The sequence below is a fragment of the Argopecten irradians genome, chromosome 3, assembly GCF_041381155.1.
Source record: "Argopecten irradians isolate NY chromosome 3, Ai_NY, whole genome shotgun sequence".
NCBI lineage: Eukaryota > Metazoa > Mollusca > Bivalvia > Pectinida > Pectinidae > Argopecten > Argopecten irradians.
This window is the reverse complement of record NC_091136.1, coordinates 33,512,985-33,654,133: the sequence shown is the minus strand read 5'-3', so window position 1 is coordinate 33,654,133 and position 141,149 is coordinate 33,512,985. Positions and strand designations below refer to the sequence as shown.

General features: G+C 33.8%; 9 protein-coding genes across 10 annotated transcripts; 8 read left to right on the top strand and 1 right to left on the bottom strand.

Moving 5' to 3' along the window:
* The first annotated feature begins 2,365 nt into the window (after window positions 1–2,365).
* Window positions 2,366–6,786, top strand: LOC138318321 (uncharacterized). The gene is made up of 4 exons (XM_069260579.1): window positions 2,366–2,631; window positions 4,286–4,441; window positions 5,072–5,184; window positions 5,497–6,786. The coding sequence occupies exons 1-4, from the start codon at window positions 2,457–2,459 to the stop codon at window positions 5,659–5,661; spliced, it is 609 nt and encodes a 202-aa protein (XP_069116680.1). The 5' UTR covers window positions 2,366–2,456; the 3' UTR covers window positions 5,662–6,786.
* A 538-nt stretch (window positions 6,787–7,324) lies between these two features.
* Window positions 7,325–11,142, top strand: LOC138318319 (uncharacterized). The gene is made up of 4 exons (XM_069260578.1): window positions 7,325–7,888; window positions 8,135–8,281; window positions 8,945–9,054; window positions 9,810–11,142. Exons 1-4 carry the CDS (start codon window positions 7,675–7,677, stop codon window positions 10,119–10,121), a joined length of 783 nt encoding a protein of 260 aa, XP_069116679.1. The 5' UTR covers window positions 7,325–7,674; the 3' UTR covers window positions 10,122–11,142.
* A 13,758-nt stretch (window positions 11,143–24,900) lies between these two features.
* On the top strand, window positions 24,901–31,016 carry LOC138320017 (uncharacterized). Its single transcript, XM_069263113.1, has 5 exons — window positions 24,901–24,945; window positions 25,131–25,225; window positions 27,952–28,119; window positions 28,764–28,876; window positions 30,283–31,016. Exons 4-5 carry the CDS (start codon window positions 28,769–28,771, stop codon window positions 30,547–30,549), a joined length of 375 nt encoding a protein of 124 aa, XP_069119214.1. The 5' UTR covers window positions 24,901–24,945; window positions 25,131–25,225; window positions 27,952–28,119; window positions 28,764–28,768; the 3' UTR covers window positions 30,550–31,016.
* Window positions 31,017–40,244: 9,228 nt separating this feature from the next.
* On the top strand, window positions 40,245–42,318 carry LOC138320016 (uncharacterized). Its single transcript, XM_069263112.1, has 3 exons — window positions 40,245–40,692; window positions 41,469–41,584; window positions 41,730–42,318. Exons 1-3 carry the CDS (start codon window positions 40,473–40,475, stop codon window positions 42,009–42,011), a joined length of 618 nt encoding a protein of 205 aa, XP_069119213.1. The 5' UTR covers window positions 40,245–40,472; the 3' UTR covers window positions 42,012–42,318.
* A 4,297-nt stretch (window positions 42,319–46,615) lies between these two features.
* On the top strand, window positions 46,616–82,011 carry LOC138319637 (uncharacterized). The gene is made up of 6 exons (XM_069262787.1): window positions 46,616–46,718; window positions 48,895–49,074; window positions 50,525–50,637; window positions 72,969–73,098; window positions 76,327–76,424; window positions 81,778–82,011. Exons 2-6 carry the CDS (start codon window positions 49,056–49,058, stop codon window positions 82,009–82,011), a joined length of 594 nt encoding a protein of 197 aa, XP_069118888.1. The 5' UTR covers window positions 46,616–46,718; window positions 48,895–49,055.
* A 2,430-nt stretch (window positions 82,012–84,441) lies between these two features.
* LOC138318318 (uncharacterized) lies at window positions 84,442–89,540 on the top strand. Its single transcript, XM_069260577.1, has 4 exons — window positions 84,442–84,632; window positions 85,937–86,092; window positions 86,645–86,757; window positions 87,013–89,540. Exons 1-4 carry the CDS (start codon window positions 84,452–84,454, stop codon window positions 87,211–87,213), a joined length of 651 nt encoding a protein of 216 aa, XP_069116678.1. The 5' UTR covers window positions 84,442–84,451; the 3' UTR covers window positions 87,214–89,540.
* Window positions 89,541–90,610: 1,070 nt separating this feature from the next.
* LOC138320015 (uncharacterized) lies at window positions 90,611–97,339 on the top strand. Its single transcript, XM_069263111.1, has 4 exons — window positions 90,611–91,528; window positions 95,204–95,368; window positions 95,688–95,809; window positions 96,109–97,339. Exons 1-4 carry the CDS (start codon window positions 91,351–91,353, stop codon window positions 96,208–96,210), a joined length of 567 nt encoding a protein of 188 aa, XP_069119212.1. The 5' UTR covers window positions 90,611–91,350; the 3' UTR covers window positions 96,211–97,339.
* A 2,822-nt stretch (window positions 97,340–100,161) lies between these two features.
* On the top strand, window positions 100,162–103,535 carry LOC138318317 (uncharacterized). 2 transcript variants are annotated; one of them, XM_069260575.1, is made up of 4 exons: window positions 100,162–100,459; window positions 101,446–101,592; window positions 102,017–102,129; window positions 102,772–103,535. In XM_069260575.1, exons 1-4 carry the CDS (start codon window positions 100,273–100,275, stop codon window positions 102,829–102,831), a joined length of 507 nt encoding a protein of 168 aa, XP_069116676.1. In that variant the 5' UTR covers window positions 100,162–100,272; the 3' UTR covers window positions 102,832–103,535. The 2 variants fall into 2 exon arrangements, with proteins under 2 accessions (XP_069116676.1, XP_069116677.1); XM_069260576.1 differs by having other exon boundaries at window positions 100,202–100,290.
* An 8,402-nt stretch (window positions 103,536–111,937) lies between these two features.
* On the bottom strand, window positions 111,938–120,982 carry LOC138318316 (adenylate kinase 7-like). Its single transcript, XM_069260574.1, has 16 exons — window positions 120,823–120,982; window positions 120,013–120,186; window positions 119,405–119,513; window positions 118,917–119,011; window positions 117,575–117,685; window positions 117,252–117,335; window positions 116,983–117,068; window positions 116,649–116,739; window positions 116,220–116,297; window positions 115,809–115,958; window positions 115,227–115,355; window positions 114,599–114,839; window positions 113,662–114,006; window positions 113,318–113,457; window positions 112,956–113,114; window positions 111,938–112,328 (listed from the first exon to the last, which is right to left on the bottom strand). Exons 1-16 carry the CDS (start codon window positions 120,904–120,906, stop codon window positions 112,290–112,292), a joined length of 2,115 nt encoding a protein of 704 aa, XP_069116675.1. The 5' UTR covers window positions 120,907–120,982; the 3' UTR covers window positions 111,938–112,289.
* Between the last annotated feature and the right edge of the window lie 20,167 nt (window positions 120,983–141,149).

The following is a 141,149-nucleotide window of genomic DNA, read 5'->3' as shown; positions in this document are numbered from 1 at the left end:
CAGCGTACCACAGTTGTTGTGACAGATTAATATGTCCAAATTTTAATTGAGGTACTTTCACAAACCTTCTCAGATCAAGTAGAGTGGAATCCTGTTCTGGTATTCTCAGCAGCGTCTTTTTACGTTGATTAAATGACCCCCTCCCCCCCTAGATATTAACAAATAATATATGTATATATATACATTAAATCAAGTTCCAATAACACGGGCCGTCTTATCTTTACTTGCATCGTGACTGACCGTGTGGTAGTTACAATGTAACTATCACTGCACCATGAGGCAAGACGGCGTAATTAATCTTCATTGCTAACATACATAGATTTACACATTGAATCTTGCATTTCTTAATTAGGCCATTATTTTTTGAAGCAAAACAAAATAAAAAATTAAAAGTTTCTTTAAAATAATGATATGAGAAAATGTATGCCGATGGCCTAGAATGACCAAACAAATTCAAGTTTCTCTGCATAATAAATGTAAACACTGAAGGCTCAATTTACTGTTTGATGTCTGGGGCTGTGATAGTCAACTAACGCGTAGTAATTAGGGCGACGGCGGGGAAGCTTCATCAATGGTCCCAAGACTGGCTCACTAAATTCAACCCGCGAAAAACTGATGTATTATTCATAACAAATTCTAAAAACGTGCCACTTTTGCAACTTACTTTTGGTACTGAAATTTTGAATTGTTTTGAATTTTGAAAACCATAGACATTTAGGTGTAACCTTTAGTTCAGATGCAAAGTGGTCTTTACATATATCAGAAATCCAAAAGGCTTGTATGAAAAAAATATTGCTATTAAGAACATTTAAATATTTGTTGAATAGAAAGACATTATTGCGGATATACAAAGAATTTGTATTGCCAGTATTAGAATATGCATGTGAATTATGGGATGGTTGTTCTCTTGACAGATGTAAATAAGCTCGAGCAAGTCCAACATTTAGCAGCAAGAGTTATCACAGGCCTGCCTTCTTTTTGTAGTAAACAGTCTCTGTATAAAGAATCCCAACTTCAACCATGATCAGAAAGAAGGAAACTAAAAAACTTTCACTTATGTATAAACTTCATAATAATCTAACTCCTTCTTATTTAAATAATCTACTTCCTCCAAGAGTAGGGGAGTGTAATACGCATAATGTCAGAAATAATCAAAATTACACTGTCTAAAATTATAGATTATTCTTTTCTTGTGAATCTTTTTTCCGTCTACTGTTAGGTTATGGAATAATTTACCAATCGATGTCAGAGAGCAACCATCTATCAATTGTTTTAAATCTAAAATTCAACACAACCTTGACGCATTACCTTTATTTTATATAGTAGGCAACTGAAAGTTAAATGTTTTACATTACAAGGTTGCGACATGCTTGTAGCGGTTTAAAATATGATTTGTTTCGAGTTGATATAATCAATGACCCATCATGTGAATGCGGAAATGAATGTGAAAATGTTGTGCATTATTTTTTAGAATGTATATTATATAGAAGACAACATGAAATTTTATTTAGCAACATTTCTCAATATTGTAATGTCACAATTAATGTTATTCTTTGTGGTTCTCCAAACCTATCAGATGAGCAAAACGGATATTTTTTAAATCCGTACAGACCTATATAAAATAGTAATCGGTTCTAAGGTCGCTTAAGAATATTTCACTTCAACAGACTCAACCCCCGCCCCTTTTCCCCTTTTTTGTTATTCTGTTTTTCTTACAGGCTTTTCAACTCTCCCCTTCTAAACAAATATCTAACTCTAGAAATTCTAGTTGGTTATAGTGTATATTATTGAAGATCTGTATGCATACAATGCACAACTGTAATTCTGGGAGAAGGCGTTTCTAAGTTGAGATAACTTGTGCCTTATCCCTATTGTTATGTTGAACAATAAAAATATGTTTAAATCAAATCAAAAAGACGGCGAGGAACACAATATGGAAATTAGCATTTAATTTATTTTAATTAAATTTTTCAGAATTTTATGATAATATGAACGTTAAACCAATAACTTTTGCGACAAAAATATCTCTGTAATACATTCTCATTTAAAAAATCGAAAGTCGTTTCGGAAAGGTAGTGAGCCTTTAATCTTTACCCGTCGATATTGATGTTCTGAACCAATCAGAGTTCCCCACATTGAAATGTAGGGACTGCAATATACCCCGGGAGTTACTACACAAACGTGACGTGGTACGACGTCTAATACGGTCACGGACTTAGATTTAAGATCACCATATAAACACATTTCCAGTAAAGAAACACAAAAGTACGCTGACATAATTGTTACAGTGAGCCTTTAAGGTAGTGTCGCAGCACTGATAATACATGCTATTCTTATACTTTCATGGAATACTGTTATATGGATATATATATATATATATAACACTTACGTATAAAGGCCTTAGCACATAGTTATAGTTACTATTCAATAGATATACAGTAGTTACTATTCAAATCATGGCTTCCTGCGAACTGTTCCTCATATACTTGTTGACTTTCTTTGTCACCCTTATTTTACAATCTGTGGGCTTATTCACGCCGTACTGGATTTCGTGGAAGGATTGCGATGCCCAGGGGCTATTCTACTACAAAAGTTCTAAGGAGACCAATGGTTGTTACGGACCGGGCAGTAGTGAGTGTCTGATTTCTCAATACCCAATAAATTGTGTTTCTTAAACTATTTTTTTGAAATATACTATTTTCGAGTAAAAGGTAATTCGAGTTTCTATAAACGTGTTAAGGTAAAATACTCTTTTATTACTTGCTTTTCAAAATCCTAAATTTATAAAAAAAAAAAAAAAAAAAATCTTGTGTGACGTTCAGATTCGATTGTGGCATTTCCGAATGTCACAACCAATAACTAAATTTATACGAAATTGTGTATCAAGAGTATTTAAACGGTGAATTCTACAGAATATCCGTTAAAAGAGCTAATGTTATGTACATTTGGACAATGTAATAGTTGTACGACTCGTATAAAGCTACCACCCAACGAGTTGTATCAGTAATATAAGTTTAAGCTATTGCTTCATGACACTTATAATGTATTATGAGAGTTGATTTCATTGTAAAATTATATGTATATGGACAAATGTATTAGCTGTATTGACTGTTTTACGTTTACCACCTTTATTTTTCACCCAATACCAAACTACCGAGAGTACTTAGCCACGTCATAATTGAGTCAAAGGATCTTTAATGTACGTTGGTGTGCCATAAGTGAGTCAATTTGATCGAGATATTGACCTTTGACCTACTTACATTAAAACATTTATCATAGAAGACTTTTTATATCTTTTTGATTTTTGAGTCATAGATTGAACTAGACAATATATAGGCAAAATTTTGTCAATGTGATCTATATTTTGAACTTTGACCTACATCAAAAATAAAACTGTTTTATGCGCAGTTCCCTACACCAGACATCAGAAGTATGTTCTATTTCTATTTAATCACCATTTTACTAAAGCAAATGTGCCATTTAGAAAAACGTTCATCCATGTAACCTATATCTTGACCTTACAATTTAATCCAAAGAAAATCGAAACAAACCTGTGATCACTTAGGATTTAATTCCTAAGCCATGACCTAAAGTTAAATTTGCGCTCCTTACAGAAAAAGTAGGTCTCTGCAACATTTGACATACTAAAACAAGAGGTCCGTGAGATTTAAAGGTCATCTGACTATTGACAGAATACAACACGATCAAATTATACAATAGTGGGGAAAATAATATAATACTTTATAAAATTATGTTATGGACTGAAAATGCTTATCTTTGTTTGACATACTAATAAGACACTGCAATTGTATGTACTCTTCAAAGGAAGCTGTTAGATTCTGATATATTTGAAAACTGTGATCCTGAATGCGGGTCAAGTTTATTCGAATAAACAAAAACAATCTTATATATCAGAATTTGTGTACTGCGAAAGTAAACTGGTTGGTGCATTGCTATTTATTGACGTCCTAGTACAGCTATTGTTATTAAGGCGATATCCCCATATTCAATGTGTAAAGCGTGTGTTTTGGAAAGCTGCAGTATATTTGTTATCATCTCCAGGTAATGATGAGACTTTTGCTTATATCCCATGGAAGCAGTCTGCAAAAGCGAACGGGACAACACCGCTACATGTCACATTATAGTGTACGTTGTGTATATATATATATATATATACTGTTTGTTAAATCATTTACAAATCACATACACTTCTTAGAGTTGTTTCACATGGATTTACCAAAGACGATCTGTATTTCCAATAAAAAGAATAATGTTATCATTTCAGATGTGAGTAACTCTGCCTTCGTCCTAGAAATCATATCATTTGTCCTACATTTGGTCGTGTGCGTGATTAGGATGTACTGCATTTGCCTATTCGACTTGGAATGGCATCGTGCAAAAACCTTCATTGTACTCAGTAGGGTTTTGTTCACAGTGGCTGGTAAGTAATCTTGAAGCATCACATAATTATTTCATTCAAATCATCCATTAATAAGTCTATGTAATGATATCTGCTTCATCGCTGTTGCTATTCAAATAATTTGTTTGTCCCGGTTTAAATATAATGCAACATTTTTAACAAATACAAAAATCAATCTCTTTCATATCGACTTTGATCTAATACTGTTTATCTCCTACAACACACTCGTGTCGTCTGAGGTTTTACATGCGTATAACTACCAATAGCTGATGCAATACCACCCTGTGACGTCACGGCGTCAAAGAAAGGCGGCTTTCTCAGTATTTAAACGTCATTATGAGAAGCAAGCCAGTCTAGTTTTACTGTAGAGAATGCAAACAGGTGGATTTGCGTTTGATATACCACAAAACTTTCGTTTTTCTTAGAATATATTTCAGCATGTAGAATTTCTAAATATCGCGATATTTTATTGTACAATTGCAATAATAACATCGAGATACATTATGTATGAGAGAAAACACTTTTTTTCATATGTTTATATGAAGGATAGGGATATTCTACCCTCGGGATAACAAATCACATCCGGGTAGAATAAGTCTATCCTTCAAATCCACATGTAAACAAGTCTTGTACTAATTCTACTCTGTACAGGTATCCTGTCTTTGGTCGGATGCACAGAAATATCTAAAGTTGACATTTCTGGTTCTCACCTCGGAAGCTCATACAATATGTGCCTTGCAAGTGGTATATACGCTATGATTCTGGTAGGTTTTCTTATTTAGACAGAAATTATAATTCATCAAAATATTCACAATGAAAGCAAAAATGATGGAACATTTATCTAAAACATTCAGAAATAATTCATTGAACATATATGGGGGATAAAGATCCATTTCAATCAAATGAATTCTTTAGCGGGATATTTTTTATTAAATAAAGTCAAATATTTAGATTTTACACAAGAAGTGGTTGTCGGATACGGAATTTATTCCACACGAGTAAGTCATTGTTATGAAAAAAATACAAAAGACGTAAGCTTTAGCGAGTGGTAGCTATTAATTTTGATATCTTTACAGTGCTCCTTGGCATTCCTCGGTTTCACGTCGGATACCACACAACATAGGGAACAGGACAGCGGCGACTCAAAACAAGGGGAAATGACTGTTGAGGAGCATCGCGACGCACCCCAATCAGGCGGAATGAAATCGAAAGCCATAATATTTGTCCGTTTCATGCGATGAAGTTTTCGAACATTACATTGTATCGATATTGTTTAATTCTTGTAGAAAGCAACAGATGGGTCATTGATTTTTATAGTTAATCTAGTTATAAATAATAAGAAATAATGTTTAATATCTAAATTAATCAGTTATGATGGTAGCACACGAGGTGAGTAGATATGAGAGGAAACCGCAGTAGCAGAGGAAACCTATATGATTTTGCATGCGATAGTTTGCCTATCAACGTTTGTCTATGTAAACAAAACAAGGTCGTATCAGTGAACAGCAGTGATGGAAATACATGTACCTTGACAATTGACAAAAGAAATCAAAACGCCTGTCTTTATTCTGATTATAAATACGACACTGTTTTATAAGATAACACTATTTGAGTGATCAAATACCCAAAGTAGCTGGAACTGTGATATTGTTAAGCTATTGTTCGTGTGGTGGTTACTAGCCAACCCCGTCTTGTCTCAAACGACGATTAGCAGAAGGTCGATTGTTTTCACCATGGATTCCGAAGTTCCTCCAAACTGTACCACATTTCTAAATATTGATTTAGAACAAGCACACCAAATCGATAACATATTTCCAGGCAGATATAGATTTATATATTCATTTTTCTGGATATTATTTATAATGAAATATTATTACAATGTACATATCATTCGGATAATGATTGAATCGATAGCGGGGCGGAAAGGGAATCCTAATTGCAGTGATTGCTTTCGTTTTAGCTTTAATATTATGATTTCCTGCCGGACAAACATAACCATCTTACTAAAGTGACTTATACATCACTTTGAATGCGGACAATACTGACCATATGGCGAATAAATCGTAAAAACATTCTAAACATGAAAATAGCATTTTGGTATCGATGAGTGTTACTGCTTCAACGATGAGAGGTTTCGAATGTACACCTTACATGTCTCACGGGATACTTGACTTTGAAAATAAGACGGATTTCAAAAGAGGCCGATCTCGAAAACAAGTCTGGGATTCCCTACCAAAAATTGTAAGCTGCGACTTATTTCCAGGTATATGTATATAGTAATCTACCATCGTAAATAATGATTAATTTTAATGTAAGAAAGACACATAAGGATAATAAAACACGATGGATTGTGAATAAAAACTTGACGATGTGTCTTATGTTGTCTTTTTGAGTCTGAAATTATTACAGTTAACAATACAAGTTAAAGCATGTTTTTGCTATTTTATTAAATGAAATGTAATGAAGTAAATTGTTTCAACAATAACAGCATTACAACGAGAAGAATAAAACCCAAACCTATTTGAGCGAAGTTCCTATAGCCACATACTGTTTTTGTGAAGATTAGATTATTATCTAATGGTGTAAGGGTTATTTGCTTCATAGACGATAATGAACATTGAAATGTAGATAAAATGTGGCTAAAACCATCCAGAAATGATAATGGAGTAATTTTATCACACTCGACCGACTTAGGCCGTCCAAGAGCGTCATTTGAACAACCCTTTCTATCATAACCTATTTTTATCTTCAGCAGGATACTAAAATTATTGCTAAAATCGGCGAGTGCCTTAGGCATAATACACAGAAGACATTGTGTATTCATAGCATAATACGGTTACATCCGACAACACTAGAACGCTCTCGGATCAGAGGTGATTTATATATTATGTTCTAAATAATAAATATCCAATATGTTTATTATTGGTGTCGACAACTCGGTTTAAATATTTAAGTAGAGGGAAATAACTCAAAAAATCTTCAATCAGAAATAACCACTTTTTAACTCCATTCTATCCTTTGAAACAATACTCGAAATCAGTAAATATTTTGTCTTTTTTCCCGAATCAAGACTCGCCATTTTCTTTATCACGAATGCTTCATTCTACATTACACCAGTTACCTAATAATATACTATAATGCATAAATACATATGTATTTAATTTTATTGATTTTTCTTTCCAATTCGTTCGGGGCCGAATATCAGTAGGTTGTTATCTGATTTCTTGGAAGATAAACCACTTCCTTTATTAACTATGGGGTGTTCGACGGTAATGGTTGTCTATTTCTTGACTGTGTATCTTATTTCATTTAGTATCCAAGTTGCTGGAGTCATCATTTACAAATGGTTATCTCCCAAAGAATGCTTGCGCGTGTATCAAGAATCATTATCATACACATCATACATGTACCCAACACAGAATACAACATGTTCAACACCGAATGCGACCGATGACTGCTATGACAAAGGTAGGTGCAAGAAAATTATGCGGCCATCGTAGAATCCGGATGAACTTTTTAGCACTACATGTGCCTAACCAATTTCGTCGTCATAGCCAAATTTTTGGGTTTGTTAACACTGCAACTTTGTAATGATGCAATATACGTTAAAAATGTATTAGTCATAGTTACGGTGGTGGTGATGGTATTTGAAAAAGTAGTTGTTGTATATTTGTGTTGCTGTTGTTGTCGTCAAATGACAATGCTTTGTTTCAGATGTAAGTCCTCTTGGTTATGCTCTGGAGATTTTGTCTATCGGCATCCACGCCATTGTGCTTTTAGCCTTTATATGTCCGTTTTGCTGTAAGGAAAAACACCCAAGGTGCTGGTCCGCATACTTCATTTTGGTCTCTGCATCCGCAGGTATGTTTACAAGTTTGATTCTAAGTTGGTTAGTTCTTCTGTATATATACATTTTCCATTGTGTTTTAATCATTTGGAAGTGTGGAAGTTAAATATGTGTTTTTTTATTAGAAATCTAAAGAAATCTTTAATATACATTCTGTAGGAGCATTTATTTAGTCTCGTCATAGTTTCATGTCAATACCTCTGTCATTTTATCGTTAAGTATGGAGCACATGGACAACACCTAGCCCATTTTAGACAACGTTGACATCTAGAACGTGTTACAGTATTGTGTAACCACAACAAAGCAGGCTATTTTGGTAAAACACAACATTCTGAAAACGATTCCAGTCGCTTTAAAACAAAATCCCCGTTATCGACAGGACTTAAATACTAAAATAACAACAGAATGTACAGGTGTATGTTCTAATTTTATTATTAATAATGATATCCAAGACTGATACATTAACATCCCTTCTTTGAATATTACAGATTTATCTTCCTTTAACTAGAAATCGATTGTGACGCTGTCTGTGAAACATATGACTTACACTCATAAAACCAAGACGTGACAATCAATACATACTCTTTGTACATTACATAACTCTGTGATATACGAACACAGAATACCTTTTTATATATCAGTCACATTTAATGTTGATCTTTCATTGTGCAAAACAGGAGCATGCAGCATGACCGGTGTTGTCTTTATATTCTTGAATCTACCGGGAACCTGCCAGGACATCTCATACTTCTTATGTCTTTCGAGTGGAATGATCGACTTGTGCCAGGTAAATATCTCTCTACGGGGCGCCATCTGTGGAATTCTGTAATTACAAACTGAGTTTTATCTGCGACAAAATTAGCTTTGTGATTACAAATTTAATATTTGTAGATTTGAATGTGTTTTTTACCGAACTGATTCATTTTTTTTATATACAATGTGTAAAATTCGTTATCATTGATCAGTTAATCCTTCACGAGGCTACTGATTCATTTTTTTATATACAATGTGTAAAATTCGTGATCAGTTAATCCTTCAGTTTAAACAGATTGGTAATCTAAAGCCTATACAGTACAAAGGCTACACATATGCATATTTGCAAAACACTCACATTGTAAATCAATAGCTATATTGTCATTACGGGAGAGACTGACTTTTGTATCACGAATTTTGAGTCAAAAATATTTACATCTCTCAAATTTTGAGTCAAAAATATTTACATCTCTCAAATTCCTGTGTGTCAGAATATTTCACAGTTTCGTATGCAAGAGTCACAATTAAAATATTTATTGAATACAAGTATCAAATTAGTAAACAAAAAACAGGCATTTATCACGTGAGCGTGAATCTGTTTCGATATGTGGTAGTATATATCAAAGTATGCTTAACTTATTCGTGTTGATTGGAAATCAATCGTAATCTTCGTAAATGTAGGGATACTACATTGTATTTGCTAGCCTATATCATATTTTTGAATTTTTAATTTCATTTTTTTAAACTTACCTCATTAACACACTGATGGAATTGTTTTTACGGTTAAAGGTAGTGTTGGCGATTTTCTGCTGTATATTTAAGACGTGTAAAACGAGATGTCAAAGTAGTAGAACTACAGGATCCAGTTTTGTTGTAAAGGATTCAAGGCCTGCATGCACCACCCATGCCAGTACCGACAGGAAGACTGGTAACAACACTGCTACCACTGCAAGGAATCGCTCAAGTCATGGTATTATCGCCACGAAATATGAAAGGGATGTTGTTGTTATCGCCTCCGACAACCTCTTGTCCGCTCAAGAAAACGTTGTTGTAATGAGCAATATCGAAGTGACGATGATTATCCAGGATTCAAATATTTAAATAAAGGTGCATATATTTAGGACATTTTCCGTATAATAACCATGAATAGCATGTTACGATACACGTGTATAAATGTTTCTGGGACAATTACAAATAACCACGGATATGCATACAAAACAGTGTTAAAGTATTGAAGCCGATAAAATTCAGTTCTTTTAAAAGAATAAAATAAATCAATTTGGCACCATCGGGTAAACTTTATTCATACTGCTACATCATCAATACTATACGTTTAAATTTCACTGAGCAGCAATTCTATACATGACCTTTATTGGCCAATTGCAAATGTATCATATTATACATATTACCACTAAGTAAAGTGTAATATAATGTGTCTCCCATGCCGGATACGACTGGACATCACAGATTTTAAAAATAAATTATATGAAATTGTAAATGTATTGTGATCTTATAATGTGTGATTGTATTGTGTCGTTTTGTATTATATTGTACATGTATTATACAAGCTGTTAAATCTGAAAACATTTTCGAATGTATGAGTCGTCGGGTGGTACATTATCTAGCTACAGGCATCAGATAATTAGTTACAGTTTATATCAATATGGACCCACCAGGGTGCCTATAGAACATTTTCTTTTCAAAATCATTCTACACAAGTATATAAAGTGACGTCACTAAGACGATAGCAGCGCCGTTTCAACAAAAATAACACTAAAATGTCCTCCATCGACGTTTGGAAATCCATGGTAACAACTTCTCATACATTATTTATGCATTTATCGGGTGTCTCTGGTGTGTGAGATACGCCAAACATAAGCCACGATGTGTCTCGTCAGGAGCATAACAACTTACATTCCCAGTCAGCCAAAGAGATTGCAGTGAAAAGGTCGCTCATGCATAATGCATGAGAAAGTAGCAAAATGAATTTCCAAGTTCCGATTGAGGACATTTTCGTGTCAATTTTGTTGACACGGGGCTGCTATGGTCTTATTGACACTACGTTTTATAGTTGTGTAGGATGGTTTTGAAAGGAACAATATCGCTATTTCCAACGGCAGTAACCAATTTTGTGACGACTAAATAGAAATATGATTTTTGTTAGCCGCTAAAGCTAGGTCGGGTATTTTTGTCTCTGGGAGCTTTCCACCCTTCTGCTGTATGGTATATGATATTTACCTATTTTTTATCTAGAACCCTAAAACGTCTAAAATGTTCTATTGGTACTCTGTTGGGTCCATATTGATACAGACTGTAATTAATTCTGAATCCCTGTGGATGTCGTATGTTAGGGTTCTATTCCCGGCACGGTTAAACAAGGTGAGAAGCTCACTTGTCAGACCATGTTCACTTTCTCCGGGCATCCCGATATCCATGCAATCTTACTCCTATCTCGTGCTCACATTTGGGCCACTAAAGTCAACTAAATGAGGTATAGTGCTGGATTATCATAGGGACTGGGTTTTTCCACCTCTTTAATTATCTGCGGTATCAGGATGGCCCATTAAGAATAACTTGTTAAGAAGTTGTTTATTTTCCAATTTCTTGGTCTTCTTTATACAAATGTTGTCGCGAAGACGCTTTTACCATACTTTCATTGTTTCAAACCATTTAGATAAATAAACAATTACCATCATCAATTGTTGTAAATTACACAGGTAATGATGCTAGAGCAATACAATAATAACTAAACGTAGTGTTCGTACTACCCATTTTAAGACCTGCATCAGTTGAAAGGGAGTATGTGTTGACGTGTTCAAATGAATATCGGTGGAGATTGAAAACCGATATTGTATTTCTGATTTCCGATGAGATTTAAGCTATCCTTAATAAGTTTAACTCTGTTTTAACTTGTTTTGGACCTGGCATTTGCAGACTGATAGAGAATTCAACTTGCACCTGCACGATCCGTATTTGTAGGATGGAAGTTTTCGTAACACCAATTTGTATCTTGATACTCATCAACAAGACTGTGTTAAGTAAAACAACATAGGAACTTATAATGCAAATATACTCTTTAATGCGATACCTGTAGATACATTAGTTTATACTTTAATGTGATACCTGTAGATACATAAGGATCAAAGCCATTTTATAACGTCATGTTATCATTCAGTTTCATCCATATATATAGGTAAAATGAAAGTGTTCAATCTTAAATGGAGACTATTATAATATCATTTCATTAATTATAAATGCAGCTAAACTAGCTGATATTTTTACTAGTACTTTTATTACATAAATATTGTCGAGCTACATCACACTAGTAGATACAATGTAAACATGAACTATTTTAAGGCGTTAAATATTACTGTGAACCTAATACCGAATAGTGTTAAATATTTTAGAATACATTTATATATATAAAGAAGGAAAAAGGCAACTTGAAATCTTGGGCAATTAAAACGCTACATTGACCGAATGGCACTAGTTCCTCTTCCAAGTGAGAAATTGAGTGAGAAAATGATGGGGGTTAAAAAGCAAATAAAAAATTGTTTCAATTGAAAAAAAAGTTCATATTTGGAACAAAAACAATTTTTCTTAATTTCCCAGTTCAATTGACACCTGTGACCTTCGTTCTCTGTAAAATCATGACTCCGTTTGACATTGTTTACTTCGCCAGTGCCACCAGTAACAACCGTCATTTGTGCGTTCCTGGTACCCGTAGCCACGATTTAAGCGGCCGCTAGTTCCAGTCGTGGTGACAGTGGTGAGTTCTCTACTCTCAGTCGCAGCAATGTACCCACGATTTAACCCACCGCTTGCCGCCAGTAGTTTCAACAGTGGTAACATGTTTCCTCTCAACCACAGCAACATTACCACGATTTACTACGGCAACGGACTTCAGTATTTGTAGCATCGGTCAGTTCACTCGTCTCAGGCGGAGCATCAGAACTAAGATCCCTGACATGTGTTTCATTTGTGGCAGCAGTGTTCTGTTGTGGTGACTCGTCTCCATTGCTAGTGTTTACAGTGCCGACAAATACGGCAAACACAACAGAAAGTAGCCAAGGTAGCCTTGAATAATAAAACGTTAATCAGATTGTTTATAATGATGTTTTCGACTGTGTAATAAATCGGAAAGAAAAACACGATTCAGTATGATGTACATGAATGGAACCTAAAAATACAAAGCACATCATAAAGACCTTAGCTGATTTTAAATTAAATATAAGAAGCTTTTGTTACCTGTGCAGTTATGAAAATGCCACTTCCAAGAAATAGGTAATATTGATATGCCATAGAAGTATTCCGGTGATGCTAAAGACGCCGTAATAGAACAACCAGTTATGCTGAGTATACCTGTACAAAATCAAATAACGTTAGTACGGTGATATCTATCAGAAACAAAATGATACTGACATAAAAAAAATTCCGAATTTGATACTCGAAGGTCTCTTATGTTTCCGAAACAAAATTCGCTACTTTTTCGCTTTGCGCTGTGATATACGATTGCTCTGTAAAATTTTGGACGACGCCGAGAAACGTAAGACATCCGCGTTATGGGAACATTTTATTTGCTTTTCTTTTCCTTATATAATTCAAAACGTTATGAACGTATAGTATTAACGGTAATTATTTGTGAATCTACACTGTACATTAGCACACAAAAACGTTTTATGTTCATATTTAAATAAAAACCGTTTCGGTTTAGGTATCCACCTTTAATGTAGGAATACAATGTACTTGATTGCAACTATGAATGTAATTGGGATTGGTATGAGTAAGCGGTAACTAGTTTATCGTAAATTAGATGGTCAGTTCTATTACAATTCCAGAGCTTTTTCACGGATTAAATAAGAATTTAAAAAAAAACTTTAAATGCAACATTTTTTTTAAATGAAAGAATACTGTTTTGGTCAGTTTTCTTTCACATTCCTCTTCCATTCTTTATGCATTCACCATCAACATATTTTAGTCATGAAAGAACTGTTAGTATGCAAGATTCAAATGCTCAAAGAAAAATGTATGTTATTGTGCTTAAATCATCCCATGTCTTTTACTTTTAGATAGATCAAATTCAAAAATTCAAACACGGCGTATAGTAAAGCTGGTTTTGGAAGAAATAATACATTTGTTTTAAGGTTAATTTCCTGTAAATATGTGTTATTTCGACTCATTACTCGTGCTATTGACATTATTTGAATAGTTCAGTAAACATACCTGCAATCGCGTATAAGCAGGATCAAAAATCCTGAACAACATACTTCACAGCATTCGAATTTGTTGCAGAAACTCTGGCATATAACGGTCACGAATAGCAAAAAATGGATCGCGAAAGACACGATATAGAAAGTCTCCTCATCTGATCTGGTGTCTGAAACACAAGTAAAGGCACTCAAAAGAAATGTCTAAGAAACATCTTCAGAAATAGTATATTCTTCCTATTCTCAGAGATGCATTAAATCCCCTTATGCTTATTTGCTAAACATTTCCATCGCATTTGAAAAAAATGGTTTATGTAATAATATTGTTACTCAACCAGATATTTTTGATGTGTAAAGTTTTGATGACTGGTACGATATATTATGGTTGAGTAACGATATCATTACATGAAAGTCCTTTTTGAGTTTGTTTTGACTCAAATTATATAATAAAACTTTTAGATTCATCTAGTAATATTATATACCACATTAAAGTACATTGATATCATTGGAATTTATATCAAATAACAAATTAAATTCATTACTTAAACTTAGCATTAAATATTTAATAATACCATGATCATCATGGTTACACGTACGTGTTTGAAAACATACACGATGAAATGAGATTTTTAAAAAGTGATATACCTGGTACTTACAATCCAAAACGTAATCGTAGTCATTCGTTCCGTTTGAAAGATGAAATGAATTGGTACTTTGAGACCCCCAGTCACCGATAAAGATGCCAGCAGCTTGGATAAACAAAAGAAATAACATACACAACAAAGAAATAGATAACAACACTTCCGTCATCCATGATCGTTTGAGGGAGCGGTATACGTTCCGAGAAATCAGACAACATGCTATTTTGGGCAAGTATTGATTTAAAATGGGGATTATTTCACAAGAAACAGATCGATAAACAATTGCAATTTACCTGACATGACCGACTATCTGGGTGTACCGGTAGGGTATGCATTTTTACTTGTCAATATTTCTGTTTTAACCCTTCCGTCCTCATTGAGGGAGCGGTATACGTTCCGAGAAATCAGACAACACGCTTTATTTGGCAGGTTTTGATTTGAAAGGGGATTCACAGGAAACAGGTCGATGAAGAACTTAACTGTCATGACCAACTATCATGAGTGCACCCCAGGATTTGGAATTTTTTACCAATATAACAATCATGGAATGTATCATAAGTTTTGGTAAAAATGTTGTGTCTGTTGCTTTAATCTTAAACATTTTTTTAAATACAAGTATATTCCTGTTTTCCTTACATATAAACGACAATACTGTGTCACAGAAAGGGAACTAGGACTAAAGATTGTTTTACGTTTTATCTTGTTGTAAACACCATGGTGCTCCCTTGGGTCATGTTGTTTCCTGTATCAAGGAACGATAACCTAGTTCAAGTCCTTAAACTTAAGATAATGTTATATAGCTTGATAAAAATACTGCTGTTCTGAATATGTTTTCAGTGAAGCAGAGTGTCATATCTTATTTTCAGATTTGGTATATTTGAAGTAGCCGGTAGTTTTGTATTTTTCTTACCTTTGTTAAGAAAACATTATGCAAAGTGTCAATTTCGTTAGCCTCATTTTTTGCGATCTATGCCAATCGATTGTAAAGTGAACTTTTAGAAAAATTTCGGAAGTTTAGTCGAAGTTAATATACGCTACCCAAAATGGAACACTTTTAATATACATAAAGCAGAATAAGCATATAATCTAAACTGACAATAATCTTCTCGAACAAAGAATAAGGTGCTTAATAGTAACTGTGACATGTGTCATGTTCTTTTCTGTTGCTAGTTATCTCTTTTTAAAAACATGAAAATATTTGTGGAAAAAAAAATCGGCAAACGGCAACGTGCGAAAACCCTAAAACACAAATGCTGACAGATATGTGTTTTCAAATAAAAAAATGAATTTCCTCGATTGAATTCAAACATTTTTATCATGTCTACATATTTATCAGTTATATCAAATAGGAGGTGTACCATTTTGGGTTCTTGAACCTGCTGAAACACTTTGCTGTACTGGGGATGCTTAAAAAGTTCTCTATTTATAAATAAATGCACTACTGACAAGTAAACAAGTCATGACATTAAACTAAATGCATCTTTTTGTCGAATGTTGAGATACAAATCTGGATTCAAGCACACGTTAGAAAATTCTAACATTTATCTTCAGAAATGTACCAATCTTGGTAGCGCCACGTTAGGGACAAAACTATGCCTATATAAGATAATTCAGGGACAGATGTCTTGGAAAGACCATAAATCCATTGATAAATAATCGAATAGGTAATTCTGGCAGAAAATGCAGAAAATGCTGCACTTTTTACACCACATCACAGGATCATCAGTGCGACCACCTGGTAAAATTAAAAGTGGGCGGAGCTTTGCTATATCGGAAAAGAAAGGACAGATCTGATTTGGTTTAATAGAAAAGAAGCGGGGCGATCTCAATTTCTTTTTTAGATGGCGATTTCTGATAAATTTTAAGGGGCCGCAATGCATAAAGGCTTTTTATGACTAAATGTAAATTAGACATCCTGAAACAATAATTCACTAACTCAAATATAAAAAGAACACATATTATGACGAGCGGTTTGTTAACATACATGCAACACCTATCCAAGATGCCAGTTCATTTCATTTATGTTAACTAACCTAAATACACACATGAGAACATGCTATGATGAACGAATAATAATGATTTCACCTCATACTTTACAAACGAAAATATATGATTTTCGATAGAATATTAAGTTAGTCTTGGTGGATTTGAATAACGTCTCAACTTATGGAGGAACATCGGCCTGAGATTGGCAGGTTGACAAAAGACTAAACTTGTTACATGTTACATGTATAACGAATACACGTACCCGGCCTATTACACCATACATTCGACCGGGTACAAAATGGTGTCTATGTGGAACACTGCCCCAGAGAATCATAATTTTCCTTAGTTAGAAAATAGAAATTACCTTCATATTCATATGTGAAAAATATAATGACTGACTACGAATTATAAATTTTATACGGTTACATGTAATGTATGTTTTGTGACTACATGTAGTAGGTAAGAAATTAAAAAAAAAGTACAATAAAATGGCTATATATACACTTTATTAAATGGTTTGCCTAATCATTAATTTACTCCTTTAGCGGTAATAGGTGCTCATTGTAGCTCTAAAGACGAAGCAATTATCTGTCTTTTGAGCTACAATATTGCAGCTATTTGCATCGTCTATCGAGCAATTAAATCCTCAATTCTGTTTATGAAATTCCAGTTTATATTATCTCGATACTCGTCAACGGATTATGCGAAGTATAATAATAATAATAAAGAAACTTATAACACAAATATATTCTTTAATGTTAAACTTGTAGATACATTAGGATCACAGCCATTTTATAATGTCATGCTATCATTAGGTTTATGTGAGGAATAACAACATTAATTATTGTTCTTAGCTTCACAGTTCAAAGACACCCGTGACCTTCGTTCTCTGTAAAATCATGACTCCGTTTGACATTGTTACTTTCGCCAGCCTCACCAGTAACAACCGCCATCTGTCGTTATTGGTACTAGTTCCAGTCGTGGTGACAGTGGTGAGTTCTCTACTCTCAGCGGCAGCAATGTAACAACGATTTAAACCACCGCTTGCCGCAGTAGTTTGCAACAGTGGTGCATTTCTTCCTCTCAACCGCAGGAACATTATCACTATTTAATCGGCCGCTTGCCTCAGTAGTTGCAACAGTGGTAACTTTTCCCCTCTCAGCTGCAGCAACATTACACGATTAACCACACTACGGACCACAGTAGTTGCAGCAATGGTCCTCTCAGGTGAAGTGACATAACTAGGATCCGCAACATCTGTATCATTAGTTGCAGCAGCAGTGTGATCTGTTTGTGGTAACTCGGATACAACGCTACGGTTACGGTGTAGACACATACAGTAAGTAGCCAAGATAGCCTTGAAGAGTAGAATAGAGTATAAATCAGATTGTTTATTATATTAGTCATTGTTGAGATAAAATAACAAACGAATAGGATGATATAAAACCATTTCATAAAACTAACATAATGCATCATATCTACAAAACTACAGAACAACCAGTTACCAAAGTCAAATAAAGGTACGTATAAAATATACAAAACAATTTGTTGGCACACGGGACAACTCAATTATATATATATATATCAGTACCTTTGGTTACATTGCCCCAGTCCTACTAAACAATATACATATCTGTAAACAATTACAAAGCATATCTAAAGCTGCCTGTAGCTCTTTGATCACATTGCTCAAGCTTCTAAAAAACTAAAGTAATAAAGAGAGAACACATTATTGATTTTAAGTAATATCTGACTGTAAGTCTTTGGTCAACGGGCCTAACCTTGGGTGTTACTGTTGACTCTTTAGCGAAGGAAAATTAAGCAAACAAAAACACATTATACAATAGATTTAAAATTTGATGTAGATCTAGTAAGGATTTGTTTACCTGTAAAGTAATGAAAATACCACTTCCAAGAAAAATGTAGTATGCAATGCCGTATGAGTACCCAGAGGATGATGCTAATGACGCCATAATAGAGCAACCAGTTAAGCTGAGAATACCTGTAAAAACGAATGATGTTTATCCTGGTTATGTTATTTAAGGATTAAGGGATTTTTATGTTATGGAGATATAACACAAAAACCTAAGTGTACTCTAAATAAACCGCGAAATCATTACAATTAAATTTATTGATGATAATCTATGTAGAATTCGAAATTCATTCTGGGACTCTTTTTTTCTAAAATAATTACGCCATTGCCTCAGCCAATCAGAAGTGATGTTACAAACGACGACGCCATTTTCTTTATGGGCTGATAAAGTAAATTTTTAAGCTAATGGAAATGTTTCATATAAGCAAAATTGAATTATATCTGAATAAAAACGTTAACTAGCAACATGTGAATGTTCTCATGATTTAACCGGAAAAGATGAGGTCAAATAAATTATCATAGAGAGACAAAAAAAGCTGTTTGTTGAAAAAACAGGAGAATGCTACATGGTGTGGTCTTTGATAATGCTTCTTAATCTAATGTTTTCATTGCATATTAAAGATAAAGCATTTACGTAATTGTTTCTGTGAGGAATTTCCTGAAAATGTTTAAACCCTCCAATGTTTATCTTTGTGAACTTGTTTTTGAAATTGAAATCGCGAAATTTAGTATCCGCGAGAGTTGGTTAACAGTATATATACTCAAAAACAAAATTAGAATGAAATAAAAAAAAAACATACCTGCAAGTGCGTATACAAAGATGTAGCATTTCACAACCCATTTGATTTTGCACACAGCACAATGGCCATATAACAGCAAACCATATAAAATATATGGATATAGAAGGACGCAGTACAGAAACCATCCACATCCGAACTGATGTCTGTAACAACCATTATGTCATTACTTAAGAAATAGATGTTTATTTTTGTTGAGGTTATGAGGGTATAATAATGATAAATAGAGCATGTGTAAATTATGTAACCCCCGGCGAAGCCGGGTTACATAAGATTTACACGTTATTTTCTATTCCTTATATATAACAGTTTTATCACGCAAATTAAATATCAATAGTGCATATTTTGTCAGATATAAATACAATTATATTTCTCAATCTCCGTCATCATCAACGAATGTTTTATAAAAAAAATTCAAATAAAATCGTATATTATTAATATTAATTTAAATGACTGCTCCAACCGCCGACACATGTGTATTTTTTTTCACTATCAAATGACAGAGATAATCTGATTTAGTATTATATTCTTCTAGGTCCACATAAGGTGAGATTAATTAGTACAGCCAGTTACCACCCATTGGAAAGTTTGATCTTCTATATTTTACTTCAAGTTATAAAATATGAAAATATAATATAATTGAGCATCCCGAAAATAATTCCGAGTCCTATATTCTATATTGGAAGGAAATACTGATTGCGCATACGCACCAGAAAGGCAAAACGAATGATTTTATATTAATTGTTTGATTGTTTTATTTAGACGATTTATTATTACACGGATTAAACACCAATTATGTTGTAACCAAACATAATGAGATTGTCATGTATGCCACCGTATCGGGCGGGTAGGAGCAGCTTTAATATGGAGATATTTGTCTGAAAATCGAATTTCTACTTCTAAAATAGTAAGAAATCCGGCTACGGATGTGACATTTTCCCATTTACTTGATACAATCAAACGGATGTCAAATATAGATTAGGACAGTCGAAAACTACATTGAGACACAACAATATTGTTATGACGACATGTGTCTTATTAAAAAAATAGTGACATGCCATATATGACTATGGATTGAACTGGACAATTAGATGAATAAACAAGTATTTAATATATCAATGAATCATCAGAATTCGTCCCTCTGGGTTTGTTTATAAATCAAATCACACAAGGAATTATTAGATAAAGAGGCTTACAACTAACTATCACCATGGTCAATTGTAGAAATGAACGATTGGGCAACTTCTGAACGCATTAAGTTAAATGATAAGATGTACTTGTCAATCTTTCACTTTATATGATAAAGTATACAAAACATACAACTTCACAATATAATCAAATACTGGACTGTAGGTGAAAGCCACCTGCAGAAGAGCTTAAGAAATGTTACCTGCATACCGCCTTATTGCAATGATATTTAAAGGAGTTCATTCTAATGTAGGATCTAAAGCTAATCTTTCTTTCTAATTAACTTTCTTTGTTTTAACTTCTCCCAGTGACACCACCATCAATATTTGAGTCCTTTCGGAATAGAGCGCGCTCCGCCTTGTGAGGAAGGATCTGTTTAAATGTTCCTCCAGGCCGAGATACCTCCAGAAGCCTATAATAGTATTGCCAGAGTGGTTTAAAAAGTCTCTTCATACATATATTTACGCAAAAGCCTCTCCACCTTTGGGTCCCGCAAGTTCGCATCCTTAGTTGGAAGAGTTGCCCAGGTACTTGACCTGCGCTTGGAAGGTGTTCTCCGGGTTACACTAGGCTTACTCTCCCCCCCCACCAAAACCGGGCACTTCCTTACATAACCCGAGCCTGTTTGACAGACTATAAACGAATAAAGACCCAAACATCGACCGGCTTAGTGCTCAACATTAAGGCAGTGTAACAACTGGGTTACGCTGCCGTTTGTTCATGAGTAATGTTGACCGATGTTGGTTGTTTGCTTGAGTGTTCTCGGCGTATGCTTTAGTGATATAGCACGATAAAAATTGCAAGAGTGTCCATTAAACAAGAAGAACACAACAATAATATACCGCAGTCTCTCAAAACACACACCCCACACCTCGATACATGCAACACAGTCATCGCATCGCCGCATACATTGGAGCCGTCCTTGCAAGTACCCTTGGCTGTTAAACATGGACGTTAATTTAATCAAACAAACAAACTAAAGCAGATTCTAAAGTAAATAAAACAAAGTCATATAAACCATACATTCAATATGCGAAGTCGCAGTTCTTTGTTATAACTGATGATGCTAAGAGGAAATCTTGATTCTCGCATTCTTTCGCGATACAACTATCAGAAAAAAAACAATGCCTATATAGTTGGGCATGATAAAAGAAATCATATGCACCATTAAGAAGTAGCGAACAACACATGATGTCCATTCATTATTGTTGAGGAATGTGGTTTATCTCTCCCGAGAAATCAGACAATTTGTGAACAAAATATGGGTCGACATGTGATATAGAGGATCATTTTATTAGGAAACCGGTCAAGAAATAACTTACCTGACATGACAAAATATGTTAGAGATAACTACAGGGTAATCCTTTTGGTTTTTTGGTTGTCAATTATTTTCGATTTTCAATTGACAAAATAACAAATCCAATTAATGTAATCAATAAGTCTGTATGAATTTGTGTTTGTGCCCAGTATGCTTCGAATTGGAGACAATATTATATTTATTTTATTTAGATATTTTAAGGATCTCACAGTGTTCCATATAATTTAAACAACAGATAAGATGTAAATTAGAAAGAGAAAATACTAATACAAATTTCAAATTGTAAGACCCCTTTATTACTTATTTATCACGGTACTGTAAACGTTTGCCATTCATTGACGACTCCTTCTATTCCATCAACGTAATAAAAGAATGTAGTATAATTGTGATAAGCAGTTTTTCTTATCTAAAAATGTTTTTTTGTCAGTCCAGAGTCTCAGTACATTGTGTAACGTCGCATGTGGGTATATCTCGCGTTGGAAACGTCCGTACGTTGTGCTCACTTCATGAGAAAGTAGGTGTTTTTTTTTTTTTTATTTGTTTAGAAAATCAATTGGTAGCAGTTGATATAAGTTTCATATATATATATAACTTATATGTACAGTATCTCATAATTCGGTATATCAGTATCCTCTTCAATTATAAAAGAAACTTTTGTTACATGTATAATAAAGCAATATGTTTTTAATTGATGGTAAAGACATTAAACATAAACAGTTTGAACTGTGCAACTTCATAAAAGTCTTAACCGTCGAGAATTACCTGAGCTTCCACCTTTGTGACCTTCGAACAAAAAAAGATAAAGGTAGAAAAAAACAAGTACATTGACCACCAATACAATCGTACATGACATTATACAATTGAGCTGTACATTACAGCACTAAATTAAAAAAAAACACCGTTTAGATCAAAATTTTACAAAGTTTGAAAAATAAAGCAATTTCAGCACTAAAACCACACGCATGCAGCAGTAATTATACGAAAGTGAAGTTAAGGAAGAACTACACTATGTCTTTGTTCTTATTAATAAAACTATATATCCTAGACAACACTGTTATTAATTAGAATTATCACTATAGCGGGATTGGACTGTGCCTATCATCGGTGACCAGTTAGCATCCGGCTGGTGTTTGGATGTCTAGAATTCGAGTCCCGGTCTGACCGCTACATTTTTTCCTCTCTTGTTACAAACTTGTTGCCTAAAAATATTCACGGTGGTATAGAGTCTCGTGTGAAGACGAGATTTGTCGCAAAGACTTCTCTAAAGGTCTTGGATCGAATAGGCAATCCGCATTTTCAAGATTTCATCAGAATGTTTTTTACTTTAGGTTGCTGATTGAGTGGGTCCCATCTTAATTATTTTGTACACGTTTTCTTTCAAAAAAAAATAGCTAGCACTAAACTAGTTGTGGGATCGTTATCACTGATTTATGAAAATTTATTAGCTAAATTTGTTTAGAATGTTCATGAATATTAACTACATGCAATTACATAAATATACATATTTGGTGTGTGTTTCAGGTTACTATAGACTTAAGTCTTAATACTTTATTGGCCTTTCAATGGGGTTTCAATGAAGCCTAGCTGAAGTTGCTAGAGAACTCCCACCACTGCTGTAGAAAGCGGTACAGTCATAAAAGGTGCCGTAACTGTGGATGATTGTAATGAAGCAAGGATCTCAGATAGAGTCGTGATACCTCAGTTAACACTTAACATAAGGTAGACGATTCCTCGTTTTTATCAGGAAGACTTCCCATTTCTTAAACTTGTTGCTTTAATAATGATTGTATGCTACATAATACAGTAACTCAATGAGTTATCTTTTTAACTTGAAACTTTATTGTAACTTTTTATCGAATTACTTTAAATTTGGATACTCGGAGGTCTTCGACTGATCAAATAAACTCCTTTAAAAGAGGGTTTATTGTGATCAATTTTACAGGCGTATATCTTACCGTATACATAGCACAATGTGTTGACAAGACGGAATTATACTTGGGAGGTGCATACAGTAGATATGTACACAACAGGGGCTGATCTTTAAGGTCAGCGTGGCTGTCAGTACACACGGTAATATTCACGTTTTTCTCTATTTTATAGGGGGTGATGATATATGTCATTTATATATTGAGTTGGTAATACTTAATTTTGTCCGTAGCTCGGTACGCACTACCATATCTCGATTAATATGAACATTTAATCAATACAGATCTAAACCATATTTAAGAAAGAACGTGATCTACGAGTCGTTTGTTCGCATGATTTATAGGTTATTTATCTTATTGTGGAGACAAAATAAAATATTTCTTTTCTGTTTATACTTATATCGAATATGTATTCTTTTAATTTATGGTATGATACAAAATGCATACTATAATTTACAAATACGCTGACTTATTGCTACTTATTCGGCTTCCGTATAGGATCCAAATGATTTTCCAAGTCTACCACTGTCTTGATTATATGGCGTTTTCAGGATCAGTGCAAATGTGCAAATTTTGAAGGTCATCCCATACACCTGTGAATTGATTTTTTTTTATATTCTATGATCTTGTTTTTCAGTTAGTGAACAGTATATTTCCCAACCTACATATTAAACTAAAAAAAAAAAGACTACGACCTATACATTTAATCAGCATACCTATTTCATTTTTTCTGCTAAATAAATTCTAGCAATCTATTTCTGATTTCATTTTGCGGTTCCTCAACTTGCCAATCTCAAAACACTTTATAACACATTTTTAACACGGAAGTGATTTACCTATTTTACAACAAACTGTTTTGGAACTACCAGGTAGATAAAGCGACATGGGGTAGTGGGGTTTCTCGGATTTTTTTCAAGGTCATAACTACGATAAGGGTATCACGATAAGACGAAAACACCTTGGGGTATGCGTACCGAGTATATTGTTGAGGTAATTATACATATAAAAACCTGAGCAGAAACAGGTCTAATCTGTGATTCTATATATCTCATAAGAAGAAATACAACTTCCTTGTTAGAAAATTGTATCATGAAGAAAGCAGAAGCTTCTTGGTTCCTTTGTTTTATTTTGACCTTCTTCACATCATTTCTTCTCCAAACGATCGGATTTTTCAGTCCACACTGGCTGTCATGGAAAGGATGTGACGCACAGGGTCTGTTCTACTTCTCAACATCCAATGTGACCAATGAATGTATTGGTGGCGGTAAATGTAAGTATTAGACGAAGTTATACCTGGAAGAAAAAAATGCAGAAAAGCCATATATTACATTGGATTAATTACCTTTCGTAATCAGAATGATCCAAACGTATTTATTTTTGCAATGCTTAATGTGTATATGTTTGTTGTATCTCTTTTGCGGACAACACACCGGTTATCATCACTTGATGCCATGCAGATGTGTTCTATATAACTTTGAAGCCTGAAGGCAGCAATCCTGTCATAAACAGCAATTTAAATTGTGAAATTTCATAAATGATTATATCTTAAAGCGACACTATTCATCACTGCTATGTTATAATTAATAAAGTCCAATTTTAAGCCCGGGTATTAACCTCCGGAACACTTGGTTCCATTGTACGTGTTTCACTCGAAACTCTTCGGATGTAACTGACGTCCTGTAACAGACCTGTAACTGTACTAAGCTACTACGTGCTATTATATATAAGTTTTTAATTAAAGGAATAAAAGCGTTTCCCTCGTGTTTGCCCTAATGCACAAATGTAGTTCATAGCCAAGATACATTTGTCTAGCAATACTGGTTATTGTTACATTTAAACAAAATCTATCAAATAAAATTGACCAGGAAATACATTTGTCCTGCCTACCTAGCTATTTCTCTATAGAGTATGTGTCTTTAAATGTAACCTATTGAAAACAAAATACTTTTTGCGTGAACAACGTTGGAGACAAATGACTAATAAACACTTTATGAGATAAAAAAAAATCGGTAAACGAAAGTTGATAAAATCATATGTCACACAAAAGACAACATGAAAATCATTTCCAGTAAATATGAAATAATAATTACCTTGAATCTCACTGCATGTTGCTGCCTCGCCTACGTGAAATTACCCTCGATACTCCAGGGGTTTTGATCACCTACGATCCATACACCAGGACTATCTTATTTTAATGAATATCAAGTTATTAATATGTTATTAAGACAATGATAGTAGGCAATGTTATGTGTATAATTACCACAGCTTTAACAGTGTGCGGGTTCTTCCTTTAAGACCTTATGTTGTCAATTATGACCTCAGGGCAAGATAATACCTCGCCTTATTTATTTATTGTGTACTACAGAAAGGAAGTAAGGGGGTCTAGCTACCATAGTTAATCCCCCCATGTGTTTCAGATTACAAAATGGGATTAAAAGCCTTACATTAGTAAATCAACACTTAATTATTATACCAATGAGAAATCATGAAAATAATAGAACTATGACCTGTCTGATGTGATAACATCAGCACTTTAAAATTTGCAAGCTAGGCGGCAGCAGGCAAATGCCTTTCTTTCTATCTTCCCCCCCCCCCACCCCAGAATTTCCCTTTTTATTTTTTTTCTATTTAATTTCTTTTTTAAGTTAGATTATTTATATTTGATAATTGTTGTAGCTTTAGTAATTAGTATAGTTGGAGGATCAAAGTTTAAGTTCATTTTATAGAAACAACTGTATTTTTATACTGTTATATTTTATGAGTGTGTAATGCGCAATAAACTATGGTCTGAATTTCACCCAAACCAATGTGTTTGTTTTTTGGCTCAAAGGGCTAGCATCTTCTGCTAGAATTAGGATTAATAAACTGAATGCAGCTCAGAGGATAAAATCTTAACCAATCACAGGCCTCAGCTCAGAGGATAAAATCTAAACCAATCACAGGCCTGCAAATATTTCCTTTGAAGACTACAGAGAGAGCGACACACAACTTCAAAACCACATTGTCATACATCAAAGGACTAAATTACATGTTCTGTTATGTTGCCTCCACTTTTACTATGATATTTAATCCAGGGGTGTAGAGAACGTAAGTGATCAGAATCCCTGGAGTATCGAGGATGACGTGAAATATTACATCTTTCTACATCCTACCTCTATCATTTTTTTTCTCATCCAATGTTAAGGAAATATCGAACAAACAATGGAATGATATTTAGAATTGATGTCACGTTTTTCAATTTTTTTATAAGGATACGAAAAATAAAGCATAACCTGGTTGAAATTTGAAACAAAATAAATACATAAATACTTAATTTTTCTGACTTTTTGACAATGTAAAGTATATTTTAATTTACGATTCCGTTGATTTATCAAGGGATTTTTTCCAAACAAATGCTCATACTTGTCATTAGTTAGTATTTATTCTGTTCTGTTTATCAAGTGATACTTCAGTACACTATTGATTTAAGAAAAAATGAAAAAATATACATATATTGGCTACAAAATTGATCATAATGCTTATGATAATATTAACATTGTTTTATTGTTGAAAGTTTCGTAAAATACAAATGGTACAATCTCAGTGAATGAAGAGCATATATGTGGATACGTTTTTAAAAAAAATCTTTAGGTTCGAATTGAGAAGGAAATATTACTTGTAATATTACAAAAAAAATACACGTAAACCATGCATTTGATTAACAACGAAAACAATTAATTGAATATCGAAGAGCCTGGCCAATTCTTCCGATATCTAACACTGGATTGATAAGACTGTGAGTGATACATGTGTATATACATTACCTGTGATATCTATGAAAATATGTAAAAATGAAACAATGGAAATTTTAACTAAAATAAATATTTATTAATTCCTATGATGAAACGAGAATATGAACATTGAACAAAGAAACGTGTGTGTGTATATAATTACATAAAAATGTATTTATATTTCCCCTGCTTGAATTCGATACACCGGTATAATTTGGTGTTTCAGACATAAGCTCAGAAGTCCTGGGTTTACAGGCGACGTCATTCGTGATTCACCTCTTGATCTGCGTGTTCATTGTATACTTGTTTGTATTTGGTAAGGAAGATGAAGACGAAAGTGAATGCCTTGGAACATTTTTAGGATCAGCAGTCTGTTTACTATACTTAGCTGCAGGTACGTTAAGTAGTTCATAAGAGAAAGTATCCATAGCCTATTAATCTACGTCAGTCAACTGAAGAATCAATTGTACTCTCTCTTTCCTATTTTTTCCTAAGTTTAAACACAAAAGATAAGAGAGTTCAAAAGAGTTAAAAAGATGATGGCGTCTTTTCAGACCGAATTTCCGAAAATGAATATACAACTATTTGATGTGGAGAGAAACTCATAAGAATATTCATTATTTTAACGGTCATCAAAGCGTAATTTTAAGTACCCAAATAATAGCTCCAGTATATTCATTTACTAAAAACCAAAGGGTAAAATATTTAGTTCGGGGCTGTAGCATCCTTATACACATATATATTATAAGTGCACATTATGTATTGTGATAGCATTGTTTCAAAAATCTGAAGAAAATGTTAATTAGTGACAAAAAAGTATAATTTTTATTTGTCTTATTATTGTATATGTCCATGTCAAAACGCCGTCCTTTTGTTTTAGGCGAGTAATTGATATAAGCTTTAGGATTGTTATGTTTTTTTAGGTATGTATTGGTATGTGTATGTATATTTTCACGGTTTATTTGAATAAACATTGTTTAAACTAAACTAAAGCATTTTTGTAAGGTTTGTTCTAATCTTTAATTGGTTACATTGAAGGAATAATGAGCGCAGTTGGGTGTGGAAAGATGAAGAGCATTGATGTAAAAGAATTCTCGTACGGCTGGTCATACAACATGTGCCTCGCCAGTGGTATCTACGTCATCATTCTGGTAAGTGTAGAAAGTCTTAACTTGAGGACTCTGAATAAAATGAATCTATAAAATAAACAATTTGTCAGATATAAACTTAATCTTAAGTTAGGTAACATATTTTAACAGTATTTATTTAATATTAAAAAACACTGCTCCGTTTATGGGGCTGTTATTTTTTTTTAATAAATGGATTAATTGTCTATCCATAACTTTGTGGGAGAAACCCCGTTTAGAAAAAAGGTAGTTGCTTGCGTCACGGTCATTTAAACGCTTGAATATCTAGATACAACTGTATAAATTCAAGCGTCCGTATGAAAAAAAACCCAATAATGTTGTGTCCCTTACCATGAAACTTCTGTCTTATTCAAAGAAATTTATCTACAAAGGTATATGAATGGTTTGGGCACTTCTTTTTACCCCAAACCCGCCAAATCTTCAACTTGGTTAATTTGTGATTAAATTGTTAAATTTCAAATACCGAGGACAACCCTGATACAATGAGTATGATAGTTCCGTATTTCTACAGATGTAGCTCCAATAGTAACCGTCCAAAATATTAATAAATTAAGCAACCTGAAAATTTAACAATTTTTTCTGTAAATCACAGAGTGCAAAATTGCGCTCTATTGTTTCTTGCAGAAAAACCTACAAAATATGTCCAAATGGCAATATTTTCAAACTCGTCTATTTTATGCATATTTCGCATGGCTATCATGGCAATTAGAACCACCATCATAGATGCATTATGAAAATTTTATATACATATGTATTTCAAATACAACATAGCTTAAGGTAGCTCCATACTTTTGGGAAAACCAATGCCATTTTATTTTCTAATTGACCTTATTTTCTTGCATTTTCCATGTAGATTTCAAATATATAAAGATAAATTGAGGTTCTTGAACTACATTTTGAGACGTTTGAGCTTGAAACAAAAAAAAGTACATCAATTCACATGATTTTGCGATATAATAATTGGTTTATGTCTTTTTATTTTTATAACTTTCTCCATATTTTGTATTTTAAAGAAATCCGTAGTGATTTTTTTCTATAGTTCTGGAATTTCTGTTCGGATGGGTCCCCTTTTTGCGACCAACGTTACTTCAGTTGTTTGAAAAAGCAAAACCTCAGAGATATCATCTAATTTTCACCTTCTTGTTTTAATTTGATAACTTGACTAATTTTAGACATTCGATATTATATGTCGGCAAGTTTTACTTATTGGAAAAACATCTAATTGGAATGTCATAGTGTAACGGAAACCATTCTGAAAAAAAACTTCTGTAGCTTCCTACGTAACGTCATGCGCTTTGGCGCGGTTTTCAAAAGTATAGACCTTAATGATTTTTCACTTAATTGACAAATTGGTGGATTTAGGGGCCAAACTATACATAGTCCCTTCGATATTTTCATTTATCCATTAGCCTGTCCTGGTATGTTGCGGCGTATGCTGTTCACGTGATGATGGTGATTGTTGTTCCGAAAATAAAACTAACCAAAGAGAACAAGCACAATATCGTCCGCAACAGACTACTGTAGCTACAACCAGTACCAGTGGTGAACTCTGTCAACAACAGGTGGCGGTTGCCATGGTCGAACGTGAGGAAATATCGATGTCAGGCAGCGTTGTTGCTTTCAGCAACATCCGAGTCATGCGAATCTTCAGAATGAGTTTAAAACGAAATAACTAAATATTTTTTATCTTCGGTTAATATTTCAAGATAATATTGTGCTTACAATTTGAGCTTAAAAATCATCAGATATCATATCGTTTCTTTTATCCTTAATTTAACAAGTCTAGCTAACTGTAATTCACTGTGTCGCCAATAAAACATATCATATGCCAACAAATGAAAATATTAATTATTACTTGTAATGTTGAATTTCACTCAAAGACTTGGAAACGTGTATTGTTAGTGATATGTGTGATTTTCGCGGCTTGTATTATTCTGGTGTTCTGGTTTCTGTGTGGAACAAACATCTAAACATACCATTCGGTTTTATCACTTTACAAAAATGATGTTCCGACAGCTACAGCGGGACTGAGATTAACATCTCGGACTAGAATTGATAAATATGAATTCCACGAAGAAGCTATTTTACCGAAAGAAAGCATTTTGTAACTTTTAATTTAACAGATACGTATGAATAAATGTATGCAACAATATTGCGTCTTTTGATCCTTCAATAAGATCACACTGCCAACAGGAAGCTTTGTTGAATGTTTTCTTATACCTGACCATGTAAATGACATATTTTTTTATAAATAAAGGCTGACCTACAAAGATTTATCACATAACTGACCCGTTCGGCCATGACATACATATCGTAAGACACACGTGTAAGGATTCTTGGACAAGTAGCTGTCATGCTATTTGATGTTAATCATGCGACAAAGGGGTGTATTAGGTGTTACATACAATTTTTTTTTTATAAAAGATGCATGCAAAATATGAAATATGTTGTGACAATAAATAGGCAAATATAGCTAAGAAGTATAAAATAAATACCTAAAAAGTCTATACGTTGTACACACGTTGTATCCAGTTTGAGTAGTAGGTAAACGATCAACTTTAACCGGATGGATTTTCCTTAAAGATAAAGATATTGATCATATTGATGATAAACCTTACTCTTATCTTAAAATATTTGACATTTGACAGCATTTGACTAGCTACCTTTTCTGACGTTTCTCTGGAAATTTCCAACAAATAAGTTACAGCTTTATGGTGTCAGAAGAGAAGACAGAAATAATTATCAGCGTGTAGTTTATTGATAAACCGGATCAGTTTTGATAAGGTCATTTTTAGCAGTTACATTGTAATATCTACATTCTAACTCCACAGTGCCTATACATTATGTATGTTGCTACTAAACCCACTGTACATGTATGATAATTAAGGTTTAACTTGAATATATTTTTATGTTATGGAGATATAACACAAAAATCTAAGTGTACTCTAAAGTGGTTTATGATGATAGTACACTCAGATTTTTATGTCATATCTCTTTAACATAAAAAATATATATTCAAATTAATCCTTATAGTTCAGTTTACAGAAAATAATCTCTGCAGAATTACAAACTTATTTCGGGACTCTTTTATTATATGAAATAATTACGCCATTGTCTCATGCAATCAGAAGCGACGTTACAAACGGCGACTCCATTTTTCCCTTTATGGGCTGATAAAGTAAGTTTCGAAGCCAATGAAAATGCTGGTTACAAGCAAAAATGAATTATTTTCCAATATTAACATTGCCATTTAGACTCTGGCGTACCAAAAATTTCATAAGAGTTCAAGAGGTCCCAAAAGACTGGGTCTACGTCAGTTTTAGAATTCACATTGAGAATGTTAAAACATTCCTAAAATTTATCAATAAGAAAATGCATTGAAATCAAAATATTTGAAGTCTTATCTTATTATTGTACATCCGGTTTATCGGCGGTACTATTTCATCAACTGTCATTGTTTTGTCTGATGTCCATGGCATCACACCGGAATGGGTCGAACCCACTATTTCCCGTAACATCATCGACTGTTTCATTAAATACATTTCTCTATGCAGACGTATACGTTTTATTTTCATACTTTATTTTATCTATCTTATTTTACTTGAATGACAACTTAAATGTATAGATATAAGCATTGGTTGCCACATTATTGATAGCGCATCACGACAGATATGCTAGAACACCAATGTATGTTACATGTACACACAAATGCATGTCAAAAATATGACAAGCAATGCAATTTATGACAGGACTCATAATATAAGCATCGTTTGTAAATGGATTTAACTGGTATCCTCTTCTGAATCTTTCTGCCGTTTTATCGCTATGTTATATATAGGATCTGATCCAGCTGATGATCATTACTATTACCTAGAATATGCGTTTGTTTAAACAGTTATATGGATAACAAAACAAAGACATTTTTTTAATATTGTTATCAGGATGATTGGCTTATAGTTCAAACAAGACGATAAATCGCTGAGTTCTGCTAATATGTGTTTATTCGGCAAACCTCAACAACAAGAACATACACAAATCAACATCAAATAAGGTCTGGGGCCAGAATATTCGGAAAGGGCTATTTAACTGTGAAATATAATATTCTTTATCACACAATGTTCAAATCAGGACGTCGTTGTATCTATAAGAAAACTGGTGAATGTACATGTTTTGCTTTCAACAGTTGATGAAAATATTTGAATTTACGATACTTTGAAAAGAGTATCATTCCATTGGTAAATGGTGAATTTTAATAATTGAAGATAAAAATAGATCCCTCCTACTTATTGAACTCCTTATCACCTTAGTACCAGGAGGAATATCAGGTGGTCTGCTTCTACTATTTCTCGGAAGTTAAACTCCTTCCTCGTCTGATCATGGCGTGCTCGCTGGCCTGCACGTTTTTCGGGTTAGGATTTTTAATTTCGTTAATTCTCCAATGCATTGGATTCTTCACTTCTGACTGGGTATCATGGGACGAATGCGAACACCAAGGACTTTTCTTCTTTTCAACATCCAGAACGAAGAATGAGTGTTCAGGAAAACTTGAAGAAAGTAAGCACCAGTTTGGTTCTATTTATATTTCTTTTTTTTATCTCTCTCTGTTCCACTTTGTATTGCATGGACAGACCTGTGGTAAGTTAAGAGCAATACTTATAAAGATATGTTAAATTATCATGAAGACAAAACCAAGCGCAATTTCAGCATTATTGGTGGTTTTGTTTCGTGTTGTAGAACTAATGTTACTATTTTTTTTTTTCGATTCAAACATATTTTTTATTGTCAAAAATACAATAATGGATTAGGCACAAGTTATCACAACTTAATAATGCCTTCTCCATAATACATGTATATACAATACTTTGACAGCATACAATCATATAATTATGTATATATACAGAAAATATTGAAGAAGAAATAGAAAAAAATCAAAATGAGTTTGTTGTTACAGACTTGAATCTAAAATCTAGCACTATCTTTAATAAAGGTTTGTACCCATTGAAATATCATTTGGTTTTCCATGTTGGACAAGTGTGGAGCACCATAAAGCAAAATATTAATTGAAATATTACCATATTGTGAAACATTACGGAATAAAACATCCCTTTGCCTAGTATAAAGACTACATTCAAAAAAATAATGAGTTGCATTTTCACATTGATTACCACATGCGCATGATGGGTCGTTAATTATATTTACTCTGTACAAATCATAGTTCAGACTGCTACACGAATGTCGCAATCTTGTATGTAAAATATTAAACTTCCTTTTCCCAGTAAAATAATAAACGGGTAAAGAATTTACATCAGATTGTATCAATGTTTTGAAGGTACGAACGGATGGCTGCTCTCTGACATTGCTAGGCAAATCATTCCATAATCTAATAGAAGATGGCAAGAAAGATTCAAGTGAACATGACAAACGAACTTTCGGAATAACATAGTTTTCTCTATTTCTCATGTTGTAGGCGGATCGCTCTCCAACTTTAGGAGGAAGGATATTGGTCAGATAAGATGGGGTTAGGTTATTATGGAGTTTATACATTAGAATAAGTTTTTTATTTTTTCTTCTTTTTACTAGAGGTACAAGATTGGTTTCGAAATAGAGTGAGTCTTTACTTGAGAAGGATGGCATACCCGTTATGATTCTTGCCGCCTCAAGCTGCACTTGTTCGAGTTTGTTAACATCTCCCAGAGAGCAACCATCCCATTACTTCGCACGCATATTCCAACACAGGCAACACAAATGCTTTATATATCCTTAATAAAGTTTTCCTATTGAGTAAAAATTTTAACTTACGTAATGCCGAAAGTTTTTTCATACACGATTTTTGAATTTCTGAAATGTGTAACGACCACTTAGCATCTGCACTAAATGTCACACCTAAGTGCCTATGACTGTCAACGCATCTTAAAATTTCATCACCAAAAGAAAGTTGCAAGGGATGCAGGTTTTCAGAGTTGGATACTAGTAAAACGTCCGTTTTTTTTGAGGATTAAATTTAGTGAGCCAATCTAGAGACCATCTGTTTAATCTATCTAAATCTCTATTAAGATTTAATTCAATATCGTGAACAGAGGATGAAGAATACATCAAAGAAGTGTCATCAGCAAATAGACGTGATACACTATCTAAATTGTCAACTATATCATTAATATATATTAAAAACAAAAGAGGCCCTAACACACTTCCTTGTGGGACTCCAGCATTGGTGCAACCTGTGCTGGAATATTCGTTTTTAACAATTACCTGCTGTTTGTCTACCTGATATATAACTTTTCATCCAATTAAGCAAATTACCTTTTATGCCATACGCATTCAATTTAAATAACAGACCCTTATGCCATACTCGATCAAATGCCTTGGAGATATCACAAAATATAAGACAGGCATGTTTCTTTTGTTCAAGTGAACAACATATAGTATTATACATTTCTATTAATTGATGAACCGTTGAATGGTTCATCATAAAACCAGACTGTTTTTCATAAAACAAATGAATTTTCAAAAAAGAAATTGTAAATATGTTTGAACATAACTCTTTCAAAAACTTTACCTAGACAAGATAGCAACGTTATAGGTCTATAATTGGATACCAAATGCCTATCCCCTTTTTTGAATAGGGGTAGAACAATACCTTTTTTCCAAGTTTCTGGAAAAATATTAAGATTTAATGACATATTGAATAGAAGAGCCAATGGCTTACACACAGTATTTGCAGTATATTTTAACATATGGTGACTAATATTATCATGACCAGATGCTTTACCTAATTTAAGAATTTTTAAAATATCACAAATTTCATTACTGGTTACCACAACAGATTCAAGCACAGATTCTGTACGAGATTCAAAAATAGGCAGAGGTTTATTTCTGTCATCTATCGTGGAAATAGAACAAAAGTATTTATTGAGAATGTTTGCCTTTTCAGAATCACCTATTTCTACATTTCCCGTATCATCGTTTAATAAAGGTGGTATAGCTTCTTTGTTGTTCGACTGTTTAAAAATTTTCCTTACCAATCTCCAATATGCTTTAGGATCACTAGTATTAAGATTATCAATAACATCGCCCACATTTTCATAAAAAACTTCTCTAGCATATTTTTTCATGTTATTGACTTTATTACGTTGTCTTTTAAACTTATCGATGTTGGATGCGGACTTAACTCGTTTAACTGCATTGTGTAGCCTATCTCGCAATCGGATGGCTTTCCGCAGATCAGAATTCATCCATAATTTATCATGTGGTCGTATATATACTTTTTTCCTTGGTATACATTCTTTAGCAAATAACAAAAACTGTTCGGTAAATTTAACGCTCGCAATATCAATTGACGTGTAATTAGAAAAATATGTTTCCCAGTCAAAAGAATTTATTAATATATTTAATTTTTCAAAATTTGCATGTTTGTATGACCAAACTTCACGAATATAGGTTCGTGAAAGGCTAATAGGCGTAGATAAAAATACGACACATGCGTCATGGTCGCTGATATCACGATCAACTGAAATTACATGTGAATCTATACATTTCGAAATATCACTTAACAAAATAGGATCGAGTAAACTGTGTCTTGTGGCCCCATACCTGGTCGGTTCATTTATAACATTGCTTAAGTCAAGCTCCAACATAATTTGCTTTAAAATGTGATTATTTGATAGAGTTAACATATCAATATTAATGTCACCAACAATAATAACATTTGGTGTACTTTCTAAAGCTTTTTCAACTGAATATTTAAAATTCTCCCAAAAAGGATGACGTGAGTTTTCGGGTCTATAAACAGTACAGATTAAAAAAAATTGACGTGCTATTTCCACCTGAATCCAGATTACTTCTCCGCCTTGAAATTCTAAATCATCTCTCCGTATGCATTTTAAGAAATCAGAGTAGTAGACTAAAATTCCACCCCCAGCAAAATTTCTATCTTTCCTAAATGGCTCCATGAATCCCGATAGGGTTAAATCAGATGAAGGCACCCGATCATCTAAGTGTGTTTCTGTAAAGCAAACAATGTTAAACTCATCACAAATATTTTCTATGTATTCTAATTTGTTCCTTATGGCTTCGTGTATTCAGGTGGAATATAGACAATTCATTTTCAGTTGGACCTAGATTTGTTTTCTACATCCATGTCTAAAAAGAGTAATAGTAATAAAATATGACAAAAATTAATATTCTTAAAATGTGATTGTAAGCACATAAGTATTACAGATGCCAAACTGGCTTTTATACTAGAAACAAAGAGGTCACGATAAATAACATGTTCATGGGCAAAGAAATCGAAATTAACGTTTATAATATATCGACTCTTTTTAAAATTTGGTCCTCCATACGCTTTGCAATAGAAGCAACCGATTGAAACCCTATGCCAAATCGCAGATATATCGCCTGTTAACCATTGTCATAGCATAAATATAGCACAAGGTCTCGCACGGACGCACTCACACATAAACGCTGGAAAAACCGGATAAGGTACACTACAGAAAGGCACGTGGTTAATTGTTCTAGGTCAAGGTAACAACACTTCGTATTTAGAGAAAAAATACATAAATAGAGAAACAGAGAAAAAAACATAAACATTTTGTATGTACATTTTCACATGGGATATTTGTAACAAAAATGAGGATAAATTCAACTTTAATTAATGTTTTTAACAATTGAGCGCATTGAAGCATTTGAAAATAACAAAATAGAAACACAAAAACCGACACCAAAAAACACACAAGAAAGATCTAATGTGGTATTATTATAATTGTTCCTATATATACTATACAATTTAATGCTATTCAATCTCTAGGGGACACAATGTAGTATTCAATTTTGCATATTAATACAAATAACTATCGGATTGATGATGTGATTTACCAAAAAATAACTTTATCAGGCCCAAAGTGATATTATACATCACAATAAAAAGAAAACAAAACCCACCAAATTCAGATACCGATGTAGATGTATCTTGTATCATTCAGATATCAATGTAGACATCTATGCCATTCAGATACCCATGTAAATATCTCTTATACCATTCAGATACCAACGTATTTAAATCATGTACTATTCAGATACCAATGTAGAGATCTCTTTTACTATTTATATACCGTTGTAGATATCTCTTATATCATTCGGATTGCAACATAGAAATACCCTATACCATTCAAATACATTTACAGATATATCTTATACCATTCAGATACCAATGTAGAAATATCCTATACCATTTAGATACCCATGTATATATTTCTTATACCATTCAGATATCAATGCATATATATCTTATACAAATCAAATACCATTGTAGATGTATCATACACCATTCAGATACCAATGTAGAAGACTCCTATACCATTCAGATACATACCAATATAGAAATTCCTTATACCATTCAGATACCAATATCAAAATCTCCTATGTCAATCAAATATTAATGTAGACATATATACCACTCAAAAATCAATGTAGATATCACCTATATCATTCAGATACTCATGTAGATATCTCTTATACCATTTAGATGTCAATGTAGAAAATCCCTACACTATTTAGATAGTAATGCAGATATATCTTATACCATTCAGATACAAATGTAAAAAGTAGTCAATACAATTCAGATATCAATGTAAAAATATCCTATACCATCCAGATACCAATGTAGAAATATCTTTTACCATTTGGATACCAGTGTAGATGTTCCATATATCAATTAAATGTCACTTATTTATAAGAATACATAAGCAGGTTATCTCATAAGATAAGTGTAAACACCAATTGTACAATTTACATATGCATAAATTTGAATACAAACAAAAAATGAAAATTAATGTCATTTGGGTATTTATACTTTGAAAGAGACCTGTTCAGCCATCTGCTTGATCAATGTCAGTGGCAAGATGCGCGATATCTGTTATTGATTTAACAATGATTTTTCTAGAATCCTGCCCGACTTTGTAGAAAATACGTCCGTCATTGGTCCAGTAAGAGTGAATTTCATTAGACTTTCTGGCCTTACCAAGACGTCGGACAATTGTTTGGCGAGTTGGTGTGAGGTCTTCAGATATGAAAATTTTGTCCGTTTTATCTCGAGTCTTCAACTTTTTTTTTTGCTTGGTAGATCTCGTTTTTAACCTTCCAATTACGTAGACGACATATAATTTGGGCTTTACCATCCGTAACTTTACCGATGACATGTGATCTATTGATATCTTCTTTATTGATATTCACACCAAGTTTGCTCACACAGATATCCACCACCTTATCGTCAGTCAACTGCATTTCTTCAGGACCCATAGGCACCCCGTGAAACCTTAATGATGTACGTCTCCCGTATTGTTCCAATTCCTCTAAGGAGTTCTGGAGATAATCAACCTTAGATTCTAGCTGCTCTACCTTACACTTTAAGTGCTTATTGTCCCCAAGGAGAGCAGCCATTTCATCAGTCAATTTCGATATTTGGGATGTAAAAGGAGACATTACTGATGTGATGAGTTCACTAATAGATGGTCCAAGGGCTGCTGCTAGAGAAGGGGCTATCGAATTGGCGAAACCAGGGGCCGTTATTGTAGCATGGACGAGTTGGTGTAAGTTAAATGTCTGACCTTGACTCGATATAATGGGCGAGTCGGACGTTGCTGGTGTAGACATTATAGATTTAGAGTCCGTACTATTCAAATAAGAAAGGTCTGGTAAAGAATTACGCCGTCTATGGGATTTATGTCGCTTTGCGTTTGGAATGTCTGACATAGGTACACTGTAGTAGTATGTATGCTAACGACGAAAACTTGCTCACCTGGCTCGTGCAGTTCATGTATACACACATGTATAAGGTACACGGTATGGCGGCACGGTGATGTGTAATCAGTTCACCAAAAACATTCCGTCATGTACCTTCTTCAACACTTCCGAGTCATTTCACTTACATGTTTTCAAAGTTCATTACGTTACACATTACTGAAATTGCGAATATCCTTAATTCACACAGAAATTACCAAATCCCATGCATGTTTCTGGAGAGCTAGGACGAGCTGATCTTCATGCTGTCAACCGGAAGTACACACTCCCGTACTTTTTCTTACCACGATGGTTTTTTAATATGTTTCTAACAGTTTGCAATTTTCCTATATAAAATGTTACCTGCTGCCACATTGCATAATCGTAAAAGGCGACTTTTAGAATATTATCTTTTCTATTCTGACTTTCTTCTTTCTAACGTTTCGCTTGACAATGCCTCACAATGCCTCGAGCAGTGGTGGCCGATTGATAAGATGTCTTGACATGTTACCACAAACCCTCCACCTCTGGTTCGCGAGTGCAAATCCCAGTATGATGTGACAGGGAGGGATGGGAGGGGTGTACTTTTGCTCAGTGATGTAGAACTATGAAATAGAGCAAGAGTTACACTATGACATATGTTCACAAGAACAAACACTGCAGTCTCCCATAAAACTGTGTACATGACAGGAAGTTCGTAAATAGAATCAGCTTTATACCTCAGGCGAGAATTGGTGTGTGTCAAGGCGAAAAAAGTTCAGGAAATGTTCTAGTAGTCCATTCCCATAATATCAACGGTGTGCTCAATAAATCAATACAATTTTACATGACTGTTAGATACGTCGCAATCAGAAATGTTTATCAAATATTTAGAAGTGTTCTGTTTGTTGTTCCTTTGTCATTTTTTTCAGGTTTAGGTACGCAATCATCGTCCTTATTTGTGTATGGCGCGATAGTGCTGTATGCTATATATGACTCCAAATCGAAACACGAGACGGATATGGAAACACATATAGGAGCCTTTTTCGTGGCATACCTAGTTGCAGGTGAGTCTGCTTTCCTAACATACTTCCTCATTGTCTAATTTAATTTAAATCATTGTTAAAGTACGTATTTACTGCTCAACCTTATAGTCAGATCACAATATAATAACAAGCAATGAACGTGTCATCTCGATTCACTTAATTACTATCGACACAGTGTGTGTAAGAAATTGTTATTAAAATCTTAACATCGAGTGTTCATCTTCGTTGTAGTACAATTTTACAAAAAAAAAACACATTTAATTTCAAACGACAAACACCCAACAACTGGTACAGAACAGATTTTAGATTCGATAAGAAAAGAGAAATGCCGTAGAACACGGAGAAAAAACAACATAAATTTACGGTCAGTATTTGGCAACTGCCCCACGTGGGAAGATGCATACAAGAGACAATAAAATATAAGGAATGTTAAAAATATGTCTTGATTAAAACATCAAACATCACTCACGTTCACTAGACTGACTTCACTCGCTTGCCGATATTGTGCATTATTCGCTTATCACTACCATGGTTCAAGAACTTGATTCCAAAAATGGTTACAGAGGGAAATCTGGGAAATGGTTAAATTGACACAGTCCTCATACTTGAACAGGAATATCAGGATTATTTATATCTTTTAAAATTTTGACCTTATCTACTGGTTGTTATCAATTTTACCTTGTTAAGATTACTAGTACATATATTAATGTTCAAGTGTACAAGAAAAAGTAGTTCTGATATCTGTATCAGCCATTGGTTATACTAATTTCACTAATTTCATATTTCCTTTACTGCAGGAATATTCAGCTTAGTTGGCTGTGGTATGATGGCAAAGCTAGACATTCCGGCCGAATTCACCTACGGCAGATCATACTACTTCTGTCTTGGAAGTGGTATCTTGGCCATTGTTCAGGTAAATTTCGTCTTAACATCAAGTTAACATTAATAGCTGAAGTGTTTGTGATGGTGTAATGCCAACTTCATAACAGTAAATTTCTTGTATATCCATAAGTCAAGGGTTATGACTATAATCATACTGATTTATTCATATTTTAAAGGTTACGATTGCGACTGCCTGCTGTGTATGCAAGACATGCGAATGTTGTGAATGTCCCGAACAGTCTTCAAGTCCACCACGGACCTATGTTTCAAATCGTGCGGCAAATGATGAGGTCAACAATGGGTATGTTTCTTCGGCTGAGGGGAATGAACTGTCGTATGGCGTAAACACCGGTGTATGTGACGGGGTAATTGTTGGTAATATGGAAATAGAACAAACAGAACTGACCACTGTTGCAATAACCGCATCAAGTGGCGATCTTGGCTATCGTTGCCAGTAAGAAGACGTGGTGGCTGCGGATGGCTACAGTTGGCCAATATGGGTCATATGTATGGATGGGAGAGACAACGCCAAAAAGTCATGATTTTACAAAACATTGAGACCACATGGTCGCTTAATTGGGAAGTTGAGTAATAGTACAGTGATTCGATGTCGTTATTAAATTATATATTTTTCAGAGGGGAAATCCTGTAAATATGACATTGATTTACGGAAAATGATTAAAGAATATCCGCTTCTTTTAATGCCATATATTGTTACTGCATTGCTTCGTTACCAACAAACAATAAAGAAATTAGAAGCTATTATTCAATTTATCATCACTAAAGCATTATGTAGTATTAAATGCATAAATAGGTGACCTGGAAGAGGTAATGCAGTTATCCTGCTTTATCGATGAAATTTGCATCTGGATTCAATATCGCTTCTGGGTTCACTTTCACGAACATTTCTTATCTTAAGGAGATTACTCAACTTTTTCATACGACATCATTATTTAAATTCGTGTGTGCTGTTGTACGACTATTTGATTGGCTGACAAATACAAGTCCAGCTTTCTCGAACACCCCCCCTGTCTATATGTAAAGTGACCTGTTTAAAAATATCTAATGATATTGAGTTGAAGTGAAATGCGTGTGCGTATAATGTTTTAATTCAAACAGAGCGAACTAAATGTTTAGTTTCCAATCAACTTATTTAATTTGACTTACTTCTGGTTTATTTTCATAGAGGGAATAATCCTTGCCGGATAATATGTAGAACGTGTCTGTTCACCACTTACAAACAGAAATTTTCGGAAATGCCATATTTTGCAGTTTCCTCCTTGATATTCCAGTGATGGCTATGACTAATATCTACCCCTGGATCTCTTATAGCAAATCTGAAGGCTCTTTGTGATTGAACGGGTGGGCAGGTAATTTGGCTCTATTTTATATACATCAAATGAATCGAATAACGGTACTCTGTGTGGCTTAAAAGATGAACGTCACTCTCTGTAATCTTCAAAGGAAGTTTCTGCTGGTAAATGTTTTCTCCTGAACGTCCTTCAGTTTTGCTATGACATGCAAGAACCTTTGGTGTATATAACGACAGTGATAGTAACTCATGAGATACCGAGGATGATGCAAGCTATGACATGTTACGGTATCAACCAACAGAATCAACTAATAGCTATATTTTGAACGCAATGAAAACTACAGAATATATTTTGGTAATTATACAGAAACATCAAACATGACCAGGTAGATTATGTATTCCGGATCATTATCTGGTTTGTCTGCACTCGGGAACAAAACTCAGTATAAACAATGAAAAAATTCAAAACAATTGAAATATATCGATGTTCTCGACAAATACATCTTAAATTACATTACACTATCAAAACCATCAAACATAAAAGTTGTATGGTCTGTGACTTGCTGTATTTTGGCATAGACAAAGTATCTTAAGAGCTCTACATATTTTTCTTTGCCTCTCTTAGTTTTATTTTTTTATTTTTTTTTTCAAATTCGTATTCGCAAAGTTATAAAACAATTAAATTTAAATATTGATTTTTAACGTGTACACGTTTGAAATAACTTGGAAGTCTCCAACTGTTCCTATCTGTACGGGTATCGCCGATGTTTTACCACTAAGTCAATAGCATAGTGGTGTTTTTATGTATCTGAATCATCAAATATAAACATCCATATTCACACATTATATGTTTTATGATAGTGTGTGATGGGGAAAATTACACGAAATTCAACTTTAATGGCCACATGTACATGTGACGGCAGGTAAGACTAAGAATTGCACTTGCTGCCCCTATTAGATGACCGAAAAAGGCGGCTAAATTTAGGATCTTGTCCTTTCTTCTCTTCCTAACTGACTGTATTTTTCCTTACGTCTTCCTTGACTTCGCCTCTTTTTTGGCCTTGTGATGAGCGTTCGCCCCTGAGAGGTAGACTATGGGTTCTGTCCCCTGGCCGAGACACACTTAAGTCTATAAAAGTGGTAGTTTCTGCTCCTGCTTAGCGTTCAGCATACAGGTTGAAGTAGGACGACTGGTACGCCGGTTGTCAGTCTATTGTGCCCGGGTGGAATGTGTTGCTTGATGTCTTCGACGGCATGTTTCAGTGAATTAGCACTAAAAAGGGCAAGCGTTCCACTATGCAAAAAGACACAACACGAATATACCTCCGTCTCCCAAAACACGCAATTCGCACTTCATACACGTTACACATCGCATACATGGCAGGCCGTCCTTGCATGACCCTGGTTGTTAATATGACGTTAAAACAACCAAACAAACAAACATGTGTCGGAATTTGTGATGAATAATGCCGTAGTGTTGGTTATTTAAGCGCGAGTTACGTCCATGGAATATGAACCTTTGCCTGAAATTATTAACCCAGATATATTGAAACCAGAACGTTTAAAGAAGATTTTTTAAACATATCACATTACAGACTACAGAATTGTTTTATTGATCTTTTTAATCGTAAGCAACTAGATTAACATATATTATGTATGTAAAAGCATATATTGTTAGGAATACTTGTTGGCTTTACCGAAGTTCAGTACTGAGATAATGCTGACTTTTAAAGGGACAACTCAGAGGGGCTAATTTAGTTACATAAGCACGAAGTAAAATTTGGCATAAATGTATTAATCTAAATGCATATATATCTACATGTACACATGAAACATAAGACAAAAAATATTGACAAAATTTATTTAATTGTTAAGTATTTTAATTGATGCCTTTGAAAATCCAAATCGTGCAATACGGTTAAGTGGGTAGAACACGTACGCTGTACCCATATTTGAGTCAATGTTACGAACGTTAATGATGCAATGCAAAATGCAATACATAACCACTAAGGAATTGATGAAATTTAATTTTAGAGAAGAACATGCGCCTAACAAGGTAAATGCGATTTGAGTAGATCTAGAAAAAAGTTGCCTTACTCCACGGGCAAGGGCCAGGGTTCGGCAAACTAGACGTCCGACCACAATGTGTAATGGCGGACAGCGAGGGAGTTTGAACATTTCACACACATTTCACCAAAGTGGGCATTTATGGCATATCACAGTAACACCAACTTAATCTAGTTTCCATTAGAACTAGTTTGTTCCCGATATATGTGCAAATTTTAATGTTCTCTAAGACTGAATTTCCACTTTAGTGCCATGGACATTCTTAACTGTCAACAGTCAAGCAAGTTGCAAAACAACCAATGTCTAACAATAATTTTCTTCATTCCTTTAGATGGATTGGTCCTTGAACCAAAAACCATATGGCCATTGGCATGTCCGTCTAGTAATAATGAACACATAAAATGGTACTTAAATTGCTGAATCTTTCTTTGTTTCTGCTTTAACGGAAGTAGATTTGTATCATTCTTTTAAATTGTTTAAGAATTTGGAGATGAATGTAACGAAAACCATCTAGTAGTATGAGGAAAGCATTTCTTGTCAAATGATCCAGCAAGAAATAAGGTTTAAAGTAAATTTTGTTATTATTATTAAAATGTAAAATAGTTGAAAGGGCAAAACAACCTTATTTTTCCAATCTCAAACGATTTGATGGACATTTCATCCAAGTCAATATCCCTTTATGACATTACAACCGGAACGATATTGTGCTTGCTAACTTCATTGCCTAAACGTAAAGTTCTTCATGGTGGCGGTGTATACTCATCGTTCATCTTGTACTAAACATGCACGTTTTGTGTTGGGTTTTTTTTAATCTAATCTAAAATCTAATATGAATGACATTTGGTTCGATCCATATGGTGTTATATCACTATGGAATACAATTTTAATAGTATACAGTTATTGAATGGGTATGGTATTGATGTCGAGATAAACCCCACGATCACATGTCATTTTGTAGCCATATAACTTTTCAACCACGTATGCTAAGAAGAATTTGGACCAGGATAGCAAATACTTTGGAAATCGGCAGGATTTCACGATGTTTTCTCTGATCTTTTAAGTTGTGTTAAGTGTTGGCATTAAATGATACGTTAAATGACAGATAAACATTTTCGAAAAAACGGTTGTGTATAATTTGTGTTAGTTGGAATACATGTGCTTTCTAATCGCTTAAAGTGAAGTGGGGTGCCGTAGGTCACGTGGCCAAGTTGCCAACCTTATACTTTATTATTACAAAGACTTGCTGTCAGATGATCTTTTTAGCCCGTATCGAATCCGAGGTCATGTTGCAATTATATGTAGCCAATAAAGGTCCATAACTGATAAATAAGAGCGAGTCACCAATCAACCAGTTGTTTTGGCAAAGACAGGCCGTTGTTACGCTTTAATTGTTTGGAATTAATTCCATTAAACCCACGAAATACTATGTTCGTTAGAGGACGTCCTACAATCTGTTGACGCGGATCTCGTACATTTACTCCATTAACATTGACATTAAATCAGGTAAATGTGTGTACGACTACGAAAAAAAAAAACAATTTTAGATAAAAAAGAGTTTTAGGAAGATTAAATCGGTTATCTTATGTTATACCATATGTCTCGTAAATCTACCTGACGTTGATATATATAATATGTAAGTAAGGTTTAAATGCGGCAAGGTTGAAGTTGTTTATCTTCGTTGGATTCTTCACTCCTCACTGGTTGAAGTGGGAAGGATGCGAATCACAAGGCCTATTCTACTTTTCTACACCAAATGCGACAAACGAATGTGTTGGAGATGGCAAATGTAGGTATGAAAAGATGGCTAGATAGATAATTATGATATATCTTAACAATGAATAATCAATAAATGCCATCAAATTACTATATTTCGTAGCGTCAACATGTAATACATTACTTCAAAAGTTCCACTATGGAAGATATTTGTGATGGTTCGAGTTGTAAGACCTTGGACACGCATATTAATATCTTTGCAACAGTTATCAATGTAGAGAAGCAAATCTGAAAATGCTACGCTCCCATTTCTATGTAGCAGGCATAATCACCTGAACATCATGTACTAGGCCTACCGCTCTCTGCTCTCTGGAGACTGCGGTGGATTTCCATTGTGATATCTTCGGGTGTACAGCTACATCACAGGGGCTTGTAAAAGGAGTTATATATGTGTGTGTGTGTGTCTGCTGGATATTTATGTAATAAACACATAGCAAACATGTAATTACACTTCCAACTCTTTTACAGGTCCCTGTGAGCTAGAACCAACACAAATATACTTTTCTTTTCTACTAGTCATATAGAGAATATTCATTCGATTCAGAATATTGGTGTGGTTCATAAAGTCGTTTTAGTTTTAGTATCTGTGAATGTCGTTTTAGTTTTAGTATCTGTGAATGACGTTATGAAAAGACTTTATATGCCTAAGTTGAAATTAGGTCGAATATTTTCCTTACCAGACCATGGCTGGCAACGCACAGAGACCTCTTTACTTACCTGCTCCCAAACGCGTACGAACCAAAAAGTTTTAGATTTGCAATATCTTAGTTGTAGGGTTTTGCAAAAGTCTTCTTCTCAAATCACAGATAATACTCTTTTGTAAATTGAAAAATTAAAGTGTTTGCAAAAATTATTATTTTCATGGCCTGGTGTGTTGTATTTTCATCTCGGGAGGTGGTCAAGTTTGCTCTATTAGTTTTTATATGAAAGCACATCATTGAGCATTATTATTTCAATTTACATGGAAAAGAGTTAAACTTGGCAAGAACTATTAGCAATTTAGCATGAGATATTATTTTAACACCACAATATGTATATAGCTTTGGCTTGGTTGACGCCTAGTAGTCTGAGGGTACAGCAAAAATCAAACTGGTTAAATTTACAAAAACAAAATCTTCTTTGCATATGTGGTAGAATCAAATATATCCAAAGATTGAAAAGGCAAATTGTTGAAAATCAATTTTACTGTGTGTAAAAGTTTCCTTTTCTTTTTTATTTATCACTTTTTTATGAAACATTGTGCTCACAACAGTCCTCACTGGCACCAAGCCATTCTGGTGTGTGCATGGAGCCAAAATTTGTTAACAAATCTCTCACTGACTTTCTGTATTAGAAGCTATTAGGCCCAAAGGACCTCATGGTGTGCGATTTATATATTATTTTCATCCATAATAAATATATACATGTATAATTAAAATTTCTATTTTCCCTTTATTCTGTTAGGTATTAATTAATTGTATGCTTAATATTAATATCTTGTCTTCCATATCACCGAAAAAATATTAATTTACCATCTGCCGTGCTTTATTTCAGTACAAAGGCTATTCTTTACATCAATATCTTCCACTCATTCTGTGAAATATTCCAAACATTACTGAATGCTTGACAAATAGTAACGTCAATAGCGAGTTTCCACCAACCCTCCTTGTGTAGCTTTCTTAGGTCGCCAATATTGTTGATGAGGAATTACTTAATAAGTACATAAATAATTAAAATATTCATGTTTATTATAAAATAATTGAACTTTTATTTAAAGTATGTATTAGATATGTGTATTTTTTTATTCAAACATTATTAGCCATTGACTTATCAATCTTTAATACTCGAATCAACTCCTATCACCCAGAAGTTTTACCGAATACAGTACTTTCAGTACTTTGATTCAAACATAGGAGTAGATATAGATGTCATATTTGTCTTCCCAATATTTGCGATGCGATTTGGGTGTTAGAAGTCTCTCGATTTTGTCACATATGTCACCAATACTTACACTGCCGAAGTGTAATTACGGTTTAAACTTCCATGCTCTTTCAGATAATATTAAATTTAGAGTAGCAGGATTTTTTCTACCAACAACTGACAAGAAATGTTTAATAGTAAAGTGTTTTTTTACGATCTAGTGGTCAGGCTAATAATAGACTATGAACTTGTCATTTGAAATTTTACCATTAGTGATGCCTATGTTTTAGACATAAGCCAGGCCAGCCTTGCCCTAGAAGCTGCGTCATTCGTGTTCCAGTTGATCATTAGTATAGCAGTAGTCTGTACATGCTCATGCTATACCAACGAAGGAGGCGAAGAAGACAGAAAAAGTGGTGGATGCTGTGAATGCTGTATCCTATGTTTATTAATGTTATGGATAGTTGCAGGTTTGTTACAAGCAATGTGTATCCATTTTGTATTTATTTATTTTACTTATTTATTTATGTATTATCTGAACAGTCTTTGTATACACAGTGTCAAAATTTAAATGCCATCGTATTTTTGAAACATGATTTTCCATATTTTCGTCTGATTTCAAGGGTTGAAATGAACGTAAAGTATTTCATATCTAATAAATTTTGTAGAATATACTAATAAAGGAAAATTCAGTGACATAAGAAAAAAATGAGAAAACAATGAAAAACTTTATCACCAAGAAAGTATTGTCCGTCATATATAGATCAGAGTATTAAAACGAACAGCTGACAATGACAACGGATAGCAATGGATAGAAACTCTTGTTAGAATAAACATGTATTTCTTTCATAATTATAAGGTTCCTCTCTTTTCACGTTTCTGTAACTCCTCTTATCATGCTCCGTATCTGTATGTCGACGTATTCGAATCTTACGGATCGTTGGACATTATTCGTTTCTATGAGGAGTGCTGCTGTTGTACTTTGAAATTTCTAACATCGACTAAATGTCCTCACTTATCCCATAAATGCATCATGAATTAAGAACAAGACAAGAAGGAGTATCAATGTTATCTTTATAGAATGTTTGATATTCAAAATGGACGAGACACAGAAGAAACTGGAGCAGATATATGGTCACAAGAAGGCATTCTTCCTGCATACATGCATACATAGTTTGTAGTCTTTCAGCTTGTAATATCCTCCACCTAGCCATGTTGACACTATAGCATAAAAGCATGAAACGTGTTATTCAAAAAATGGATTTCCAGATTATTGACGTCAGATGCCGCTAAACATGACTTTGGTTAATGTGACTAATTGTAATAGTGACACATGAGCAAATCAAATACAAACGTCTATTCAGCAGACTTTGCGCAACATTGATTAATAGAATCTTACATGGGTCTGTCAAGTTGACAGGGATATCTCAACCCGAGTGAAAGATGTTGGCCGTCAACTCTCGGCAAGCCTCGGGTTGGCCCATGGTTGATTCTTTTTCTCCCATACTTAGTTGGAAAAAAGATGAAATTCCGATTAGCTTCCAGATTTTACGTCGTGCCATTATGCAGGAACGCCGTTATGCGTCAAAACTGATGACATCATCATTGTAGACATCATCTACAATGCACGCCGCGGTAACGCCGCAAGCCAATATCTTTCACTCGGGTTGAGATATCCCTGTTGACAGACCCATGCAAGATTCTATTAATCTTACTATCCCGATCTTACTTACCTGTGTTGAACTTTTGTTGTATATATTTTTTTATCTGTCTATATGATGTGTAATTTGCTGCTTATTCCCAAAAGGAATAAACTGTTTAGTCTCTTTTTCACCGTTTTGTTTACACGTCCTAATATCTTATGACTACTTATCTTATATCATGTTATAAAAACATACACCAAGTTCTGTTTCATTACAGGAATACTAAGCCTAGTCGGTTGTGGCATGATGGGGACGATAGATGTACCACACTTCACGTTCGGCTTGTCTTTCTATATGTGTCTTGGTAGTGGAGTCTTCATATTAGTTCTGGTAAGAACCTAGATCTCGTAGCAAGTCTTTTTAATGCCGTCTTTGCATATTAAAGGGTTATCTGCCCTTGCGGGGTAACTATTGATTGTGACGTCATGTTTTTGTGAGTGTAACATCATATTTTCTGTGAAAATGACTGAAATTCCCCAAAACTATAATGAAGCCATAATCGATACCTTTCTGTAAGATGCATCATTTAAAGAACTATTAGTTGGGAAATGAAATGAAAACATGCTATAAATGATTATTTGTTATTGTTGTAACTGTGTGCCTATTGCCATTATGTATGTTGGCAGATAATAACAGAAATATATTTATTCTGCAACTGTCCTAATCAATAATGTTTATTTATAGAATATTATTTCTTATCTCGATTCTTTTCACATCGAAACAATTTCGAATTACTTAATGACAAATTTCGGTTTCTACAAAGCACATTACGGAGAAACAAACCTTAGGTATTTATGATGTGATCCTATCATCATTACAGATGTCTCCTGTTCTGATTTTGTTTTATATTTCCTATTTTGACATTATTTGACTTTCGTACTTCATTTATTTACAATATCGTTTAAACGCTTATTTCGCAGAGAGGATATTTTATAAACGCTTATTTCCCAGAGAGGATTTTTTTGCGATTTCAGGGCCATCACCCTGGTCACGAAATTTCGATCCGTGAACTATTTAGAATTGGTTGATTTATATATGTCAAATCGAAAAATTTTGATATACTAAAACTTAGTTTTCTAATTTTAGGTTCAAATTGCAAAAAATGAATCGCGAAAATAACCGGCTATAAAGTATAATTCTGAAGGAAATATTAACTCTTATTTATATAGGTGTTTCTGGCATGTTGCTGTTGTTGCTGCAATTCGAGAAGAGGAGATTGCGATAGAGAACATTTGGTGGTCGGTGTTCACGAAAGAAATGAAGTTACCATATCAAATGGAATTATGATGTTTCGGAAGATGAGGATCGTAAATGTCATCGGTCTTGGACGCTAAACTGAAGATTAATGAAACGCATTTTAATTTGTCTTCTCTTCCTTACCATTAAAGGGACATTTTGCATTATTCTTCACTTTACTTCTTCTTTTTATAAACATTATTTGTGAACTTAAAATGTATTTTTCTGCATTTTATTTATCATTTGGGTCAGTGTTTTCAACGAATATTTCAAGAATATCCCTGGCTGATTGCTGTAAGAAGAAATTAAGTTAAAACGAGTTTTTTCTCACATGAGGTTGGATAGAAAAGGACGACTAGATAAGATCTCGAGGCTTGCTTGGATGATAGGGCTTCAATTTGATCTACATGTACTAGAGAGAATATCTTTTAAGACATATCTCGTGTTTATTAAATTATTTGGTTAAGTTGTACTAAGGTAGCAGTGTAAAGTAGATTTGAAAAATTCAGCAAAATAATGTGCAGGCTTTAATTATGTACACACAGCTTTTTAACCTCAAATAACACCTATATAAAAGTATATATATTTTTAATCTACACAACATTTGCAATTGTCATGCAGGGTTCATTTTTGGACAGGTCATCTTTTTGTTGTTTGTGAGCCTGTAAAACCATGGTAACCAATTTTTTGTTTTTTTTGAAAAATTGCAAAAAATTGTTTTTTTTCAACCCAAAATTACACCCCCTCTACTAGAATTTTTTTTTCTTGAATACAGTTTAAAATTAAGCATCACTGTCGTGATTGCGGAACTGAGTTTATTTCGACATAGGTATAAAATTAAACTTTTGCGCAATCTTACCTCGTACATCGGCTATCAATTTCTGCTGCTACAGAATTGAGTTTTTCGGTCTTAGACGCACATTCGGATACCCTCTAAACCATTAATCTCGAACCCATTTTGTTGAATTTTTTATGCGAATGTGAAGCCTGCATATAAGTCTCTAGATTGAATATACCAATTTTAGGAGATATACATTCTTTAATTTTTTATGCATATAATAAAACAGGGGCTTTCTGCTTAATAAAAATCTCACCCATGGCCATTCTAACTGTACACTGCTACCTAAAGTACACGATTTAATGGGTTCAGTATTTATCTTATAAAAAAGTTTGCCTTTATTATAATCAATATAAACGCATTTCAGTTTACTGAATGTGGTCATATTCCCAACAGTCATTAATCTTGATAGATGGAAAATCATTATTATCAATATATCGATAAATCTGACACATAAAATTATTCAGTATCATAACTTATCGTATCCACCTGATATCCAGTGACTAAAACAATTCTGGTATTCCTGGCAGTCAAAAGTGTAGTATGACTTTTTTATTTGCTGTGCCGACAAGGAAACCTATTATGACGTCACTACTTGATGTCATTAATCAGAACAGAACGTGGTGCCAAAATGGCGGTCTTCACTTGGATATTTGCAACACACTTTAACATTACTATTCTTCAGAATGTTGGTTGTTATGAGAAGTATCTTATACATCTTATGTATGATGTGTATGCCCTTTATGGCCCCACATCCATAAAAAGATTCAAATAATTAGAGTTAAAGGACACATGGATCTCAGAATTAGGTACAGTCTAATGTATACTTATATATTCAGACCTACCAGAATGTTCCTAGAACCATTTTGGGCGTTTTATGAGACCATACCAAATATTTGTAAAATTCGTACACTAACTCTTTAACTGGTTAAGAAAGAAACTAGTCATTCCGTAAGTAACATATAAATACACTGGTATTGTACCTCTCAGTCAGAAGACAAACTAATCAAATATTTTAAAAAGTACAACTCTCCTTTAACTTTAAACTTTATTTATTGAGGATGGATTTACATGTTAAGCCAAAGGCTTATCTACCACATGGTCCTCGACCAATATCGAGGAATCATACCGGTATGATACAAAAAATTGGGATTTTCAACCCAAAATTACACCCCCTCTAGGAGAATTTTTTTTCTTGAACACAGTTTAAAACCAAGCATCATTGCCGTGATAGCGGAACTGAGCCTATTTCGACATAGGTATATCATTAAACTTTTGAGCAATCTTACCTCGTACCCCAGCTATCAATTTCTGCTGCTACAGTATCGAGTTTTTCCATCTTAGACGCACATTCGGATACCCTCTAAACCATTAATCTCGAACCCATTTTGGGGAATTTCTTTATGCAAATGTGAAGCCTGCATATAATTCTCTAGATTGAATTCACCAATTTTAGGACATATACATTTTTTAATTTTTTATGCATATAATAAAACAGGGGCTTTCTGCTTAATAAAAATCTCACCCATGGCCATTCGGTCTTACTGTACACTGCTACCTTATACAGCATGTTTTGTATTTTCAAGTTTTCCGAAAACCCAAATTATGTCTAAATAAGGTTGTGACGAACAAAATGACCTATCCGGATACTGTGTATCTCTAATAGTCACCGAGTAATGCCAATTTCCCCATAAGGTATATTTTCACCAATATTCCTCCAATACAAGTAACAAGGGGAGGTAATTTGAAAAAATGAAAGTTTAATAACTATGCTGTTTTCTGAAATAAAATTATTCTGAAAATTTGATATGGTATTTGGAGTTTCTCTCTATGCAGAAAAGTGAAAAATACTGGGTTGCTATGAAATCTGACCCTGTTCTGTGACGTCATAGTTACCATGACGTCATAATAATGGTGACGTCATCATTATATGTGCAAATGACGTCATAAAAACTTAGTGTTATTATTTCTGACAATACAAATCCTATTCTAATTCACCTTAGCACTAAATACACTTATTCTGATAGATAAATCTTAACATGACATTCAAAATGTCATAATTTCCTGCATATTACATCAAAATATTGTGATCCCACCCTTGAAATACAGAATATTACATGTAATCATATAAAACTGTACGTTATTCCCATTTTATTGAAAAAAGCCCCTTTTCCCTCTTATCTTAAGATAATGGCAATAATTGACAATACCGGCTTAGCCGAACACTCATTCTAGTACAAAAAATACATATTATAGCCTTAATTATATGAAAACTGAGAAATCAATGAAAAAAATCCCAAAATTAGCACTTTTGCTGTAAATTTCCATGGATACCGGGTAATTAGCAGAGCAAAATTAATTAGAATTCATATTAAATGGACTGAGAGACATGCGGTTAGCTGTTTTCAGCTTGCTGTTCAAGTGTAAAATGATTAATCAATTAACAGTCAAGCATATCATACCATCATACCTAGGTAGCAAATTACAGAATGGCAAAATGAGCCAGTTACCTCCCTTTAGTTGTACCAAATGAAAATTATATGTATTTACACAGTTTCAAACTGTTTGATTGTGATTTCTAGGATAAATGAATGAAAATTTAGCAAAATCAATTATAATCAAGGTCATTTTCCAAAAAATGAGAATTTCAGTCACTTATAAGGTGGCAGTGTACAGTAGATTTGAAAAATTCAGCAAAATGAAGTGCAGGCTTTAATTATGTACACACAGCTTTTTAACCTTAAATAACATCTATATAAAAAGTATATATATTTTTAATCTACACAACATTTGCAATAGTTATGCAGAGTTCAATTTTGGACAGGTCTGCTTTTTGTGGTTTTGTGAGCCTGTAAAAACCATGGTAACCAAATTTTTTTTTTTTGAAAAAATGCAAAAAATTGGGATTTTCAACCCAAAATTACACCCCCTCTAGAAATTTTTTTTCTTGAACACAGTTTAAAACCAAGCATCACTGCCGTGATAGCGGAACTGAGCCTATTTCGACATAGGTATATCATTAAACTTTTGAGCAATCTTACCTCGTACCCCAGCTATCAATTTCTGCTGCTACAGTATTGAGTTTTTCCATCTTAGACGCACATTCGGATACCCTCTAAACCATTAATCTCGAACCCATTTTGGGGAATTTCTTTATGCAAATGTGAAGCCTGCATATAATTCTCTAGATTGAATTCACCAATTTTAGGACATATACATTTTTTAATTTTTTATGCATATAATAAAACAGGGGCTTTCTGCTTAATAAAAATCTCACCCATGGCCATTCGGTCTTACTGTACACTGCTACCTTATACAGCATGTTTTGTATTTTCAAGTTTTCCGAAAACCCAAATTATGTCTAAATAAGGTTGTGACGAACAAAATTACCTATCCGGATACTGTGTATCTCTAATAGTCACCGAGTAATGCCAATTTCCCCATAAGGTATATTTTCACCAATATTCCTCCAATACAAGTAACAAGGGGAGGTAATTTGAAAAAATGAAAGTTTAATAACTATGCTGTTTTCTGAAATAAAATTATTCTGAAAATTTGATATGGTATTTGGAGTTTCTCTCTATGCAGAAAAGTGAAAAATACTGGGTTGCTATGAAATCTGACCCTGTTCTGTGACGTCATAGTTACCATGACGTCATAATAATGGTGACGTCATCATTATATGTGCAAATGACGTCATAAAAACTTAGTGTTATTATTTCTGACAATACAAATCCTATTCTAATTCACCTTAGCACTAAATACACTTATTCTGATAGATAAATCTTAACATGACATTCAAAATGTCATAATTTCCTGCATATTACATCAAAATATTGTGATCCCACCCTTGAAATACAGAATATTACATGTAATCATATAAAACTGTACGTTATTCCCATTTTATTGAAAAAAGCCCCTTTTCCCTCTTATCTTAAGATAATGGCAATAATTGACAATACCGGCTTAGCCGAACACTCATTCTAGTACAAAAAATACATATTATAGCCTTAATTATATGAAAACTGAGAAATCAATGAAAAAAATCCCAAAATTAGCACTTTTGCTGTAAATTTCCATGGATACCGGGTAATTAGCAGAGCAAAATTAATTAGAATTCATATTAAATGGACTGAGAGACATGCGGTTAGCTGTTTTCAGCTTGCTGTTCAAGTGTAAAATGATTAATCAATTAACAGTCAAGCATATCATACCATACCTAGGTAGCAAATTACAGAATGGCAAAATGAGCCAGTTACCTCCCTTTAGTTGTACCAAATGAAAATTATATGTATTTACACAGTTTCAAACTGTTTGATTGTGATTTCTAGGATAAATGAATGAAAATTTAGCAAAATCAATTATAATCAAGGTCATTTTCCAAAAAAATGAGAATTTCAGTCACTTATAAGGTGGCAGTGTACAGTAGATTTGAAAAATTCAGCAAAATGAAGTGCAGGCTTTAATTATGTACACACAGCTTTTTAACCTTAAATAACATCTATATAAAAGTATATATATTTTTAATCTACACAACATTTGCAATAGTTATGCAGAGTTCAATTTTGGACAGGTCTGCTTTTTGTGGTTTTGTGAGCCTGTAAAAACCATGGTAACCAAATTTTTTTTTTTGAAAAAATGCAAAAAATTGGGATTTTCAACCCAAAATTACACCCCCTCTAGGAGAATTTTTTTTCTTGAACACAGTTTAAAACCAAGCATCACTGCCGTGATAGCGGAACTGAGCCTATTTCGACATAGGTATATCATTAAACTTTTGAGCAATCTTACCTCGTACCCCAGCTATCAATTTCTGCTGCTACAGTATTGAGTTTTTCCATCTTAGACGCACATTCGGATACCCTCTAAACCATTAATCTCGAACCCATTTTGGGGAATTTCTTTATGCAAATGTGAAGCCTGCATATAATTCTCTAGATTGAATTCACCAATTTTAGGACATATACATTTTTTAATTTTTAATTATGCATATAATAAAAACAGGCCGCTTTCTGCTTAATAAAAATCTCACCCATGGCCATTCGGTCTTACTGTACACTGCTACCTTATACAGCATGTTTTGTATTTTCAAGTTTTCCGAAAACCCAAATTATGTCTAAATAAGGTTGTGACGAACAAAATGACCTATCCGGATACTGTGTATCTCTAATAGTCACCGAGTAATGCCAATTTCCCCATAAGGTATATTTTCACCAATATTCCTCCAATACAAGTAACAAGGGGAGGTAATTTGAAAAAATGAAAGTTTAATAACTATGCTGTTTTCTGAAATAAAATTATTCTGAAAATTTGATATGGTATTTGGAGTTTCTCTCTATGCAGAAAAGTGAAAAATACTGGGTTGCTATGAAATCTGACCCTGTTCTGTGACGTCATAGTTACCATGACGTCATAATAATGGTGACGTCATCATTATATGTGCAAATGACGTCATAAAAACTTAGTGTTATTATTTCTGACAATACAAATCCTATTCTAATTCACCTTAGCACTAAATACACTTATTCTGATAGATAAATCTTAACATGACATTCAAAATGTCATAATTTCCTGCATATTACATCAAAATATATTGTGATCCCACCCTTGAAATACAGAATATTACATGTAATCATATAAAAACTGTACGTTATTCCCATTTTATTGAAAAAAAGCCCCTTTTCCCTCTTATCTTAAGATAATGGCAATAATTGACAATACCGGCTTAGCCGAACACTCATTCTAGTACAAAAAATACATATTATAGCCTTAATTATATGAAAACTGAGAAATCAATGAAAAAAATCCCAAAATTAGCACTTTTGCTGTAAATTTCCATGGATTACCGGGTAATTAGCAGAGCAAAATTAATTAGAATTCATATTAAATGGACTGAGAGACATGCGGTTAGCTGTTTTCAGCTTGCTGTTCAAGTGTAAAATGATTAATCAATTAACAGTCAAGCATATCATACCATACCTAGGTAGCAAATTACAGAATGGCAAAATGAGCCAGTTACCTCCCTTTAGTTGTACCAAATGAAAATTATATGTATATTTACACAGTTTCAAACTGTTTGATTGTGATTTCTAGATAAATGAATGAAAATTTAGCAAAATCAACTATAATGAAGGTCATTTTCCAAAACAAACCGAGAATTTCAGTCACTTATAAGGTGGCAGTGTACAGTAGATTTGAAAAATTCAGCAAAATGAAGTGCAGGCTTTAATTATGTACACACAGCTTTTTAACCTTAAATAACATCTATATAAAAGTATATATATTTTTAATCTACACAACATTTGCAATAGTTATGCAGAGTTCAATTTTGGACAGGTCTGCTTTTTGTGGTTTTGTGAGCCTGTAAAAACCATGGTAACCAAATTTGTTTTTTTGAAAAAATGCAAAAAATTGGGATTTTCAACCCAAAATTACACCCCCTCTAGGAGAATTTTTTTTCTTGAACACAGTTTAAAACCAAGCATCACTGCCGTGATAGCGGAACTGAGCCTATTTCGACATAGGTATATCATTAAACTTTTGAGCAATCTTACCTCGTACCCCAGCTATCAATTTCTGCTGCTACAGTATTGAGTTTTTCCATCTTAGACGCACATTCGGATACCCTCTAAACCATTAATCTCGAACCCATTTTGGGGAATTTCTTTATGCAAATGTGAAGCCTGCATATAATTCTCTAGATTGAATTCACCAATTTTAGGACATATACATTTTTTTAATTTTTTATGCATATAATAAAACAGGGGCTTTCTGCTTAATAAAAATCTCACCCATGGCCATTCGGTCTTACTGTACACTGCTACCTTATACAGCATGTTTTGTATTTTCAAGTTTTCCGAAAACCCAAATTATGTCTAAATAAGGTTGTGACGAACAAAATGACCTATCCGGATACTGTGTATCTCTAATAGTCACCGAGTAATGCCAATTTCCCCATAAGGTATATTTTCACCAATATTCCTCCAATACAAGTAACAAGGGGAGGTAATTTGAAAAAATGAAAGTTTAATAACTATGCTGTTTTCTGAAATAAAATTATTCTGAAAATTTGATATGGTATTTGGAGTTTCTCTCTATGCAGAAAAGTGAAAAATACTGGGTTGCTATGAAATCTGACCCTGTTCTGTGACGTCATAGTTACCATGACGTCATAATAATGGTGACGTCATCATTATATGTGCAAATGACGTCATAAAAACTTAGTGTCATTATTTCTGACAATACAAATCCTATTCTAATTCACCTTAGCACTAAATACACTTATTCTGATAGATAAATCTTAACATGACATTCAAAATGTCATAATTTCCTGCATATTACATCAAAATATTGTGATCCCACCCTTGAAATACAGAATATTACATGTAATCATATAAAACTGTACGTTATTCCCATTTTATTGAAAAAAAGCCCCTTTTCCCTCTTATCTTAAGATAATGGCAATAATTGACAATACCGGCTTAGCCGAACACTCATTCTAGTACAAAAAATACATATTATAGCCTTAATTATATGAAAACTGAGAAATCAATGAAAAAAATCCCAAAATTAGCACTTTTGCTGTAAATTTCCATGGATACCGGGTAATTAGCAGAGCAAAATTAATTAGAATTCATATTAAATGGACTGAGAGACACGCGGTTAGCTGTTTTCAGCTTGCTGTTCAAGTGTAAAATGATTAATCAATTAACAGTCAAGCATATCATACCATACCTAGGTAGCAAATTACAGAATGGCAAAATGAGCCAGTTACCTCCCTTTAGTTGTACCAAATGAAAATTATATGTATTTACACAGTTTCAAACTGTTTGATTGTGATTTCTAGGATAAATGAATGAAAATTTAGCAAAATCAATTATAATCAAGGTCATTTTCCAAAAAATGAGAATTTCAGTCACTTATAAGGTGGCAGTGTACAGTAGATTTGAAAAATTCAGCAAAATAAAGTGCAGGCTTTAATTATGTACACACAGCTTTTTAACCTTAAATAACATCTATATAAAAGTATATATATTTTTAATCTACACAACATTTGCAATAGTTATGCAGAGTTCAATTTTGGACAGGTCTGCTTTTTGTGGTTTTGTGAGCCTGTAAAAACCATGGTAACCAAATTTTTTTTTTTTTTTTTTAAATGCAAAAAAATTGGGATTTTCAACCCAAAATTACACCCCCTCTAGGAGAATTTTTTTTCTTGAACACAGTTTAAAACCAAGCATCACTGCCGTGATAGCGGAACTGAGCCTATTTCGACATAGGTATATCATTAAACTTTTGAGCAATCTTACCTCGTACCCCAGCTATCAATTTCTGCTGCTACAGTATTGAGTTTTTCCATCTTAGACGCACATTCGGATACCCTCTAAACCATTAATCTCGAACCCATTTTGGGGAATTTCTTTATGCAAATGTGAAGCCTGCATATAATTCTCTAGATTGAATTCACCAATTTTAGGACATATACATTTTTTAATTTTTTATGCATATAATAAAACAGGGGCTTTCTGCTTAATAAAAATCTCACCCATGGCCATTCGGTCTTACTGTACACTGCTACCTTATACAGCATGTTTTGTATTTTCAAGTTTTCCGAAAACCCAAATTATGTCTAAATAAGGTTGTGACGAACAAAATGACCTATCCGGATACTGTGTATCTCTAATAGTCACCGAGTAATGCCAATTTCCCCATAAGGTATATTTTCACCAATATTCCTCCAATACAAGTAACAAGGGGAGGTAATTTGAAAAAATAAAAGTTTAATAACTATGCTGTTTTCTGAAATAAAATTATTCTGAAAATTTGATATGGTATTTGGAGTTTCTCTCTATGCAGAAAAGTGAAAAATACTGGGTTGCTATGAAATCTGACCCTGTTCTGTGACGTCATAGTTACCATGACGTCATAATAATGGTGACGTCATCATTATATGTGCAAATGACGTCATAAAAACTTAGTGTTATTATTTCTGACAATACAAATCCTATTCTAATTCACCTTAGCACTAAATACACTTATTCTGATAGATAAATCTTAACATGACATTCAAAATGTCATAATTTCCTGCATATTACATCAAAATATTGTGATCCCACCCTTGAAATACAGAATATTACATGTAATCATATAAAACTGTACGTTATTCCCATTTTATTGAAAAAAAGCCCCTTTTCCCTCTTATCTTAAGATAATGGCAATAATTGACAATACCGGCTTAGCCGAACACTCACTCTAGTACAAAAAATACATATTATAGCCTTAATTATATGAAAACTGAGAAATCAATGAAAAAAATCCCAAAATTAGCACTTTTGCTGTAAATTTCCATGGATACCGGGTAATTAGCAGAGCAAAATTAATTAGAATTCATATTAAATGGACTGAGAGACACGCGGTTAGCTGTTTTCAGCTTGCTGTTCAAGTGTAAAATGATTAATCAATTAACAGTCAAGCATATCATACCATACCTAGGTAGCAAATTACAGAATGGCAAAATGAGCCAATTACCTCCCTTTAGTTGTAACAAATGAAAAATATATGTATTTACACAGTTTCAAACTGTTTGATTGTGATTTCTAGGATAAATGAATGAAAATTTAGCAAAATCAATTATAATCAAGGTCATTTTCCAAAAAATGAGAATTTCAGTCACTTATAAGGTGGCAGTGTACAGTAGATTTGAAAAATTCAGCAAAATGAAGTGCAGGCTTTAATTATGTACACACAGCTTTTTAACCTTAAATAACATCTATATAAAAGTATATATATTTTTAATCTACACAACATTTGCAATTGTTATGCAGAGTTCATTTTTGGACAGGTCTGCTTTTTGTGGTTTTGTGAGCCTGTAAAAACCATGGTAACCAAATTTGTTTTTTTGAAAAAATGCAAAAAATTGGGATTTTCAACCCAAAATTACACCCCCTCTAGGAGAATTTTTTTCTTGAACACAGTTTAAAACCAAGCATCACTGCCGTGATAGCGGAACTGAGCCTATTTCGACATAGGTATATCATTAAACTTTTGAGCAATCTTACCTCGTACCCCGGCTATCAATTTCTGCTGCTACAGTATTGAGTTTTTCCATCTTAGACGCACATTCGGATACCCTCTAAACCATTAATCTCGAACCCATTTTGGGGAATTTCTTTATGCAAATGTGAAGCCTGCATATAATTCTCTAGATTGAATTCACCAATTTTAGGACATATACATTTTTTAATTTTTTATGCATATAATAAAACAGGGGCTTTCTGCTTAATAAAAATCTCACCCATGGCCATTCGGTCTTACTGTACACTGCTACCTTATACAGCATGTTTTGTATTTTCAAGTTTTCCGAAAACCCAAATTATGTCTAAATAAGGTTGTGACGAACAAAATGACCTATCCGGATACTGTGTATCTCTAATAGTCACCGAGTAATGCCAATTTCCCCATAAGGTATATTTTCACCAATATTCCTCCAATACAAGTAACAAGGGGAGGTAATTTGAAAAAATGAAAGTTTAATAACTATGCTGTTTTCTGAAATAAAATTATTCTGAAAATTTGATATGGTATTTGGAGTTTCTCTCTATGCAGAAAAGTGAAAAATACTGGGTTGCTATGAAATCTGACCCTGTTCTGTGACGTCATAGTTACCATGACGTCATAATAATGGTGACGTCATCATTATATGTGCAAATGACGTCATAAAAACTTAGTGTTATTATTTCTGACAATACAAATCCTATTCTAATTCACCTTAGCACTAAATACACTTATTCTGATAGATAAATCTTAACATGACATTCAAAATGTCATAATTTCCTGCATATTACATCAAAATATTGTGATCCCACCCTTGAAATACAGAATATTACATGTAATCATATAAAACTGTACGTTATTCCCATTTTATTGAAAAAAAGCCCCTTTTCCCTCTTATCTTAAGAAAATGGCAATAATTGACAATATCGGCTTAGCCGAACACTCATTCTAGTACAAAAAATACATATTATAGCCTTAATTATGTGAAAACTGAGAAATCAATGAAAAAAATCCCAAAATTAGCACTTTTGCTGTAAATCTCCATGGATACCAGCTGGTAATTAGCAGAGCAAAATTAATTAGAATTCATATTAAATGGACTGAAAGACACCCGGTTAGCTGTTTTCAGCTTGCTGTTCAAGTGTAAAATGATTAATCAATTAACAGTCAAGCATATCATACCATACCTAGGTAGCAAATTACAGAATGGCAAAATGAGCCAATTACCTCCCTTTAGTTGTACCAAATGAAAATTATATGTATTTACACAGTTTCAAACTGTTTGATTGTGATTTCTAGGATAAATGAATGAAAATTTAGCAAAATCAATTATAATCAAGGTCATTTTCCAAAAAATGAGAATTTCAGTCACTTATAAGGTGGCAGTGTACAGTAGATTTGAAAAATTCAGCAAAATAAAGTGCAGGCTTTAATTATGTACACACAGCTTTTTAACCTTAAATAACATCTATATAAAAGTATATATATTTTTAATCTACACAACATTTGCAATAGTTATGCAGAGTTCAATTTTGGACAGGTCTGCTTTTTGTGGTTTTGTGAGCCTGTAAAAACCATGGTAACCAAATTTGTTTTTTTGAAAAAAATGCAAAAAATTGGGATTTTCAACCCAAAATTACACCCCCTCTAGGAGAATTTTTTTTCTTGAACACAGTTTAAAACCAAGCATCACTGCCGTGATAGCGGAACTGAGCCTATTTCGACATAGGTATATCATTAAACTTTTGAGCAATCTTACCTCGTACCCCAGCTATCAATTTCTGCTGCTACAGTATTGAGTTTTTCCATCTTAGACGCACATTCGGATACCCTCTAAACCATTAATCTCGAACCCATTTTGGGGAATTTCTTTATGCAAATGTGAAGCCTGCATATAATTCTCTAGATTGAATTCACCAATTTTAGGACATATACATTTTTTAATTTTTTATGCATATAATAAAACAGGGGCTTTCTGCTTAATAAAAATCTCACCCATGGCCATTCGGTCTTACTGTACACTGCTACCTTATACAGCATGTTTTGTATTTTCAAAGTTTTCCGAAAACCCCAAATTATGTCTAAATAAGGTTGTGACGAACAAAATGACCTATCCGGATACTGTGTATCTCTAATAGTCACCGAGTAATGCCAATTTCCCCATAAGGTATATTTTCACCAATATTCCTCCAATACAAGTAACAAGGGGAGGTAATTTGAAAAAATGAAAGTTTAATAACTATGCTGTTTTCTGAAATAAAATTATTCTGAAAATTTGATATGGTATTTGGAGTTTCTCTCTATGCAGAAAAGTGAAAAATACTGGGTTGCTATGAAATCTGACCCTGTTCTGTGACGTCATAGTTACCATGACGTCATAATAATGGTGACGTCATCATTATATGTGCAAATGACGTCATAAAAACTTAGTGTTATTATTTCTGACAATACAAATCCTATTCTAATTCACCTTAGCACTAAATACACTTATTCTGATAGATAAATCTTAACATGACATTCAAAATGTCATAATTTCCTGCATATTACATCAAAATATTGTGATCCCACCCTTGAAATACAGAATATTACATGTAATCATATAAAACTGTACGTTATTCCCATTTTATTGAAAAAAAGCCCCTTTTCCCTCTTATCTTAAGATAATGGCAATAATTGACAATACCGGCTTAGCCGAACACTCATTCTAGTACAAAAAATACATATTATAGCCTTAATTATATGAAAACTGAGAAATCAATGAAAAAAATCCCAAAATTAGCACTTTTGCTGTAAATCTCCATGGATACCGGGTAATTAGCAGAGCAAAATTAATTAGAATTCATATTAAATGGACTGAGAGACATGCGGTTAGCTGTTTTCAGCTTGCTGTTCAAGTGTAAAATGATTAATCAATTAACAGTCAAGCATATCATACCATACCTAGGTAGCAAATTACAGAATGGCAAAATGAGCCAGTTACCTCCCTTTAGTTGTACCAAATGAAAATTATATGTATTTACACAGTTTCAAACTGTTTGATTGTGATTTCTAGGATAAATGAATGAAAATTTAGCAAAATCAATTATAATCAAGGTCATTTTCCAAAAAATGAGAATTTCAGTCACTTATAAGGTGGCAGTGTACAGTAGATTTGAAAAATTCAGCAAAATAAAGTGCAGGCTTTAATTATGTACACACAGCTTTTTAACCTTAAATAACATCTATATAAAAGTATATATATTTTTGTAATCTACACAACATTTGCAATTGTTATGCAGAGTTCAATTTTGGACAGGTCTGCTTTTTGTGGTTTTGTGAGCCTGTAAAAACCATGGTAACCAAATTTGTTTTTTTGAAAAAATGCAAAAAATTGGGATTTTCAACCCAAAATTACACCCCCTCTAGGAGAATTTTTTTTCTTGAACACAGTTTAAAACCAAGCATCACTGCCGTGATAGCGGAACTGAGCCTATTTCGACATAGGTATATCATTAAACTTTTGAGCAATCTTACCTCGTACCCCAGCTATCAATTTCTGCTGCTACAGTATTGAGTTTTTCCATCTTAGACGCACATTCGGATACCCTCTAAACCATTAATCTCGAACCCATTTTGGGGAATTTCTTTATGCAAATGTGAAGCCTGCATATAATTCTCTAGATTGAATTCACCAATTTTAGGACATATACATTTTTTAATTTTTTATGCATATAATAAAACAGGGGCTTTCTGCTTAATAAAAATCTCACCCATGGCCATTCGGTCTTACTGTACACTGCTACCTTATACAGCATGTTTTGTATTTTCAAGTTTTCCGAAAACCCAAATTATGTCTAAATAAGGTTGTGACGAACAAAATGACCTATCCGGATACTGTGTATCTCTAATAGTCACCGAGTAATGCCAATTTCCCCATAAGGTATATTTTCACCAATATTCCTCCAATACAAGTAACAAGGGGAGGTAATTTGAAAAAATGAAAGTTTAATAACTATGCTGTTTTCTGAAATAAAATTATTCTGAAAATTTTGATATGGTATTTGGAGTTTCTCTCTATGCAGAAAAGTGAAAAATACTGGGTTGCTATGAAATCTGACCCTGTTCTGTGACGTCATAGTTACCATGACGTCATAATAATGGTGACGTCATCATTATATGTGCAAATGACGTCATAAAAACTTAGTGTTATTATTTCTGACAATACAAATCCTATTCTAATTCACCTTAGCACTAAATACACTTATTCTGATAGATAAATCTTAACATGACATTCAAAATGTCATAATTTCCTGCATATTACATCAAAATATTGTGATCCCACCCTTGAAATACAGAATATTACATGTAATCATATAAAACTGTACGTTATTCCCATTTTATTGAAAAAAAGCCCCTTTTCCCTCTTATCTTAAGATAATGGCAATAATTGACAATACCGGCTTAGCCGAACACTCATTCTAGTACAAAAAATACATATTATAGCCTTAATTATATGAAAACTGAGAAATCAATGAAAAAAAATCCCAAAATTAGCACTTTTGCTGTAAATCTCCATGGATACCGGGTAATTAGCAGAGCAAAATTAATTAGAATTCATATTAAATGGACTGAGAGACACGCGGTTAGCTGTTTTCAGCTTGCTGTTCAAGTGTAAAATGATTAATCAATTAACAGTCAAGCATATCATACCATACCTAGGTAGCAAATTACAGAATGGCAAAATGAGCCAATTACCTCCCTTTAGTTGTAACAAATGAAAAATATATGTATTTACACAGTTTCAAACTGTTTGATTGTGATTTCTAGGATAAATGAATGAAAATTTAGCAAAATCAATTATAATCAAGGTCATTTTCCAAAAAAATGAGAATTTCAGTCACTTATAAGGTGGCAGTGTACAGTAGATTTGAAAAATTCAGCAAAATGAAGTGCAGGCTTTAATTATGTACACACAGCTTTTTAACCTTAAATAACATCTATATAAAAGTATATATATTTTTAATCTACACAACATTTGCAATAGTTATGCAGAGTTCAATTTTGGACAGGTCTGCTTTTTGTGGTTTTGTGAGCCTGTAAAAACCATGGTAACCAAATTTGTTTTTTTGAAAAAATGCAAAAAATTGGGATTTTCAACCCAAAATTACACCCCCTCTAGGAGAATTTTTTTTCTTGAACACAGTTTAAAACCAAGCATCACTGCCGTGATAGCGGAACTGAGCCTATTTCGACATAGGTATATCATTAAACTTTTGAGCAATCTTACCTCGTACCCCAGCTATCAATTTCTGCTGCTACAGTATTGAGTTTTTCCATCTTAGACGCACATTCGGATACCCTCTAAACCATTAATCTCGAACCCATTTTGGGGAATTTCTTTATGCAAATGTGAAGCCTGCATATAATTCTCTAGATTGAATTCACCAATTTTAGGACATATACATTTTTTAATTTTTTATGCATATAATAAAACAGGGGCTTTCTGCTTAATAAAAATCTCACCCATGGCCATTCGGTCTTACTGTACACTGCTACCTTATACAGCATGTTTTGTATTTTCAAGTTTTCCGAAAACCCAAATTATGTCTAAATAAGGTTGTGACGAACAAAATGACCTATCCGGATACTGTGTATCTCTAATAGTCACCGAGTAATGCCAATTTCCCCATAAGGTATATTTTCACCAATATTCCTCCAATACAAGTAACAAGGGGAGGTAATTTGAAAAAATGAAAGTTAAATAACTATGCTGTTTTCTGAAATAAAATTATTCTGAAAATTTGATATGGTATTTGGAGTTTCTCTCTATGCAGAAAAGTGAAAAATACTGGGTTGCTATGAAATCTGACCCTGTTCTGTGACGTCATAGTTACCATGACGTCATAATAATGGTGACGTCATCATTATATGTGCAAATGACGTCATAAATACTTAGTGTTATTATTTCTGACAATACAAATCCTATTCTAATTTACCTTAGCACTAAATACACTGATTCTGATAGATAAATCTTAACATGACATTCAAAATGTCATAATTTCCTGCATATTACATCAAAATATTGAGTTCCCACCCTTGAAATACAGAATATTACATGTAATCATATAAAACTGTACGTTATTCCCATTTTATTGAAAAAAAGCCCCTTTTCCCTCTTTTCTTAAGATAATGGCAATAATTGACAATACCGGCTTAGCCGAACACTCATTCTAGTACAAAAAATACATATTATAGCCTTAATTATATGAAAACTGAGAAATCAATGAAAAAAATCCCAAAATTAGCACTTTTGCTGTAAATTTCCATGGATACCGGGTAATTAGCAGAGCAAAATTAATTAGAATTCATATTAAATGGACTGAGAGACACCCGGTTAGCTGTTTTCAGCTTGCTGTTCAAGTGTAAAATGATTAATCAATTAACAGTCAAGCATATCATACCATACCTAGGTAGCAAATTACAGAATGGCAAAATGAGCCAATTACCTCCCTTTAGTTGTACCAAATGAAAAATATATGTATTTACACAGTTTCAAACTGTTTGATTGTGATTTCTAGGATAAATGAATGAAAATTTAGCAAAATCAATTATAATCAAGGTCATTTTCCAAAAAATGAGAATTTCAGTCACTTATAAGGTGGCAGTGTACAGTAGATTTGAAAAATTCAGCAAAATGAAGTGCAGGCTTTAATTATGTACACACAGCTTTTTAACCTTAAATAACATCTATATATAAAAGTATATATATTTTTAATCTACACAACATTTGCAATAGTTATGCAGAGTTCAATTTTGGACAGGTCTGCTTTTTGTGGTTTTGTGAGCCTGTAAAAACCATGGTAACCAAATTTGTTTTTTTGAAAAAATGCAAAAAATTGGGATTTTCAACCCAAAATTACACCCCCTCTAGGAGAATTTTTTTTCTTGAACACAGTTTAAAACCAAGCATCACTGCCGTGATAGCGGAACTGAGCCTATTTCGACATAGGTATATCATTAAACTTTTGAGCAATCTTACCTCGTACCCCAGCTATCAATTTCTGCTGCTACAGTATTGAGTTTTTCCGTCTTAGACGCACATTCGGATACCCTCTAAACCATTAATCTCGAACCCATTTTGGGGAATTTCTTTATGCAAATGTGAAGCCTGCATATAATTCTCTAGATTGAATTCACCAATTTTAGGACATATACATTTTTTAATTTTTTATGCATATAATAAAACAGGGGCTTTCTGCTTAATAAAAATCTCACCCATGGCCATTCGGTCTTACTGTACACTGCTACCTTATACAGCATGTTTTGTATTTTCAAGTTTTCCGAAAACCCAAATTATGTCTAAATAAGGTTGTGACGAACAAAATGACCTATCCGGATACTGTGTATCTCTAATAGTCACCGAGTAATGCCAATTTCCCCATAAGGTATATTTTCACCAATATTCCTCCAATACAAGTAACAAGGGGAGGTAATTTGAAAAAATGAAAGTTTAATAACTATGCTGTTTTCTGAAATAAAATTATTCTGAAAATTTGATATGGTATTTGGAGTTTCTCTCTATGCAGAAAAGTGAAAAATACTGGGTTGCTATGAAATCTGACCCTGTTCTGTGACGTCATAGTTACCATGACGTCATAATAATGGTGACGTCATCATTATATGTGCAAATGACGTCATAAAAACTTAGTGTTATTATTTCTGACAATACAAATCCTATTCTAATTCACCTTAGCACTAAATACACTTATTCTGATAGATAAATCTTAACATGACATTCAAAATGTCATAATTTCCTGCATATTACATCAAAATATTGTGATCCCACCCTTGAAATACAGAATATTACATGTAATCATATAAAACTGTACGTTATTCCCATTTTATTGAAAAAAGCCCCTTTTCCCTCTTATCTTAAGATAATGGCAATAATTGACAATACCGGCTTAGCCGAACACTCATTCTAGTACAAAAAATACATATTATAGCCTTAATTATATGAAAACTGAGAAATCAATGAAAAAAAATCCCAAAATTAGCACTTTTGCTGTAAATTTCCATGGATACCGGGTAATTAGCAGAGCAAAATTAATTAGAATTCATATTAAATGGACTGAGAGACACGCGGTTAGCTGTTTTCAGCTTGCTGTTCAAGTGTAAAATGATTAATCAATTAACAGTCAAGCATATCATACCATACCTAGGTAGCAAATTACAGAATGGCAAAATGAGCCAGTTACCTCCCTTTAGTTGTACCAAATGAAAAATTATATGTATTTACACAGTTTCAAACTGTTTGATTGTGATTTCTAAGTAAATGAATGAAAATTTAGCAAAATCAATTATAATCAAGTCATTTTTCCAAAAAATGATTTTCAGTAGTCAATTTGAAAAATTCAGACAAAATGAAGTGCAGGCTTTAATTATGTACACACAGCTTTTTAACCTTAAATAACATCTATATAAAAGTATATATATTTTTAATCTACACAACATTTGCAATAGTTATGCAGAGTTCAATTTTGGACAGGTCTGCTTTTTGTGGTTTTGTGAGCCTGTAAAAACAATGGTAACCAATTTTTTTTTTTTTTTTTGGATTTTCAACCCAAAATTACACCCCCCTCTACTAGAATTTTTTTTTCTTGAATACAGTTTAAAAATTAAGCATCACTGTCGTGATTGCGGAACTGAGCCTATTTCGACATAGGTATATCATTAAACTTTTGAGCAATCTTACCTCGTACCCCAGCTATCAATTTCTGCTGCTACAGTATCGAGTTTTTCCATCTTAGACGCACATTCGGATACCCTCTAAACCATTAATCTCGAACCCATTTTGGGGAATTTCTTTATGCGAATGTGAAGCCTGCATATAAGTCTCTAGATTGAATTCACCAATTTTAGGAGATATACATTCTTTAATTTTTTATGCATATAATAAAACAGGGGCTTTCTGCTTAATAAAAATCTCACCCATGGCCATTCTAACTGTACACTGCTACCTAAAGTACACGATTTAATGGGTTCAGTATTTATCTTATAAAAAAGTTTGTCTTTATTATAATCAATATAAACGCATTTCAGTTTACTGAATGTGGTCATATTCCCAACAGTCATTAATCTTGATAGATGGAAAATCATTATTATCAATATATCGATAAATCTGACACATAAAATTATTCAGTATCATAACTTATCGTATCCACCTGATATCCAGTGACTAAAACAATTCTGGTATTCCTGGCAGTCAAAAGTGTAGTATGACTTTTTTATTTGCTGTGCCGACAAGGAAACCTATTATGACGTCACTACTTGATGTCATTAATCAGAACAGAACGTGGTGCCAAAATGGCGGTCTTCACTTGGATATTTGCAACACACTTTAACATTACTATTCTTCAGAATGTTGGTTGTTATGAGAAGTATCTTATACATCTTATGTATGATGTGTATGCCCTTTATGGCCCCACATCCATAAAAAGATTCAAATAATTAGAGTTAAAGGACACATGGATCTCAGAATTAGGTACAGTCTAATGTATACTTATATATTCAGACCTACCAGAATGTTCCTAGACCATTTTGGGCGTTTTATGAGACCATACCAAATATTTGTAAAATTCGTACACTAACTCTTTAACTGGTTAAGAAAGAAACTAGTCATTCAGTAACATATAAATACACTGGTATTGTACCTCTCAGTCAGAAGACAAACTAATCAAATATTTTAAACAACAACTCTCCTTTAACTTTAAACTTTATTTATTGAGGATGGATTTACATGTTAAGCCAAAGGCTTATCTACCACATGGTCCTCGACCAATATCGAGGAATCATACCGGTATGATATTAGTATCAGACATCGGATGTTCGGACCCTACAATGAAAATCATTGGCTGACCTTTGGTCATCAAAGTTTCTGATTTTTACAATGAATTTGGTTCAATGAGTTTAGAGAAGATATGGATAATGTCAAAATTAAGAATGGAAGACGGACGACTGACAGAACGTGGTTAAAATGAATTTCTTCTCATAAGATTATCAATGTTACACATTAGAAATAGTATTATCACGCTTGATTTTAGAATATATCTTTCCACAGCCGTTGAAGGACGTTTTAGCCTTTGTACGAAATTCACGAGTTTAGTAAGTGTGTTGATAACGCAGTGTAGTGAAATCAAGCCTGAACATGTTAACATTTTAAAGTTACAGTTACGTTGTATACTATGACTACATTGAAACCTGAAAAAATTTAAATTAAACACATACCCAGATGGCCAAATATTATCTTGTGTCATACTCTATCTACCTTAAACAGGTACAATGCATAAGTAATAAACCAACTCAAGTGTTTACGATATCTTTATATACTACGTACTTATCCAATGAAAACTAAGATCTATATTGCGTTAATATGGGAAATATAAACTACTTTGTGATATAGATCTACATGCATTTTTTTGTATCTTTACTTGATGCAAAGACCATGGGTTGCTTAACTGATCTCTTCTGTTGTTGCTATGTTTTTTGGATACAGACATCCATTGTGTTCCAACTGATTGGTTTTTTCAGTGATTCCTGGGTACAATGGGACGGATGTGATAAACAAGGTCTATTTGGCTTTTCAACATCAAACACAACAAACACTACGCATGGATGTGTTGATCGTAAGTATGGGAACAAGTTCACTATTCTCCGCAAGGCTGCGCTCCGCTCCACAATGAAGGAAACGGAGGCTAGAGCCAGTCTTGGAACAATGACTACTCTCTAGAATTTCTACGATAACATTTGTAAATAGAACTAAAGAACTTATTTATATAAGCCACTATCGCTCGAATGCACAATCAATGAATTGTGCTGATTTTTAAGTAATTCATGCACAGGAACATGCCTGACGCATTTTATTGATAATATATAATCTGTATCACTAAGTCTTACGTAACTCTGCAACTCAGCAATGCTTGCGTTTGAAAGATTTAGTGGCGGAAGGTTGTATGAATTAGAGTATTCGTTTGATTCACTATCAAGAAAGAACTTTGGGTGAAATATTTTACTATTAATAAAATTTTCATTTTAGGGGGTGATACAACGATTCAATAGCTGTCAACTAAGAAAGGAATCTCGTTATTTTAAACCAGGAAACAAATTCGCGAATTTATTAAATATATTTTTGCCGGGTGTTTTACCCCGAATTAACGTATCTTTCATCTCCACATGTTTCATCTCCACATCTCTCATACCTCGACGTTTTTATTACAACCAGAATATCCCGCCATTCTTAAATCTGTAATAAGTATCATAAGTGTAAGCCAGTTCACCATAATCGAAAATTGCGTGATGTTTTCAACGCAAATCCTACTGTTTTGCTCCTTAATAGTGAGTGCATTGCCCGGAACCAGCCAGTATTACACCCCCGTAGGCATGAGAGAAAGAATAGTTTGATTTAAATTAACAATATCGATACGATTAGGACAATTATCAAAGGCAATGGAATATAAGTGTTTGATTAAATGTTACATATCCAATTTTGGTGTGAATTTGACAGTGAAAGCATGATTTACAAAGAAACACTTATAAATATGAACTAAATGCTCTTGATGTTCGAAACGGCGCTTTGTGTTTGTGAGATCATGATCGACACCGCAAAACATATAACGTCTTTACATATAACAGAATTATATCCCTTTCGGTTAAATATCGATTGTGACGTCATTACGCTGTGGGCAAAAATGATGCCGTTGTCTTTAAGCAACACAATTGAAACTTATCTTATGTGAATGTCGCACATCCGAGGAATTGCGATTGCTAAATAACATGATGTCATATTCCCAACAGTCATTAATCTTGATAGATGGAAAATCATTAATATCAATATATCGATAAATCTGACACATAAAATTATTCAGTATCATAACTTATCGTATCCACCTGATATCCAGTGACTAAAACAATTCTGGTATTCCTGGCAGTCAAAAGTGTAGTAATGACTTTTTTATTTGCTGTGCCGACAAGGAAACCTATTATGACGTCACTACTTGATGTCATTAATCAGAACAGAACGTGGTGCCAAAATGGCGGTCTTCACTTGGATATTTGCAACACACTTTAACATTACTATCGTTTGTTAATTTAAGGATTGATTGTCAATTTTGTTGCTTGCATTGACTGATGAAGAAAGTTAATCTCGTGCAAATGAAGTGAACTGCGAAGCAGTTCATGTAACATTTGCACGAGATTAACTTTCTTCATCAGTCAATGCAAGCAACAAAATTGATAATCAATCCTTATATTTACGTTAACCAATTTAAATATCCCGCTTTTGAAAAAAGTCAAATTATATGTATTCGGTATAAGGTTATTATACAATTTGCAACATTGTACCAGTTATCGTACATGTATGTACAGCTACGGAACAGCCGCCAGTCAGTTCTTTTCGTCACCAAGGCAACATAAAATGTAGTTCCGAAAATAACTTCATTCTTTGCGCGTTGTTACAATTAAAAACGGCGATTTTGAAATATTGTTTTTATGTACAGGAATTAATGGCTTAAATTGTATCATAAAAACATGATCATGTAGCTTCAAATAAAGAAATACTGCGCAGTACTAGCAGTGCAGTCAACGTGTAATCCGGTTGCTCGATTTAGCAGGGGTCCGGTTTTGAAGAAAATGACGATTGTGGTGAAAATGCTGAATAGTTGGTATCTAAACATAATCAAATCTTTTAAAAATCAATTGCGATTGTTATGGAATGTACATGAATGTTGTATTTTCGTCTGGTAATTGTTTGTAGCTAGCAGTTAAATGTTTATTAACTAAAAATGTTGTGAAATCCAACCCCTGTGTCTATGGTATGCGATGCAGTCCAAGAACCATGCTTCAGGGGCTCAATAAAACGTGTTAAAATGTGGGATTTAGTCGCAGATCACTGGAAGACTTGTGTGTTATTCTTGAAATGTGATAACTTCTCTGTCAACTGGAGTTTTTAGGATTAAAATTCTGTATAAAGTAAGTAGAGAAACATTGATTTGAAATGTTGGTGGTTTCCAACGACCCTCGAATGCCGTGGGTTTTGACACTCGCAGAATCGTTTCGTTAGGCTTATGTCACTGAAATCAGCCTGTTTGGTATTTGAGCGTATTTTTATGGAATCTATCGTTTCTAAGCTTACATGTATGTCACCGTTTCACATATAGATCTATATATTGTACACATTATCCTAACTATTTGCGTTTGATTATGCCTACTTCGATGAGTGATGAACATCGCTGCGCTCAGTAGCCTAACGTCATGTTACCCAAATTTTCCGGGGCTTGAGCCTAAGTCATCGTTTCTTCAAAATACGTGTAAAATATCTGTAATATCATATTACTAACAATTTCTAATATCACTTTATCAAACATCTCTGTCTGTGTTTCTAAATGTACAGCGATAAGCCACATCCCAGAAAGTTCATTCAAAACTGAAGCGGCGTAAAACTAGGTTAAAATGTAAACAATGTCAAAATGTATTCTCACGCCGGTCAGAGGTCAGCGCGTGACCAAGCATCTTCATTGGGAAAATGAAGTGATCGGAGTTTACTAGTTTCATTGAGGCGGAGCGAAGTGAAAATGTAAATATTTCAGAATGTTGGTTGTTATGAGAAGTATCTTATCAGGTACAATGCATAAGTAATAAACCAACTCAAGTGTTTACGATATCTTTATATACTACGTACTTATCCAATGAAAACTAAGATCTATATTCCGTTAATATGGGGAAATATAAACTACTTTGTGATATAGATCTACATGCATTTTTTTGTATCTTTACTTGATGCAAAGACCATGGGTTGCTTAACTGATCTCTTCTGTTGTTGCTATGTTTTTTGGATACAGACATCCATTGTGTTCCAGTGATTCCTGGGTACAATGGGACGGATGTGATAAACAAGGTCTATTTGGCTTTTCAACATCAAAAACACAACAAACACTACGCATGGATGTGTTTGATCGTAAGTATGGGAACAAGTTCACTATTCTCCGCAAGGCTGCGCTCCGCTCCACAATGAAGGAAACGGAGGCTAGAGCCAGTCTTGGGAACAATGACTACTCTCTAGAATTTCTACGATAACATTTGTAAATAGAACTAAAGAACTTATTTATATAAGCCACTATCGCTCGAATGCACAATCAATGAATTGTGCTGATTTTTAAGTAATTCATGCACAGGAACATGCCTGACGCATTTTATTGATAATATATAATCTGTATCACTAAGTCTTACGTAACTCTGCAACTCAGCAATGCTTGCGTTTGAAAGATTTAGTGGCGGAAGGTTGTATGAATTAGAGTATTCGTTTGATTCACTATCAAAAAGAACTTTGGGTGAAATATTTTACTATTAATAAAATTTTCATTTTAGGGGGTGATACAACGATTCAATAGCTGTCAACTAAGAAAGGAATCTCGTTATTTTAAACCAGGAAACAAATTCGCGAATTTATTAAATATATTTTTGCCGGGGTGTTTTAACCCCGAATAAACGTATCTTTCATCTCCACATGTTTCATCTCCACATCTCTCAATACCTCGACGTTTTTATTACAACCAGAATATCCCCGCCATTCTTAAATCTGTAATAAGTATCATAAGTGTAAGCCAGTTCACCATAATCGAAAATTGCGTGATGTTTTCAACGCAAATCCTACTGTTTTGCTCCTTAATAGTGAGTGTATTGCCCGGAACCAGCCAGTATTACACCCCCGTAGGCATGAGAGAAAGAATAGTTTGATTTAAATTAACAATATCGATACGATTAGGACAATTATCAAAGGCAATGGAATATAAGTGTTTGATTAAATGTTACATATCCAATTTTGGTGTGAATTTGACAGTGAAAGCATGATTTACAAAGAAACACTTATAAATATGAACTAAATGCTCTTGATGTTCGAAACGGCGCTTTGTGTTTGTGAGATCATGATCGACACCGCAAAACATATAACGTCTTTACATATAACAGAATTATATCCCTTTCGGTTAAATATCGATTGTGACGTCATTACGCTGTGGGCAAAAATGATGCCGTTGTCTTTAAGCAACACAATTGAAACTTATCTTATGTGAATGTCGCACATCCGAGGAATTGCGATTGCTAAATAACATGATGGTCATATTCCCAACAGTTCATTAATCTTGATAGATGGAAAATCATTAATATCAATATATCGATAAATCTGACACATAAAATTATTCAGTATCATAACTTATCGTATCCACCTGATATCCAGTGACTAAAACAATTCTGGTATTCCTGGCAGTCAAAAGTGTAGTATGACTTTTTATTTGCTGTGCCGACAAGGAAACCTATTATGACGTCACTACTTGATGTCATTAATCAGAACAGAACGTGGTGCCAAAATGGCGGTCTTCACTTGGATATTTGCAACACACTTTAACATTACTATTCCTTCAGAATGTTGGTTGTTATGAGAAGTATCTTATACATCTTATGTATGATGTGTATGCCCTTTATGGCCCCACATCCATAAAAAGATTCAAATAATTAGAGTTAAAGGACACATGGATCTCAGAATTAGGTACAGTCTAATGTATACTTATATATTCAGACCCTACCAGAATGTTCCTAGACCATTTTGGGCGTTTTATGAGACCATACCAAATATTTTGTAAAAATTCGTACACTAACTCTTAAACTGGTTAAGAAAGAAACTAGTCATTCAGTAACATATAAATACACTGGTATTGTACCTCTCAGTCAGAAGACAAACTAATCAAATATTTTAAACAACAACTCTCCTTTAACTTTAAACTTTATTTATTGAGGATGGATTTACATGTTAAGCCAAAGGCTTATCTACCACATGGTCCTCGACCAATATCGAGGAATCATACCGGTAATGATATTAGTATCAGACATCGGATGTTCGGACCCTACAATGAAAATCATTGGCTGACCTTTGGTCATCAAAGTTTCTGATTTTTTACAATGAATTTGGTTCAATGAGTTTAGAGAAGATATGGATAATGTCAAAATTAAGAATGGAAAGACGGACGACTGACAGAACGTGGTTAAAATTAATGAATTTCTTCTCATAAGATTATCAATGTTACACATTAGAAATAGTATTATCACGCTTGATTTTAGAATATATCTTTCCACAGCCGTTGAAGGACGTTTTAGCCTTTGTACGAAATTCACGAGTTTTAGTAAGTGTGTTGATAACGCAGTGTAGTGAAATCAAGCCTGAACATGTTAACATTTTAAAGTTACAGTTACGTTGTATATACTATGACTACATTGAAACCTGAAAAAAATTTTAAATTAAACACATACCCAGATGGCCAAATATTATCTTGTGTCATACTCTATCTACCTTAAAACAGGTACAATGCATAAGTAATAAACCAACTCAAGTGTTTACGATATCTTTATATACTACGTACTTATCCAATGAAAAACTAAGATCTATATTGCGTTTAATATGGGAAATATAAACTACTTTGTGATATAGATCTACATGCATTTTTTTGTATCTTTACTTGATGCAAAGACCATGGGTTGCTTAACTGATCTCTTCTGTTGTTGCTATGTTTTTTGGATAAACAGACATCCATTGTGTTCCAACTGATTGGTTTTTTCAGTGATTCCTGGGTACAATGGGACGGATGTGATAAACAAGGTCTATTTGGCTTTTCAACATCAAACACAACAAACACTACGCATGGATTGTGATGATCGTAAGTATGGGAACAAGTTCACTATTCTCCGCAAGGCTGCGCTCCGCTCCACAATGAAGGAAACGGAGGCTAGAGCCAGTCTTGGAAACAATGACTACTCTCTAGAATTTCTACGATAAACATTTGTAAATAGAACTAAAGAACTTATTTATATAAGCCACTATCGCTCGAATGCACAATCAATGAATTGTGGCTGATTTTTTAAGTAATTCATGCACAGGAACGTGCCTGACGCATTTTATTGATAATATATAATCTGTATCACTAAGTCTTACGTAACTCTGCAACTCAGCAATGCTTGCGTTTGAAAGATTTAGTGGCGGAAGGTTGTATGAATTAGAGTATTCGTTTGATTCACTATCAAGAAAGAACTTTGGTGAAATATTTTACTATTAATAAAATTTTCATTTTTAGGGGGTGATACAACGATTCAATAGCTGTCAACTAAGAAAGGAATCTCGTTATTTTAAACCAGGAAACAAATTCGCGAATTTATTAAATATATTTTTGCCGGGTGTTTTACCCCGAATAAACTTATCTTTCATCTCCACATGTTTCATCTCCACATCTCTCATACCTCGACGTTTTTATTACAACCAGAATATCCCGCCATTCTTAAATCTGTAATAAGTATCATAAGTGTAAGCCAGTTCACCATAATCGAAAATTGCGTGATGTTTTCAACGCAAAATCCTACTGTTTTTGCTCCCTTAATAGTGAGTGCATTGCCCGGAACCAGCCAGTAATTACACCCCCGTAGGCATGAGAGAAAGAATAGTTTGATTTAAATTAACAATATCGATACGATTAGGACAATTATCAAAGGCAATGGAATATAAGTGTTTGATTAAATGTTACATATCCAATTTTTTGGTGTGAATTTGACAGTGAAAGCATGATTTACAAAGAAACACTTATAAATATGAACTAAATGCTCTTGATGTTCGAAACGGCGCTTTGTGTTTGTGAGATCATGATCGACACCGCAAAACATATAACGTCTTTACATATAACAGAATTATATCCCTTTCGGTTAAATATCGATTGTGACGTCATTACGCTGTGGGCAAAAATGATGCCGTTGTCTTTAAGCAACACAATTGAAACTTATCTTATGTGAATGTCGCACATCCGAGGAATTGCGATTGCTAAATAACATGATGGTCATATTCCCAACAGTCATTAATCTTGATAGATGGAAAATCATTAATATCAATATATCGATAAATCTGACACATAAAATTATTCAGTATCATAACTTATCGTATCCACCTGATATCCAGTGACTAAAACAATTCTGGTATTCCTGGCAGTCAAAAGTGTAGTATGACTTTTTTATTTGCTGTGCCGACAAGGAAACCTATTATGACGTCACTACTTGATGTCATTAATCAGAACAGAACGTGGTGCCAAAATGGCGGTCTTCACTTGGATATTTGCAACACACTTTAACATTACTATTCTTCAGAATGTTGGTTGTTATGAGAAGTATCTTATACATCTTATGTATGATGTGTATGCCCTTTATGGCCCCACATCCATAAAAAGATTCAAATAATTAGAGTTAAAGGACACATGGATCTCAGAATTAGGTACAGTCTAATGTATACTTATATATTCAGACCTACCAGAATGTTCCTAGACCATTTTGGGCGTTTTATGAGACCATACCAAATATTTGTAAAATTCGTACACTAACTCTTTAACTGGTTAAGAAAGAAACTAGTCATTCAGTAACATATAAATACACTGGTATTGTACCTCTCAGTCAGAAGACAAACTAATCAAATATTTTAAACAACAACTCTCCTTTAACTTTAAACTTTATTTATTGAGGATGGATTTACATGTTAAGCCAAAGGCTTATCTACCACATGGTCCTCGACCAATATCGAGGAATCATACCGGTATGATATTAGTATCAGACATCGGATGTTCGGACCCTACAATGAAAATCATTGGCTGACCTTTGGTCATCAAAGTTTCTGATTTTTACAATGAATTTGGTTCAATGAGTTTAGAGAAGATATGGATAATGTCAAAATTAAGAATGGAAGACGGACGACTGACAGAACGTGGTTAAAATGAATTTCTTCTCATAAGATTATCAATGTTACACATTAGAAATAGTATTATCACGCTTGATTTTAGAATATATCTTTCCACAGCCGTTGAAGGACGTTTTAGCCTTTGTACGAAATTCACGAGTTTAGTAAGTGTGTTGATAACGCAGTGTAGTGAAATCAAGCCTGAACATGTTAACATTTTAAAGTTACAGTTACGTTGTATACTATGACTACATTGAAACCTGAAAAAATTTAAATTAAACACATACCCAGATGGCCAAATATTATCTTGTGTCATACTCTATCTACCTTAAACAGGTACAATGCATAAGTAATAAACCAACTCAAGTGTTTACGATATCTTTATATACTACGTACTTATCCAATGAAAACTAAGATCTATATTGCGTTAATATGGGAAATATAAACTACTTTGTGATATAGATCTACATGCATTTTTTTTGTATCTTTACTTGATGCAAAGACCATGGGTTGCTTAACTGATCTCTTCTGTTGTTGCTATGTTTTTTGGATACAGACATCCATTGTGTTCCAACTGATTGGTTTTTTCAGTGATTCCTGGGTACAATGGGACGGATGTGATAAACAAGGTCTATTTGGCTTTTCAACATCAAACACAACAAACACTACGCATGGATGTGTTGATCGTAAGTATGGGAACAAGTTCACTATTCTCCGCAAGGCTGCGCTCCGCTCCACAATGAAGGAAACGGAGGCTAGAGCCAGTCTTGGAACAATGACTACTCTCTAGAATTTCTACGATAACATTTGTAAATAGAACTAAAGAACTTATTTATATAAGCCACTATCGCTCGAATGCACAATCAATGAATTGTGCTGATTTTTAAGTAATTCATGCACAGGAACGTGCCTGACGCATTTTATTGATAATATATAATCTGTATCACTAAGTCTTACGTAACTCTGCAACTCAGCAATGCTTGCGTTTGAAAGATTTAGTGGCGGAAGGTTGTATGAATTAGAGTATTCGTTTGATTCACTATCAAGAAAGAACTTTGGGTGAAATATTTTACTATTAATAAAATTTTCATTTTAGGGGGTGATACAACGATTCAATAGCTGTCAACTAAGAAAGGAATCTCGTTATTTTAAACCAGGAAACAAATTCGCGAATTTATTAAATATATTTTTGCCGGGTGTTTTACCCCGAATAAACGTATCTTTCATCTCCACATGTTTCATCTCCACATCTCTCATACCTCGACGTTTTTATTACAACCAGAATATCCCGCCATTCTTAAATCTGTAATAAGTATCATAAGTGTAAGCCAGTTCACCATAATCGAAAATTGCGTGATGTTTTCAACGCAAATCCTACTGTTTTGCTCCTTAATAGTGAGTGTATTGCCCGGAACCAGCCAGTATTACACCCCCGTAGGCATGAGAGAAAGAATAGTTTGATTTAAATTAACAATATCGATACGATTAGGACAATTATCAAAGGCAATGGAATATAAGTGTTTGATTAAATGTTACATATCCAATTTTGGTGTGAATTTGACAGTGAAAGCATGATTTACAAAGAAACACTTATAAATATGAACTAAATGCTCTTGATGTTCGAAACGGCGCTTTGTGTTTGTGAGATCATGATCGACACCGCAAAACATATAACGTCTTTACATATAACAGAATTATATCCCTTTCGGTTAAATATCGATTGTGACGTCATTACGCTGTGGGCAAAAATGATGCCGTTGTCTTTAAGCAACACAATTGAAACTTATCTTATGTGAATGTCGCACATCCGAGGAATTGCGATTGCTAAATAACATGATGGTCATATTCCCAACAGTCATTAATCTTGATAGATGGAAAATCATTAATATCAATATATCGATAAATCTGACACATAAAATTATTCAGTATCATAACTTATCGTATCCACCTGATATCCAGTGACTAAAACAATTCTGGTATTCCTGGCAGTCAAAAGTGTAGTATGACTTTTTTATTTGCTGTGCCGACAAGGAAACCTATTATGACGTCACTACTTGATGTCATTAATCAGAACAGAACGTGGTGCCAAAATGGCGGTCTTCACTTGGATATTTGCAACACACTTTAACATTACTATTCTTCAGAATGTTGGTTGTTATGAGAAGTATCTTATACATCTTATGTATGATGTGTATGCCCTTTATGGCCCCACATCCATAAAAAGATTCAAATAATTAGAGTTAAAGGACACATGGATCTCAGAATTAGGTACAGTCTAATGTATACTTATATATTCAGACCTACCAGAATGTTCCTAGACCATTTTGGGCGTTTTATGAGACCATACCAAATATTTGTAAAATTCGTACACTAACTCTTTAACTGGTTAAGAAAGAAACTAGTCATTCAGTAACATATAAATACACTGGTATTGTACCTCTCAGTCAGAAGACAAACTAATCAAATATTTTAAACAACAACTCTCCTTTAACTTTAAACTTTATTTATTGAGGATGGATTTACATGTTAAGCCAAAGGCTTATCTACCACATGGTCCTCGACCAATATCGAGGAATCATACCGGTATGATATTAGTATCAGACATCGGATGTTCGGACCCTACAATGAAAATCATTGGCTGACCTTTGGTCATCAAAGTTTCTGATTTTTACAATGAATTTGGTTCAATGAGTTTAGAGAAGATATGGATAATGTCAAAATTAAGAATGGAAGACGGACGACTGACAGAACGTGGTTAAAATGAATTTCTTCTCATAAGATTATCAATGTTACACATTAGAAATAGTATTATCACGCTTGATTTTAGAATATATCTTTCCACAGCCGTTGAAGGACGTTTTAGCCTTTGTACGAAATTCACGAGTTTAGTAAGTGTGTTGATAACGCAGTGTAGTGAAATCAAGCCTGAACATGTTAACATTTTAAAGTTACAGTTACGTTGTATACTATGACTACATTGAAACCTGAAAAAATTTAAATTAAACACATACCCAGATGGCCAAATATTATCTTGTGTCATACTCTATCTACCTTAAACAGGTACAATGCATAAGTAATAAACCAACTCAAGTGTTTTACGATATCTTTATATACTACGTACTTATCCAATGAAAACTAAGATCTATATTGCGTTAATATGGGAAATATAAACTACTTTGTGATATAGATCTACATGCATTTTTTTTGTATCTTTACTTGATGCAAAGACCATGGGTTGCTTAACTGATCTCTTCTGTTGTTGCTATGTTTTTTGGATACAGACATCCATTGTGTTCCAACTGATTGGTTTTTTCAGTGATTCCTGGGTACAATGGGACGGATGTGATAAACAAGGTCTATTTGGCTTTTCAACATCAAACACAACAAACACTACGCATGGATGTGTTGATCGTAAGTATGGGAACAAGTTCACTATTCTCCGCAAGGCTGCGCTCCGCTCCACAATGAAGGAAACGGAGGCTAGAGCCAGTCTTGGAACAATAACTACTCTCTAGAATTTCTACGATAACATTTGTAAATAGAACTAAAGAACTTATTTATATAAGCCACTATCGCTCGAATGCACAATCAATGAATTGTGCTGATTTTTAAGTAATTCATGCACAGGAACGTGCCTGACGCATTTTATTGATAATATATAATCTGTATCACTAAGTCTTACGTAACTCTGCAACTCAGCAATGCTTGCGTTTGAAAGATTTAGTGGCGGAAGGTTGTATGAATTAGAGTATTCGTTTGATTCACTATCAAGAAAGAACTTTGGGTGAAATATTTTACTATTAATAAAATTTTCATTTTAGGGGGTGATACAACGATTCAATAGCTGTCAACTAAGAAAGGAATCTCGTTATTTTAAACCAGGAAACAAATTCGCGAATTTATTAAATATATTTTTGCCGGGTGTTTTACCCCGAATAAACGTATCTTTCATCTCCACATGTTTCATCTCCACATCTCTCATACCTCGACGTTTTTATTACAACCAGAATATCCCGCCATTCTTAAATCTGTAATAAGTATCATAAGTGTAAGCCAGTTCACCATAATCGAAAATTGCGTGATGTTTTCAACGCAAATCCTACTGTTTTGCTCCTTAATAGTGAGTGTATTGCCCGGAACCAGCCAGTATTACACCCCCGTAGGCATGAGAGAAAGAATAGTTTGATTTAAATTAACAATATCGATACGATTAGGACAATTATCAAAGGCAATGGAATATAAGTGTTTGATTAAATGTTACATATCCAATTTTGGTGTGAATTTGACAGTGAAAGCATGATTTACAAAGAAACACTTATAAATATGAACTAAATGCTCTTGATGTTCGAAACGGCGCTTTGTGTTTGTGAGATCATGATCGACACCGCAAAACATATATAACGTTTTTACATATATCAGAATTATATCCCTTTCGGTTAAATATCGATTGTGACGTCATTACGCTGTGCGCAAAAATGATGCCGTTGTCTTTAAGCAACACAATTGAAACTTATCTTATGTGAATGTCGCACATCCGAGGAATTGCGATTGCTAAATAACATGATGTTACACTCATAGAAATATGACATAATAAACAATACCTACCCGTAAGGACAGATAATATCCTAAATCATGAATAGTAATTCAAATCTTGACACCAGAACCAATAACTAAAACAGTACATTAACATTGTTCTAAAATGGATTTTGTTACAGACATCAGCCCGGTATCTCTTGCTCTGGAGGCTACAGCGGTCACCTTTTATATGTCGGGCTTGTTGTTAGGCATGTTGCAAAAATGGTGTTGCAAAGACAGTGACAGTTGCGAAGACTGTGTGGGATGTACTTTTGGCCTTCTTTTCATATTTGCAGGTTTGTTTTAATTTGCAATTTGCGTTGTATTTTACTTTCGTATCCAATCTGTCCTATACACAATGAATCGGTTTTTAATTAGAGATGATAAAAACATATTGAAATAAGTCCACAATATATGTCTCCTTTTGGTGGGGCAGCGAACTAATTTTCAACTAGCTCGCTGTGTGGCGTAATTCTGTGGAATCCGCATCATAGGTCGTAAACTGTCCTAATATATTTTGCAAAAGTTACATTTCCACATGATAGATATTAAAGAAAATAATAATATGTTAGTTCTTAATAAACTTTTCATCTTTATAAAATGACCATTTCAATTCTTATGTGGCTTTGCGTTTTGTGTGGAGCAAGCATGAATATTATTTATACCCGAAGATAAGCAACAATTATGTATGTCAATTTACAACTCCTGTAGGATGTTAAAAGAAGTATACAGTCAACTATGTGTACCAAGGGACCAACGTGTGTTACCATACCATCTTTTTTTCGTGACGTCTTCGTTTTTAGATATATATCTCCTTTAATCTACCTTTTGTGTCTGTTTCCGTACAGCGATACTCAGTGTGATTGGTTGTTGTGTGATGCTGACGATTGACGTACCAGAATATACGTTAGGCTGGTCCTTTTACTGCTGCCTGGGAAGTGGACTCTACAACATCGCACAGGTAATTATATGATTTGAATAATGCCATAACACACTGTCCACTCTGACGGTTTGCCAGACATGTTTTCTGGTGTGTTTACTGAATAAACCCGCAGCCTCCCAAAACCATGCAGTCATTAAGATACCTTACACATTGCACACAGGAGAAGTCGTCCCTAAATGATCATAACTGTTGTTTATAAGACGTTCAGGATAATAAACCAAGCCATTTCCTTTATAGAAGCCTGTTGATTTTAACATTTTCTCATTTGTATAGATTGTCCTGATTTGTTGCGTGTCACTATGCAGTTCAGATTGTTGTACCGGAAAAGACGCCAGAGTGAATCAGGACACTGATGGTGGTGGTTATCAAACACAGCATGTGGGAGACGATGATTTACATGTGACAGGGATCTTAGTCTTCGTAAGGATTCGGATCCTGAGAGTCGTTACATTTGTACGTAAAACCCCGGACTAGTGCTCTGTTTTGTCCCATATATCAAATGACAACAGAATAATTTGTGAATTATCATTGATTTACATTCATTTGAAAATAATCAAGCAATTGTCGCATGGATGTGTGAACACTATTTGAAGGAAAATAAAACATATTTTTCATTTAAGAAGGAAATTAAATTGATACCAAACTAAAATATATTTCTCAGGAACAACTTTCTGATTAGTCACAATAGAGACATTGACGCTGCGTATTTCTTTAGAAAAAAAAACCCGATCAATCAACGGAAAATGTACGGGGTTATTATTCTTATCATAATTATGTTTTATAGTCTGAAAACTTAATGATAAGAATTGATTTTTTTTCCCATTTAATTAGGTAATGGAAAAAAATGAAAAAAGGTGAGAATTTGCTCCGAATGCGGTGTTCCGAAAACGTTAATCTTGAACGCATTTATTGAATGTCTATTCTGATTCCTACAGTAACAATAATTTATCCAATAACTATGCATGTTTCACAATGGAAAACCCATGTGAAAAATTCCATAGCAGTTGGTTATCGTTTATGTTTACACACTCAAAGATCTCTTGATTCCGATTGGCTCTCAACTTCGGGATAATTTTCATAGCAAATTTCCTTTTAAATAGCATTGTATTTACGGTAAAACAGGTACGAGCTCGTAGTTGCTTATTTAAAGAATTAAATAATAGAATATTTACTCTTTCTTTAGGCACTATATTTTTTGGCGGAAAGAATAGGGATAAAAGGGATAAAGAAGTTCCCCAGCGCGTGACTGTTGTTTATCATGTTTATCTTAACTCTCGTTAGTTAAGCTCAAATCTTTTTAAAATTTGAAAATTAAAGGGACAATTCGGTCTAAGAACACATTAAAACTTGCACATATTTCGGAAACAAACAAGTTCTAATTGAAATTAGATTAGTTGATTTAACTGTGATATGTCAGAAAAGCCCATTGTAGTCAAATGTATGTGAAATATTCAATCTCCATTACACATAGCCTTGTATGCCGAACCCTTACCCATGCCTGTGTAGTAAAGATTTTTTGTCTAGAACTACTCAAAACGCTGTTACAGTTTTGTTAACATTATTAAATGCATGTTCTTGTCTAAAAATATTTTCATCAACTCCTCAGTGTTTATGTATTGCATTTGTTTAACGTTTATTTGTTTGACTCGGGTAAGGGTACTGCGTACATGTTGTACCTGCTTAATCGTATTGATCAACGATTTAAAATTTCAATAGTATTAATCAAAATAATTAATAATGTAGTGAAATTTGTCACTATTTCATGTATTATGTTTCATAAGGAATGTGGAACAATACATTTATGTCATATTTTGCTTCGTGGTTATGTAACGTATTAGCCTCACTGAATTGTCCCTTTAATAACTCAAGTTTGATAAACATGATAAACAACAGTCACTTGTTGGGGAACCTCTATATATCACTTGTTAAAACAGCTTGATATTTGATCATCAGTTAATCAGCCAATAATACGTCAAGTAATGTGTATCCTATATATAACTAGAAATATGAAGATATGGTAAAAGAGAATTGAAAATATTGTACACAATTATACGTCATCGGATAAAGAGTATAAGATAATGTACATTTTTATAAGCTAAGATCTCACATAAACTTTTCCTTCTTCGAGTATAATATTTTTGAATTAAACTGTATTCTGTATTGCTTTATATGAGATTTGAACGCCAACCAATTTACATGAAATTGCAAGAACCTGACAAGCCAAATGCAATTCAGTCGACATTTTTAATTTTCACTTTGTAGAAACTAATATTGCGATAGGAAATTTGCAAAAACATCTCCACCAAGTGTAAGTGCTTAAAATTTGTATGCACCCTTAATGTTGATGAAAGCGTATTGATATTTATTGATATTGATGTATATTAATGATAATAATCTCTGAAAATAGCTTGTACACGTGTTATTAGTGATTATATGTTTTTAACACTTTTAGCAATGGTAAAGATTCAATTGTGCATGCAAATGATAATATACATTAACCTTGATATAATATGCTGGTTTAAATAATTATCCCTACACATTGAAAATGCACTACAAGTTAAATCTATATGCAGGTATAGTGCTATTTAGGTACGGACTTTTAAAATAGCCACATCGTGGTGAAAAAATCGCTTTTGCTGCATTTTATAACGCATCTTGATGTTGAGATTCTTCAAAGTGTAGGTTTTAGGTGATAAAATGTATCCATGATTTGTGTTCATTTCATTTTGATTTGATACAATGAACACTCATTCAAAACCCTACATATAAATTATAAGTAAAGTGTAATTTTATTTTCAAAATTGTCACTTTGATTTCATTCAGGTTTACTTATCACTTTTCAGATTTTTTATTACATCAGTTTTGTTCACACAGACATGGCTTTCTGGCGGTGATAATCGAGAGTTTACGGTTGGAAACCGAATATTTAAATCGTTATGTCTGCTGCGGGATACCGCGCCAATTCGGTTGGAAACCGAATATTTAAATCGTTATGTCTGCTGCGGGATACCGCGCCAATTTCCAGATCAATGGTCCAGACCTCTGACTCGAGTGGTCGTACGTGTGATATTTCCATCAGCTGACCTTATATTGACTGTCAAACGCTCTACTTGGTAGACTGGCCTGCCTCTTCCTGTCGGGCTGTTTATATCAGGTTCCTGTCGAAGTGGTGTACGTATGTCGTCTAAGCTTTGAACTACACGTGTTAACGTTTGCATTGCCTTAATTATACAATAAACAGCCAGTACAATCTGATGGTAAAAAAACAAGGAAACCAATTGGTTTGGAAATCTGAGCAAATCAATTATACTACCTATAATATTAAATCAAGACATACGTAAGATCAAGGAACAAGAGATCCCAGAGGGATCTTGGCGCCCATCAAAGAATGATCTATGTCTGACAATGGAAAGAGGGATCTTTTCCCTGCTTTTCAAACTTTTTCAAAAAAACTACATATAAAATTTGGCACAGATCGCTTGAGTACTTTCTGAGAAATAGCGGTAACTTCAACGATGAAATTCTTGACAGATGGCAGGCGGTTGGCCATCTTGTTGACCAATCAGTCGAAAAAGGTACTATGCACAACTAGGGCCCAAGGGGAACCTACATATGGAATTTGAGAGAGATCCCTTCAGCAATTTCTGAGAAATAGCGGTAACTATCAAAATCTAAGATGGCGGACGCTCGGCCATCTTGTTGACCGATCGGTCCCATAATGCAATATGCAGAACTAGGGTCCAAGTGAACCTACATATTCTGAGAAATAGCTATAACAAAACTTTAACTTTCAAATTCCTGACTAATTAAAATAAAAGAAGCAGGTTTTTATAAAAAAAAAAAGGGGGGGGCAATTTAAACAAGGAACTAAACACGTTTTTTTCTTAAACATAACATAAAAGAAAATTATTAACACAAATAGCATATTTTACGGGGTTTGTTTTGGGGTGTTTTTATCATTTTTGTTTTCTTTCCGAAATCATTTTTATTTGGCACAGCTTGTTCGCCTACTAAGCATTGTTCATAGAAGTCAATATGCTGTGGTTCGACATACACGAAATGTTTTCAACAATAATAACTAGTAAATCTGAAAGTGTGAAAAAAGTAAAGATGTGTTTCTCAACATGGCTGTCGGTCATCACTAGTATATGATAGACAGATTTTCCTTCAGATTTGTTTTGTTTGTAATAAGTGTCAGGGCCTGAGGAACATCGGGCTAATGTAGGTCAAGGAATTATATAATATTGTTCTATTTCCGTAGTATAGTGTGTTACCATGTCCGCAAAGAATTTTCAGTGCATTTTAGATTTTGCAGTGGTTTGAGAACGCGATCACCAATATCTAAAACAGCATGTCGAGATATTTAACGTTAGACAGTGAGAATTTCCCATTATTGAAAACTGACAGATGACGGACAAGACATCGCTTACAATGTTGATTTAAACGTATGGGATAGTGCATTATAAGAGATACTGAGAAAGGACCACTTGATTTTTCTATATTTCATCCCCAATGTATAGTGTTATCTCTCATTAAATATAAGTATACATAGATATGATAAACAGTTCTAATTACGACTAGAGTAAGGACAAATCACTTCCTGCTCAAATCATGGATTCATATTACGTACTTTTCTTCACCGTTTTTCATGTCATTATCATGATTTTACAATCTTTGGGTTTTTTGATGCCGTACTGGATCTCATGGGATGAATGTGTTGCTCAGGGCCTATTCTACTTCATAAGTTACCGATATAATGTAAACGAGAGCTGCTACGGATCGGGAGAATGTGAGTTTGATTTCAATCATAATTTTAAAAAGTAACATATGTTATCGCAGATGTTTACAACCGCATGCATTAACCGCTCATACTTTGTCACTAAAATTGTAGATATCATATAATTGACTTATCCATTGACACTTTCTCGAAAATATCTGAACCAAGGATTGTGTTTCCCATGAAGAACAGATATACATGTAATTAGTGCCGTCCTTTAAAACACTAAACAAACATAGATTTTATAGTACCGTCCTACTAAACAAACATAGATTTAACAGTACCGTCCTACTAAACAAACATAGATTTTATAGTACCGTCCTACTAAACAAACATAGATTTTACAGTACCGACCTACTAAACAAACATAGATTTTATAGTACCGTCCTACTAAACAAACATAGATTTTATAGAACTGTCCTACTAAACAAACATAGATTTTATAGTACTGTCCTACTAAACAAGCACAGATTTAAAGTACCGTGCTACGTAACAAACCTAGATTGTATAGTACCGTGAACTAAACAAACATAGAATTTATAGTTCCGCCGTACTAAACCAACAGATTTTATAGTACCGTCCTACTCAACAAACACAGATTTTATAGTACCGTCCTACTAAACAAACATAGAATTTATAGTACCGTCCAACTAAACAAACATAGAATTTATAGTACGATCCTACTAAACAAACATAGATTTTATAGTACGTCCTACTAAACAAACACAGATTTTATAGTACCGTCCTACTAAACAAGCACAGATTTATAGTACCGTGCTACGTAACAAACCTAGATTTTATAGTACCGTGAACTAAACAAACAAGATTTTATAGTACCGTCCTACTAAACAAACAGATTTTATAGTACCGTCTACTAAACAAACACAGATTTTATAGTACCGTCCTACTAAACAAACATAGATTTTATAGTACCGTCCTACTAAACAAACAGATTTTATAGTACCGTCCTACTAAACAAACATAGAATTTATAGTACCGTCCAACTAAACAAACATAGATTTTATAGTACGATCGTACTAAACAAACACAGATTTTATAGTACCGTCCTACTAAACAAACACAGATTTTATAGTACCGTCCTACTAAACAAACATAGATTTTATAGTACGATCCTACTAAACAAACACAGATTTTATAGTACCGTCCTACTAAACAAACACAGATTTTATAGTACCGTCCTACTAAACAAACACAGATTTTATAGTACGATCCTTCTAAACAAACATAGATTTTATAGTACCGTCCTACTAAACAAACAGATTTTATAGTACCGTCCTACTAAACAAACATAGATTTTATAGTACCGTGCTACTAAACAAACACAGATTTTATAGTACGATCCTTCTAAACAAACATAGATTTTATAGTACCGTCCTACTAAACAAACAGATTTTATAGTACCGTCCTACTAAACAAACATAGATTTTATAGTACGATCCTTCTAAACAAACATAGATTTTATAGTACCGTCCTACTAAACAAACAGATTTTATAGTACCGTGCTACTAAACAAACACAGATTTTATAGTACGATCCTTCTAAACAAACATAGATTTTATAGTACCGTCCTACTAAACAAACAGATTTTATAGTACCGTCCTACTAAACAAACATAGATTTTATAGTACCGTGCTACTAAACAAACACAGATTTTATAGTACGATCCTTCTAAACAAACATAGATTTTATAGTACCGTCCTACTAAACAAACAGATTTTATAGTACCGTCCTACTAAACAAACATAGATTTTATAGTACCGTCCTACTAAACAAACACAGATTTTATAGTACCGTGCTACTAAACAAACACAGATTTTATAGTACGATCCTACTAAACAAACATAGATTTTATAGTACCGTCCTACTAAACAAACAGATTTTATAGTATTGTCCTACTAAACAAACAGAGATTTTATAGTACCGTCCTACTAAACAAACATAGATTTTACAGTACCGACCTACTAAACAAACATAGATTTTATAGTACCGTCCTACTAAACAAACATAGATTTTATAGAACTGTCCTACTAAACAAACATAGATTTTATAGTACCGTCCTACTAAACAAACACAGATTTTATAGTACCGTCCTACTAAACAAACATAGATTTTATAGTACCGTCCTACTAAACAAACATAGATTTTATAGTACCGTCCTACTAAACAAACACAGATTTTATAGTACCGTCCTACTAAACAAACACAGATTTTATAGTACCGTGCTACGTAACAAACCTGGATTGTATAGTACCGGCCTAATAAACCAAACGATTATATAGTACCGTCCTACTAAAACAAACACAGAATATATATTATCGTCCTACTAAACAAACATAGATTTTATATTATCGTCCTACTAAACAAACACAGATTTTATAGTACCGTCCTACTAAACAAACATAGATTATATAGTACCGTTCTACTTACACAAACACAGAATATATAGTAAGATAAGATAAGATAAGATAATTTATTAACGTCTCACCTTCAAAGATTTACAATCATATTAAAACATTAAAAGGTACAAATCTTAAAAAAGCCACTCTAAAAAAAGTCAATTTTAAACTTATTTACATAAAATATATTGTTCTTTTCTCTTTAAAATATATCATACCTTTATAAAAGTATTAAGAAAAGAACATATTGCACCTATTTCACCACGTGATTTCTTGAGTAAATATAATGTTTTAAATAAATGTATGGCTTTAGTGAGTGGGACAAGCGAGAGTGATTTGGTCCATCCCTACCTACAATTCGCTTATCCCGCATCAAAGTGTATTAATATAGATACACATCAGTTAATAAAATGCAAAAAATAGTACCGTCCTACTAAAACAAACACAGAATTTATAGTACCGTCCTACTAAACAAACACAGATTTTAATTCGATTTTAATTTTTTTTTTTTTTTTTTTTAATTTAAATCTGTGTTTGCATGCCTAACATACACATACAACTAATAAACAATCTTAATGCGGTCATATAGAAGAAAAGTATGATATCGATAGGGTGTTTTTTTTCCACACAACGCAAACATTTACCCAAGAATTTATAAATCTCACTTTATAAAACCTTGGATTTAGTATTTAGTACCCAGCCAGTAGTAGCCAATTAATCTGTCATCTTCAATTTCTGACGACAAATCATATACAAAATAGATCATTATCCAAAGCACTTGATAGTTTGGGAAACCAAGAGTTGGGCTTAGATACCCCTTGCACACATTTTGTCGCCAATCAATCTGATTAAAATACAGATCCTTATTATCACTACGTTTGATAAGAGGATCTGAGAAAAATCCTATTAGGGGTGATGTCCAGTTGACCTTTGGAAATGACCAATCAAATTGTTGCCTGCAGAATCTTGACAGTAAATTTCAGTGGACGAAATCTTTGCAAAGACAAACTGACAGAATTATTTTCGTCTACGTAGTCATCTCGCCCAATGAACAAAACAAAGTTAATTGCATATGTACGCTGGGACGAAATAGCGTTTTCAATAGATGAACCAAGGTGTAGAAAATGCATTTGATCTTAAATACACGTGGTATAATGGTCATCTGAACATGACCCATCATGGTATGTTATCAGATCTTCTATTTAACGGAGTGGTTATAAGGATCTGTATTTTGGCCGCTAATATAACATGAACAATATATCGTTTTCAGACGTGAGTAAGCCTACTTTGATCCTAGAAGCAGTATCCTTCGCCATACATCTTTTGGTGTGTATGATCCTGGTCCACTCAATTTGCTCAGTTTTCCGTATCGACTTTGATGAAGGATCTTTACGTAGACGGCAGAAATTGGCTTTGGCTTTGATTCCGGTTGCTGGTAAGATTTTTTTTATTTCTCCCTATTGTGTTATCCCTTGACATTTTCCAAGGTACCTTGCGTTTGTCGTGCTGCGTTTATCTGAATTCTCTGAAATAAGATCTCCCATGAACGTATAAACCAGAATGTATTAACTGTCTTATGCGGGAAAATAAGAACATTTATACCTTAATGCATATGTATGCTTATGTTTATCTTATACTTTGACTTCTGGGTCCAGTGATACGCTTCCATGACTTCATATATAATATACAGTGTAGCACCATGGCAATACAATATAGTTCGTTTCAAACCCTATGTTTATAACATGTTGCTATAGGTGCCCTTTCGATCGCCGGATGTATCAACTTACGAAGCCTTGATTTATCATGTTTATCCAACTACAGTTACGGTGGTTCATATAGTTTGTGCCTTGCAAGTGGAATTGGCGCATTTTGTGTGGTAGGTACTCATACTTTGGGGTTGAGAATAAAGCATTATTGGGGGAAGTGTAAACAATAAGAAGAATTGTTTATGTAAGATCATACATATATACTATGTTAAGTTGTTCTTTAGAGAAAGATTTTGTGTATGGTATTTTGTCTGTGAGTTCAGCTTAGATAAGTTATGCATACAATGTATCTGCTTTTCTATACGATAAGTTGTTCGGATTCGCTGATTCCCAATTACAAACATTAATCATTTATTTCATTTACATGCGTCAAGTTATACAGTAATCATTTTTGCAAATATCTTTACAGATTTCTTTGTTGTGCTGCCAATACTGTTGCATTGACGAAGATGGAAGGAGACGGTCTGTTTCAGCTTTGGATGCCTTGCTATGCTGTCGTAGGTTGACTTGACTTTGTCTTCGTATCGTTAGAGACTTAGAGGCAGGGGACGACTGTAACGAAACAGAGGATAATTGCGACTGTTAGTTAAACTTATGTACATAATATATTGTATTTAGTGTTTTCTAAATTGGACAATACTAGCGGCTATTAGTATCAATACTACCATCATTGTGAAAGATCACCAGTTATTAATCCTGGTTCATTTACTTGGAAGAAGTCAGGTATTAATTACTGCAAATGTTATGTCCCTTTCCTAGTTTCAAATTATTCAATATAGAGGACGCTGGGCAATCATCCCTTTCAAAGAGTCAATGATCAACGGTAAGCATGTACACTTGAAGATATTGGGGATATTTTGATGTTTATCAGACTTGATGTATTATGTAAAATCGAATAGTAAAACTATCATGGAAGGAATGAAGAAATATATATTTTCCCCTTATTCGTATACAAACATCGAAAGACCACACGGATTTTTGGCAGATAACTGGCTCACTTTTTATGAATGTGGCCGAAAATATATTTTACTTAACCCAAATTTTTCATCGATAGGAATTTTGAATGATGGTGCGGCCTAAAGAGCGCCAAAAAGTTACTTATGTATTATCTTCATAAGACATATGGAACTGCCGCCACCCTTGCTTTTTATATAATAAATTTCATTTATTACTACATTGTATCTGCAGTGATACTTTTCATTGTGAAGTTTAGTTTAAAGAATACATTTTTCTGTTTGAAATCATTATCAAATGATGATGGCGAATTATTTAACAATTACAAGGAGACGCAACACCAACATGCCACAATCTACCAAAACATAAACGAACTTCAGACTGAAAAATATCGCGCACACCGGAAGATGTTTTTACATAACTCTAGTTGTTCATATAACTTTAAGCAACCAAACCACATGTTTGTACGTACACGTTTTTATCTATATTTAATATTTTCTCTGAAGTTTCTAATTTTCTTTAAAATATCTTGTAAAAGATGTATCCAGTACCGAATTTTAGTTTGCCTTGATATTTCTGGGAAAGTAAATATATCAGCTTTAAGCTTGTTTTCCAGTTCCCAGATATGTTTGTTTTGTATGTATATATATATATATCAATACACAAATAAATACTATTTAAGCTAATCATTTAAGACACTCAGGGAGCATTCTCTACTATGTCTTAAGTTATTCTGCAAAATAATATAAAATAAAAATATCCGATATTTTTTCGAGAAGAAGGTTACGGTAATGCAATTTTAGGCAGTAACTACAAATATGCAATGTAATTTATTTCTTTCATACCCAAGAGTGTAATATTGCTTTAAACCATGCAACTTGCATGAGGCTTATTACATGGTTACCCATGAAATACAACCTCATGATGTCACTGCATCAACAAAATTACTATATTTCTCGGTGAATGTTGACGTAGTTTCAGAAACGAGACTTGTCTTACTAAAAAACACAAACAAAAGAAATTGCATAAAAATGTTACACAATTTTCAAGTACAGGGAATTGACTTATATTCGCGGTTCTCTTTGAACTTATTTCAAAAAGGGGGGGGGGTATCATAATTATGAAATTTTAATAAAATCGTCTAGGTATGCCAGGAAAAACACTTGTGTATATGTGGATATGAATGATATGGGTATTATATCCTATATCCTTGGGATCACAAATGTAAATCTCTCGGCAATCCTCGGTTTATCCCTATCCTTAATATCCACATTACTTGTTGTTGTTTTGTTTTTTTGTTTTTTTTTAATTATATTTTTATCCTAACTAGCTTCCCTCAACATATATATAGGTATTTTGCGCCCATTAAAATTATAGTATAAAATAAACTTGGAATATATCAGCATAATATTGAATGCGCGGAATCGTAATAATAGCTTTGTTGACATAACACATAAAAGTGCAATCAGCTCAAATTATCTAAGCCTCCAATGTACCGCGAAGCGCTAAAATGATATTGTAAAGCTACACCATATACGTTAGCACTAATCAACAGTCGCTTTTTGTTAGGGCGGGAATTTTATACAATGCTCGTGATTTCATAATATCTTCTTATTTTTGTCTCAACTTTGTGCCTGATTTGTAATAAGCGAAATCCGGATAGAAGGTGACTAGTTTTGGCTGTCCCTATCTTTATGTCAATATAGCTATATTTTTATATAATGTATCTCTAGGTAAATATAGATTAGCAGATATCCAATAGACACACTGTTCTATCAAGTACAACGTCAATCTACACCAGGAAATCATCCTGGTTGGTTTTTATTCACCGACAATCTTATCAATGACTGTTGATTAGATACTACTGTTTATATGTTATTAATATCATACCCATAGCAAAACATGTTATCAAGTTTCAAGTTTTATTTAGAAGTATGACAATAGGCCAACAGCTGAACTGTGGAGTTCTCGAAATGGTGTACCGTAGTTTTCGATCGGTTCATTCAGACTTTTTGTCAATTGTGTTTATAAAGGTGTATGTTAACTTACCATTCTATGGATTGGTACAATCGAATAATTGAATTGCACTTTGATGTAAACCTTAACTCCAACGAATGGAACGAGGACGTTCAATTCTGATAAGTACATCGAGAATATGTACTCCATTTTATAAGTGTCAAGGTAATAATCTCAAATGATTAATAAACATCAAACATGACCATCTTTAAATCGCATAAGTTTAATATTAAGTTTCAAACGGAAAATAATGATTTCAAACTTAGTGTTCTCATGACAAATATGAAGGGTAATAATAACAACAATACTTAATAAGGGTTAAAAGCTATGATGTATATACCGTTTACTCACACAGACCTTTTAATACTATTACTACAACAATGTTTATTTCTAAAAGTATTCTTTGGCAGAGGTGACACAGGAATTGACGTCATAAGCTACTAGGCTACATGATAATGTGAAAATAACATCTGATGATTGCGTCAGCGACTTGACATCTATGATTAAAAAGATAGTACTTGAACGGACAAAGTCTTTTGATTAAAAGGATCGCAAGCACTGTTGACAAACAACCTGATGTACATTCACTACATTTACATTTAGAATGGCACATGTAAATGATTCATTAAATTCAGATGATGTTTTTCTCTTATTCATTACAAGTCTGTTTAGCTGTCGGATTCATGAACATCTGATATCTGTTATAATTTAATATCATATGTTACACTCATTTCTATTGGTTAAATTTTTGAGCTTATCTTTCCATAGACCGAAAGAATTGTACGTCAAATATTATGACGTCGATACAAAACTGTTTCGCGGGGAATTTAAAAGCGGCACAGTCATTGGCCAAACTGAATTATTGGATGAGATATCACTGCGCTACACTCAATTTGTTTTATTGTAAAAGTAAGTAAAATTACAGAAATTTATCCTAATTAGTGCCTGAGTGAATTAACTTATTTAAATTATAAGCATTATTCTCAATATCTTTTGGAGTTATGAAGTCATAGACAAAAACCGGACGGACATTCTATTTTATAGACGTTTCGAGTCTATGAAGAATGTCCTTCTTTTTTGTGTATGACTCCATAACCAAAAAAGATGTTGAGAACAATATCTAAATACCGTGGATTTTTGTATATTGTCGTCTTAAGGTGTAAGATTTTTTTATGACTAGAATAACAACCAAATATAAATCCAATGCTTTAAGAAAAATACGTTATATTGCAACTCATACAGCATAGCTAGTTAATTTCGCGGATCAAAATTTGCGTGATTTTGACTAAAAACAAAAAAATAACATTTTAACAGTTTTGAAATTTCGCAATTTGGTTAGCAGGGTTATAATATAACAAAATATAAAATAATATAGAAATTACGTTAATTTACTACAGTATGTAATCTGTGTTTGATTTAAACAAAGATAACATCTGATGCTGTGATAATGTAAGTATGTCCTGTTTATGTCTGACTAGCCTAACCTATCCTTAAAGTAAGATAAAGGCGATATAAACTGATATTTGTTATAAAATGACCGAGAACCAAAACAGATTTTTGAAGCAAAGACTGTGAACGAAGAAAACCGCTGGCTGATACAGATATGTCTGATAAAGAATGGGTACGTTGTTGCTGCTGTTTTACACTGTTTACTGTTGTATTGTCACTCATTCTCCAAACTGTTGGATTTTTCACACCGTATTGGGTAATCTGGGAAGGATGCGAAGCACAGGGACTTTTTTACTACTTATCATCAAATTCAACGAATGAATGTGTCGGCGAAGGCGAATGTAAGTACCAGGTAACCCTTTACACCTATATTCTTCTGATACGCCCAATGAATCCTGACTGTTATATGATTTTTATCATCCTCGATATTCCATGTCGTTATATCCTCCCCTGGACTATGTTATAGCAAAACTGAAAGTTATGTGTGGAACAACAGCTGATACAGGTAGTTTAGGTCTTTGGTGTATATCAAAAGAATCGAATGATGATACACTGTATGGATTCGAAGCTGGATGTTGTTATATTCAAAGGAAAACTTCGTAGGTCTGTGAATGGTCAGTTTTTTGCCTCCTGAAATGCCTTCATTTTATTACGATATATTTCACGGGTAGATATAACGACACCAATATTAACCCCTTTAAGATTAATTGCGTGTTTATGTCCAGGAAATCTGTTGTACGCGAAGTAAAGAAACTGTCAACCAAGTAGCACAGTAGGATATGAAATATATCGCAGACATGAATATGTCGTGAACAAAGATGTATACCGAATATCACAAAACACTATCTACACGTTTACCTGCGGTATCGTTTCAGAATATGGATCTTCTTTGTCTAAGTCGATGTTTAGCTAACAGTCGAATGATGAACGATGTAATGAGTATCAGTTGAGTTTGAATAAAACCTTGAGGTGTTTAAAGGTACTTTAATTATGCCTGTCGTTTTCGACCATCACTTGATGACAAACGCTATGTCTGCCAGCTGAGAAATTAGAGTGCCTTGAAAAATATTTTTTAAATCACTACTTCCTATTGATTTTAATATCTGATATATCTTTGTATATTATAGATTTCCCTGCGGGTAGTTATCGATTGTGACGTCATTGTATTTGGGGAAACGTACGTTGTTTTCTCTGAAAAATATTATGTAACGTTTGCAAACACATGACATTATAATCAATACCTACACCCAAATACAGAATGTTTTCCACATATGATTATCAACTTATTGGTTATAAAATTGTCCTTTTCAATCTGATTTTTAACTAGACATAAGCCTGGTATCCACTATTCTGGAAGCTACGTCTTTCGCTTTTCTACTGGTGTGTTTGATGTTTTGCCCAGTAATTTGCCCAGAACCTCAGGTACAGGGTATGGAATGGGTTTGCACCCCTTGTATCCTTTACCTTGCAGCAGGTATGTCACATTATTCTTTGTAGTGTTAAAAAACTCTCTTTACGGGTTTTGTTTTCTTTACAAGCCATCATAATTAATTCGATTTTCTTTTTCGTAATGTACATACAAATGTACTATCATTGGTCGTGATTACTATTTTGATTGCCATTGTTAATTAAGTTGTCAAATTACACTGTTTGGTATGTTAACGAAGATATGAATACACTGCCGATCGGTGCACTAGTACCTAATTCTAATCCAATCATATTAAAGAATAATAACATTTAAATTTTTTATGGCACAAAAGAAGTTTAATATAAATAGAACATGTTATGCTATCAAATTATAACTGAATTGTGAACAGATATAATAAAAAAAACACTTATTTAATTATCGTATTGTGCAATTTTTGCCAGCCTGAAATATCTGTATTGGTTTCCATTAGGAATATGTAGCATAGCTGGATGTATAATGATGGGTTTTGTCAACGTACAGAACTTCTCATACGGCTGGTCATACAGACTGTGCTTTGCGAGTGGTATCTACGTTGTTATTCAGGTGAGCATTCGGTATTGGTAATAGTCATTTCGATATATTTACATTCTAAGTCTTTCATCACTATGTGAATCAACCAACTGACGAAAACAAGCATTTGCCTATGAATACACTATGAATACAACGACTCTCTTGCATCGATCAGCTGATTTTAAACATCACGCCAGTTTCATATCAATAAAAAATAGTCCCCCACAATATTTTAATGTATAATCTTTAATGTGTTCCATTAATCTCGTTTCTCGTAGTATATGGGTGTCAAATTTTAAATATGATATAATAGCCTTTCAATAATTTATATTTTTGATAAATTATTATAATGTAAATATATGGATTGAATGTATTTTTCTAATTTTCATAGCTGCTATGAATAGCAGAAGCTATCTACATCTCTTCCGAGGAGTGCTAACGCGCTGAAAGACGCCCAATACTTAATTGAATAGCGGACGCGATGACTGAGTAGCTATGATGCTCCGAAACATTACGAATACCCCTTTATCTCTTGATTGTCGAGAGCAATGTTCAGTAAAAACAATAATGAGGGAATAGATATACATGCATAACCGTATTATATATTTAAAGACAATGGAATATGAAAAGATGATAAAATGCGTTTAATTATCTAGTTTTATTCTTTATTAATAGGTTGTGTTGCCATTAATTGTCTTTGGAGACAAGTCGTCATCAAGCTGTGATCGATCCTAGCGAATCTCTGATTAAGTAGAGCTGATGGCAGGATCACATGGAGAGAATAGGGAGATTCTAACAAATATAAAGGATAACCATACCAATCACTTTTACTCGTACTATCTGGCTGAGTGGTTTACTTTAAATTGCTTATAATACTGTTAACTAACTCTTTTTGCTTGCGATTATTTCGCGTAATTCGTAATTTACAGTTACTTTTAAAAACATTACATGGGGCTTTCCCCGATATTTTAATGGTCAAAACATCGTAATCAGAACTTTACCATTATATTGCTGTGACACAACAATGAAAGTAATGTGTAACAAATATTATACATAAACCATACGTTCCCCGGAGAAAATGTTTAGAAATTGTTATATCTAAGATTGTTTTCTACATTTACTGCGTGCTATAGATTGTGTATGGTATTAGTGTTGATATTATTGATTAATTTGAGTCTATTGTAAAGTCTATTCGATCTATTAAAACTGTGTTGTTAGATAAAGGCAATTTGGATGTAAATTACTAGTTAAGAACCATCTCTGGCTGTACAGCATGTAATAATGCATGTTTATTATATATATATAATTATCTGGAAATAGTGACAACCTGTTACGTTTGAAACATGACTACATAAGTCATTGGGCTAGACGCATTTTATATTGATGTATGTATTTTTGTAGTTTTCATGCAATTTGACAAAAAATAAAATAATCTGTCCCTTGAACTTTGAGCTTGTTTGTACTGATAGAACTAAGTACACAGTGTTCTGCACTAACTATCCAGGCTTCTTAACCAACTACATTGATAGCAAGCGAGACATTACTTGTCAACATCTAACTTAAAAAATAAGCTAGTTATCTAATATCATCAACTTATTCCATATTATTAAACTTGCAATTATAAATTGTCAACTATAGGAAAGTTTTTGTCAAATACATTGTCTTTTTTTCAGCCCAATGTGATTTTGACTGCAGAAATTATAGCTCTTCATGCAAGTTTATCATTTAACGCATTTTCTTTAAAAGAATCCTTCTGGCCCCGATTTCTCGAAACTTAAGAGCAGACTAAAGTCAAAACTTAAGTTTTTCTCCTTATGTAACTTATATGAAAATTTTTGACTTAAGTCAGTTTTTGACATTAGTTTGATTCGAGAAATCTGGTTTTATTACCGCAATGGATTTATCTTCTGTAGTAAGAGGGAAACAATACTTGTACTGTTTGTATCTAGGTATACACGCAACATAGTACACATGTATCAACTAGTCAGAGGGCCTAAACTGCCCCTTTCCCTTATAAGATAAGACAATTATACATATTATGACGTCTTATTAGATAGTGATACCAGCAAAATAGTCATGTATAGTAAAAGTCGAGGACATTCGGAATGAGACAGCAATATGTCCATGAGTGAAAATTGGAATTGTATTTGGTAATGTACTCAGCAAAATGCAATATACGACCATCAATCTGAAAAGATTGAACAATGTGATAATTGTATTTTTTTTTAATTATGAAACCTATTTCAATTCCAGGAACACAAATCTCTACACTTTTTCAGATACTTCATGAAAAACCCAAACCCAACAATACTCCACTCCTTTAAAGTAAATTCTCAAAACTCAAAAAAAACACCAGGAACAGTCATTTACATTATTTAGCATGGAAACAGCCATTTTTACAATTCCATTTTGCAATATTTTTTTGTAAATATGTGTAACGAAAATATTTAAGAGAAATTAATATAAAATACAAGCTTGTTTTCCAAACCTATCTTCAAATGTATGTGTATGTATGATTATTTATTTGAATAATGAATAAAATATTGTTTACTACGTTAAAAATTCATTTCAGATCTACCCTCTTCATGATCACTTGATCAAAAAATAATTGATCTTATCCTTGAAGTGAATCTAAAATCTGTAGGTATGGGAGGTTCATTGAGGATTTTATGTTTAAGCCAACATGCTAAATTTATTCTAAAAAATTACAAAAGGAATTAACGTTTAATATTATATACATTTTTTTTAAAATTACAATGTTCTAACTATCGTCGTGTCAAATTCCAAATAAATTTTAAAGTCATGGGGAAAGTACGCAAATTATCCCATACAAGTTTGCAAACTTATTTGTCTAAATCCGATATAAACACCAAAATATTTTTAAGTGTGAGAATACTTAATTTGCCCATACACATATATGATATTTGCATGCGCTAGGGTGGGCCTGTCTGACATCTCTTATTCTTATTACAACTTTATTTCTTTTAAACAAATATGAAAGTTTGTTCAAAGAGGCATAACTCTTATATATGTAATCTTTTTTCTTTTCGTTACTAACAATTTACTTCCTACTAACTTACTGTAAACACAGTCTACGAATTGAAGGCTAGCTAGACAGGAACGACTTCGTTTTAGACGTACGCCACTAAGATAATTACTTAGTGCACACGTACAACAAAGGTCAAGTAGGTGTGTACTGACACACGCAGCTAGAGGCCAATGCACATCGGTATAGGTGTGTGTATTATCTAAGGTACACAACCAACAGCAGCGCTGTATACGACACCTGAGAGGTTCATACTAGTCTATAAATCAGATACCCAGTGGTTATTAAACTTTCCGGACTAATCAACTGACCAATTGACCATGGCAGTGATAGATATCGAGTTCGGGAAACATGGATTTGAGATGGAGGCGAAGGGAAAGGGTCTGTTCTGGATCGTAACATTATCATTCTTGACTGGACTTGTTGTTGGTGGTGTTCTCGGCTTCAAAGTGAGGGACAAAGGCGGAAAAATCGTCAAGAAGCTGAAGGATGTATAGGGTATAGACTTGTGTACATGCACATGTGCAAACCGATATGATTTATCTCTTTTTTTTTATGAAAGGCACAATGGCATGTGCAATTGTATACGTGAATGGGTTCGGAAGAGTACTAATTAATGACACCAGAAGGAGTGACGATACCGGATATAGCTATTTAATGTACATTTGTATAGATGAGTGTATTCGGAAGAGGGGGTTCGTCGATGAACATCAGAAACGAGAAGATAGTGATGAAACCGGATATAGCTACTTCAGCTATATGAACTCTGAGGATGTAAGCCTTCAGATTTCATCCAAATTTACTGTTCAGCTAATATTAGAACGACCATGACACGATAGACATGAACATTTGCAATTGATACTATAATATCAATATGTTTGAAAATCGGTATGTGCAAATTCTTCATCTTCATGTGTCAGTTGTAACATGTTTTTTGTCTATGTCTTCGTTTTTCGCATAATCTATTAAATTGATAAAGTTATTAAGTTTATTGTTTGCACTAGTGCTATAGTCTTCTGTTGTAATTTTGCGTCAAATCTTAGTTTTTTAAGTTAAATATACTTCTACGCCTATTCAATTTTAAAGTGATATCACTTTCTCGAATTATGTAGGATGTCATTGTCATCATGCACTGTCCGTCGTCGTGCGCCGTCCGATGTGCGCCGTGCGCCGTCTGATGTGCGCCATGCGGCATTTGCCGTCCGCCGTGCGTTCATTCATTCAAAGTCACTGGGGTCAAAAAGGCTAAAATCTTTTAAACATCTTCTTTTCACGAACCAAAAAGCTCGGGTACTGATATTGGGTCTGTAGCATACTGGGATAAAGGGCTACCAAGTTTGTTCAAATGAATGACATTGACTTTCATTCAAGGTCACAGGGGTCAAAAAGGCTAAAATCTTTTAAACAACTTCTTCTCACGAACCAGAAGGCCCAGGGTATTGGTATTGGGTCTGTAGCATGCTGGGATAAAGGGCTACCAAGTTTGTTCAAATGAATGACCTTGACCTTCATTCAAGGTCACAGGAGTCAAAACGGCTAAATAATTTTTAAACGACTTCTTGTGAATAACTAGGAGGCATTGAGTACGGATATTGGGCCTGTAGCATATACTAGGATAAAGAGCTACCTAGTTTGTTCAAGTGAATGACCGTGATGTACTTTAAATGTCAAAATCATGAAATATTTTGGAAAATTGAAGCTTCAATAAGGGGTCTGTTGTATTGCCATAATTGTTAGCCACAACTGTATACTGAGACTATGTTGTTTTGTGCCAATAGTCAGATGACCGTTAAGGCCCATGGGCCTCTTGTTTTAAAAACAGTTTGGTTGCATAATTCTCACAATACTGAACAGTTTCTTAATCGGCCCGGCAAATCCACCTGACCTTTCTGCATAGATATATACTTTGAGTACTTCCAAGACTAGAACGATTTTTGAGACTATTTCCCAGAAAGTTTAGAGCAGTGTTATGATACTAGACTTCGCAGACATGGTGTTGTAACGGATCACTGGAGACTTTTGTTCTTTTCCATTTTTGTTTTATTTTCCATTCAACATCTATAAATCCAGTTCACAATAAGTTCACAATCTCTAAATATCTCTTGTACTCAAAGGTTTCTCTCTCTTCTGTTTTGTATCTCTTAGCTCCAATTCTCTGTTCTTACTCTCTGCTCTTACTGCTCTTCCTGCTCTTACTCTTCTACTGCTCTAGCTCGCTCGCCACACCTAAATTTACATATATATAAGTTCATGGTGACCCTCAGAGAAGTCACCCCCTAAGGCCACCTACTAAAACCCAGGCTGACCCCAGAATCCACAACACTGTGTTTCTTATTAAACTTTAAACCTAATTCCTGACAAAACCAATAATGATATTTAAAATCTATAAACTATCATCCCTAGAACACATTATCTAGATTATAACCATATCAATTTAGTTTTACTTTAAACACATCATATTTACTTAATTTACTCTTTAATTACTTTTACATACCTCAAATGACTTATAAACTAATACAGTGCTCAAGCTACCGCATTGTTTAAGATAATAAAAACATCTTCATAAACTGCATAACTTACTCTTTCAGCTGATATCTATCTTATTCTCTAAATAGTTATTACTAATTAGAAATAGTACATTTAATCTACTAAACAAAAACAACTATTCATAGAGGTAGAGTGTCAAGCCTTATCTTGACCCAGTGGGATGTCTGACCTAGCTGACCATCATGATGCTGGCACAGTATGACACTTCCCTTCACAACCCAAATCACAAGCACTTACATAATATACCTGGCTAACAGGATTTACACTACTACAATTACCCTCTCGCTTAAAAAATTTAGTCCCTAAATTTGACAAAAATACAATTTGCTCATTTCACCATCTCACCTACTTCATACATACTTGTAACATATTTCACATGCAATACTGTAAAAACACAATAGGGCACTTCACAGAGTGCATCATGACTTGTCTAAGTGCTTTTCATAGTCACTGACAGTCAATATTTCAATTCACATCGATCACAACATTTAGTTGGATTGAAACTTACATCTATCTATATAAGAATTTGACATAGTTTAATTCTCTTAATTTCATATTCGTATCACAACATATATCTACCTAATATGCTGAATTGAAACTATTATGTCTACCGCATATAGTTTCTCAAAACTTAATATCACATCACAACATATATAATGTTGAATTGAAACTTTTATGTCTTAAACTGCATATAGTTTCTCTAAACTTCATACAAACTTGTAATTACCACTACATGTAAATACATTGTAGCACACATCCTAAGTTTTCCACTTGGACATTTTTCTAAACACACACATCGTTAAAGATTTTCTTAATTGTAATCTTCACAACTACACAATAACAGTACATACATTTCATATAGAAAGTTACTGTCACTGATTTATGCATCAGGTGCATTATGTTCCTTCATTCGCTCGTCGTTGCACTGTCTTTAAATGCAATATAATTTAGTTTCACATTACTACTTTTTGCAAGTTCACATATTTCACTGTTTCATTTTATCTTCAATCTTCTATTGGAATTAGTTAACCCATATTTATTAGCGTATATCATATTGTCACCAAATTTCACAGTTTATGTCCCAAACACGATTTTAAATTTCACTTATTTATCCAATTTCACCTACAGATAATCCAAAATTTGTTCACTATATCCAAGATGTCACTGTCCACAAGATAATCTCTTAGTCACATATATGTTTGTCTATGTCCGAATCATTAAAACTTTCTTTATTGTCTTCACTGCGGGTAAATGTCCCAAACAAAAATCCAATTTAAGCAATTCCTTAAGTCGATTTAATGTTTCGTCCCTCGCTAATTTCAAGGTGTCTTCTCTGATTTTCTTGTTTCTTTCATTGGTTTTCGTGGTTTCCAAAAGACCTATAATACACTCTATGATTCCAACAGTTTGTATATAACTGTCCTTAACACTTTGTTCCAACATGCAGTTTTCATATTGGTATTGCTCAAGTTCTTTATCCATCTTTCCCATTTCATTGTAGTTTCCCTCTATCTCTTTGTTCAATGCGTTGATTTTGTTTCTTAATCCACAATGTTTTGGCACTACTTTGGAGAGTTCATCATTGTCTATTTGACTAAATGGAGCTTCTGTGAAGAAATTTTCGTCTTTCTTTCTTTTCATTGACTTAACTTCCTCTTCTCTATGTCTTTGAATAGCCATGATGACAGGTGACTTTCTCTTTTGCACATCTTTGTGTTTTTCCTGCTGCTGTTCAGGAAACTGGTATCTCCTTCCCAATTTTGAGTAACATTTCCTCGCAAAGTGTCCAGATTTCCCACATCTGTAACATGTACATCCTCTGGCTGGACATCTGTGATGGATTCCTTTATTAAATCCGCATCTGTGACAGGTCCTCCTTGCAGATCGAGGGTGATCAGTCCTCCTGAAAGTAGGGTGTCTCCAACTCCATCGAATAAACATTTTGCATTTCACAGTCCATCACTTGGGAATCCTCCAGTGAGTTTTGGTAAGGGGAAATTTACCACGGAATTCTCCACCAAATTGTTGTAACGGATCACTGGAGACTTTTGTTCTTTTCCATTTTTGTTTTATTTTCCATTCAACATCTATAAATCCAGTTCACAATAAGTTCACAATCTCTAAATATCTCTTGTACTCAAAGGTTTCTCTCTCTTCTGTTTTGTATCTCTTAGCTCCAATTCTCTGCTCTTACTCTCTGCTCTTACTGCTCTTCCTGCTCTTACTCTTCTACTGCTCTAGCTCGCTCGCCACACCTAAATTTACATATATATAAGTTGCATGGTGACCCTCAGAGAAGTCACCCCCTAAGGCCACCTACTAAAACCCAGGCTGACCCCAGAATCCACAACACTGTGTTTTCTTATTAAACTTTAAACCTAATTCCTGACAAAACCAATAATGATATTTAAAATCTATAAACTATCATCCCTAGAACACATTATCTAGATTATAACCATATCAATTTAGTTTTACTTTAAACACATCATATTTACTTAATTTACTCTTTAATTACTTTTACATACCTCAAATGACTTATAAAACTAATACAGTGCTCAAGCTACCGCATTGTTTAAGATAATAAAAACATCTTCATAAACTGCATAACTTACTCTTTCAGCTGATATCTATCTTATTCTCTAAATAGTTATTACTAATTAGAAATAGTACATTTAATCTACCTAAACAAAAACAACTATTCATAGAGGTAGAGTGTCAAGCCTTATCTTGACCCAGTGGGATATCTGACCTAGCTGACCATCATGATGCTGGCACAGTATGACACTTCCCTTCACAACCCAAATCACAAGCACTTACATAATATACCTGGCTAACAGGATTTACACTACTACAATGGTATAGAGCACATGGATCGTCTAAAAATGGTCTATGGACACTGTGATGGGTCCATAATTATTTAAACTGTAAGCAATTCTCAGATCCCTGTGGTCTAGAGCAGTGTAATATGGAGCGATCACATCACTTTCCATTCGAAGGCTGATATTGAACACTCGGCTGATCGAAACAAAGTTAGGAACGGTGTTAGTTAATTAGACAAAATTTTTTGCTTAGCTTTGATGCTTAAAGGACAGTTCCTAGATTTAATGTCCAAAGACCAGACCTAGAGATTGATCTAGACAATGCTTTGCTATCTGATGTATATTATATATAACCTATCAAAACGACCTTGCGATCTGCTGTATATAGTCTTATCAAATCAGCCCAGACAAAGCATAGGGATCTGTTGTATATAGTCTTATTAAATCAGCCCAGACAAGACCTAGAGATTTGATGTATATATAGCCTTATCAAATCGGCCCAGACAAGGCCTAGATATCTCTTGTATATAGTCTATCAAATCGGTCTAGACAAGTCCTTGAGATCTGCTGTATATATATATAGTCCATAAAATCGGTCCAGACAAGGCCTAGAGATTTGTTGTATATATAGTCAATCAAATTGGTCCAGACAAGGCCTAGAGATTTGTTGTATATAGTCTATCAAATCTATCTAGACAAGACCTAGATATATCATGTATATAGTCTATCAAATCGGTCAAGACAAGGCCTAGAGATTTGTTGTACATATAGTCAATCAAATTGGTCCAGACAAGTCCTAGAGATTTGTTGTATATATAGTCTATCAAATCGGCCCAGACAAGGCCTAGAGATTTTGTTGTATATATAGTCCATCAAATCGGTCCAGACAAGACCTAGATATATCATGTATAAAGTCTATCAAATCGGTCCAGACAAGGCCTAGAGATTTGATGTATATATAGTCTATCAAATCGGTCCAGACAAGGCCTAGAGATTTGATGTATATAGTCCATCAAATCGGTCCAGACAAGACCTAGATATATCATGTATAAAGTCTATCAAATCGGTCCAGACAAGGCCTAGAGATTTGTTGTATATAGTCTATCAAATCTATCTAGACAAGACATGGATATATCATGTATATAGTCCATCAAATCGGTCCAGACAAGGCCTAGAGATTTGTTGTATATATGGTCAATTAAATTGATCCAGATAAGGCCTAGATATATCATGTATAAAGTCTATCAAATCGGTCCAGACAAGGCCTAGAGATTTGATGTATATAGTCCATCAAACATAACATTTTTTTTGCATTAGAGTCTCAACATATCGCTGTTTTGACATTAGATTTTTAAATAATTACAACATTTGGGTATATGAAATAACAATTCACAATATTAATTATCTTAGAATAACACCCAACAACAAAAACATGTAATAATTTAATGGTAAAGTATTCAATGATTTATAAACATTGAATTTTTTATGTACATGGTATATATCACAATATCACATTCTGAATCTGCAGACAAAAGTCCAGCAATATGTTACAGTTAAAATGCTCTGAAGGATGTGAAAACGCTGCATTTCATACAATTAAAGCACAATATATTCTTTGGATCCATCTAAATATCCTGTACACAGTCTTGTCCAAACATCTCTATAGGCACTGAATGATTAGTAACAACATAATCACATTTTCAATGCAAAAGTTTATGATGATTTATGATGCATTTTAAAGATCACAGTTTAAAAGTCATAAAATTCTCCATGATGAGGTGTTAGTCCACTTGTGGGTTGTTCTGGAATAGATACTCGGCCTGAAAACAGAAACGATACCAAATTATATACGACTTTATAATTACGATGGCACAACCAATACAGAACAAATATATTGAGGCCAAATTATCTTAACATCTGTTACAAAAATCAGTCTTTGTTTTATGTTTTAGATATATGAAACCATTTCTTCCATACAAAATTAATAAAAAAAATATCAGGAATAACAATAATTTCCAACAATTTTAAAACATATATGAGCGTTTTGTGTTAATTCTTTTTGTCTTGATGGTGCAGTTTGATTTAGAAGGAAATAACCACCTATAGACCTAAAGACTCTATAGACAGCTAGTGGTAGAATATCAGGCTATATTAAGGCAACAACAGTTGAAACCAGGATTGACACCTAATACACGATCGTAGAGTGAATGTTTCCGCCTTTGTATATAACATAGTTATCTCCCTTGCAGATGGGTATATATTGTGACCTACACCATTAATTTGTCAGCAAAGATTATGTTTCTTTCTCTAAAAAATATGACGTTACACTCTTAAAAACATTATATATTAACAATCAATACCTACCTGCAAGGGCAGATAACTCTGAAATATGCAAATACAGAATAAGTATCGTACAGATTAAAGATCTAGTACACAAGGCGACTAACCAAGGCATCAATGGGGTCATCAGGTCGAGTTTTGCAGCAGTCAATGAGACCTTGTGTTAGGGTTGGCATTACATGTTTCATCAGATAGTTCCTCAATGGGATGGACTGGGCCTCTAGGAGCTCATATTCTTCTCTCTTCACCTCATTTAATCGCTGAGTCTACAAATCAAAACAAAAGTAACATGAAACTCAACCACCCTATATTGAACTGTTTAAATAGTAAAAACAACTTATTTCAATTGATTGTTACCATTCCATTTAATTTTTACAATCAGAAAAAGTTCTAAAACTAATGGAATTTAATGCCCATTCTTTCACTTGTCCATGATTAGGAACCAATTTTTAAATCTTCTGATATTTACCCATTCCTCTTGTCTCTGTTTACGAAGAGCACTCTCTTCTGCCTCCCTCCTTTCCCGTTCTTGTTTTTCTTCTGTCTCGCGTTTCAGACGAGCTTCCTCTTCCACTCTCTTCATCTCTTCCAACTCCTCTGCTGTGGGACCTAAATCACAGAAAATACTGTTTCATGTTCTTTTATCAAAATTTAACTGTTTTTATTATATGGCATTCTCTTAGTTTGAAAATTTTCGTAGTTTTGTCGTATATGTATTCAGGCACAATATTTGTCTAAAAAAAAACAAACATAACAACAAATTAAAAAAAAAAATTCATGCCTGTACAAATTCTTACAGTCAGTCATACTTACCATAATTTCTAGGAGCTCCAATGATTTTTTTTAGTTTCTCAACAGTGTCTTTCATCATCTGGGATTCATCTTTGTTGACATCGACTTTCTCTGGGTGGATTTCAATTTCATCGAAATAGTTAAGGACAGTTTCATCCTCATTATTGATGGAGCGGAACTGGTCCAGCCTCCGTATCAGACCTTCTTCTGTGTTGTGTGTTCCATGAACTACACTTTCTGGTAGGTTCATGACACGATTATGCAGAAAGTCATCGGTGGCCTCAAGATTAAACACAAACTCTGGCATCAACAACTTATTATAGCTTCCAGCCTTAGCAGATTCCTCCGGTTCCTCGTCATCCTCAGCTGTGAAGAAAGAACATTGTCTCATCACAAATCATTTCCATCTCAGGTGATAAAAGATCTCGACATTATCTTAACTTATAATCATAAATCAACCATTTTCATAACTAAAACGCAAACAAATTAACAGATCAAAATTTATTTTGTTCCTTTCACATTTTTATTTCTCATCAGGACTCCCAAACTAAATCACTTCTTCTCATTGTTGGATATTTTCTTCTTTTTGCTTTACTTTTATAAGTACTGTACTTTTAAAAGTAAAGTAAAAGTGAGAAAATAGAAAAAATAATCATAATAAAGCTACATTGTACTGTACAATGTAGTTTTATTATGATTATTGATTTAAATTTGTAATTAAAGCATTATCAAATTTTGAAGAAAAAAACATCAAATATCAAATTTTGAGGAAAAACTTAGAAATACATTTTTTTTTCTGATCAGCTCTGTCCTATTACTTTGTCTTTAAAATAATTACTAATTTTAACTTATTATCCCATAACTTATTTCTATTCATTTCACAGATTTGTATATATAGCTGTACAACTCCCATCAAAATGACTAAACAAATCACTGATCCCAGGTATAATGTACATACATGCAAACAGCTCCTTGGCTTGTTCAATAGTCTTTGGGAATCCATCGATGATGAAGCCCTGGTTCTGACAGGACATGGAGAGGAGTTTGTCCTTGAAGAACTGGATGACATGCTGGTCCTCTAGTCTGCCTGTTGCCTGGTCCTTGCCCTCGTTGATGCGGTCGATAAGGTCCTGGGCATCTTGAGCTTTACCGTCATCATCCTCCTGATCTTCTGAGTCTGCTCTCCGTGCAGTGGCATTCTGGTAGTGACAAGGAATACCAATATATTACATGTCAACCTCAATCTTTATTTCCAATAATTTAAAATTTATAATTACACCACTGCTATAGAAAGATTTAAATTTTGGTAAGTTTAATATATTAGCTTCTATTGCTTATCAAATCAACATTATCTACCAAAAATATTTTATTTCAATTTTCATGAAGCTTTACTTCAAAGGACTAAATGTGTATGAAAAAATAAACAACAATAAAATTTTATGTAGCTTGATTGTGGTAATAAAACTGATCTAAGCTTATAAATTAAAGAAAATTGCAATTCCATGAGTGTTTCTGTTAACAAAGAATCTATAATACCACATAATGGTCTAGTAAAACAAGAGATAGGCTGGTGGTCTTATACCTACCAGATTATCCATGGCCTCATCCACAACATCCTTAATCTTAATGTGATGAAGTTTGTAAAATTCACAAAGCTGCTGAACAACTGTTGACTTGCCAGAGGCTGGGGGTCCCAGTATACACACTCTCAAAGGCTGAAACAAAACATAGTACAGACTTATGCTTCTGTGGAATAACAGCATCAACACTTTCTCCCCATCAACTACTTTGGTAATGCATTTGCTGGTGTAATTTTCTTTCTTTTTTTCTGGTAATACAATTCACATCAATTTTGCACATTAATGTAAATATCACTGATACAGAAGTAGAATTTCTTCTCTTCCACAAATAATAATAGCAAATGCAACAGACAATCAATATGAGACAATTCTACTGTAAATCTACATTACCAGGTATTGATTTACAGAACAACTGCAGAAGCAACACACTTTGTAATAAGGCTGTAGATTTCTTATTTTTCTTCAACGTCCAGACAGTTATATACATTCATTTAGTTATCAACTAAAACCTTCAAAACAAAAACAAAACACAAAAATTAACTCTCTATGGATGTTTCAATTGACAGGTGATTTTTGAAATTGATTTACCTGTAGCCTGCGAGAGTCTTTGTATTCCTTGATAATTTGTTGAATGTTTTCTACAAGGCCAGTCTCGGCTGCCCAGTTCACTCTCATGTTCTCCTTTACATTGACTGCGTCCATTCTCAGGTTCACCAGTAGCTGGTCAAAGTCAGATTGCTGTAAGAAATCATTACATTATTATCAAAGATTCAAGATACATGTATAGATAGATATACAATGTACATGTTTATCCACAGTACACAAAAATTTGGAATACCCTGTATAAAACAAACTTTTGACAGATGTATAAAATCATAGTATATTTGTACTTTGAAATATCCATAGGAAACTTATAGCATGACATTTCAAATATTTTCTGAGATGTAACTTATTCATTGCTAAAAATCTTACTAAATAACATATTCTGACTATTTTTACCTCGATATCTTTGCTCAGCAATGCTTCTTCCTTTGTAATCATCTTGACTTTGCCAGTACCAAGGTTCTGACTCACAGCCTGGTGAACAAAAATCACACATACCGGTATGTATAAATTGGTTTTCTATTTTGATTACCAATACAGTACTTTTTTTTGATGAAAACTGCAATTGTAGAACCCATTATTTATCCAATAAAATCTGAGAAACACAAAAATTGCATCAACCCAAATCAAATGATTTAATGGAACAGACAAGATCGTCTGACCTCATGTTACAAATACATGTAATGACTATCATATAACAATATACAGACAAAAGTAATTTTTTTCCCCTTCATGCTAAATTATTACTCTATTTCGAAAGACTTTTGTTTTTGCTTGTAATTGGGTTATCATAGCAAGTACATCAACAGAAACACTACAGCTTACCTTGACAATTTCCTCCAGCGTGTTCTGTGCGTCATCCTTGGCGATCAGGTAACGCACCTTTGGTCTGCTGTCTGCTATGTTCTGTATTACTCTGTAAATGATTAGTAAGATACAATACTATTGAAGAAGTATATATAGTAAACACTGTAAAATTAGAAAATCAATTTCTAAGAGAAACAGTTCCTAATTTTTTAAGCATCTTGAAACAATTTAGCATCATCAAAAGTAGCATGGAGATACCTTATCTAGACAATAAATGCAGATGTTAGTTTGATATTGTTTTTTATACTGGTATGATAGAAACTAGAATTGACCTGTGTGATTAAAAGCTTACCCTGCTAAGTCTTTGATGTGGATGGTGGGTATAACATTCTGTCCATTTCCAAAACATAAAAGTTGTGGAGCATTGTGCCAGGCTGACTGTAACAGGAAATTCACCATTATTACATTATATTTCACTGCTGCATTCAATACTACTGTTCTTAACAATAAATCATTAAAAAATAAACAAATAATGAATTTTGAATCTGGTTGCTAAGGATATATTGCATACAGGAAAGCTTTTCTCCAATTAATATATTCTTGACTAAATCAAATGCTGACCTTGAACAGGTAGTGGAAGATGTTTTCTTCTGCTCCGTATGTCAGACCAGAGGCCACAACATATGTAACAAGCTTGGCTTTGTTCTGTAAAATGATATTAAAAAATATTAACGATATTTCAATATGATATACAAAATGAATAACTGAAAAAGTAATCCCAAAACTTACCTTCTATTGAGTTTTCACGCAAACGATAAAATTTCAAAAGTGTAACAATCTTAGCCAACATTCAGTTTGGGATATATTTACTGATTCAATCTTAGTTTTTTCTATATTATTTTATATTATTTTCTTTATTAATTTACTTTAGACTGAGTACCCACCGTCTTGCCCATCTTGATGACAGTTTTCTCTGCACTGATATGTTCCTTGTTGTTGGGATGAGGCTTCCTACGTCTGTAGTCATCCTCTGTGAAGGGGATTTCTGGATCATCCTGAAAACCAGAGAAATATCAGGTTCAAATCAGAAACAAAATTTGTGGAGAAAAAATATAGCCCAGCAAAATGTTCACTACTCTTGAAATAAATAAGTTGATGGTAATTAAGAAGTATCATAGTAAATTTGTTGTTTTTGTTCCAAACAATTAATGGTATGTATGAATACTGAATAGAATATCAAAAAGGGACAATGCGGTTTTTTTCTTATTATTTAAGACCATTTGTAAATCATATCAAGGAGGACAATCCAGGAATACAGGTAGTTATGTACATGCATTTGGTTATATTATAATCTATAATATATTCACTAAAACTAGCAGTCATAGGTAGAATAACTAATATCGTTGTCTAGTTTTCATTTCCTATTAAGATTCAGTAAAAGCTACTTGATGGTACACTCCAACAAATGTCATTTCCCTTGCTTAATGATCTCCAATATATCAAAAGCTGGATCATCTTTTTTGAAGACATAGCTTTAATTTTCGAAAAATTCCAATAGCTTACATTTCTGATCAGGCAAATGGTGTAGAAATACTATATTATCATAATCTGATAATTTACTTTACTTAAATGACTTACCTTTTACCAATATTGTGGGGTTAATGTTAATCTTTAAAATATAATAAGATGAAACAATGGACTGATATCAGATTTGATACACAAATTGCAAGTACAATGTACACAAACTTAACAGTACATGCAATGTAGAAAACTACTGTCTAATGTTTATATAATAATAAAGAAGAATATTTTAAATACTTTGAATATAATACATGGAATACATTTGCAATAGCATATATACACTGTATGATTGAACTATTAATCTTTTCTTAAAGTACCTCATCATCAATCTGAAAATGGGAAATGAATCACTATTGAAGGGAAATCTGATTCATAGACTTACATAAGGAAAAATAGCTAGAATTCATCTATTGTTCAAGTTTTCTGATGTTATAAAGGTGAAAACAATTGCTAGTTAAAAAGTACATAATTAACCGGTTCTTTTCCATTGTCAGAACTACACATTAAAAAATGGATAAAAATATTGAATTCAAAATGAAAAAAATTTCTAAAATTCAAAAGATAAAGAATATTATTTCAATTTATGCATATATGAACATATATTATAATTATCAATTCAAATTGTTTATTTCACTATTTTATCCTAGTCAATGAGTTGTTTGGTTGTTATTTAAGACTCTGGATCTTTGACCCCATTATACTTACAGGATCAAGAGGTTTGCTTTTGGCCCAGGTCATCACAGAGGAAATCAAAATAAACATTTTGGGCTTCTCAATTTTATCAAGATCTGAGTGAAGTTCTGTAAACAAGGAAAAATCACCTTATTGTTCAACACATCTTATAGTCATTTATAAGCTAAGTTTACAAAATAGAATAATAACAAACAAAGACAAAATACATATCATAGTGCATGTGCAATTACCAGTAAAGTCATGCACCAGGAAATCAATATTTGTTGAAGAAACATTGTTTAATTGGGCATGGTTTGTTTTGTATAAATTACACTAACATAATAAAATTGTCAAACAACAGACAAATCCCCAAGGAGATTTGATTCTTATACAACTCTATAACAATTTTTTGTTGCGATTATATACCCGTAGCTCACAACAGCTAATGCTAAATTTGTATGAAATATGCCAGCCTTTGTGACTTAATAATAATTAACTGTATTGTAATTGTTATATTTTACCTGATACTGCCCACACAGCCTCATCAATCTGGTCTGGATCCTCGGTAATATCATACACCAACACATCACATTCTACTAGGTGTTCATATAGCTGGTCTTTGTTTTCAAACTGAAATTAACACAAACACAATGAATATAGTGTATTTACTCATTAGTACCTGTAATTGATATATATATACTGTAGCATTTCTTTAACATATTTTTTTTCTCCTATGAAGGTCTGCAATTATTACTGGATTTCCTATTAGTTATAGTTTGATCTTATTTGATGAGTATTGCTCAGTTGCTATGAATAAAACATCATCTTTCTGGTTGTAGTACCATAAAGGTATATAAACTCTTCACATATCTGCATGTGAACAGATAATGTGGTCTTTTTGATACTCAACTTCTAGCTATTACAATTTGGAAGAAACTATACTTATTGTAATTTAAAAACATTACTAAACATTACATGCACTTTAAAGGTTGTCATGTATGATGTCTACTTTATGTAATCATAAATGTTTTGTATGTAAATGCCCTGTGCAGGACCTTGATTGGTTTAATAAACATTGTCTATTGTCTATGCATATACAATTTATATACACAGTATGTACATGTATTACCTCAATTATTTCCTTGGCAAAATCTGGTTTGGGAGCTTCCCTATCCTTTAGTGTTCCAACAACCTCATAGCAGCCCTCTTTACTAAACAGAGCAAGAGAACTGCTGGTGGATCTGGCATCATCTTCTTCTTCTGGTTCCTCGAGGGATGCCCCTACTACACATCGGGACAGGTACTGAAGTGAAAAAGAAAATTATGAATAGACATCAATATACATCAGATTGTTTCCTTAATACTTAAATTGTGTTTATTGTTTTAAAACACTTAATTTTCTTCACATGTACTAGGCCTATTACTAGGCTACTTTTAATGTTTTTCTTATTAAGCTTTTCGTGTGGACATATCGTTTGAAATAGAATTGAATAAAGAGATTAATCGGTAGCATTGAATTATGAAGTCCGAATTATCTATCTTTGCTATAGACATAAGATACATATATCGACAGTAGGCCAAATGGTGAGTACTGACTACTGACATGACTACTGACATTTAGAACCCTTCGGATTTTAGACAGAAACAGAAATTGAATTACGGGTCTCAATTTGCAGTCTGGCAGTTACTACACAGTAATTTACAACATGTTTCTTTGTAGTAAGCATGACATGTGCACCATCGACACGCATTGTTCTGCATAACCTTCCACAATGAATCTAGGTTACAGTATGGTTTGTTTACTAAAGAGACACTGTAGAAACGAAGGAAAATACGGGGGAATGTTTATGTGCATGCATATGGAAATTTTACTTTAGACAATACATTTTAACCATGATTAGACATATCAAATAAATATATAGGAACAAACTTCACTTACCTTTCCTAAGTTCTTTCCCTGATATTGATCTAAATGGTTCACAAAGATTCGTTTACTTTTCGGCTTCTCCATTTCGTCCGCCATATTGAGTGTGTAGATCTGTTACTATGGACGACGGCAAGAGGGATAACTCCAATATGTTTATATCAGCTTCCGGTTTTGGGTAGCGCGTCAAAAAATGATGAGACATGCAGCTAGTCACTTTTGAACAACTTCTTATGAATGTGAATGTGTGTAAATGTATTTTTTCAATACAATTAACCAATATTGGAAAAGATTAATCCAGGTTAGCTATGTTGATTAGTGATGAAATCTTCATTTCAAAATATTTCGTTTAAAAACAAAGAGGAAGAAAATTATATTCAAAACATTAAAATTTTTTCATTTTAATGATTTAAAAATTTGATTATGAAATTAGGTTATGCAAAACACATTGAAATACATTATATTCTACGAACAAGAGATCCCAGAGGGATCTTGGCGCCCACCAAAGAAAGATCTATGTCTGACAATGGAAAGAGGGGTCTTTTCCCTGCTTTTCAAACTTTTTCAAACACACTACTGTATATATAAAATTTGAAACAGATCGCTATAGTACTTTCTAAGAAATAGTGGTAACAAACTTCAACAATGAAATCTAAGATGGCGGCCGAGTGTTGGCCATCTATGTTTACCGGCGATCAGGTCCCGAAAGGCATAATGCCATCAGTCCTAAAAAGGTACTATGCACAACAAGTTGGCTACAAGGGGAACCTACACAATAAAATTTGAGAAAGATCCCTTCCAGTACTTTTACTGAGAATATCCGTAACAAACTTTAACAATCAAAATCCAATATGGAGCCGTTCGGTCGGCCCATCTTGTTACCGATCGGGTCCAATTAAACAAAATTAACAATAGCAAGACGGGTTCAGCACAACTAGGACGTTCCTTCGGGAACCATTCATATGAAATTTGTAAACTCTGCAACCTATCAGTACTTTTTTGTGAGAGAAATAGCGGGTAACTAAACTTTTAACTATCAAAACTCCAAGCCATCTTGTTGACCGAAGTTCGGTTCCAAAATGCAATATGCACAACTAGGGCCCTAGGGAAACCTATATATGAAATTTGAGAAAGATCCCTTCAGTACTTTTTGAGTAATAGCGGTGGGTAACAAACTTTAACTGTCAAAATCCAAGATGGCCACCTGTCGGCCATCTTGTTCACAATCGATCGGGAGGTCCCAAAATGTAATAAATGCACAACTAGGTGTCCTAGGGGGAACCTGATATGATTGGAAATTTGAGAAAGATCCCTTCAGCACTTTTTGAGAAATAGCGGTAACAAACTTTAACTATCAAAATCCCAAGATGGCCACCTGATCGGCCATCTTGTTGACGCGATCAGTCCCAAAATGCAATATGCACAACTAGAGTCCTAGGGAAACCTGTACATAAAATTTGAGAAAGATCCCTTCAGCACTTTTTGAGAAATAGCGGTAACAAACTAACTATCAAAATCCAAGATGGCCACCTGTCGGCCATCTTGTTGACCGATCGGTCCCAAAATGCAATATGCACAACAAGGGTCCTAGGGGAACCTACATATGAAATTTGAGAAAGATCCCTTCAGTACTTTCTGAGAAATAGCGGTAACAAACTTTAACTATCAAAATCCAAGATGGCCGCCTGTCGGCCATCTTGTTGACCGATCGGTCCCAAAATGCAATATGCACAACTAGGGCCCTAGGGGAACCTATATATGAAATTTGAGAAAGATCCCTGCAGCACTTTTTGAGAAATAGCGGTAACAAACTTTAACTATCAAAATCCAAGATGGCTGCCTGTCGGCCATCTGTTGTTGACCGATCAGTCCCAAAATGCAATATGCACAACTAGAGTCCTAGGGAAACCTGTACATAAAATTTGAGGAAGATCCCTCCAGCACTTTTTGAGAAATAGCGGTAACAAACTTTAACTATCAAAATCCAAGATGGCCGCCTGTCGGCCATCTTGTTGACCGATCGGTCCCAAAATGCAATATGCACAACTAGAGTCCTAGGGGAACCTACATATGAAATTTGAGAAAGATCCCTTCAGCACTTTCTGAGAATTAGTGGTAACAAGAATTGTTAACGGACGGACGGACGGAAGGACGGACGGACGGACCACGGACGAAAGGCGATTTGAATAGCCCACCATCTGATGATGGTGGGCTAAAAATATCAAAACAAATAAAAAAGAAAATATATATAAACAACAAGAGGCCCAGAGGGCCTGTATCGCTCACCTGGTTTGTAATGTCAAGTCATGTTCTGAAGACAGGTTCATTGTTTCTTTTCTGAAGGAATTTGAATATTTACCTCTTATTTCCCTATAAGGCCCCGCCCCTCCTGCCCCCGAGGGGTCAGAGCCAAAATTTATACAAGTTCTGTTCCCCTTCCCCCAAGGATATTTGTGGCCAAATTTGGTTACAATCCATGCAGAACTCTAGGACAAGTAGCCATTTATAGGATTTACCTCTATTTCTCCTATTGGGCCCCGCCACTCCTGCCCCTGAGGGGTCAGAGCCAAAATTTATACAAGTTCTGTTCCCCTTCCCCCAAGGATGTTTGTGGCCAAATTTGGTTACAATCCATGCAGAACTCTAGGACAAGTAGTGATTTATCAACCACAAGAGTGTTATAATTATTTGCAGAATATTAAATGCTGGACAATTCTCGCACAAATACCTCAATAATATTGGAATCTGTTTGAAATGTATAACAGTAAATAGTTTATTATAAACATCAGGGGTATATATATTTATATTGAATATACAAAAAAAAATCAATTCTTTTTAAACCATATAAATGACATTTTATTTTCATTGTTGAGTGTATTACAATTGTAATCTTTGTTATTGAATTGATAGAAATATATTATTATTCTTATTCATGTGGCAATTCACAAATCAAACAAACTTACTTTTTATACATTATGTATTACCATATTTGCCGTGATTAGAGCCCCTGAGCCTCCGCTTATAAGCACCCCTCCCTTTTTCTGGAGAAGGATTTATCAATGTTTTACAACATCAGCACTGTATCCCATGCATATTACATGAACTTGCGAGTCTATTACATGTGAATCTAGATAGGATGAAATGTCTCAAAGGTCAAAAGGCATATGCATGTTTACCATAACAGACTTTTTTGTCCACAACTTACATTTTGACTCACTAATAACGGCCACAAATTTTTAAGCACCCTGGGCACCAATTACGGTGAATACAGTAAAAACATTTGTGCCTGAGAGTGTCTCAATCCGCAAATAAATCTACAATGAAGTGCTTCCTCTATTACAAATTATAATAAATTCAACTAAATTTTACAATCTTAATTCTAAAGAAGTTGTCTTTTAAAACCCACATGACTTTCTGTTTTAGCTACATGTACTTTTTTTTTTTTTTTTTCTTCTTCTCTTTCTCAATTTGAAAATTCAATTGAGATACATTGACCCAAGTACTCGCCTCTTTTAATTTGACAAAGTTTAAAAAGTATTTGAATGTGAACAGTAAATGTTGATGCCAAGCATGCACTAGGAAATCAACACCTCTGTCTTGTCGTCTCTGACTATCGCCAAAGACGAGACAAAAATTGCACTCAGTTAACCTCATCAAGTAGACATTACATTATTTATTCCATGATTGAAATATAAACAAAATTATGCATCAACAGTGTAATGTTACACCATCACTAACAGACAATTGCATGTTCTTGGTGTTTGTAACAGAGACAAAAACTAAAAAGCAGATATGTAAATCAGTGTGTAAAGCTGTGAGAATATTACATAAATCTAACTACAGTCTAATCCAACTTCCTTAGTCTTTCTTACAAATCACTATACACCAGTAAACCTAGTCCACTAAACCTGCCTATAATATTAGACTTTTTTAAACCAAATTTTTTTTTAAATAAATTGAAAAGGCCTAATAAAATATAAGCAGGTTTATCGGACTAAGCTAACCCACCTGAAGAATTCAGTTCAATGCTGAAAAAATGACACACAGGTATTTCTAACTTATTTTTGTTTAACATCCAGAGTATCTCACAGTACCACAGTCTTATAACATACATAATAACATACCATATTGCCACAGCGATATTTATAAAATTGCATACCGTCAACAAACAAATGTGCATAAAAATACAACAACAAATAAATCTCGATGAAAAAGTAAAAAGAAATCAACAATTAGCACATAATTGGTATAAAGCAGAGTATTTTCAAATACAACACTTTTAGCCAAACAAATCCCAGTATATGGCACAAAGCTACAACAAATTGTCTTTTCATAGAATGACAGGAATGATTTGAGCTGGATTTGACTTTATGAAATTCTAGCACTACAGAATGCATTTCGTAAACAGTAATTTCACTTTTCATTATCTCGTAAGAAAAAGTTCAATACAAGCATACATCAAGTCAGTGAAAAAGTATGTACACTCTGTACCAGGAATAGGACGTTTGTATTCTTTACAAGAGGCCCATGGGCCTTAACGGTCATCTGACTATTAGTACAATACAACATAGCCGTTTAAAGATTTTAGCCTATTTGACCTCTGTGACCTTGATTGAAGGTCAAGGTAATTCATTTGAAAAAACTTGGTAGCCCTTCATACCAGCATGCTACATGCTCAATATCAGTACCCTTGGCCTTCTAGTTCTTGAGAAGTCATTTAAAGATTTTAGCCTATTTGACCCTCGTGACCTTGAATGAAGGTCAAGGTCATTCATTTGAACAAACTTGGTAGCCCTTCATCCCAGCATGCTACAGGCCCAATATCAGTACCATGTGCCTTCTGGGTCCTGAAAAGAAGTTGTTTAAACATTTTAGCCTTTTTGACCCCCATGACCTTGAATGGAGATCAGGGCCATTTATTTGAACAAATTTGATAGCCCTTCATCCAAGCATGTCAAAGGCCCAATATCAGGTCTCTAGGCCTTTTAGTTATTCACAAGAAGTTGTTTAAAGGATTTTAGCCTATTTGACCCCTGTGACCTTATATGACGGTCAAGGTCCTTCATTCATACAAACTTGGTAGCCCTTCATCCCAGCATGCTACAGGCCCAATATCAGTACCATGTGCCTTCTGGGTCCTGAAAAGAAGTGGTTTAAAGATTTTAGCCTTTTTGACCCCCATGACCTTGAATGGAGATCAAGGTCATTCATTTGAACAAATTTGATAGCCCTTCATCCAAGCATGTCAAAGGCCCAATATCAGGTCTCTAGGCCTTTTAGTTATTCACAAGAAGTTGTTTAAAGGATTTCAGCCTATTTGACCCCTGTGACCTTATATGAAGGTCAAGGTCCTTCATTCATACAAACTTGGTAGCCCTTCATCCCAGCATGCTGTAGACCCAATATGAGTATCCTGGGCCATTTAGTTCTTGAGAAGAAGTCATTTAAAGATTTTAGCCTATCTGACCCCTGTGACCTTGAATGAAGATCAAGGTCATTCATTTGAATAAACTTGATAGCCCTCCATCCAAGCATGCTACATGCCCAATATCAGTACCCTTGGCCTTCTAGTTCTTGAGAAGAAGTCATTTAAAGATTTTAGCCTATTTGACCCCCGTGACCTTGAATGAAGATCAAGGTCATTCATTGGAACAAACTTGGTAGCCCTTCATCCCAGCATGCCACAGGCCCAATATCAGGTCTCTAAACCTCTTCATTATTCACAAGATGTTGTTTAAATGGTTAGAGCCTAATTGACCCCTGTGACCTTGAATGACTGTCAAGGTCATTTATTTGAACAAACTTGGTAGCCTTTTATCCCAGCATGTCACAGGCCCAATATCAGTACCCTGGGCCGTCTGGTTCTTGAGAAGAAGTTGTTTAAACATTTTAGCCTTTTTGACCCCTGTGACCTTGAATGTAGGTCAAGGTCATTCATTTGAACAAACTTGGTAGCCCTTCATCCCAGCATGTCACAGGCCCAATATCAGTACCCTGGGCTTTCTGGTTCTTGAGAAGAAGTCGTTTAAAAGATTTTAGCCTATTTGACCCCCGTGACCTTGATTGAAGATCAAGGTCATTCATTTGAACAAACTTGGTAGCCCTTCATCCCAGCATGCCACAGGCCTAATATCAGGTCTCTAGGCCTTTTAGTTATTCACAAGAAGTTGTTTAAAGGATTTTAGCCTATTTGACCCCTGTGACCTTGAATGAAGGTCAAGGTCATTTATTTGAACAAACTTGGTAGCCCTTCATCCCAGCATACTAGAGGCCTAATACCAGGTCTCTAGGAATCTTAGTTATTCACAAGAAGTTGTTTAAAGGATTTTAGCCTATTTGACCCCTGTGACCTGGAATGAAGATCAAGGTCATTCATTTGAACAAACTTGGTAGCCCTTCATCCCAGCATCCTACAGGCCAAATATCAGTACCCTGGGCCTTCTGGTTCTTGAGAAGAAATCGTTTAAAGATTTTTGCCTTTTTGACCCCTGTGACCTTGAATGGAGGTCAAGGTCATTCATTTGAACAAACTTGGTAGCCCTCCATCCAAGCAACCTACAGGCCAAATATGAGTACCCTGGGTCTCCGGTTATTGAGAAGAAGTCGTTTGAATGAAAAGTTTACGCACGGCGCATGACGACGGACGGTGCATGATGACAATAGGTCATCCTGACCCTTCCCGTCAGATGACCTAAAAATGAAAGTATTTAAAATTCTACAAACATGACTCTTATCTAATTCCACAGATTACAGCTGCTGAATTTCCTAATAATTGTACATTAAAATAATAAATCCTGTCCAAGTATTGTTTGTCTCGATAAAATTTCAGGTAACAGTTGTATATATACATGTATAAATTATTATGATATATGTTTTACAGTTTACTTTTTAATATAAATTAAATAATTTTCTTGGATACAAAACTTAACTGAATCACATACTCTACAGTACAACACATATATTTGATATATATGATTTATAAAGTTAATTCATTTAATTAAAATGATATACCGGGTAGGTTATAATAACATAATGGTTTGATCACTGTGAACAGTTACCCAATTTCCCTCTTCAAGTTAAAAAATCATTATAGACCCAACAGTGATGGTATAGAGCTGAAGACGAGAGGTTTCTCGGTAAAACAGAGAAAGGATTGTATGTCATTTAATCACAGATCAACACATATAAAGGGAATGTGTCCTTGGAAATCACAGTAGAAATCTTTGTACAATGTGGAGGGTTTCATATCACAGTCTGCTTATAACGGGCACAGCACATGTAGCTCAGGATCTCAGTTCTTCCACTTGACAGTCTGAAACACATTATAACCGTGAATTATACAACTACAGGAGCACTGTTGATTAACTTTATAGATATAATACCAGAGATATACAGCATCATTATTTTATCTCTGTGATATATTTCAAAGACTTAGTCACCTCAAATTTATGACCAAACAGAAAAGGCAGAGAGCTAGTGAAATACTTTGGATTTACATTTCAAAATCAGAAAATAACCAAGTACATGATCTGACACATCAACCATGAGGCTAAAGCTGACTATTGAAACCATGAAACATTTATCAGTATATTTCCATATCTATTAAGACATATGTTCCATAATACATGCTTAAAGTTTATATAACCTACCGTGCTCTTCAATGCATCTTGTGCATAATATGCCTCTCTTGAATGGGCTATCAACTTTTTAGCATAATCTATCAGCTCTGCTCTGTCTTTCATAGCAACATATGTCTGTAGAATAGTAAATGATACAAAAGAATTAACCAAAAGTTAATCAATATATTTCTCATCAAATGTATTAAGAAATATATAAATTAGTGATAATAATAAACAACCCGATGGACATTTATAACCTTTACAATCAACAACAATATCATGGCACTTAAACTTTTGGCAAGTGTGATTCTTTTTCTCTGCATTGGTCCACCATTCTGAGGTAGTTGGAGAGTATCTGCAGTGAAATAAACGCAAGTTCATGTCATCAATAATTAGATAAGGTCTGGAGATATTTCAGTACATATTGTACAAGTATATCTCATAACAAAATTATTTCTAATATATATCTACCTGACAAAATTCTATAAACTAATTTTAACAAAGAAATATCTAATTAGCAGAAGAAAAATTCTTTTTATTAAGCAACTAATACAGAATGTTTTACACGAAGTTCTGGTTTTTACAAAACGGCACATGAATTTAGTGACTTTGGCTAAAGTATCATGGTCAAATGAGAATGTCACAGTAGAGTTTGAAGAGGTAGAAAGTATGAAAAATCCATTCATCACTGCGCCCATTGGGTTTGATCATCAAGGGGTATGGGTAAAATTTTAGGTATGGTAAGATGAAATAAATGTAATGGATACTTACATCTAATGGAGCACTGGTATTATGTTAAACTTCACTTACACGATCATATCCTATACACTAGATTTGGTCTTAGTTGCTCCAAACCAACCCTATAATAGGCGGAGATATTACTTATAGTAACCTGTTTGAAAAATCATTCAAGTCCGATCCACGTATTATGCATAGGCAAATGGTCCTTTTTAGACCAGAAGTTGGTGATTTTATGCTGAAAATCTAGGTTTTTTTCCTTGTCTTTATGTAAAATACCACGATATGTATAATTCAAATCTTTTATGGAAAACCAATTCAGATTTAATCTATAAAGTTACACACATGATAAGATTTTCTCAGGTTGAATAACATTTTCCATTCTTCCTTATGTTAATTCCTCATTTTGTTTAGATAATACATTTTTAAGTTCCCACTCCAGGGGTTTACACAACCTTTGTCATAAAACTGCTCCTCAATCCCATTCCACTGTTTTAGTCTAGATCTGGCACTCAGAAGCATTCCACAATAAACTGTTTGTCATTCAAACTGTGCAAAAAAAAACATGATGTCCCATTCGCTCACCTGGTTTTTTTTATGTAGTTGATAATCGGGGTGAAAGACTCTCAACAAATTAGAAATATGAGCAAAATGTGACTCAACCAAATGTATTAATTTAGAAATCACAACCATATAATGATTGCTTATTGATCACCTATACAAAATATGCTATCCAATACTTAGATTCTAAGAGAGATAGTATTATATATGAAAAAACAGTTGGCCCAATTGACCTTTTTTGGCCCCGCCTCCATATTGCCTTTCTAAGGCCCCGGGGCGTCAGTCCTTTTTTTTTTTTCATTTGTAACAGTATTTCAAATCCCATCCCTATAAGGATGTTATCCATTTTGCATTATGAGCGTAATCCCCATTTATAATGATTATTAATAAAAATAGGCAGATAAAGAAAGTCGTTTATGATGGGAAATAGGACATATTGACCCCTTTTGCCCCCGCCCCTCATGAACCCCAGGGGGTCAGTCCTATCATATTGTACAATATTGGAATCCCTACCCTTTAACGAGTGCAACCATAGCATTATGAGTTGGTCTAACATGCTTAGTTTCAGAACAAGAAGTACATTTTTTTATCTGGAATTATCCAAATTGACCCCTTTTGGGACCCGCCCCTCAGGCCCCCGGGAGGTACAGCCCCATCATTTGCTACAATTTTGAAATCCCCAGCTCTATTAAGGAAGCTACCATATCATTGATGGGTGCTATCCCATGCTTGGTTATCCGGTGAGGAAGTCCGTTATTATGGAAATAGCCTACAGTGACTCCTTGTGGCCCCGCCCCATCAGGGCCCCTGGGGGGATCAGCCCCATCATTTGTACAATTGTCAGTTAGTAGCCCATAAGGAAGCTACCAGTCAAATTTTGGTGAAATTCATCCAACCAGTGTATGGTATAGAAGAAGTCTGATATGTTGACGGACGACTGACCTCCCGGACACCGGACAACGGTCGCTGCCGGCTATCCCAATAAAGCTCACCTTCAACCTCTGACTTTGTACTTTAAAGAATGTTTTTTTGCCTGCCAGTGTAAAGCCATATTGATTGAATTGGTATGAGATTTTATTATAGATTACAATAAAACTAAACTTTCATTCTTTATTTTAATTATCCACTAACTCAATAAAATGCATGATTGAATTGGTTTTCATAATAATGATGTGGTAACCCTCGTAGTCTCTTCTGTTATAGCAGCTTGGACTTGCAAGGGAATTCTGTAACATTAAAAAAGCATGTAAATCACAACATAACTTTTTTAGAAGGATAAATTCCCCTTTGTATTGACCTTTTGGAACTAGGTGGGTATACTAAATACGTCCATAACATCTTTTCCAATTGTTGAGAGGATTTTTTTTACTACAAATTCAATATGACTTGTTGAATTTTTTTGTTCCCCCTTATCAGTCCGTTTTGGTAACGACCCCACTCCTGAAGAGTCCAGCGTGTGAGAAACCGCAATAGTACACCGTAGTTTTCAAAGACATTGCTTAGATATTGGGTAAGATTTCCGAGGATATCGTCTTAAATATCATCACCTTTCCTACCTGTTTCATACTTTGGCAATCAGCAACCTGCGTTATAACAAGGGGTGATATAACATTAATAACATAACAACACTAACCAAGACCAACGCTGAATCTAACTCTATTGTAACTCACTAAATTTTTAGGAAGCTCTCTGCGTCTGGAAGCTTTAAATTTCCATTCTATAATATAGTAGCACAAATCAAGTTTGCCTAGGCTCCTGTTGGTCCTAACATTCTACTATTACATTGTTGGAAACTAACTTTCGGGTCCACAAGTTTGATGCTCAATTTATCATGACAAAGTTACCCAAGAATCTAATCTCTGCGTTTTTCTTTCAGCAATGTAAACAATCCTCCAAAGGTCTATCTAAACTTAAAAAGTGAAAAATATGCAAAACGTGTCAAAACTGTTATAACACCAAGTTATCAATATGAAATCTTATACAGAACCAATCTTTATATTTAATATTTTAATGGCCTGATCTGCTTTGTAAACTGCGAGTTTCATCCAAGCCATCGATATGCTGTTCACCAAGCGACATATGTTTCTAGATTGGCTCTTAGAATGGGTTTTTGTTTCCGCCAAGCTGTAACTTTATACCACCAGCATAAATTTGATCTATATAGATGATGAGAGCCAGACTGTCTACTGGACCTACCTCTATGGGTCGTAGTCGTTCCAGTAAAGATGATTGTGTTCCACCAACATGGGAAGTATTAGTGTGTGCGAGTCCCTGCTCCGACCAAGAAGGGGGCCCTACAGTCAGTTACATAAAGAATAAAATTTACACATGTAAGTAGCTAGAATTGTAATTAACAAAAAATATAATTAATATCTTGATATAACATTTTTAAAGATACGACAGGACAATGATTTAAATCTCCATATATCTACATATGTCTCTATGATCCTTGGCTCCCATACATCACTGATGGATGAGACAAGACAGGATGAAGGCATGATCAAACATAATATGTCCATTACCATCCTTACATAGCTAGAGTGCATAAAGCGCTTTTATCTGTAAGAATTGCATACAAATGTTTCTTCTGCGACACAATAAAGCAAATAATACACTGAACTCTCACCTGTTGACAGGTTTTTTAGATCTCTTTATTTTAACCGCAGGATCGCGTGTGCTGATAGCTTTGCTTTGTATTTTGAACATCTGGGAAATAAGAAGGGAAAATTTATCTAAAACAAAAGTTAACCCATATTCGGTCTCAAACTTGCCTCAAAGGGGGACTAATCTGTCTAAAGTTAACCAATGTTAACCTCCCCTCATGATTTATAAATATATAATCACAGTACATCAAAAACACCTGCCAATGTTTGCGTAATAAACTGCCATTACTTATACTATATTCCTAACAGCTTCTTTGTAAATAATGAACGTACTGCAGCTTCTTCACTCCTTCCAAGGAATCTGCTAAAAATCTCAGTATTACATAATTCATAAAGTTTATAAATGTAGTTTTCATTTAACAAAAATATATTTTCAACTTTACTGGGTATAAAGACACATTCGAATAATTTGATATTGATGTGACTGAAACTTTAAAAATTATTGCAATCTATGACAAGACAGAAAATGAAAACTATCACTATAGATATGCATACAAAACTGTACTGATGTTGACTTACCCCAGTAAAATCTACAACAGCCTCAAGATCCATAATGGTCAGCTTCAGATAGCTAATATAATCGTTCACTGCGACGGGTCTCTTCTTTTTCTCCCATATTAAAATATAAGAAGGTTTGATGGTTTCTCTGAAACAACAAGCACAATCTGCAATCAAAGATACAAGAAAATTAACTTTTAATCGGATAACGTTATAATTTATCCAGTTAGCATCTCCCGTAAATTTACCAGCACCTTACCTTGGATGTCAAGTATTTGAGGACATTTCCTTTTGTAATAATTATAAAATCAGTAAAATAATTTTAAACATAGAATGATTCCATTTATCAATCAAACTTACAATAATTAATAGCATCCCAATCATTTGTTTGAATTGCTTTATCTAGCTACTCTAGCTTTTCCTCTCGAGACCGGTAGGCTGTCCAAATTAAAAGCTACAACACAATAATAATTTCACAATGTCATTTATAGTATTAGTTCACATGATTTTTGCATGCATTTGATAAAGTGAAAATATGAATAATTTGTATATGGACATGGATTTAAATTATCTTATAATCAGGGGACAGAAATCAAGAATGGCTATTTGGTAGTCCCAGATGGAATTTTGATAGTTTTTCTAGCAGTTAACCAGAATAGCTGGGATTGGCTTCCCAGGAATGGCAAAGTGGATCTGCTGACGTCAAAGTAAAACTATTTTTGTTTTCTCAATCTGCTATTATTATGAACATTCAGGAGATATCAAAAGTGTCAAGAATGTTTAGTTTGACCTCCCCTGATTATGATGCATCGGACAGTGTCACTCACTGTGAGCCTTGCGTGGCACACCCCCCCCCTGGTACAGACTCCTTGGCTCCTCTGTAACACATTTAAAACCATTCATGTTGAAATCAAAAGCAAAGGAGACATTTCCTACCTGGTGTTTGAACTTGTGATACACATGTTCAGTCCCTGATCCTATTTCCAAAAAAATTACAACTTGTGTTCACACCTTAACGTGTTTTATATCAAAATCATCAAATTTAAATCACCTTCAATATTCATTGTCCCCTTATGCTACCATTTTCTGATGTGTTTGTGATTTCGACTGGTTGTAGTAAGACGTATTATAAATCTTTGAATAATGTAAAATATATTTGAGTTGAGATTGTATACTGTTTACCAATATGTCACTGTACATGGATGTTATTCCGAGTATGTGACATAAGATGATACATACCTCTAATGATCGCTGTAGGAAACGTGATATCACTTCAGCCGTCTAAGCTCTGTCATTGGAATAACTGGCCCTTGGGAAGCACTACTGGACACCACTGAAGATTTAGGGCACATTCCCCATAATGACCAGAGTATAACTGTTTTAGGTTTTCAACCAATCAAAGACCAGCGATCAATGAGTTTGTTTTTTGAAATGGCTTGTTATTGATTAATTCATAAAAGTTGGCTAAATGGTTTACAGATGTTTAAGGCAGAACCTGCTAACTCATTCTAACAAAACCCACACAATAACTCATTCTAACCAAACCCACTAGACTTGGCGGAATAATATGATCAAGATATATACATAAATACTAGGGAAACATGGGTAAATGAGGAGTTGCTGACAGATATGCTCCATAGACTTGAGGAGGGTTTGGGAGACGCTCTGTAGACTTGCTGTATAATATTAATAAAGATATATACAATATATCATACTAGAGAAACATCCGATACCTACCCTCCTGTAGACTGAGTTACCCTCCTGTAGACTGAGGTTAGAGGAGGAGTTTGGGAGATGCTCTGTAGACTTGGATAATTTTGGGATAGACAATGCGTCAGAGAACATCCAATACCTAGACTTTGTAGACTGTAGGTTATTGAGTTAAAGACTTGCTGTATACATATTAATAAAGTTTGGAACATCCAATACCTACCCTCCTGAGACGCTCTGTAGACTTGCTGTATGCGTCATACTAGTAATACCTACCCTCCTGTAGACTTGATAAAGATAGTAACATACATGTATATAAACAATATATCATACTAGAGAACTTTCGGATTACCTCCTCTCCTGTAGACTCGAGGTTAGAGGAGGAGTTTGGAGCCGCCCTGTATACTTGCTGTAGCGTACTGGAGACTGGGGAGGTTGTGCTGTACTGATATGGTCGGTTTGTTACCTTTACTTAAAATATAAGCAAACCAATTAGTGATATGATTATCTGGAGTTATATTCTTGATTTTCATAATAAATAACTCACCTTTATTTTCTAGAATATTAACACAGATAATCAGATAATTTAATATTTGCTGAACTCGATACAAATCTTTGTGCAGCTTTTATTTTATTCTGATCCAAATCTGTGCCTTAATTCACAATGGAGATTAAATAAAGACCATCAGGAAGTATTCTGTGATTTATTGCCTGTTTATGAAAAAGTTAGTTTTCCCATGCAAATACAATGTATTCATGTATTTTCATGCATTTATAAGTTGATAAAAACAAAATAGCCAATGTGTAGAAATGGTAGAGTAAGTTACAATATTATTATGTAAACAGTAGACTTACATGATGGCAATAATTTCATGCAAACAAAGCATTGTCAGTCTTACTGGGTATACTTAAGAGCCAGAATATTTGAATAAGCCTGACATGCAACAATCTAGTCAAATTATGTCACAATTATATATTCATCCATTATAAATGTAATCCCAACTAATATTTCGTAACTTGTCTATTCATTACTAATACAAGAACCTCAAAGTTTTAAAACTGCAATGTACCATTAAATGGAGTACATACTGATCAGCAAATAGCGGATTTCCTTCAATCATTTTTTCTTACAGACAAGTATTTACTGGCAATGTCATATAATATGCTACCAAAGAAGATTATCTTTAAGCATGGTACTATTTGTCTATGCATGATGGCTGATGATGTTAAAGCTCATTTTTGGTAGTTTAAATTTGCAATGACTTAAGGCTAAATCAGCAATAAAATCCTGACAACAAATGTTACAATAATACCTGAGTTATTTATCTGAATAACCTTTTTTAGTTAGCTGATAAGGCAAAGGATATTATCTTTAAACGTGCTCCTGCAATTTTCAAAATTATTATAGTTTACATTTTTATGTATGTGTAATGGAATAATTTAAACCTTCCCACCTTCATTAAGTGAGGGCGGGCTGTGTGAAGAGGTCAGTATACAGGATATAATCATCTTTGTAAAACATTCAACATGCCTCCCTCTATCCCACAACTTAACTATTTTACAAAACACACATCCATATTTATATTTTCATACATAAGACTATTACTCTTAAAACAAGCGTCTCGAACCTGGTCAACTAATTTCTTTATCAGCCGTTATTTATGCAGTTTGTGAACAAGAGGTTAATGTCTTGAACTGAGGTTTTGTTATGTTGGGATAACCGATGGCTATACAAAGAAATTTTCCCGATAGGTATGCTCCAAATCAGCGCAATGCTTCATAATATCCTGTATGCTGACAATAGCCTAGCCAAGGCTTCATTCCAACACAACATCTGGCTTCATATATCAAAGTTAAAATCCAATTAAATATGATCAAAATAATCTGTTTTGATATAGAAAATTCCATATAACTGGACCCAAAAATTGTATCAAAAATCTACATTCACGCATCTGCCGTTTTCTATTAGCATATATATGGCAGTCTTATCCATTTAAATGTAGAAATAGAAGGGTTTTGTTGAGTACTGAAATGACATAAGTAAAGTATGATTTTATCAATCAAGCAGTCTAACCTACACGGGTTAGTGACGTCTTAATTTGATGCAATTTTTTGGTGGATGTCACAATCACTGGGAGATATGACTAATCCCTTGGTAAATTGTACTGTAACCCATATCATTTATTTGTATCTCAAAACCATTGTATTTTCTACAGTTACCAAATAGACAATTACCAGTATATAAGGTAATGCACATGGGCAATTAGTCCTATGTAAAATGTAGTTGGTTAATGTAGAGATACCAAATACATTTATGATGTGGGCAAAAGTATGATTTACTGCTTAATTGGCACACCCTTCCGGTGAATATGTGGACATTTTCAATTATTGTATTATGTAATAACCTGGACCTTGTACAATGATCTTTGAACTATTTGATTACAACTATTCCCTAGGTGACACTTTGAGACCTTGTATGGGTTTGGGTACCTCAGGATATGACATACTGGGGAGACTGTGTTGGCGATAGGGTCTGTTGGGGGTTTACATCTGTGGCAGGCCTTTGTAGGGGCTTTAGTTCTTTGGAAAGCAGTTCAAGCAAAAGGAAGTGGATTTGGTCAAAGGTCACAATAACAAGCCATAAAATCATTGCATAAGCATTCTATTTCATTGTAATGTAAAATGGAAATCACAAAATTCACAAGATAAGGAAGATCTTGAAATCGATGCACAGTATGCTTCATATCAGCATTCCTAGCATCATATCACAAATACACAGTAACCACAATAAAATATTTTCTTTCCCATTCTATGATATACTAATGAGCATGCCTTAAATTATTAAACATTCAGTCTCGTTATGCTATGAGCAAGCTTGGAATTATTACAAAAACCTGTGGTCCATCTCTATATACTATGAGTATGATTAAATTATTACACTGTCCTATCTCTTTATACTTTGAGTATGCTTAAATTAATTACCATGACATTCTACTTTATACTATGAGTATGCTTAAATTTATTAACACGTTCCCATCCTCTATATTTTATCAATGAGTATGCTTAAATTTATTACAATGTCCTATCTCTGTTTTTACTTTGAGTATGCTTAAATTATTACACTCTCTGTATATACTATGAGTATGCTTAAATATTACACTGTCCATCTCTATATGACAATGAGTAATGCTTAAATAATTACACTGTCCATCTCTAGATACTATTAGTAAAGCTATAAATAATTACACTGTTCCATCTGTCTGTATACTATGTGTATGCTTAAATATATTACACTGTTCCTCTCTATTATACTAAGAGTTATTTTTAAAATTATTAACACAGTCCCAATATCTATTATACTATGAGTATGCCTTAAATTATTACACTGTACCATCTCTTTAATACTCATGAGCATACATTAAATTATTACAGTCAAATTGGTGTTTTCATTGTTTTGTATATATACTTAAATCACAAAAGAACATTGTGGGTCCAAAACATTGATTATGTCTATTACTGGCATATCTATACATGTAAAAATAAGGTAAGGTTTTTATGTAAAAGAGTTGTAGAAGCAGCAAGCGGGAGAATTTCATTGTGGTACCTAGGACTAAGTAAATTACCACAAATGCTAACAATACTATAGCTACTAAATTTTTTAAGAATTGTATCATAACGCTAAAACCGTTTAAAGCCACTAACGAAAGTGCAGAGTGGTTCATCCAAAACAGCATAATTCATTACATGTATTTATATTGCAGATACTTATATTATAGATACATAAACATGATATAAATAGAAGATTCATGTGTTTGTATAACATGCAAAAATCATAATTAACTGATCTTTTCCACAGAACAAATTGAACGCAAAGAATAAAGCGCCAGCTAAGCTATGGTTTGCCATCTCCAATGTTTTGCGTGTAACCTTTTTCTCTCATGCGGCATTTGCCGTCCGCCGTGCGTTCATTCATTCAAAGTCACTGGGGTCAAAAAGGCTAAAATCTTTTAAACATCTTCTTTTCACGAACCAAAAAGCTCGGGTACTGATATTGGGTCTGTAGCATACTGGGATAAAGGGCTACCAAGTTTGTTCAAATGAATGACATTGACTTTCATTCAAGGTCACAGGGGTCAAAAAGGCTAAAATCTTTTAAACAACTTCTTCTCACGAACCAGAAGGCCCAGGGTATTGGTATTGGGTCTGTAGCATGCTGGGATAAAGGGCTACCAAGTTTTGTGTTCGCAATATATGACTATGACCTTGGACCCTTCATTACAAGGTCAACATGCGAGTCCAAATCGGCTAAAAAAATATTAAAACATGCCTTTCTTGTGAATAACATAGGAGCGGCGATTGAGTACGGATAATTGGGCCTGTGCGCAGTACTAGGTTATAAAGAGCTACCTAGTATGTTCAAAGTGAATTGACCGTGATTGTACTTTTAAATGTCAAAGAATATGGAATTGAAATTATTTTGGAAAAATTGAACTAAGCTTCAATAAAGGGGTCTGTTGTGTATTGCACATAATTGCGTTGTATGCCACAACTGTAGTACTGAGGACTATGTTGTTTTGTGCCAATAGTGTCGAGCATTGACCGTTAAGGCCCATGGTGCCTTATTGTTTTTAAGAAACAGTTTTTGTTGCATAATTCTCACAATACTGAACAGTTTCTTAATCGGCCCGGCAAATCCACCTGACCTTTCTGCATAGATATATACTTTGAGTACTTCCAAGACTAGAACGATTTTTGAGACTATTTCCCAGAAAGTTTAGAGCAGTGTTATGATACTAGACTTCGCAGACATGGTGTTGTAACGGATCACTGGAGACTTTTGTTCTTTTCCATTTTTGTTTTATTTTCCATTCAACATCTATAAATCCAGTTCACAATAAGTTCACAATCTCTAAATATCTCTTGTACTCAAAGGTTTCTCTCTCTTCTGTTTTGTATCTCTTAGCTCCAATTCTCTGCTCTTACTCTCTGCTCTTACTGCTCTTCCTGCTCTTACTCTTCTACTGCTCTAGCTCGCTCGCCACACCTAAATTTACATATATATAAGTTGCATGGTGACCCTCAGAGAAGTCACCCCCTAAGGCCACCTACTAAAACCCAGGCTGACCCCAGAATCCACAACACTGTGTTTCTTATTAAACTTTAAACCTAATTCCTGACAAAACCAATAATGATATTTAAAATCTATAAACTATCATCCCTAGAACACATTATCTAGATTATAACCATATCAATTTAGTTTTACTTTAAACACATCATATTTACTTAATTTACTCTTTAATTACTTTTACATACCTCAAATGACTTATAAACTAATACAGTGCTCAAGCTACCGCATTGTTTAAGATAATAAAAACATCTTCATAAACTGCATAACTTACTCTTTCAGCTGATATCTATCTTATTCTCTAAATAGTTATTACTAATTAGAAATAGTACATTTAATCTACTAAACAAAAACAACTATTCATATAGAGGTAGAGTGTCAAGCCTTATCTTGACCCAGTGGGATGTCTGACCTAGCTGACCATCATGATGCTGGCACAGTATGACACTTCCCTTCACAACCCAAATCACAAGCACTTACATAATATACCTGGCTAACAGGATTTACACTACTACAATTACCCTCTCGCTTAAAAAATTTAGTCCCTAAATTTGACAAAAATACAATTTGCTCATTTCACCATCTCACCTACTTCATACATACTTGTAACATATTTCACATGCAATACTGTAAAAACACAATAGGGCACTTCACAGAGTGCATCATGACTTGTCTAAGTGCTTTTCATAGTCACTGACAGTCAATATTTCAATTCACATCGATCACAACATTTAGTTGGATTGAAACTTACATCTATCTATATAAGAATTTGACATAGTTTAATTCTCTTAATTTCATATTCGTATCACAACATATATCTACCTAATATGCTGAATTGAAACTATTATGTCTACCGCATATAGTTTCTCAAAACTTAATATCACATCACAACATATATAATGTTGAATTGAAACTTTTATGTCTTAAACTGCATATAGTTTCTCTAAACTTCATACAAACTTGTAATTACCACTACATGTAAATACATTGTAGCACACATCCTAAGTTTTCCACTTGGACATTTTTCTAAACACACACATCGTTAAAGATTTTCTTAATTGTAATCTTCACAACTACACAATAACAGTACATACATTTCATATAGAAAGTTACTGTCACTGATTTATGCATCAGGTGCATTATGTTCCTTCATTCGCTCGTCGTTGCACTGTCTTTAAATGCAATATAATTTAGTTTCACATTACTACTTTTTGCAAGTTCACATATTTCACTGTTTCATTTTATCTTCAATCTTCTATTGGAATTAGTTAACCCATATTTATTAGCGTATATCATATTGTCACCAAATTTCACAGTTTATGTCCCAAACACGATTTTAAATTTCACTTATTTATCCAATTTCACCTACAGATAATCCAAAATTTGTTCACTATATCCAAGATGTCACTGTCCACAAGATAATCTCTT

Excerpts from the sequence above, each read along its gene's own strand:
- LOC138320015 (XM_069263111.1), top strand. The coding sequence starts at position 91,351 with ATGGATTCATATTACGTACTTTTCTTCACCGTTTTTCATGTCATTATC. Across the intron at positions 91,529-95,203 it reads CTGCTACGGATCGGGAGAAT|ACGTGAGTAAGCCTACTTTG; the intron begins GTGAGTTTGATT and ends TATCGTTTTCAG. Across the intron at positions 95,810-96,108 it reads GAATTGGCGCATTTTGTGTG|ATTTCTTTGTTGTGCTGCCA; the intron begins GTAGGTACTCAT and ends ATATCTTTACAG.
- LOC138319637 (XM_069262787.1), top strand. Across the intron at positions 50,638-72,968 it reads GAGTCTTCATATTAGTTCTG|ACATCCATTGTGTTCCAACT; the intron begins GTAAGAACCTAG and ends TTTTGGATACAG. Across the intron at positions 76,425-81,777 it reads ACGCATGGATGTGTTTGATC|ACATCCATTGTGTTCCAACT; the intron begins GTAAGTATGGGA and ends TTTTGGATACAG.
- LOC138320016 (XM_069263112.1), top strand. The coding sequence starts at position 40,473 with ATGACTGTTAGATACGTCGCAATCAGAAATGTTTATCAAATATTTAGA. Across the intron at positions 40,693-41,468 it reads CGTGGCATACCTAGTTGCAG|GAATATTCAGCTTAGTTGGC; the intron begins GTGAGTCTGCTT and ends CCTTTACTGCAG. Across the intron at positions 41,585-41,729 it reads GTATCTTGGCCATTGTTCAG|GTTACGATTGCGACTGCCTG; the intron begins GTAAATTTCGTC and ends CATATTTTAAAG.
- LOC138320017 (XM_069263113.1), top strand. The coding sequence starts at position 28,769 with ATGAGCGCAGTTGGGTGTGGAAAGATGAAGAGCATTGATGTAAAAGAA. Across the intron at positions 28,877-30,282 it reads GTATCTACGTCATCATTCTG|CCTGTCCTGGTATGTTGCGG; the intron begins GTAAGTGTAGAA and ends TTTATCCATTAG.
- LOC138318317 (XM_069260575.1), top strand. The coding sequence starts at position 100,273 with ATGTCTGATAAAGAATGGGTACGTTGTTGCTGCTGTTTTACACTGTTT. Across the intron at positions 100,460-101,445 it reads ATGTGTCGGCGAAGGCGAAT|ACATAAGCCTGGTATCCACT; the intron begins GTAAGTACCAGG and ends ATTTTTAACTAG. Across the intron at positions 101,593-102,016 it reads TATCCTTTACCTTGCAGCAG|GAATATGTAGCATAGCTGGA; the intron begins GTATGTCACATT and ends GGTTTCCATTAG.
- LOC138318318 (XM_069260577.1), top strand. The coding sequence starts at position 84,452 with ATGGGTTGCTTAACTGATCTCTTCTGTTGTTGCTATGTTTTTTGGATA. Across the intron at positions 84,633-85,936 it reads TACGCATGGATGTGTTGATC|ACATCAGCCCGGTATCTCTT; the intron begins GTAAGTATGGGA and ends ATTTTGTTACAG. Across the intron at positions 86,758-87,012 it reads GACTCTACAACATCGCACAG|ATTGTCCTGATTTGTTGCGT; the intron begins GTAATTATATGA and ends TCATTTGTATAG.
- LOC138318319 (XM_069260578.1), top strand. The coding sequence starts at position 7,675 with ATGGGGTGTTCGACGGTAATGGTTGTCTATTTCTTGACTGTGTATCTT. Across the intron at positions 7,889-8,134 it reads CGATGACTGCTATGACAAAG|ATGTAAGTCCTCTTGGTTAT; the intron begins GTAGGTGCAAGA and ends GCTTTGTTTCAG. Across the intron at positions 8,282-8,944 it reads TTTGGTCTCTGCATCCGCAG|GAGCATGCAGCATGACCGGT; the intron begins GTATGTTTACAA and ends TGTGCAAAACAG.
- LOC138318316 (XM_069260574.1), bottom strand. The coding sequence starts at position 120,906 with ATGGCGGACGAAATGGAGAAGCCGAAAAGTAAACGAATCTTTGTGAAC. Across the intron at positions 117,336-117,574 it reads TCATCAAGATGGGCAAGACG|AACAAAGCCAAGCTTGTTAC; the intron begins GTGGGTACTCAG and ends ATCATTTTACAG. Across the intron at positions 112,329-112,955 it reads ATGACCCCATTGATGCCTTG|GCCGAGTATCTATTCCAGAA; the intron begins GTTAGTCGCCTT and ends TTCTGTTTTCAG.
- LOC138318321 (XM_069260579.1), top strand. The coding sequence starts at position 2,457 with ATGGCTTCCTGCGAACTGTTCCTCATATACTTGTTGACTTTCTTTGTC. Across the intron at positions 4,442-5,071 it reads GGTTTTGTTCACAGTGGCTG|GTATCCTGTCTTTGGTCGGA; the intron begins GTAAGTAATCTT and ends TACTCTGTACAG. Across the intron at positions 5,185-5,496 it reads GTATATACGCTATGATTCTG|TGCTCCTTGGCATTCCTCGG; the intron begins GTAGGTTTTCTT and ends ATATCTTTACAG.